The sequence below is a fragment of the Xenopus laevis genome, chromosome 5S (assembly GCF_017654675.1).
Source record: "Xenopus laevis strain J_2021 chromosome 5S, Xenopus_laevis_v10.1, whole genome shotgun sequence".
NCBI lineage: Eukaryota > Metazoa > Chordata > Amphibia > Anura > Pipidae > Xenopus > Xenopus laevis.
In genome coordinates this window covers 114,824,927-114,969,105 of record NC_054380.1, presented here as the reverse complement: position 1 = coordinate 114,969,105, position 144,179 = coordinate 114,824,927, and the positions used below count along the sequence as shown (strand labels likewise).

At 40.4% G+C, this 144,179-nt stretch overlaps 1 protein-coding gene across 2 annotated transcripts; it reads left to right on the top strand.

The window, feature by feature from the left end:
• Positions 1-41,500: 41,500 nt before the first annotated feature.
• gpc5.S (glypican 5 S homeolog) lies at positions 41,501-128,777 on the top strand. Of its 2 annotated transcripts, XM_018265854.2 has the most exons (9): positions 41,501-41,924; positions 51,891-52,052; positions 56,250-56,944; positions 69,389-69,516; positions 69,798-69,857; positions 71,155-71,280; positions 85,052-85,172; positions 109,285-109,426; positions 127,451-128,777. In XM_018265854.2, exons 1-9 carry the CDS (start codon positions 41,774-41,776, stop codon positions 127,630-127,632), a joined length of 1,767 nt encoding a protein of 588 aa, XP_018121343.1. In that variant the 5' UTR covers positions 41,501-41,773; the 3' UTR covers positions 127,633-128,777. The 2 variants fall into 2 exon arrangements, with proteins under 2 accessions (XP_018121343.1, XP_018121344.1); XM_018265855.2 differs by lacking the exon at positions 69,798-69,857.
• The last annotated feature ends 15,402 nt before the right edge of the window (positions 128,778-144,179 follow it).

The following is a 144,179-nucleotide window of genomic DNA, read 5'->3' as shown; positions in this document are numbered from 1 at the left end:
CAAACCTGCTGACAAGGGGGGAGCCCTAGTAATTTTAGACAAGGAATATTATGTACAGGAAATCCTGGGTCAATTAAGTGATGGTAATACCTATGTATGTCTAGAAAGGGATCCGACGGTAGAGATAACAGGTTTGATATCCGAGATGTTGTCACGTTACCAAGATCTAGGGATTATCAATGAGGGTCTTAAAGGAGAAGGAAAGCTACAGAGGCATTTTATTGCCAATAGATTAGCTGCAATAGTGCAAGCTGGAATGCTATATTTATTCTGTAGAATGTTTTACCATATCTGAGTAAAACGCTCTAGAAACTTACTGTTTGTTTAGGATAGGAGCTGCAGTATTGACATGGTGTGACATCACTTCCTGCCTGAGTCTCTCCCTGCTCTGGGCTCAGATTACAGTAGAGAAGGGAGGGGCAGGGGAAGAGGAGCAAACTGAGCATGCTTTTGCCCAGGGCAATGAGGTTTAAGCTGAAGGCAGGAAGTCTGATACAGAAGTCCATGTGTACACAATAGAAGGAAAGAAATGCAGTGTTTGTTTTGACAGGGGACTCAGAGCAGCATTACTTTGGGGGTTTACTGGTAAATTTAGATGGACCTTTCTGATAAGGCTAACTTAGTTTTAACCTTTCCTTCTCCTTTAAGGATTTTCTTACACAGGAATTCCCCTGTATTCCGGTGTTTTACACTTTGCCTAAAGTGCATAAAAACTTGCAATCTCCCCCAGGGCGGCCCATAGTAGCCGGGGTTAACTCCATATTATCCCCTTTATCGATATTCTTGGATAAAGTACTGGCACCCTTTGTGTCTTTGGGGCAGTCATATGTTAAGGACACTTCCCATTTTTTGAGATCAATACAGAACTTAGATCTAGGAGAAGAGAGGATAATACTGGCAGCCTTAGACGTAAGTAGCTTGTACACCTCCATCCCCCACGAGTTGGGCATGGCGGCGGTCCATTCTGTGCTGGAGAAATCAGAGTATGATATTATACAAATTAACTTCTTTATGGAGCTTCTATCTGTTGTCTTACATAAGAATTATTTCTTGTTCCAGGATAAGTTTTATCTCCAGCTACAAGGGACCGCGATGGGATCCAACGTCGCTCCTACCTACGCCAACTTCTTCATGAACCATTTTGAAGATACATATGTTTACATACATGAATTATTCGAGAGACATTGCCTGAAATGGTGGCGCTATATCGACGACTTGTTGGTAGTATGGAGGGGTGATGCTGGATCCCTGTTGGAGTTTAAATCATACTTGGATACATGTATCCCAACCATAAAATTCACATATACGTACAGTGAGGAGAGGGTCACATTTCTAGACACTACAGTGTACCGTAAAGGCAGACAGTTACATACTGATTTGTATGTCAAGTCGACTGACAAGAACAACCTATTACGGTTTGATAGCTCGCATCCGAGGGCTAACATTTCCTCTCTCCCCAGGTCACAACTATTACGCGTCAAACGAATAGTTTCAGAGGAGGAAAATCTCACTGAACGCCTGACTGAGATGACAACCAAATTTACACAGAGGGGGTACCCGAATGCAATGCTTAATCAGGAAATAGCAAGGGTTAGAGAGCTTCACCGAGATTCCATTATACAGGAAAAGGTGCCAGAGGTGTCACAAAAAAGACGTATACCGTTTGTGCATACTTATCACCCGAGTACACGTAAGATACATCAAATTATTTACAAACACTGGCCATTACTGCAAAAAGCGTATCCTGATATTTTGGAATTTAAAGCACCCCCCCTCTTGTCGTATAAGCGCCCGAGAAGTCTGAGGGACAGACTGGTTAAGGCAGATTTAGGTACCACTCGGACCAACCCACAGAGGACTTTAGCACCTTTGAGAAATGGCATGTACCCTTGTGGTAGATGTAATCAGTGTTCTAGTGTCATACGCACAAATGCCTTTACACATCCCCACACAGGGCGGAAATTCGAGATACAAGACCATTATACTTGTGACACTGAGTACGTGGTTTATATGCTGAAATGTCCCTGTGGGTTGGCCTACATAGGGGAGACCATTCAACCCATACGTGACAGGATAAGCCAGCACAAATCAACTATTAGAAAGGAGGTATTGAAATTACCGGTTCCGGCGCACTTCCATGCAGCACGACATTCGGTAGCAACCTTGAGGTTTCTTGTGCTGGAGTCTGTTGCCCCCCCACGTCGGGGGGGGCAACAGACTCCAGCAACTCCAGAAAAGGGAGAAGTTTTGGATCCATACACTACAAACACTACATCCAAAGGGACTCAATAGAGAATATGATCTATATGCCTTTATATGAAGATGATATAATTATTGAATGAGAAGGGGTAACTTTGGGACTGATCGATATTACATATCCTATTAGTTACATTGTTTCGTTAGTCTGAGTGAAAACTAATATATGATGTTGTTACTTAATTGTTTCTATTTTCTTGATGCATAACCTGATGTTTATAAGAATTATGCCAGTAATGTTTAATTATACCTATTCTGGGTGATACCATGTGATACCATGGGGTTGTGCTTAATTATTCTGCATGTGTATGTGGGCGGAACTTATGCCTATGACCCTATATAGGATGTGATGTCATTGTAATCATTTATGCTTGATAAAGAAGCGGGAGCTTCGAAACGTTGCAATTTCTTGCTTGGTAAAATCTTTTTTGTTCCATTAAGCAAGTGGTCTGGACTTTTTTGTTTGATATATAATTTGTCCTATTTTGGACTAAGTCACGGACGGGTCTGCACTCCACTCCATTTTGTACAAATATATATATATATATATATATATATATATATATATATATATTTTCCAATAAGTATCCGCACTACAAAGCTGCTGTTAATGGCGGGGTGCACGGTAATTGTGTATGTATCAATTATCTTCAGACCAGCACTCCCTTTAAAAACTTGGTAATTTTATTGTTGCGTAGTATCAAATACCTTACGTTTCGGTCCACATTTGGACCTTTTTCAATACTTGAAAAAGGTCCAAATGTGGACTGAAACGTCAGGTATTTGATACTACGCAACAATAAAATTACCAAGTTTTTAAAGGGAGTGCTGGTCTGAAGATAATTGATATATATATTAGGGATGCACCGAATTCGGGATTCGGCCAGGATCTGTCCTTTTTCAGCAGGATTCGGATTAGGGCGAATCCTTCTGCCCAGCCGAACCGAATCCGAATCCTAATTTGCATATGCAAAGTAGGGGCAGGGAGGGAAATTGCCACAAAACAAGGAAGTAAAAAATGTTTTCCCATTCCCACCCCTTATTAGCATATGCAAATTAGGGTTCGGATTCGGTTCGGTATTCGTCCGAATCTTTGTCTTTTTTCAACCTGATTTAACTATGTAAATGTGTGGCCAAGCACTAAGCTTTTAAACCTAAAAACAAATTGTATATTTCTCAGGAACATTGTGAGGGCTAATCACCCTGGTGGCCTAGTGGGCCAGCGGGGACACGCCACGCCGGTCTTCTTCCTCCAATTCGCCGGTTCTCTAGTGCGCAAGTTGGGTGCCTCTGCTATTTTTATAGGCGCACTTGATCTGCGTGTTTTTGGTGCGAAAATTCAAACAGTGCTTAATTGACCTTGTGTTTGTATTGACCTTGTGTTTGTAATCATTGCCCGTTATAGATTTTCTCCTAGTGAGTTCCTGGTGGTTCTGTGCTGTTAAGCTTCTGAATTCTGTGATCTGATTACCTGTTGTGACCCCTGCCTGCTAGTGACTTTCCTGACTTCTGAAATCCTGACCCTGCCTGGTAACCGACTCTTCTGTATCAGAATCCCTTCTGATTGATCTCCTGGTTTGACCCTTGCCTGTCTGACTCCGCTTGTACTCTGCCTGCCCCGACCCGGCCTGAACTGTCTACGCCTTGTACTGTGACCTTCTGCCCAAAAGACTTTGCTTTACCATTGTGCCTCTTTGCTTGTTCAGAACCCTTCGCTTGGCACCTCTCTTATTTAAGACCTGGCTGGCCCTCTCCAATTAGCCGAGGGCTCCTCCCGAGGTGAAAGGCGGCTGTTAAAGGCGGAAGCAAGAGCCGAGAACAGAGTGCTTAGCATTGGTTCTGAATTTAGGGTGCCGACCGTGACAAACATGTATGTAGAGGATAGACTTGACAGTCAACTACATGCTGCAGGATTGCTAATCAGAATGATCTTTTATATGTGGGTAGTTGGACTTGAGTTAGTGTGGGATCACAGTACTATCTGTCACTTATCACTATCACTATCATGTAGAGGAAAGTTCACACAATATCAAAATCACTCAAGAATATTATGAGGTCAGAATTTTTCTCTGCATCACTTCTGTAACTAAGGGAAATATTTGCTAGGACTTGGAGTGGTTATGGCTTGAAGAATGGAAGAAATGCTGGGTTTGGTTAGTGCGGCTGCTTCCTATGAATACTTGGCAAGCTGTTTTTTACTCTTTCAGAGACTGGTTCTTTCTTCTTAGGCATTATCAGGACAGGGTGTCTACTCTAGCACATTACTTTGTTACCAGAGAATGTCTGAATTCTGCTGAAACCAGGGGCTTTTAACTCCCCATAAACTGTATTTAATAATACCATCCATCACTGGGCTGCAAAGTTTACTTGGGGCTATAAGTGGAATTTCTTTAGTCAAGCCTTTATGGAACACTCATAGTGAACAACTGTTTGAAGACATACATTACTGGGGCACAGAGGGAAGTCTAAAACATTCAGAACATTTGTAAAAATGGGCAATTTTCTGTAATGTATTGGAAAGGTGGAATGTTCTTTCAGTCTAGATTATAAAATGGCATCACCACAGAGTTACACTGAAATTTCAGGGGTCACTGGTTATAGTTTTTTCAATATGGACCAACAAGGAGACTGAGCTGAAAACAAGCTGGTAGGCATATATACTTTTACTGAAACACAGGCAGGGTTAACAGAAAGTAGGTACTTGCATGGAATCATAGGCATGTAACAAGGCAAGGACTGAGGATAAGTATTGGCTCAATCAGGGTTAATAGACAGGCAAGCAGTTTAATGCTTGAGCACACAGAGGGTTAACAAGGTCCAATATCCAGGCAATAATCCAGGCAATAATCAAGGTAGGCAAGGAAAAGGGCAAGTCAGGATAGCTAACTACAGCCAATGACAGATTAAAAAATGGTGCACCCCTAGGCCGCTGTTCTCCCACCCTGCTCACCTCCGCCTGTTCCAGACGAGTTAACCCCCTGCCTGTTCCCACTCACCCCCACCGTTCCCGACCTGCTCCCCCACCTGTTCCTGGCCCACACGCACATACCCCGTCCGCGGTCCGTCCCATACCCTTTCGCACACCCCCTGCCTCTGTCCCCCATGTTCCCGACCTGCTTGCCCAGCAGACAAGAAGATTGGAAGCTACTGGGGCATCATTGGAGACACAGATCTTTACTGCTAAAGGGCTGTGGTTGCCTTGGGCTGGTACAGAAGCCCAAAACATAATGTACAACATTTCTACCTACTTCTTTAGTTACGCTTTAATTCTCCTTTAAATTAATAATTTTGAGTCACCTCCAAAAAACCTGGAGTCGAGTGGACCTGCTCCAATCCTGTTCATGTCTATGCTGATGATATTGGGCCTTGCCATGCTGGGTGTGGAATCTGCTGAACATCATAGTGATTATGGTGATAATGCCAGATGTGGCAAGAGAGGTGACCAGGCCTCTACCTGATCCAAGTAAACACATGTACAATATTAGTGTCTCAGTTAATTCATATGTTTTGCCATCAGTTCATGTTTGTTATAACCATTTTGAAGCACAGTGGAATTGGCTGAATGTTTACAGATAATCATTTTCTCCTGTTTTCCTACATTAATTGTTTTGTGGAATGTTTTGTCTTATCTTTATGGTGAAGGTTATATATTTGCAATTGTAGCATTTGACGCTGCAGACATTACCATATGGATCCAATCTGATTGTTTGTTCTGTTGCAATAGAGAGGCACCATGAGTATAGCTTTTTGGCCTTTTTTTGTTTAATATGGGATCTAGGTGTTTGTGATGTAACTTATTGGATTGACAACTTGTCACTGAGTCCAAAACTTTGATAGTGGAACACGTGCTAAAAGCTTTCCAGTACATATGAAGTTGAAAGCAATCGGAGCCTGTGCCTAGGCATTACAATCATCACAAATTGCCCTAACTAGTGCCAGGCAGTTTTCATAAACTTATGTATTTTAAAGGGGTGGTTCACCTTTTAGTTAACTTTTAGTGTTATAGAATGGCTAATTCTAAGCAACGTTTCAAGTTGGCCTTCATTTTTTCTTTTTTAAAGTTTTTGAATTATTTGCCTGAAATTTGCAAACTGGATAGTTGCAGCATAAAAAGCTAAATGACTCAAAAATAAATCATGAATAAAATTGGGCCTGAAGGGACACATTGGTGATATAAAAAAACAATAAAATGTAGACTTGGAATGAATCTGATTAATTTCAAGGGATTTCATTTGTGGCACTTGAGAAAGAGAGGTACAAAAGTGTGGCATTTTTTTTATGAATATTCATTTCCACAAGTATTATATATCAGCTATTCCACAAGGTCTTTTTAGGAGACTGCTATGGGGAGGAACTATTATAATATTCTTTGGACTAGTGCCTAGGGTTGCCACCTCTCCATGGACTACGATCCGGGCAGGGGGCAGTGACATGACATCAGAGGGGCGGACCAGTGATGTTGCAGGTGGATTCTAGGGATGTCACGGGGCAGGCCTATGATGTGTCAATCAGCGATTGGCTGATCACCATGTCAATCAAGGGAGATTCTGCTCAGTTTTCCTTATTTAGCAAACCGGGCAGACTGTCCTGACCCGGGCAGCCCTTCTGAAAACCGGGTTGTCGGGGTCAAATCCTGACAGATGGCAACCCTGTTAGTGCCCCTGTAAGTAACAGCCATGCTTTAACGAATCAATGAACATAAATCATAGGGGAGTACCCCTATAGGCAATATCAGCGTGCAGCCTGTAAGGGACTAGGGTTGCCACCTTTTCTGGAAAAAAATACCAGCCTTCCTATATATTTATCTTTTTTCCCTATTAATAACCTTGGGATCAACCATTATTTTTACAGGCCAGTAAAATACCTGCCAGGCCAGTAAAATACCGTCCAGGTGGCAACCCTATAAGGTACTGATCAGCCCTTATTAGTTGCTAGGTCACAACAACTCCGAACTGCTTGTAAGGGGCATCTTAATTACCATTACTTGTAACAACAGTCAAACCACCATCTGCTCACATCTGGCGGCTTTATCTTTTGCTATAGTTTTTACAGGGCAAGTGGCCAGTTCCGTGTTGTGGCTCCCAGCATTTCTACTTCTGTCAGGTGATCAGTTGTGGCCAATAAAAGGCAATCATTTGGGAGTTTTAGCCTTGGAAAGTAAGTTGCAGGTTTCCTATAGAAATTGCCTAAAAGAAATGGCCAGACCAGGGAGTCTTCCTTGCTGAATGCAGAAGTCAACTTCAGAGGTTTAGATGTTCAGTTTAAAAATGTACCAGTGTGTGGATAGTTAAAGTGGATAAACAACCCACCTCTTCCACTTCTTGTTGTTTCCACATTGAATCTGCTGGGTGCCTCCAAAACAATCTCTTCTTTTCTATTATTCCTGGCACAAACATCAAAACATTGTTACCGAGGAATGCAGTGCGCTTGCTCATGCTAATTGCATTTTTCATCAATAAACTTTATCCTGCTCTCATCTATGAATCTAGGCCAGAACCAGAGAGGGAACTTGGGGGCTAGAGCTTAGGTGCTTTTTAATGAGAAGCAATAAAAATTGTATCCAAAATCGTTCTAATTTCTATGCTATGGTGGTTGAATGCAACATAGAGACAATTAGGGCAAACAGACCACAAATACCTGTCATGTATGTCCTCTATTAATGGACCAACAAATGAAAATAAATACAACACTTTAATATAGTACCTATAAACCAGAGGTTCAAACTTTTTAGTTCATGCCCCTTTGAAGTGTAAGATTTATTCCAGCCCATTTGTTTATCCCAGGCCAAATGCCAGGACTGAGTGCGGCTGTTTTCCCATGGAATCCCATCTTGTTAAGCTTCCAACGAGTAGTTTTTGTTCTGACTTTTTTTTCAGTGAAAGTTTGGAAAGCAACAGTGAGTTTTCCAATTGAGGACATGTGATTTTACACACTTCAGCAATCTAAGGTTAACCTTATGGGTTTAATTTTGACAATCACATTACTTACAGGTGACAGGGGCAACTCTATCAGGGCAGAAATGTTATAGGTAACACTAAGGAGCAGATTTATCAAGGGTCGAATTGAAAATTCGAATTTTGAGTTTATTTTAGTGTAATTTGACTAGGGAATAGTCCAAATTCGATTAGAGTATTTTTTCTAAATGTACTGTCCTTTTATGAATTTGAATTTGATTCGAGTTTGCGGGTCGATCTTCTCCCAAATTGAAAAAAATAAGATTTTTTAAATTAAATTTGATTGGTTGTTTTTCTTTCAAATTTCGCGTTAATGGGAGTTTATGGGAGTTTTTAGTAACTCCCATGAACTCAAAATTCGATCCTTGATGAATTTGTCCCAAGATGTAAAGGTGGCATTCTGTGGTGGTGAATCTCATCAGACTCATCTGTACAATCTGTATTATATAAAGTAAATACTTTTTATACTTAGAAATCACCTTGTGGTCATCAAGGTCAGAAATCGGAAACCTGGCGAGAAGTAAATTAGAAAGATCAGCAGGCAAAAATATATGGTCCTCAAGCCCATCTTTGGTTCTTTATTAGGTTGCAGCAGTGCAGTTGTTTTTATACAAGGCGTGACAGTATCCCCGTAATTGCTTATTCTTATAATGGGCTCATTATCTTACAACTTTGCCTTTGGGCTACATCTAGATTATTTATTAATTGCCTTGAAGCAGTGCTTCTGTGCTTGCTAATGATATACCACTATGCAAGATAATAAGACCTTAGCAGCATATTTCCCGGGAGTAGAATAATGTTGATAAACAGGGGCAATGGACTACTAAATAGTGATAGTGTACAGATTTGTACATTAAAGGAACAGTAAGTAAGTGTTTTAAAGTAATGAAAATATAATGTAGTGTTGCCCTGCACTGATCTGTTTGCTTCAGAAACACTACTATAGTTCATATAAACAAGCTGCTCTGCAGCAATGGCGGTAACTGAAACAAGTCTATATGGCACAGGTTAAAATAGTGGATAACAGATAACACCATTATGTTCTGCAGAGCTTATCTGCTATCTGCTTTGTAACCTGAGCATTTTCTCCTTTGTATGGCTGCCCACATTGATACACAGCAGCTTATTTATATAAACATTAGTAGTGTTTCTAAAGCAAACAGTAGTTTTACCAGTGCAGGCCAACAGTACATTTTATTTTCATTACTTTAAAACACTTTGTTAATTTCATAGGCAAACAAGGATCCTCTTTGTTATCACAAATTATTTTGTGTTTGTTTTAGTAATGTTTAGATGCATTCAAATGAATGGGCACGATATCATTTGTTTGAATGGAATTCTGTCAATCACCTCCCACCCACTTACCCAAAAATTCTTCATTTGTTTACCACTGTGAGAGCCTTTTGCATGCTTGGGGTGTGAGGTAGCACATGTTGTGTTCTGGGGAGATTAGTCGACCAGTGACAAATCTCCTCTTCTTCAGGCAACTACCGGTAATCTCCCTGAAATGCCTTCCTGCCAGCTAGATTGAGAATCATTGGCGGGATGGCTTCGTTTTCTGAAGGTGCCTCACGAGGACGCTACGTGTGCCACCACCCTAATATATATGTATTTATATCTGTCACCCTTTGTGTTCACCTAGATTGTTCTAAAATCCCTTTGGGTCACAGGGGTCTAAATGTGGGGCTGTTGACCAATGTTCTCCTTCCATGGCCAAACCAAGAAGCTCTCTTACTTCCAGAAGAGTTCATGTGAAAAAGACTACTCAGCTTGCTTATATTACAAAAAAATGGCATGGCAATTCTGAGGGAAAGACATAAATGTACATATTTCATATTGGTTATGTGCATGCTTTTGTTTCATGTTACACTGAACAGAGGACGGCCAAACCGGCCGGGCAGCCTAGGCAAGCAAGCTGACTACACAAACAGGCGTGAGTAAGAGGATAACTGACAGTTAGGGGACAGGGGCCGGAGCCGAGTAGGCAGCAAAAGAGATACGTGTCTGGCGCCCCCCTGCCGCTGCACCCTAGGAATTTGTCTCTTCTGCTTACCCCTAGTTCCAGACCTGACACTCAGGCCCGGATTTGTGGAGAGGCCACCAAGGCCTGGGCCTAGGGCAGCAGGATTTTAAGGGGCGGCATGCTGCCCAACCACTCCCACATTGGTTCAAAAACACTGGGGATGTGCAGTAGATATGATAGTTTTTTAAATCTCTCATGCACCAATCCCCATTGCTCCCGTCCCGATGATGAAAATTTGAGCGAATAAAACAGAGGGGACTGGGGTGGCGAACAACAGAGGGAGTAGGGGTGCCCGCTATGTAAATCCTACCCTGCTGACACTGAATTAGCAGGCTTGATAAATCTTGCTATTATTAGGACTTCAACCAGTGTTGTACCAGCCAACCTATAAATGTGACACAATGCCAATTATATTAAATGGTATTGCCTTTTTACATCTTTTTCCTTGAGCCCCCATTTTGTGATAGTCTGTGTGCTGCCTCAGAGATCACCTGACCAGAAATACTGCAGCTCTAACTGTAACAGGGAGAAGTGTGGAAGCAAAAGACACAACTGTTTGGTTTGTTTGGGTGTACCGTGAATTGTAGGAACCCTTGGGGCGGCCCTTAGTATTTAAAATGGCAATTTACTATTTAGTATTACCCAATGGCACATATAACTAAAAAAGTATATCATTATTATATTAGTATATTATTATATTAAAATGGTTTATTTACATGAAGCAGGTTTTTATCTATGTGCTGTTTTATGCAATGCATTTTTATAGAGACCTACATTGTTCTAGGGTATAGTTTTCCTTTAAGAAGGCTAGTTTTTTCCATAAAATTTGACAACCCAGAGAGAACTTTAAAAGTCACCTTTACACTGTTCTCTTTGATATTTTACAGGTTCAGCTAAATATCGTAGCTCTATGCTGTATAAAAGATGCATTGGTCTATGGTCAAGGAAAGGGGTTTGAGAGTATTAATCAATCAAACCAGGAATCGTATTTGATGAGAAGGAGATTTCTGATTGCAAATCACTGCACATTGCTATTGAAGCCATCAATGTCCCTCCAAAAATGTTTTTTTCTCCCTACCATAGTAAAGCATTACAGTTCAGAGTAGCACAAATACTTGCCTGGGCTAGCAAAGGCTGATTAGACAATATTAGCGCCCAGACTGCAACTGAAGTCACAATTTTGCAAGCTATACATGTCCTGTAAAATAAACATATTGACTAGGATGTGTCAGAGTTCTTTAATGAAGTATACCAGGAAATAGCTCTCTCTTGCATATAAGATTTATTGCTCTTCTAACTGACTGATTACAGCAGGGCCAAGTATAATATAAGCATGTGGCTTTGCATGTTAGTATGCAAAATCAATTAGAAGTGTTAATCATTCAGTATTATGGGGGAAGTGTTAAAAAGAGAATAATATGAATTGTTCACAGACATATACTGATATATGCACCTGGGTTATTAGTCTATTCACAGCTGTTTTATATTTCTTATATTTATATCTGGTTAAAGCAGACATTTTCGAACTGTGGAGCTAACCTGCTATCCCCTTAATATCCCCTGCAGTGACCTCCCAAACTACACTACTTACACACCCCAATAGGTCCCGGCTCCCCTTGCCTCATGATGACAGGCAGAATAGCGTATCAGGGTTGGGGGTCCCAGTCTCTGGCAGCTTCATTTTGACCCTCTGGTGGCCAGGAGTATACACAGTTGAACCAAGGACCAGATCAGCATCAAATGCACATGCTCCTGGTCCAGGATCACTGCCAAAGAGCTAGGGATGACCCAAAACCTAAGCTTGGCCAACCTGCCATTTAGGCTGAGAATTATGATTGTTTGCTGCCCTGGACACCCCTGGAACTATAGCAGGGTGTTCATATAACAATGTACATACTGTAGCTACAGCCTTGGTATGAGTTAAGGGGGTCTAATCTTGAAATCCGGCATGATTGCTATCCTGTATACCCCTGGAGCAAGGTGACATATCAATATATACACCCTGTCCTGTCTTAGGGTAAGGCCACACTGGGCGTTTTGGGGAGAATTGGTCTCCTGGCGACCAATCTCCCCAAATGTCTTCCCTCACTCTGCGCCGGCTAAAATCACCGGTACTAATCACACGCGGCAGTCCATTTTCCGAAGTTGCCTCACAAGGAAACTTCGGGCGACTTCGGAAAACGAATCGCCGCATCATTTTAGCCGGCGCAGAGTGAGGGAAGGCGTTTGGAGAGATTGGTAGCTGCAAAGACAAGGGCGATTAGATTAGATTCTCCCCAAAACGCCCAGTGTGGCCTCACCCTTATGGGCTTGCAAGCCTGGCCATGTTTTTAACTGCACAGAGACATGAACAGAAATAATATGAAAAGCTCTTGAGTAATACAATCCTGTGTAATGAAGATAAAGGTCTGATCTTAGGCCAGGAGACAGACTCTGTGCACCAGATGCAGAAGGCTAATTCCAGTTATTTTTTCCCTCTTTAATAAAAAGAGGGAATAATTTAGATACCACTACGCTAATTCACTAAAATGTTTGTTTCTACCTATCGAAACCTCATTAGTACACTTACACTCACTAGGCGGGTACATATAGGTCATATATATGCAGGGCAGCCATCAGGGGGGACAGTTGTAGGGGGCCCAGAGGGTAAGGGGGGCCCGACCACGCCACACTTACTTGATTAGCCGGGCCCCCCATCTTTCTGAGAGCTGCTGACTTCGGGAAGGCATGGACGTTTAAGGGGCCCTGGCCACCAATTCTTCTTATAATGTGGGGGGAGGGGCCTGGCCACCAATTTTGGCCACCAATTTTTTTTCTCATGTGGGGTCCTACCCACCAATATTTTTTAACGGAGGGGCCCTGACCACCAATATCTTTTTATTTTTTATTAACATGTGGGAACTGTGTGGTGGGGAGGGCGGACCTGTAAGTGGGGCTTGCAGTTGGCGTAGCCCAGGGGGCCCAGGAAATGTTGTCGTATGGGGCCCTGCGATTTCTGATGTTGGTGCAAATGCTTGAAGTGGCCACTTATTATTACAAGTGCCCAAGGAAGCAAAATAAAGACAAAAGAGATCCTCTAATGTTCTAGCCATATGCCCACCCTAAAACAAACTGGCATGCTCCTCAAATGGTTAAAAAAATATTATAACAATTTTTTTTTAACAGTTACAACTTTTAAATACATTCCCACTTTAATACATGAAAATACACCAGCGTTTTTTGTTTTTTTTTATAATTTTTTTTAACTTTTCAACATACAGGATATGATGTCACTGACATAAGATTGAGGAGGATGTAGTATCATCTTATCAGTTCGCCAGGTCTAAGCTGGCGAAGGAAATGCTGGCAGAAGGGTAACGTTATGGAAAATTTGCGGAGTAACGATCATTTGCTGTAACGAAAATTCGCTTGGCAAAAGGGAATGAAAGTGCGATACCGACAGTCTCTTTCGCCATCGAATTGTCCTCTACGCCTGACAGTAAATTGGCGATTTCCATGCGGATTGGATTTCTGGGTAATTTTTGCTAGCGACGGGCATTTAAGTAAATCTGCCCCAAGGACAGGCATTTATGTTTTTAATGCATTATCCATGCTGGAAATCTATCCAGGCACATACCTGGGCAGAGTTTTGTTTCATAATTATTTGCACCATTGTTTGCTGTAGCATATGGGGAATCATACAGCAGACCTACAGTATACACTTGGATAATTAGAAGGGCTTATTGTGTAATAGACTGCATGATGTATGTGAAGTTTATAATCTGCATACATGTAACATTGTTGTATAAAATAGTGCAAATATTTACCAATTTCCATGCCTATGATCGAGCACAGTCAGGCAGTATACACAGCAGTACAACCCTGCAGTGTGCATATGTGGAGAGGAAAGGCTATGCCTGCCAGTCTGTGATCTATTAATAACATTGTCTCTGGATCTGTCTGCTCCTAACTGTCAGATTAGTCATATGGCCGGTGACAGCAGGAGCCACGGAGGGGATCCCAGAGACACAACTCATCTTGTCCCACCGAGTGACAAAGTGAATGGCAGATAAACAGCTCCTTGTTCATATGTGACAGCTGAATAAATGTACTCTCTCTCTGCTTCATGCATGCAGTTGGCTCATTAGGGTCGTTAACACAATCGTTAACACAAATTTAAATTACATCCTATCCTTTATTAAAATTGAATAAAACCACAGATTTTTATAAAAGCAAAACTTGTTTAGTACATTATTCTTACCGTTTCTTTAATTCAGGGATAGGCAACATGTGACCCTTTGGAAAACTCTCTGCATAATAAACACTGTGGTGTGTTGGTGGCATAGAAAATAGCAGCCTTCCTATAATTGCTCACAGGGCCACCATAAAAAATCAAGGGGGCCCCGTGGTGGTCAGAGTCCCAACCACAAGTTAAAAGAAAATCATTGGTGGCCAGGCCCCCCCCCAAGTTAAAGGTGGTCAGCCCCCCCTCCCTACAAGTTAAAAAAACACATTGGTGCCAGGGCCTCCCTTCTCACTCAAAAAAATGTATTGGTGGCCAGGGATTTAAGAAAAAAGAAGAGCATTGATGTTTAGTGGAACTTACCTTTAAAGTTCGGCAGGTGGCCTTCTTCGTCAGGCAGTTTTCTTCATTCTTCTCTGCATTGGCTTCTTTATTCTTTTCAAGAGCGGCTTCTTCATCTTCTCTTTGCCCCTTAAACCCTAAAAACCCCTGAGCCAGGGACACCCATGACCCCTGTGCCTCCCTGATGGTGGCAATGAGGGCCAACATTAGTAATCATGGGACCTCACACTACAAAGTTAGCAGGACCCTCCCCTCAGGGGTCTCCAGTTATTAGCCCACTGGTCACCTTGGCCTTGCCAAAACTATTTTTAAATGAATAGTGCCCTGTCTGGTGCACATGGAGCAATGAAATTCTATTGAAGCAGAGCTGGAGAGCAAGCAAGCCAAACCTTTTCAGTCTAAGGGGTATATTTATCAACGAGTGAAGTTAGAGATAGCCACAGTCCACGAGAGTGAAATTCCACCATCTCCATTAATTTCTATGGCATTTTTAAAGGAATATTTATCAAAGGGTGGACTTTCACTTTCACCCATTGATAAATAGTCTTTTAAAAATCCCATAGAAACGAATGGAGAGTGGAGGAATTTCACATTTATGGACTGTGGCGATTTATAACTTCAATCTTTGATAAATATACCCCCAATTGTGTTGTAATTGATTGCACTAAGTGTCTGTCTCCCGGGACTTGTTCTCTCTTCCTCTGTAACTGCTCATGGATGCCGCTGTTATATTGGGAATATCCTGCCAGAACACTGTTGGCTGCCCAGTTGCTGTCTCCTCCTGCCAACTACTTGCCAGATGTACTCATGGGCTGAATATATACCTCCATCATAACAGTACAGACTTCTCTCTTCTAACCACCCTTAGTGATATTCTGCCATTAGCAATGGGCACTTTTTCCCAAACTGCCACCTCTTGCATTAACAATAGCAAAAGCCATTGTTTCAGTACAATAATGTAAAGTAGGGCAGTGACCAATAGCAATGAATCAGTGATTAGCTTTGATCAGTTAAAGCTGATGTATTGTACAGCGCTGTGGAATATGTTGGCACTTTAATACGTGTTGTTAATAGTTTAAAATAGATTAATCATTTTAAAAATACAAGAGTTGATGAAGAGAAAACAATGTTATCAAGTTGTAAACTCAAGATTTATCATCATTCAAATGTACTTTAAAGTACTTTAAAGTAATTAGCAGAGGGAGTTTAAAGGGGAAAACCTCTCGAGGTCATGTAGAAGTCAATGGCAGATGTCCCTTTTACAATTGGAAGATATCATCATCCGTGCTGGGTTTCGTACAATAATCCAAATAATTTGTGATTTTTGGGAGTCAAATCTGAAAAAACTGTTTCTGCAACATAATCTCAAAGGAGACCATGCTATGATTACTATTCCCTAAATGCTCCCTAACTTGGTAACCAATCAGTGGAAGTGAAGAGAGCTGAAAAGCAGGAAGTAGTGTTCTGGCTATTATGTTAGACATCCAGTCACTCCAGCCTTTATACATTTCATTTTTGCCTAACTAACTATATTAGAAACATTTTTTATTTTGCACAGCCTATCTATTTATCCAAATTGTACAGAAATATAATTCATGTGTTTTTACCATATAACTTTATTTAAAAGGTACAATTGGCTACAATTAAAGAAATGACAATTGATATAAGCACACATTTATATATTTCTACATACAGTACCTCTAATATTGGTGACTCTGTAAGAACCCGAGGAGACCTGACTCCTCTGTTCAGTTTACGGACAAATTTTCCTAATGCCTAGGGCTCCTACATGATTATTCATGGCAGATTTATAAAAATAAACCTAAATCAGCCACATCCAACCTACAGTGTAGACTTTATATATTATGTAACTTATAATGTTTTATATTGATGAACTGGAAACTCAAGCCAGCTAGGGGTGTGGACCACCTGTTATCCACCATCTAGTTGCTAATTGATGCAATTATTACTAAGCAAAAGCATAGCAATAGCTCCAAGGCATAGCAATAGTCAAACAGATCATCATTTATTTTTAGGCCTGAACCCGATCCCTTAGTATTACTGTCCTATCAGACTTGGGCAATATCGACCGGTTCACAGAAAGTGAGTTACTTGGAACTGGGCCAATAAAAAACAAGTAGAAAAGGGTCAATAAGAAAGCAAGTCTTGTTGAATTTGTACAAATACCATTGTCTGTTTGTGGACCTTCTGCACAGCTGGGGAGTGACCTTTCTTTTCTATTGAAAGGTTGTTGTTTGTGTTGTCACTTCATCTCTTGCCAGTACTATATTTTTCTTTTCTCTTTTTCTTAAAGGTTGGACGTGGAGCTTTGGTTTCGCCTTTCCTACTGACCTGGCTAAGGCTGCAAGAATCTATGTGAGTTACGTTCCCTAGACGCCCTTATTCAGTAATTTGTAATGAGTTCCATCCTCTTGTCCTGACCCTCTCTCCGTGCTGCCTGGGAGACAAGAGCCAGAAAGCTTCAGATGAGAGAGCTACTAGGAGATCCACAATGCGGGTTTTCTCATCAGTCAGGAGTAGTGATGGCTGAATAAATTCACCAGGCATTGATTTGCTGCATTTAGCTGCCGAATAAATTCTAGAAACTGCGTCAAAAATTCTGCCGCAACAAAAAAATTGTTGTGCGTCAGAATTTCGCGCATCAAAATTATTCGTATGTCAATTAACTTTAATGCATTTGGAGAAAATAGTCACGCGTATAAAAATTGTCACTCGCGTCAGAATTGTCACTCGTCATAATTATTTTGATGAGCGTTGACTTCAATGCGCTTCGCAAATTTTTCACTGCAATATTTCCGTAAATTCACAAATTTTCCTGCGAAGCGAAAATGCCACAGATTCGCCCAGGAGATCTAACAGAATTGATTTACAAAAGGAATGATTCTCCACCCCTCAACATTGATATCTCTGTGTCTTGTCTCAAAGGAGAACTAAACCCCCATAGTAACAACAGCCCCCATTAAATGAGAACTCAAACCCCAAATGAAGAAAAGTCCCTACCTACTAACCTAGATAGTCCCCCTTCTCTGCTCCCCCCCCCGCATACTTCAATAGCCCTGAAAATGTCCCTAAAATATTTCTCACCTATCAATGCAGAGTAAGCGCAGCGGAGCAAGTGGGCTACATATTCATCTGTAAGAGAGCACCATATTGGCACATGCGCAGTTTTCTGGTTGTACCGGCTGTGCATACTCCAAAAGTGCCGGAAATTGCAGAAGAGGACCCGAAGAAATCCAAAGATCCGGAAGATGGCTCCGCTGCACGTACTCTGCACTGACAGGTGAGAAATTTGTCGGGACATTTTCAGGGCTATTGAAGTATGCGGGGGGAAAGCAGGAAGGAAGAAAATATAGGTTAGTAGGTAGACTACAGTGTATCTGAACTGTTTAGACTTTTTAGTAGACAGTTATATGGAAAACCTCAGGTCCTCAAGCATTCCAGATAACAGGTCCCATAATTGTACAACCTGCAGAACCCCAACTATTGCAAGACTGACACCATCTTTCCTGAACACAAATGTAAACATAAATGGGGTTATTTACTAAAATCTCACTATTTTCTAAAAGCCACTTTGACCAAACTCCTGTGCAAATTTTTACCGTATTTATTAATACATTTACTCAAAAAATCTGGTGTAGGACAAGACTCGATAAAATTGTGAACAAAATCTGAATTGTACTTTTTTTGGGATTATCGCCTGAAAACCACAAATTCATCGCATTATTGTATGAACCCCAGCGCCAATCATGATATCTTCCAATTGTAAAAGGGGCACCTGCCATTGACTTCTAAATTGTGTTTTCCCCTTTAAAACTCCGACCAGAAAAAAAATCAGAGTTAAGTAAATGACCACCAAAATCTGTGACTTCTCCAGCTATTGTTAGATTTCAACTACACCCCTTCCATCCTCTCAACAAACTGAGCAATCCAGCTGTATTTGGACTTCAGTGTTATAGTGGCCAGGGAGTTGAGGCAACAAATAATGCTATAAAGTGAAGTTAACATCATGCAATATGTATGCTATGGAAATGAAATGCACCTTGGTGACAGATGTTGGCAAGAGGAATTACTCTGAGGCAATGAAAATATAGACAAAAGGTTTCATGCTTAAAGCTTAAATACTACAATTATCTGGGATTCATTTTAGGGGACTTTGCAGGCACCATTCTCTCATCCACATCTCTTGCAGTGGTGCTACACAGATTATCATGTCAGTGGTACAAGGGTAATGATTTCTATGGTAAATAACAGTTAGTTATATACATTATCATCTCGGCAGTATATAAGGGTCTCTTCTTATTAGTATGAGCTTCAAGGAACATGTCATTATAATGGATCGTTACAATGCAATTGGCAGTTTATTGGCCTATGTATGACCAACAATAGGATTAAAATCAGCCACATATGAAGGTTAGAAATTCTCTCTAGCAATGACCACATTGATGCAGATCTGCATAGGTCAGCATTATGATCCAAACCTTGATCTAGGGGTGGTCTTATTTGGCCCAGCAAGTGGATCACCAAACGGAAGATCTTTATCTGCCTGGCCAGCTTTATTTAGGGGCAGACATTCTATTATCACAGTTAAATGTCAGGTAGAAATAGTATGAGCTCATTGGTACAAATAGGTAGAAACATTCAATCATGTTAAAGGTTAAGTAAACCTTAAAAGTAAGTGAATGTAAAATGAATGAGGGTGCTATTCTGAAGACTTTTGCAATGTATATTCATTATTTATTTTGTTTTTATTCCAAGATATTAAGGTATACATTTAGGGGCTGATTCACTAAGGGCCGAATATCGAGGGTTAATTAACCCTCGATATTAGACTAGGAATTAAAATCCTTTGACTTCGAATATCGAAGTCGAAGGATTTAGCGCAGATACTGTAGTTCGATCGAAGGATAATTCCTTCGATCGAACGATAAAATCCTTCAAATCGAACGATTCAAAGGATTTTAATCCAGCGATCGAAGGAATATCCTTCGATCAAAAAAAGTTAGGCAAGCCTATGGGGACCTTCCCCCATAGGCTAACATTGACTTCGGTAGCTTTAAGATGGCGAACTAGGGGGTCGAAGTTTTTTTTAAAGAGACAGTACTTCGACTATCGAATGGTCGAATATTCAAACGATTTTTAGTTCGAATCCTTTGATTCGAAGTCGTAGTCGAAGGTCGAAGTAGCCCATTCGATGGTCGAAGTAGCCCAAAAAAAACGTTGAAATTCAACGTTTTTTACCTTCGAATCCTTCACTCGAAGTTAGTGAATCGGCCCCTTGCTGTTAATATGAATTAATACTGTTACAACAGCGCCACCTGCTGGTCAGTTTCTGACCACTAAGTAGTCAAAGAAGTGTCAAGAGAAAGAAAGAGGCTGCTCTTATGTTCTTCTGTTTAGGAAAAAAATTAGAAACCTTTCTCACATCTTTCCTAAGCAGAAGAACATCAGAGCAGCCTCTTTTTGTCTCCTGACAACTTGTCTTCCTTGACTACTTGTTGGTCAGACTGGTAGGATAATGACCAGCAGGTGACGCTGTTGTAACAAAATGAATTTATGTTAACAGTTCATGTATCCTTTAATATCTTGAAATCTAAAAAACAGAAATTATGAATGTACATTGCAAAACTGCTTAGAATAGCACCCTTATTAATTTTAAATTCACTTATTTTTAAGGTTTACTTATCCTTTCATTAAATGACAGGGAAGACAATCTATCAGCTCAATGATACACAGGAGCAGAAACATAATGTCAGTGGCACATTGGGGTAAAAATGTTATCGCTGTGAAAAATCTTATCTCTCTGATGTTATCCAAGAGTAGGAACATATTTATCATAGGTTTCATATAAAAGATTCCTTTATCCAAGGAATGACTAAGCGCCGGAGGGTGTGAAACGCGTAAGGTGGGCCTGGTGGGGTTTGTTTGTATCTGAGTTTTAATGCTAATTTAAATAAAATTACATTTTTTACTTAAAAAAGCCTTGTGACAGTTATCTTTGGATAAAGGGATCTTTTATATGTTATTGCCTGAGAACTGGGGCGAGTCCCTTGGGCTTAATTAAATGGAAATCAGATGTGGACTCCCAATTGATGTTTAATATATCATAGGTTTCAGCTCAATGAATAATACTAAAATAAATAGTTAATTATTCAAATCCAGAGCTTTGAGGTACAATATTGCTTTTATAAAGGGGCTTTTTGTAGTCATTGCTCATTGTGTAAATAGCATAATGGTGCATTCTGTAGAGCAGGATCTCCATGGCCGGTTACTAAGGAATATTTCTGAGACAAACAATCTCAGCACCTAATCGAACCCAGAGTAACAGGACAATTTCTGAAAAGAGGAAAGAGCAGTTGGGCAGTTAACGACAGGGACGTTAAGCCCTTGGTTAGAGGAATTACTCTTTGCTGAGCTTGATCTCACTCCTTTGTTATGAGATGTATCTAAGGAGCTAATGAGACTAGACCTCGGGTCAAGAAAGCAGTTAATGTACAGTGGAACATCTGGGATCAGTTTGGAGTTCCATACGTGTAATGCATCTGTGAGCCAAACTTTTCATCTATAAAGTATAACACTGATTCATCCTACTGCTCACTTTAAACTGACCCTGTGCATATTTCTATAGTAAAGTGAATTATGTGGATTTCTGTTATTAGATTCTAAATGAATGTCCTTGGGTAAAGGAGTTTTCTGGTGTTAAATCTGAAAAAATTGTACAATTCAGATTTTTTTTTAATGTTTTTATCGAGCCTTTTCCCGCACCAGATTTTTTTGAGTCAATTTATTGATAAAAAAAATGTGCACAAGAGTTTGGCCAAAGTGATTTTTTTTGGATCTTAGTAAATAACCCCCTTAATGTCTTCATACACTGAACATCAAAATTACATACCAAGCAATCAATAACCTATAAAGGAATTGAAGAGTGTGCTTTTTAACTAGTGATGGGCGAATCTGACCAGTTTCCCTTTGCTGAAAAATTTGCCAAATGCATTGAAGTCTAGGGGGACAAATTTTTTGATGCAACAATTGGATTGGAGTCTATGGGCGTCTTTTTCACAGTGAAACCTTGCAAAACATTTTGCTCATCACTACTTTTAACCCTTTATCACTATTTCTCCAAATCATGTACCATTAGCTTACAAACCACTAGGGTACTACTTAGGCAACCCCATCCTTCCTTATTGATCTAATGAGAAATACAGGTTTTTTTTTTATCATTTTCATTAATGTTAAATGGATGATAAAACTGAAACTTGCAACACTTAAAAATAAAAAGTACCATTTTCCCCTTTTAAGGAGAACTAAAGCTTAACTAAAGAAGTAGCTAGAAATGTGGTGCATTATGTTTTGGTTCTTTTGTACCAGCCCAAGGCAACCACAGCCCTTTAGCAGTAAAGATCTGTGTCTCCAAAGATGCCCCAGTAGCTCCCCATCTTCTTTTCTACTGATTCACTGCACATGCTCTGTGCTGCTGTCACTTACTGAGCTTAGGGACCCACTCACAATATACAGTACATATAAAATATTAATGTCACAATATAAGTCTGATTAGTTATTAATATAGATAATTACTACATGGCAGCACTGAAATCAGTTAAATTAGCATCAGAATTTAATAATCAGCCCTTTAGCATCGGCTTATGTTACAGGCCAACGTAATTTTCTGCTGGATAATTAGTGACGACCCCTTAGTTTCTTAACAGCTGCTCAGAGCCCACTGAGCATGTGAGTGTCACAGACACTTTCCAAGATGGTGACTCCCTGTGACAAGTTTGAAATCTTGGATCATTACTGCTATTGAGAATTTGAAACTTCAGGCTGGCGCAATAAGGTCAGTAAATAAAATATGGTTTTGTAGCTATAGTCATTTTTAGGGTTTAGTTCTACTTTAAGGGTTTCTCTTTTCTCCCTAAGTATAAATTATTGTTCTGCTGAGGAGCAAGAAGGACAACATTTGGCAAGTAGCTATCTCTTGGGTGACTTTAATTGGCTACTTAGACTAATGGAATTATTGCAGAAAAAAAATGGTAATATTCTCTAAATGTATTCTCTGTTCACTGAAAATCCTGCCACTAATTTCTTAAAGCATTAGGATGCTGGGAGTTAAAGAACATTGCCTTAGAGCAGGCAGTCATATAAAAGTATGACTGCGCCTGTGATGAACATGCTGATGCTTGTCACCTTGACATAGAAAACGAAAAGAACCCCTGGGTAACGTGCATGAAGGATGGCATGCTTTTAATGAAGCAACCTGCTGCATAATTGCCATAGCACAAGTCTCATGGGATAGATTTAAATATATTCACATATTAGAACTGACACATACAGTTTATGTAAATGTACTTTATGAACTGCATGGGCGGATTCCTGGAATGCGCTATCATCTCTGACATCTTACAGTAATGATATTGTTCCTCGAGGAAGATTCTTAGCTTAGCTGAAGGGTGCCTTAAAATTCAAAATGAAAAGTCATTTCATATCTGGGTTGGGAATAGCATTTATTGTGCGACAGAAAATAACCGAGAGCCCCATTTATGTACCCACAGTAAAATAATACCAGTGGTTCTAGTGCAGAAAATAATTGTCCACAGCTCATTGCCACATTTCCGAGTGATAGTCTCCTGACCCAAGAGTGCACCATTAGTTCCAAGCTATTAGAGGGGCAATTCTCAGGATTTTGCAAACTGTCTGCTAAGCTGGAAATCATATAAGAAGTAAGATTCTTGCATTTACACATTGCCCTTGGTGGTAAAAATTGTATATACCTTATATACTCGAGTATAAGCCGAGGTACCTAATGTTACCTCCAAAAATTGGGAAAGCTTATTGACTCGAGCATAAGCCTAGGGTGAGAAATGCAGCAGCTTCTGGTAAGTTTCAATCAAAAAATTGAGGGTTTCTGCTCCCATTGGAGGTGCCGGAGTCTCGTTTTTGGATGCCGGCGACCATTCTTGGACGCCGGTGAATATTCTTGGAGACTATTCTTAGGTGCCGGCGACTATTCTTAGGTGCCGGCGACTATTCTTAGGTGCCGGCGACTATTCTTAGGCGCCAGCGACCGTTTTTTTTGCTTGACCCAAGTATAACCCGAGGTAGAGTTTTTCAGCATATTTTGGGGGCTGAAAAACTCAAAAAAAGTTTGACCACCTACTTCGCCACCTAAATCCTACCGAGGTACAATGTTAGCCTATGGGGAAGGTCCTAGCAATTTGGGATTGAAGGAAAAATCGTTCGATCTATGAATTAAATTCCTTCGAATCGTTCGTTTCGAAGGATTTAATCATTTGAACGATTTATCCTTCGATCGTTCGATCGATCGAATTGCAGTAAATCCTTCGACTTCGATATTCAAAGTTGAAGGATTTTACTTCGAGGTACAATGTTAGCCTATGGGGAAGGTCCCCATAGGCTTTCCTAGCAATTTGGGATTGAACCAAAAATCTTCGATCGATGAATTAAATTCCTTCGAATCGTTCGATTCGAAAGATTTAATCGTTTGAACGATTTATACTTCGATCGTTCGATCGATCGAATTGCGGTAAATCCTTCGACTTCGATATTCGACGTCGAAGGATTTTACTTTGAGGTTCGAATATTGAGGGTTAATTAACCCTCGATATTCGACCAATAGTAAATGTGCCCCTTAATGTTTACATGATTTTCTAGTAGACTTAAGGCATGAAGATCCAAATTAGTGAAAGATCTTTTATCCGGAAAGCCCCAGGTCCTGAGCATTGTGGATAACAGGTCCCATACCTGTATCCTTAAGTTCCCCATAGACGCAAAGATTTTTCGTTGGCGAATGAATCGATTTCAGTGCAATTTGACCAATCAATCAAATTATCGTGAGCTTAGTGGGAATCGAACGATTGTGCATCTTACGACATTTCATCCGTCAGAAAATTGATCGGCCAGGTTAAAAAAAAATTATCGGTCCCAGTGCAATCTATCTATGTTTGCAGGGCCAATCAGGCAGCTCCCCTTCAGTTTAGCTGACAATATCGCTTGAAATGGTCTTTTTAGTTGATGGACAAATCATACATTTAAACGATCGTTTTGAGATAATCGTGGCCTCACGATAACGAAAAGATCTTTTAAAAATCTTTACATCTATGGGCAGCTTTAACGCAAGTTATGGGTAAAACTTTTTATATGAAACGAAACCAAAGTGGTGCAAAGGTGAAACCTTTATTGGCTAACTGAGATGATATTCACTACAAACCTTGTACCACTAGGGAATATGCTTTTGACAATAACAATATATTGATTGGGGTTATAACCCCATTTGCTCTAACCTGCCCCATCCAGTGTACGTGTGATGCTCAGCTGATATCGTACGAGCAAATTTCCAGGCAGATTAATTAAAAAATGATCAGTGCTGGAATTGTCACATGGTTCCTGAATGCAGCAGCAGGGGTGAATTAAGGCATTTGGGGAGGAGGGTTTCACTTATGATTTGAGGGATTCACATGATTTGAATTAGCAGCAAAGTGGCTTAGTCGCTATTACTTTTGCCTGGCAGTGCTGGGCTCCTGAGTTTGATTCCAATTTTGCCTATATCTGTGCTGCATAAATACAGTCCTTTTGCATACCTCCCAACTGTCCCTTTTTCGGAGGGACAGCCCCTCTTTTGACAGCTCAACCCGCAGTCCCTCATTTGTACTGGAAAGTCCCTCTTTTCTCTGCACTGAACAGCCAGAAAAAGAAACAAAGTTTCTCACTTAATTGGCTTTTAGCAGAGAGCCCAGAACAGGTAAAGGTGCAAATAACAATTTTGAGACACAAAAACACAGTTTAGATAAGGAGAAATATTTTCAAACTTTCATAACCTGCCAAATTTTGTAAAACAAACATGGTAATTAGGGGGTGTGGCCACAGAAAGGGTGTGGTCAAAAAATTGCTGCGCTACGTGCAGAAAAAATTTTTTTGTCCCTCTTTTTACTTCCAAAATGTTGGGAGGTATGCTTTTGGCATATCACTATTTTGCATATATGAATGATATCCCATCCCTACCCAATATTTCAAGGTGTAAGTTGAAATCAAAATATTTTTTGCATGTTTTTCATGGACATAATGGTTCATAAAGGGAATCTCCACCCGAAAAAGTTTTTTTGCTTAACAATAGAAATTCTACTTTGCAATAAAGTTATTTGTGAGCGATTCGCTGGTCACTTCTTGGTGTCTGGGTCTGATTTTTTAAAGCATGCAGCAGAAGTTAGTTTTTCCTCCAGGTCTGTTGATTACTGGCTTTCGGTTTCATTGTCAGAGCCAGTAGGGCAGAATAGATAAACAATACAGGCAGTTACCTTCTTCAATAGCAATTTCATCTATAAATTACCAGTAAAAAATCTTTAATGGATAAATATTGGAAAGTTCCATAGAATTTTTCTGTCATACTCCATACTAAAGGAATGTTCTGATCAGGGCCAACAGATCCCATTTTTATTCTGTAACCCTTGTCTGTTACAGATTAATGTGAAGTGCTGTGTAATTTTTGGCGCTATATAAATAAATGATGATGATGAATGTTGCACGAGTAATTGTTAATGTCAAATAAAAGTGGATGACTGCATCGTGGCAGAGAAATATATCAGTTTACATCTTGCAATAACATTCCAGTGAAACAATGGAGATTACATGGAGAGATTGGACTAAGATTCTGAAGACATATTGTTGCATTCGCTTGAGTGAAAAGATTTGTGTCTTGTTCCTGTTTAGTTTATGAAATGCCTCTTGGATGTTTCATCCTCTCGGTTCCCAACACCGTTCGCAGATTTGCAGTATTTACCGACAGAATTTGGCGCTTAGCAACATAAATTGGATCATTTATTTATACTGCTTTGGACTTGAGAATGAAGCAGAGAACAGTGTCACAATAAGAAGATCTGCCAGAATATTTTTGAGAGAAAACATCTCATGGTGGTTTTTTAGAATTCTTCAGTTGAATTCAAATTAAAGGAGAATTCAACCCGTAACTAAAAAATCCCTACGCCCCTACCCTACGTCGACCCCCCTCCCTCCTCCCCCCAGCCTAGCTTCCCCCCGGGGAGATGCCCCTAACTTTATACTCACCCCTCGGCACAGATTCAGGGATCGCAGTTCACTGCAGCCATCTTCCAGGTCTGCAATCCCTGAATATGTGTCACGGGGTAAGTAAAAAGTTAGGGGCATTTCCCCGGCGGGGGGCAGCTAGGCTGAGGGAGAGGAGGGAGGGGGGTTTACATAGGGTAGGCGGTAGGGTTTTTTTTAGTTATGGGTTGTATTCTCCTTTAAGCAGAGAAGTGCAATCTGCCCTTTTGCTAATATCTACTCTCAGTTGTGCCTGCACCCAAATACATTTCCTCTGCTCGGGTGCAGACAGCCAGGGTTGTTTTCAGCACCGATATGCGAGATTTTGCACTTTCCACAGAAATCTGGCCGGTAAAAATGATGGCTGATCCCAATGTCATTAATAGGGAAAAAAGATAAATATAGAAAGGCTGGTATTTTTTTCCAGAAATGGTGGAAACCCTAGCCTGCACCCGAACCAAGGCAATGTTTGTGTAAAGAAAATAACTCACCCTGGTGGTCCAGGGGCGCCGCTCCTCTTCTCATGCGCTGCCTTCCCCTTAGTGCGCGCACTTCCGTGTTTTGAAAGAGCATGCGCGCTTAAAAGTAATTTAAAAGTATTAAAGGGGTATTTTACTGTTTGTCATTGCCCGTGATAGGATCGATATCCTGGTGCTTCGTAGCCTTGTGCTTTCTGATCCTGAACCTAAATCTTGTTTGATAATCTGTGTTTGACCCTGCCTGTATACTGACTGACTGAACTCTGAATATTGACCCAGCCTAAACTTTGACCACTCTTTTGCCTGATCTCATCTGTCTGATTGATACCCAGTTTTGACCCTTGCCTGCCTGACGATTCTGTTATCCGCCTGCCTCGACCCGGCCTGTCTGACCATCCGCTTGCCTTGTCCTTTTGTACCGTGACCTTCGGCCTAAAGACTCTGCTAAACAGCCGTGCCCCTTCGCCAGCCAGAACATCTCGCCTTGCACCCCTCGTTAAGTCCAGGTGGCACCCAAGTAAGCTGAGGTCTCCTCCCGAAGCCCAACGGTGGTCACACTACTGGTGAAGCTGAGCCGAGACCAGGTGCTTGGCACTTGTTCTGGTATTGGGTGCCGGCCATGACAGTTTGTGGATGGCAGCAGAGGAGACTCTTGGCCTGTGTTTCTCCACAGGCCAAGATCTAACTCGTCTGGTCCTAGCCTTACAGGCAGCTAAACATCTGACAAATTTGGCGCAGTTATCTAACAAGAGCCACATTCAAATTTAAACAGAGTCAAGGAGAAACACAAGCATGAAAATAGTTCCTGGGGATGACGAATAAGGGATGTGGTTAGCTATTTGGTAGGTGAGAAAGCCAATCCACACACTTTGGATAAAAATCACTGTCCAGCTTTATTGAAAAACAGGCATCTTTAGCAGTTGTACTCCTACCCTATGACATGTTGAATCACCTGACGCGTTTCATGCCCCCTTCTGGCACTTCATCAGAGGTGAGGTCACAGGATATCCTGTGCCTTATATACCTGTGTTCATTAAAAGAATCTCACATATAAAACAAAACAAACAAAAAATATAAAAAGATTTTTCGTTTGTTACAAGTCATATAGGTCACAGCCAATATTATCATAATGTAATATAAGCAACACATTGGTTTTACACTTATCTAACAGCGATGTTATTCACTCTTAAATCATTATGATATCATATTATCAGGTTACTATTCACACATTATGGCTAAAAGAAGCATTATGGCTGAAAAAAGCATGTTACTTCCCAGTCATTGTTGAGACCATGTGGATGCCTAGTCTTTAAAGTGAAAATCCAAAAGATTTCCCTTTGATCAATTATTTTCTTAATATCACCTCCACGTGGTCCCAATTTGACATGTTCTATGCCCTGAAATTTAATGTGTGAATAATCACCCCCATGTCTGCACATTATATGTTTACTAACAGCAGATGTGCGCTTATTTGAAAAATTTGTTTCTTCCATTCTGTCCAAATCAATGGGTGTAAGGTGTTCCCTTGCCCTCTCCTTCAGTGACCTGTACGTTCTGCCCACATATTGAGCACCACAACTACAGGTCGCCAAGTAAATGAGACCCCTTGAGTCACAGTTTATATAACTTCTTATGGGATAGATCTCCCCTGATGTGGTACTCTTAAAGAAATTTTGAACCAATATGTGTTTACACACTTTGCATCTGTTTTTTCCACATTTGAACGATCCTTGCTTCACTAACCAATTTTTATTTGTTTGCAACTGTTTATTCTTAGGTTGATACAGACTAGGTGACAAGTCATTTGAAATGGTCCTACTCTTTTTGAATACATACTTCAGACCTCCCAGCACTTCTCTATCTAACAGGGGATCCACCTTCAAGACATCCAATCTCTTGTCTATAATTCTCCTTATTTGGTCGGCCTGGTTGCTGTACTTGGTGATAAAGTATAAATTAGATCCACTCTGTTTTTTGTTCCCTTTCTTGTTTTTAAATGTTCTACTCTTGTTGTTTTGGCATTTAACTGGGTACAAGAGTTCTTCCCTGGAGGTACTGACTGCTCTTTCATAAGCTTTCTTTATTGCAGTAACATCATATTTTCGTCTAAGTCGCAAAAATTGGCCCACCGGGATTCCCCCAAAACAGGACGAGGATGGCAACTATCAGCTCTTAATAAAGTGTTCCTAGCTATTGGTTTTACATAGAGGTCACAGCGGATTTCGCCAGTTTCCATTCCTTCCAACTTGATGTCTAAAAAGTCTATCACTTTATTGTGGGTAGCATGGGTAAAGCGTAAATTGTTGAATGGTGATGTACTCATTCTGGTTGCAATATTCCAAAAATTTGGCACTCTCTTCTTAGGTGCCATTCCAAATAAATATTAAATCATCTATAAAACGGTGATAAGTAATAATTCTATGCCTGTAGGGGTTCCCACATCCATAGACGCGGCACCACTCCCACCAACCCATGACGAGGTTGGCAGAGGTTGGGGCAAATTTTGCCCCCATAGCAGTGCCACGTCTCTGGAGGTAGAACACCCCATCCACTGGATTGGAGACCAGTAAGAGGGAGCCAACACACTATTGGGACTGGACACAACGAAAGAGTGGCCGCGATGTGGACCTGTGAGTTTTCTCTCTCTAGCTATTTGGTAGCCCCTATGTGGACTGACTGTGTGACTGTTTGGCCATACAGTTGGTTTTTATGCAACCAAAACTTGCCTCCAAGCCAATAATTCAAAAATAAGCACCTGCTATGAGGCCACTGGGAGCAATATACAAGGGGAGGGTGAGCAATGTGTTGCTCACAAGCCACTTATTGGGAACACTGAGCTAGAGATACAGCAGTCCTTAGATAAGTCCTAGTTGCAAATTGGCTGTGATTGCTATCATTGTTCCACCATTGTAAAGACACCCAAATCATGCTTATTGCCTCAAGATAAGGCCATCTTTGGTTTTAGATAGTAGGGACCAGTATGGATGACCTTGGTGTCTTACCTTCTTGACTTTTTTTTCTGCAGGGAAACAATCACTTGAACTTTGTTTCTGTGACTTGGTTCAAGCCCCAATATGTAATTTGTCTCAAAGCACAGCTGAGACTTCATGGCCAGTTTCATTCTACAGCCAAGAAGCCTTTGTTACAAGAGACTGTGTGCCGTGCCCAAAGTACGTATGGCTTCTGCTGTCAGGTATACAGGGCATAAGCTTCCTAGTAAGTATTTGAGCACAAAATCAAAGGAGTAGAGCTAGAATAGGAGCGTTATGGCAAAGTGTGGAAATGTTAAATTATACTTATTACTAAAAAGACTTTAGTTCATACTGCAATGCAAAAGGTTTTAATTCATCACCATTCAATGCAAAGTGAGTTATTATAACCTTGGACCTAGCCTGATTAATAAAGTGCTGTTAGTGCTGGATTAAATAAATAAATAAATTAAGTTAATTGGATTACATAAATTACTGTTTCCTGAACTGATGCAAGGTTAATACTGCTAGATTTGTATATGCAGATATGATGGTGAAGGAGAAGAGGTGTGGAGATATCCCAAAATCTCAACTTTTGGCTCACTAGTGCCCTAGGATACCACAAAGTTGGAGAAGGCAGGAACCAGGGGGCTGTGGTCTTAGTTTTTACCTTGTCGACCACTAGAGATGAGAACTCACTAACCCTAAAAAAACACAAACCCCAAGGACCATGGAAAGAAAAAAAGTATATTAGAAAAAGTATTACCAATAAAATTAAGAAGAACGTTATTAAACACAAATTGTTAAAACAGGGGTCCCCATCTTTTTTTACTCATGAGCCACATTTAAATGTAAAAAAGAGTTGGAGAGCAACACAAGCATGAAAATTCCATGAGGATGTCAAACAAGGGCTGTCATTGGCTGTTTGGTAGCCCCTATATGGACTGGTAGCCTACAGGAAGTTCTGTTTGGCAGTACATCTGGTTTTTATGCAACCAAAACTTGCATCTAAGCCATCAATTCAAATAAACATCTGCTTTGAGTCCACTGGGAGCAACATCCAAGGGGTTGGTGAGCAACATGTTGCTGACGAGCTACTGGTTGGTAATCACTGCTATAAAACAAACCACAGCGGTCACCCACAGAGCCCAAAACTGCACTGCATACTCCAGGTGAGGCCTTACCAGGGACCTATAAAAAAGTAAAATTATGTTTTCATCCTTTAAGTTAATGCCCTTTTTTATGCAAGACAGAACTTTATTTTCTTTCGTGGCCAGGAAATGACACTGCCTGAAATTAGACAACTTGTTATCGACATAAATCTCCACATCCTTCTCAACCAAGGAAACCCCCAACACCATTCAAATTATCAAAATTGTACCTAATTTTCCAGTTTGCTGCCCAATTTTGCTATTTAGTCAAATCCTTCTACAAAGTGGCAGCATCCTCCATGTCATTTATAGTTCTGCACAATTTAGCATCATCAGCAAAAACAGAAACAGTACTTTCAATGCCCACCTCCAGGTCATTAATAAACAAGTTAAAAAACAGAGGATCAAGGAGAAAACTCTGTGGTACTCCACTAACAACACTGGTCCAATTAGAAAATGTTCCATTTACCACCACTCTTTGTAACCTACCTTTTAGCCAGTTTTCTATCCAAGTACTAAAAATGTTCCAGGCCAATATTCCTTCATTTAACCAGTAACCTTTTGTGTGGCACTGTATCAAATGCTTTAGCAAAGTCTAAGTAGATCACATCCACTGCCATTGTGGTTCCTGCTCACCTCCTCCTCAAAAAGGAAATTAAATTAGTCTAGCAAAATCTGTTATGCATAAAACCATGCAAGCACAAACTCATAGTATTATGATATATACTATAATTAAGTCAAGTATCTTATCCTTAAAGTGATACTGACATCAAAAGTTACCTATAGGTCATGGTCTTTATGTTTTGCTGAGAGTTTTGTTTATGTAAGTAATTGTTAGTTGAAGTTCCTAAACCTGACTGTTTTGCCAACATGACTGTCCCATCTCAGCCTGTCAGTTAACGTTTCTAATGCAAACGACTCCTGCTGCACTAATATGGCAGCCCCCTCATAGGCGATCACAGGGAGTTAGATTGGTAATGAAAACGCATTGGGCAAATACTTTATGGCAAAATTATAAAAAGCATGCAAAGTCAATTTTATGGTAGATGTAAAAAAAGGTTAAAGGGATACTGCCAAAAATTTTTTTTTCAAAATGAATCAGTTAATAGTGCTGATCCAGCAGAATTCTGCACTGAAATCCATTTCCCAAAAGAGTAAACAGATTTCAGGTGACTTGTGCTCTGATAAACTTCAATCACTCTTTACTGCTGTACTGCAAGTTGGAGTGATATCACCCCCCCCCCCTTCCCCAGCAGCCAAACAAAAGAACAATGGGAAGGTAACCAGGTAGCAGCTCCCTAACACAAGATAACAGCTGCCTGGTAGATCTAAGAACAACACTCAATAGTAAAAACCCATGTCCCACTGAGACACATTCAGTTACATTGAGAAGGAAAAACAGCAGCCTGCCAGAAAGCATTTCTCTCCTAAAGTGCAGGCACAAGTCACATGACCAGGGGCAGCTGGGAAATTGACAAAATGTCTAGCCCCATGTCAGATTTCAAAATTGAATATAAAAAAGTCTGTTTGCTCTTTTGAGAAATGGATTTCAGTGCAGAAGAAAACATGCTTTCCGATGACAGGATGCCTTTAAATTTCTGGTGTCAGTATCTTTTTAATACCCCTCCAAAAAGCTTTCCTACCACTCACGTCGACTAACTAGTTTTAAGTTTAAGTTTTGAGGCCGAGAACGGAATCCCTTTTTGAATAGCGGCATTTCATTATCAATTCATCAGTCTCTTGGTACCATGCCAGACCTCAATGATTCCTGAAAAAAGCAGTTTGGCAATGACAGAGCTAAGCTGGTTTAGTACCCTGCGATGAATAACATCCACTACTAGAATTGGACTATTAAGAGGGAAACCTTCATTAGTTGATTCCCCATTTGTCTCTTTCCAATGTGTTGATTTGAGGTACTTTAAATTCTGTAAGCATGTTAATACCGTGATCTGAGACCCATGCATGCCAAGATGTACTGTACCTTCATAAGTGAAAACCTGGGAGAAACTAGAGACTCAATAGGCCAAATACCTGTATTATTTCCTAATCTGACACTAGAATATATCACATTTTAGTGACAATTGATCCATAGCTCTTTGGGTAATAACAAACGTCATGTCACTTGATGACCTCTTATGCTTCACTTCTGAAATGAAGGTATTGCTCATTATGACTAATTGCATAGGGATTAGTCACAAACAAGTAGGGGCCTGGAAGGAGAGCTGAGCTGTCTCTAGAAGGTCATCCGAGTCACACTAGCCTAAAGTATCTAATCATTCTCCTAGAAATTCTTAGTTAGGAGGACTTACTAAGATCTTGTAGACAGAGAGTACCATATGTCAGAATACTGCAGTCACCCTATAGGATAAGATGTCATCCCAGCACTAGGCTCAGGGCTATGTTGGTTCTTTGTTATTGTGTGTTTATAGCATGTATTTACAATCATTTCATAAAAGAAACATGCTTTTTGGTTTTACACATGAATGTAAATAGGCAATATAGTCATTTATGTCCAATATACTGTATTATCATCTTTATTCCTATATAGTGCTGCTAATTCATGCACTCGTCTGCCCCACTCCTCCGCGTAGATCTTAAATTCTTCAGGATATTAATTAACTTTTCCAAGGTTTGAAGTAATTGACATAGGAATCAGACCCATACCTGTTGAGTTAAAACAGAAAAGAAAACTATACTCCCAAAATGAATGCTTGAGCAACAGATAATTTATATCTTATTAAGTGGCATAATAAAGAATCTTACCAAACTGGAATATATATTTAAGTAAATATTGCCTTTTGTATCCCTTGTCTTGAACCACCATTTTGTGATGGTCTGTGTGCTGCCTCAGAGATCACCTGACCAGAAATACTACAACTCATGTACGGTCTTAAAGGGCAACACAGCAAAGGAAGTGCAAACGTAGTTTATTAAGGGATAACAACTGACCCACTAAAACGTTTTGGGACCAAGACCTTCCTCTGGTGTGATGAACCACTGATTAAATGCAGCCTGCAGATCTCCATGCATTGGGTAGTACTGATGGATGAAGCCTGCAGTTCTCCAAGCAATGATGACTTCAACTATCCTCATATTTTAAGATAGGGGATAATATGTTATCTCTTGCAAGTATCAGTAATCCATGTGGCATCACTCATCATGGGCTGTAAACGTGTTAGTATAAACCAGGGGTCCCCAATGTTTTTTTACCCGTGAGCCACATTTAAATGTAAAAAGAGTTGGGGAGCAACACAAGCATGAAAAAGTCCCTTGGGGTGCCAAATAAGGGCTGTGATTGGCTATTTGGTAGCCCCTATGTGGACTGGCAGCCTACAAGAGGCTCTACTTGGCACTTTTATGCAAATAAAACTTGCCTCCAAGCCTGGAATTCAAAAATAAGCACCTGGTTTGAGGACACTGGGAGCAACATTCAAGGGGTTGGAGAGCAATATGTTGCTCACAAGCTACTGGTTGGGGATCACTGGTATAAACGAATGTGTGCTCAATAGAACATATGTTGATAATACATACTGCCTGTTCTTTACATTTAAAAATATATATTTTATTTTTGTATTATAAAGCAGCATTGGAATTTGGTTTTGCGTTATCTGCATTTTGCTGGGTTCATTTAAATTGTGATACTAAGCTCTGTATAAACAACTCCCCCCCTTTCACCACTTTGACTGCTTTGGCTTACAGATAACCCCACTGTCAATTTCTTTCTGTGCACTGGACTCAAAATGTATAATACAAGCACAGCTAAGAGGGAACATTGGTGGCGTAGGTAGCCAAATATCAAGAAGCTTCTCACAGGCATTTGAAGCTGCGATCCCCTGCGTTCCAGTTTTATGCGTTCAGCCACAGGGGAGCGCAGGAGTTCTTTTCAATGCGGCTGTACTCACACAGACGCATGTAAGCGCCAAACATAGGAAAAATGCAACATGCTGCGTCCCAACCTGTGTTCAGCGCTTACATGCGTCTTTGTGAGTACAGCCGCATTGAAAAGAATTCATCGCGTCTACTCCTGCGCTCCCCTGCTGAATGCATAAAATCGGAACGCAGGGGAGCGCAGCACAAACGCTGGCGAGTAAGGGCCCTAAAACCAATGTTAACACAGGTCGGTATTATACCAACCGACTTGGAAAAATAAAAGTAATATACATCCAGAGCTATTCATATGTAATAATCATAGACTGACAGGTCTTTCATATTTTTTTTTTCAAAGAAAGTTGGGTAACTCAATGTGGGAGCCTCTGTGGCTGGAGTGGTGGGACCTTGAGGTGGCAGCTCACAGTGGGCCTCGTACACCCCAGTCCAACACTGCATGGTGCGGGAGATGAAAAATAGGAGGGGCCGGAAGGAGCCACATTGAGTGAACTGGGAGTAAAGGATGTGGTGATTGGAAAGAGAAGGGACAAGCCCTCTATTCTTTGGGCTATAGTGAGACGCAGTCAGAGGAGGGGGACTATGACAGGTTCCCACAGAGTAAGTGTCAGGACAGCAAAAGTCTCTTAAAGTGGCTTTTATTTCAGCTGGCAGTAACAGGTACAAAATAAAGGTCATCTATAATTGGTCATCTTAATTTTATGTCATTGGATTTTATTATTAAGCATCATTTGTTACGAAGCAGATTTTTATGCATTAGCTTGTCTAGACATAACTTCTCCTTTTTCTTATATGATTTATTGTCTGAATTCTAGGGGCTTTACATGTGCCAAGCAAAACAATTTCAGTTCCTATAACATTTTGTGCATTAGCAAGCAATAACTTTAAGCTTAACACCTTACTAGCCAACATTTGAAGCTCAGTTAGTAGATATTCAATCTTACAATTTCCAAACAACAAAAAATAGCTTTTGGCACTTAGCAGCAGTATTATGGCTCTTACTGATGAGCGATTGAAGCTGTGCTCCCCTGCGTTCCGTTTTTCTGCGTTCAGCCGCAGAGGAGCACAGCAATAGATGCATTAAGTTTTTCAATGGGGCTGTATTCACACAGGCGCGTGTAGGCAACGAACGCAGGAAGAATGCAGCATGTTGCGTCTCAACCTGCGTTCGGCGCCTACACGCGTCTGTGTGAGTACAGCCCCATTGAAAAAAACTTAATGCGTCTATTCTTGCGCTCCCCTGCGGCTGAATGCAGAAAAACGGAACGCACGGGAGTGCAGCTTCAACCGCTAGTCAGTAAGAGCCCTTAGTTCAATAACAACAAAAAAGCAGTGCAATTACAGACCTTCCACATGGGTGACTGTGTGTGCACAGGCACATAGGATCCTTTGTGTCAAGATCCCAGACACTCTCTGTGAATCTGAGAGACTGACCAGCCTGGGTTTTAGGGAGTGCAGAGGCTAATCAGACGCAGCTGGTCAGTCAGTAGCACCTCACTCTGCTACAGGGACACTTGGTGGTCAGTGAAGGAATCTGTGCAACCCAGGATGGAATTAGAGAGAGCTGGGTGGCACAGGGAGCCAGTTCCTGTAGCATTAGTGAATGTCATAGTATAAACATGTGTATAGAAAGCATCACAAGGCTTTCTGCCCCTTTCTCCTGTGAAATTCCCCGTTGGCTTGTGATCCTCCTATTGATCCTAAAACTTGTGGCCATAGCACCCTCCTAGCTTCACCCTAGGTTGCCATGAAGTGTACACTGCACTCCATTATCCCATTGCATACCTCCCAACATTTTGGAAATAAAAAGAGGGACAAAAAAATTGTTGCGCGTAGTGCCCACATTTTTTTACCAAACCCATTTTTGTGGCCACACCCTAATTACAATGTTCTTTTTACAAAATTTGGCAGGTTATGAAAGTTTGGACATATTTCTGTGTTTTTTTTTCAGTTATTACAGTTTTGATAATGATGGTGAATTGCCCTTAAAGCTGTGAGTCTTACTTTTCCCAAGGGACCTGATATCTTATATTGTTACAATTACTCATTTGCTTATCACAATATTGTTACAAAAGTATCTTATCTTCTGCTGTGGCTGTTCTAGGCTCTCTGCCAAAAGCCAATTAAGTTAGAAACATTGTTTTTTCTGCCTGTTCAGTGCAGAGAAAAACGGGACTTTCCAGTACAAATGAGGGACTGGGTTGAGCTGTCAAAAGAGGGACTGTCGCTCTAAAAACGGGACAGTTGGGAAGTATGCTATTGCTTCTAGGCATTTGCAAATTTTTTTGCCTTGTTCCATCGAAAAAATGGCGCCCATAGACTTGTATGTCACCGTGCGTCAAAATAAAAAGACGAGTGTCAAAAAAAATTCTCCACGCAACAACATATTTTTGACGCACATAGACTTTAATGGCCGTCGGCGACATTTCGCCGGCGGCAAATATTTGGCGAACCGAAACAGGTCAAATTCGCCAATCCCTAATTGCTTCTCTACACCACCTGCTGCCTTCAGTCACTAGCAGCTCCCAGCCTGCAGCTATTTGAAAGGATGGAGGGGGATCCTGGAAGGAGCTATAGTTCCTCAACATCTGAAGAGTCCTAGGATAACGATAGATGTTAATATTGCTTTCAATATAACCAGCTGGGAAATCCATATATATAGGTATCCTTCTGAGAAGGGGTTGACAAAAGCAAAAAGATAATTCTTTGTTGAGCATATACTGTAGATACTATATAAAGTCACAAAAAGTTATTGGAAAAATATAGTATATATGACTATTAATGTAATTTGACTTTTAGCTTCTCTTTGATGGATTGGTTAATTCTGTGAGATAGGGCCCTTGCCCAAGTTAAAGCTTTTTCAAACCAGCGGTTAAAAATTATACCCACTGGGATTATATTACATGTACTATGTAACACTCCAAGGGCATCTTGAACTTCTTTTATGGGCAAATTCAAAGGTCAAATTTCGAATTTATGAATTTTTTTTTTACTCTAATAAATTTGAATATATTCACAACTCGAATGGGTGGTTATTTAAGAAAAAAATTCCAACGTATAGGCCCGACCTGAAAATTTGAATCAAATTCAAATCGAGTTTTCCCTCCGAAAAAACTTGAATGTCAGGAAGGCAATTAACATATTCAAATGGTTCAACGGACCTCTGCCATTGACTTGTAAATGAACTCAGCAGGTGGTGAATATTCGAATTAGGACGGTTTCCATGTCTGAGGTGTGATTAATCTCACATTCTAATTTACATTTGAATTGGGGGTTTAAAATTAAAATGTGTGACTTTTGACACCTAAAAGCAATTCGAAAATTCCAATTCCAGTTCGAATTTACTATTTGACCCCTTACGATAGGACTCAATGAGCGATTTTGTCGCAATCCGACGCGATCCGACTGTCGGATGAAGACGCTGCGTGCTGCTCAGTCAGATCGCATCGGATCAACGCTGCGACACCATGCGACAATTTGTTATCTCTTGCCTTATGTTTGTCGCATGGCGCGTCGGATCTCGACAAAATCGCTCGTCGAGTCCTACCCTTAATGTAGCCATGTACGAGAGCAGGGCCTTTATCTTGTGTAATGTTTTGATGATTTTAACTTGAAGTTGATTTCTATTAATATTTCAGTGTAGTAGGTGGGTTAAGGTTCAAGAGCTTGTAAAAACCATGTAGAATGTCATGTAAATAAAGGCTGCAGCTATTGTTTAGTCTAGGGACCAAATCGAAAAGGATTCAAAATAGGCACATGAGATAGAGCAGCCCAGTGGGAGACATTAATCAAAACATTTCCCTTGAAGTTTACAGACCATCAGTGGAATGTAATGGGAGGAGACAGAAGGCAGACTCCATGTCTAATTTTGCCATCAAGGCTCCTGGGCCTGCTATTTTACTTTATTCAACTGGTGAGTTAAACAATTGGTAACTTTGCACAATACTTCATCAATTGTGTTATTTACTGAAGGGCCTTAGAAATAGGACAAGTGCTGTATCATCCTGAACCTGCCGGCTCCTTCTTGGGTACAATACTAGAGGGTGAGCGAACTAAGCCTGCAATAGGGGGCATGCATTCTGCATAAAACATCTTTTTGTATTTATTAAATTGCGGTACTGATAAGAAATGTTTTAGATTTTCGGTTTTTGCTGGAGTCTATCACTTTCTTGTTGGCTGGTATACCCAAACCGTGCAAAAGAACATTGAATTCAAATTTCAGCCACTTCTTTGTAGCTAAAATTTTAAAGCATGATTTCTAATTGAGGTGGTTGCTTTTGTTAGCAATAGGGAGGAAGGCTCAAGACCTGGAGGTCCGACTTCTTGCAGCCTTGCTGGATGGGATTCTGAGCAGTCAGAACAACTCTTTGCAAGATTACCCCCTGCTACAGTGCTTTTTATTGAAAGTCCAACATTCCTGACTGTAGAGAAAGGAATATATATATATATATATATATATATATATATATATATATATATATATATATATATATATATAATACACAAAAGCCATGAATATCCTGTAAATTATATCCTTATAAACGGTGAGTTCTGATGTCATCAGTTATAAACGGTGAGTTCTGATGTCATTTCTGTCACATGACTCATTGAAATTTGTGTATTATAATAAATAAAGTACCCCCAGTTGTAAAATATGAGGATATTAGAAGTTACCTCGGAGTTCCATGACCTGTATAAAAACACTCGGCCTTCGGCCTCGTGTTTTTATATGGTCATGAAACTCCTCGGTAACTTATAATATCCCTATATTTTACAAAAGGGGGTACTTTATTCACTATATATATATCTATATACTGGCTCAGATTTATTATACATGATTCTGTTGGTCCATAAACGAATATCTTTCTGCCTAAATGTGAGGGATGAATTATATTTTGCTATGGGATCAATGTATTCTAAATTATTAAACGGGCTGTTCACATACCAAACACTTATTTCAGTTGTTTTCCCAATTGTTCACCATAAACAAAGACTTTTTTCAATTGCTCTCCATCTTTTATTTTTTACCCTTTTCCCCAAAATTTAAGTTTCATGTTCGTGTTTCAGTCTGGCAGATTGAAATACTGCCAGAAATAATTACTTTTTCCAAACATTTTCTATTTGTGACCGTTTTTCTAATTTTGAAGTATAAAGTTTCATTATTCACCTTCTAAAGCAGCTCTGGGAGGTGGGGGGTCGCTGACTCTTTAAGGGTGGTGGCACACGCTACTACTTGGGGAGATTAGTCGCCCAGTGACAAATCGCCTCTTCTTCAAGCAAATAATCGCCCCAAAATGCCTTCCCACAGGCTAGAATGTAAATTGCCGGTGAGATGGCACTCAGAACGCTTTGTTTCCCAAAGTCGGCCAAAGTTGCCTTGAGAGGAGACTTCCGGCGACTTCAGAAAGCAAAAGCGAACTGAGGGCCCAACGATCGGATCAGAATGGATCCGATACGGGCGGTCGGATAGCGGGATCGCAATTAGGGTTGCCACCTTTTCTAAAGAATTTTACCGACTGGTGGGGGGGCGGAACAAAAAGGGGCGGTCCGTGATGTAAAAGGGGTCAGAGTCAAGCACAGTGGTGCAAAAGGGGGCAGAGCAACACGCACGACGGACAGAAACCTGAAAAAAAAGGTAAGTACTGAGCGAATTGGGGGCAGGCCAAGGGATTTTTCTTAAGGGTATTACAAATTACTGGCAACTACATTGTAATACCGGCCCCCGGCCTTGGCAGGAGTTTTACCAGCTAGGCAATAACCACAATAACCATCAATAAGCTGCCAACTCGGTCTGTCTGCAGCTTTTATCGGCCAGTGTATGGGGACCTTTACAATTCTTAACTGAAGGCTTCAGATCTCTTTGTAAATCTGCTAGGAGCACAGTTTTGTCTGGATTTCTTTTCTATAGGATTCCTTGGGAGATATTCCTTTAGCCTGTTACAATTCATTACTTTCTGTGTAAAGTATCGACATAAACTCCCTGACCTCCCCCTCTCCACCCCCCTCCTTTATCTGAATTGCAAAAACACCCCCTTCCCCAGCCCAGGACTATCCAGCTGTAAATAAGCCAAAGCATGAGCCCTTATGGTGGTTGTGCTTGTAGTCGCCATGCTGCTGCTGCTGCTGCTGAGCACTCATTGGAGAGGAGGGAGGAGCCGAGTAGTGTGGGCTGTAGTGAGGCGCAGTCACAGGAGGGGGCGCTGTTTGGTCAGTGAAGGAATGTGCAACTAGTCGGGCAGAGCTGTCAGTGGCGACACAGAGGTGAGGAGCCCAGGCTGGGATTACTGAGAGCCGGGAGTACGGAAAGCATTTGGGAGGCACAGGGAGCCGGTTCCGGGAGGATCAGTGAATGTTTTAGGATATACATGTGTACAGGGCTTTGTGCCCCCTCTCTCCTGTGAAATGCCCCGTTCGCTTTCACTCCTCCTACTGCTCCTGAAACTCGTGGCCATGACACCCTCCCGGAGCCCTCCGAGTTGCCACGAAGTGCGAACGGCTTTCCAGCTGCAGCAGGTCGGAAGGGGACGCCTGGTACCCGAAGTACCTGTGGAGGGTGAGTAAAGGCAACTCCCTCATCCCATTGCTGCTCTACTCCACCTGCTGCCCTCACTCACTCACTCACTAGCGGCTCACACCCTGCCAATGCCTGTGGGGATGGAGGGGGATCCTGGGAGCTGTAGTTTGTCAACATCTGGACAATTCCACCATAAGGGTATGGGATAAGGTTACTCTACAAATTACCCACATCCCTATAATTCTCTGTATGGAGAGATCTTGTCCATAGGAGGGGTGTAGCTCAAAAGCAGATTTCCCCTTTAAATGATGGTTTATTGGTATGAATATATAGAAAATATACTATATGTGTATAATATAAATATGTACAGGGGTTATCTATTAAAGCCCGAATGCAAAAAACTCGAAAATTTTTAATTTACATTTTTAGAGATTTAAAGAACCAGTAACAGCAAAAATTTTCTAAAAAAAAAAAAAATCGTTAGTATGCTACGAAAAAAAAGACGCCAACACATATTAAAGGTTAAAATCGCTAAGTCTTTATTAAGAAATAACTTACCGAAACTCTGTTTGCGCTCCTCGTCAGAAACATCGACAGGGCGACGCTCGATTCCTCCTCCCGGGCTATCTCCTATAAAGAAGGCAGGGAGGAGAAATGGAGCGCCGCACGATGGATCGCCTTTTCTGAAGAGGAGCTCAAGCGGAGTTTCAGTAAGGCTTTAAAGAATTTTTTAAAAAACATTTTTGCTGTTACTGGTCCTTTAATATACCCCATGGTCAGAATTTGCATCGGCATACCGAGGTCATACATAAGTCAATGGGAGAGGTCCCTATCCTATATGGAAGTTTCTGTAGTCTGCGCTGGAATTAGCCCAAAAATCAGACTATTTCGGACTTTTTGAGCAAAAATCCAAAAAATGCGGGCTTTTGGGGTAAAAGCCTGAAAAAATTCAGGAAAAACCTCTGAAAAAATCATAAATTCAGATTAAATCGTGATATTTTTTTTTTATAGTAGATAAGTTCCAATAGTGGATACTAGTTTGGTCTGACCTTTTTTTTAATTAAAATAGTCAGAAAAATTCAGGTTCTGATAAATAGGAGCCATGTGTGGGTGCCAGGGAGGAGTTCAGAAAGGAAAGAGCAGCAAAGGTGGCACCCCAACATGACAGGGAGTAAGAATTTCTCTAGCTGTCAGTGGGTGCTGGGAGTTGCAACAGCTGCTGGAGGTCTGCAAGCTGGACTTCCCTGATGGATATATTGAAAGCAATACTGCTAACTAATATGGGTCTCATTTGCAAGCTATGGGCTCCGTCCTAGGGGCAAAAATGAGAAATAATTTGTGCAATGCCACTGTTGTGTTTTTTATTGGTACTGTATCACCTAGTGCCATGGGTAAGTGTGAAGGCTAGACATGACTGAGTCTCCCCAAACCAACACAAATACATTTCTTATAGGGGTTGTTCACCTTCTGGACACACTTTTTTTCAGTTCAGTTTTCAGATTCTTCACCATAAACAAAGAGTTTTATTCAGTTGCTTTCCTTCTTTTATTTTTTACGGTTTTCCCAAAATTGTAGTTTAAGTTTTAATGTCTCTGGGGTTTACGTCTAGGAGCTCAGTGATCCAAGAGCATCTGAACTGATATAATTTGCTACATTTAGTTGCTACAAATAATTGATACATTTCTCAGCAGCCTCTGTGGAATATCAGCAACTATTGTATCAAATCTAACAGCTGCCTGTAATGAAACTCAGGGATTCTGCTCCGCAGGGACAAAGTTAACAAATGTATCAACTAAGGGGCACATTTACCTAGGGTCGAATATCGAGGGTTAATTAACCCTCGATATTCGACCGTCAAAGTAAAATCGAAGTCGAAGGATTTACCACTATTCCTACGATCAAAGGAATAATCGTTTGATCGAACGATTAAATCCTTCGATCAGGAAATTGTTAGGAAGCCTATGGGGACCTTCCCCATAGGCTAACATTGGCCTCGGTAGGTTTTAGGTGGCGAACTAGGGGGTCGAAGAAATTTTTAAAGAGACAGTACTTTGACTATCGAATGGTCGAATAGTCGAACGATTTTTAGTTCGAATCGTTTGATTCAAAGTCGAAGGTCGTAGTCGAAGTAGCCCATTGATGGTCGAAGTAGCCATATTCGACCATTCAAACTAAGTAAATGGGCCCCTATATGTATCAGTTTAGAACAGTTAAAGAGTCGGCAATCCCCCCCCCCCCCCCCCCCTTCCCAGAGCTGCTTTAGAAGGTGAAAAATGAAAGTTTACACTTCAATATTAGAAAAACAGTCACAGATAATAGAAAGTAATTGGAAAAAGTCTTTATTACTGGCAGGGCCGCCATTAGAAATCACGGGGCCCCGTACAACAAAATTTTTGGGGCCCCCTGGGCCCCGCCCACACTGACGACCAAGCTCCGCCCCATATCCCGCCCACATCGCAGTTAAAAGACCACACAGACATCAGCGCTAAAAAAGTAACCCCCCCCCCACACAAGTTGTAAAAAGCTATTGATGGTCAGGGCCCCCTTATAAAAAAAATTGGGGGCCCCAAAAAAAAAAAATTAAATTTTTTTTTTTTAAAAAAACATTGGTGGCAGGGGCCCCCTGTTAAAAAAAACTTGGGGCCCCAACAAAAAAAATGTAAAAAAACTAAAAAATAAACAAACATTGGTGGCAGGGGCCCCCTTCTAAGTTAAAAACAAATTGGGGCCCCAAAAAAAAATTTGAAAAAAATTAATTTTTTTTTGAAAAAAAAAAAAAAACATTGGCGGCAGGGGCCCCCTTATAAGTTAAAAACAAATTGGGGCCCCAAAAATTTTTTTTAAAAATTAATTTTTTTTTGAAAAAAAAAAAAAACATTGGCGGCAGGGGCCCCCTTATAAGTTAAAAACAAATTGGGGCCCCAAAAAAAAAATTTGGAGAAAAAAAAATTTTTTTGAAAAAAAAAAAAATGGTGGCAGGGGCCCCCTTACAAGTTAAAAACAAATTGGGGCCCCAAAAAAAATTTAAAAAAAAAATAATTTTTTTTGAAAAAAAAAAAAAACTGGTGGCAGGGGCCCCCTTACAAGTTAAAAAAATTTGGGGCCACCAAAAAGAAAATTAATTTTTTTTTTCAAAAAAAAACCCAAAAAAAAACAATGGTGGCAAGGGGCCCCTTACGAGTTAAAAAAAAATTGGGGCCCCAAAAACAAAAGTTTTAAAAAAAGATTGGTGGCAGGGGCCTATAGAATATTAAAATAATACATTGGTGGCCAGGGGATTAAAAAAAAAAAAACACAAACTGGTGTTCAGTAGAATTGAACTCATGGCTTCAGTACTTCAACTTCGCCTCCTTTCGTGACTTCGGGTCTTTTCACCGCTTCAGGACTTCGGCTTCGGCTGTTTTCGTGACTTCGGGTCTTTGCGCTGCTTCAGGACTTCGGCTTCGGCTGTTTTCGTGACTTCGGGTCTTTTCGGCGCTTCGTGACTTCGGGACTTCGGCTTTTTCCGTGACTTCGGGTCTTTTCGTCGCATCGGCTTCGGCTTTTCGGCACTTCCGCATTCGGCACTGAAGAGGCAAGACGTACGGCTCGGGCGCTCGTAAGGGGGGCCCGGATCTTCAAAAAAATGCAGCGCTGCCGGGCCCCCCTTCATGCCCGGGCCCGGTACGCTTGTCCCCCCTGTCCCCCCCTGATGGCGGCCCTGATTACTGGTGAACAATCTGAAACCAACTGAACTGAAAAAAGTGTTTGAAGGTGAACAACCCCTTTAAAGCAGACAGGACAGTGAGGAGTTATGCAAGAAGTTGGCACTGCAGTTATCCTTCCATGTGTTCTGGGGTTATTATACACAGTATTTATGCTACCATATATTCTGGGGGCATTATCAAGGAATTGGCACTGTATGTACCCTATGTGTTATTAACTATATGTAAGTGTAACAGTATTTCTCTTTTCTTGTTCTGGGTATTGTATAGGAAACTGGCACTGCATGTATCCTGCAAGGTGTTCTGGGAGATAATTAACATGAAATTGTCACTGTATTCTGGGGAATGATACATAGATTTGGTCCTGGGATGTTACTGTACTAGTAAGGTGCAGGGTGCAGGGCTGTGGGTGTAAGGGAACCCTGAACTCCACAACTGCTATTGACAAGACATTAAAGGGGAACTATCGCAAAAATAAAAATTTTATATAAGCTTCCTTATACTGAAGTAAGAAACTTTCTAAATAAAATCAATTGCAAATTCCACATTGTTTCTGAAATAATGAAGTTTATATTTCCTTTCTCAGCATCTGTTTCTCTTCATTCTGTCTTCATGCAGCAGGTGGGTGTCAGATTAATGATCCAATATATCTTATAGGGGGGCTTCCTTTCCTAGCAGATGAATTAGAGCTCACTCAACTGATTCCCGGTGCAAACAAAATCTAACAAAATAACTGCCTTTTGCACAAGGCCTGCATGTAGAGAGACAGGATTTCTGGTGAGCTTTAATACATCTTCCAGGCAAAAGGAGCCCCCTTTAAGATATATTGGATCATTCGACACCCAGCTCCTGCATGAAGACTGAATGAAGAGAAACAGATGCAGAGAGAGAAATAGTGAACATAAACTTGATTATTTCTGAAACGGGACAGAATTTTTAATTGATTGTATTTATAATAGCTAATATTACATCTTCATTTTCACAATAGTTCCCCTTTAAATAAAAGGCAGCAGCCTTGCACTAATTACTATTGATGGGCGAATTTTATTGGCAGGCGCGAACTTGCGACGAATTTCAGCGTTTTGCCATCTGCGAATAAATTTGCGAAATTGCCAGCGTCAAAGTTTTTGGACGCCAGAGATGATTCCGATGCTGCCGTCAATTCCGACGCCGGCCTATTGACACCCATTGACTTTAATGTGAGTCAAATTGTCGCCGGCGTCGATTTTGATGCCCGCTTATTGACGGCTGCGGCAAAATTCGCATTTCCCCCATCAAATTCGTCCATCACTACTCATTACCCATATTATATACCTGTACTGAGAGCAAAAAGAAATATGCATAAGAAGGGCAAGTTTCCTTTGGGAAAGGACAAGTTTTTATTAAAGCATTAGTATGACTCAGGTGATGGACATGGCCTACACATACCAATGTATTCCTGTTCCTGCACGCTGCTCTATACTTGACTGTGCCCTTTGAGTTCCCAAACCACCGTACAGTAACCAGCCGCCTGCTGTGAGTGGTCTGTGGCCAGCAGCTGCATTATTCCAACACGTGTGCCTTACACGTTTCCCATCTTGTTTCTATCTAATGGGATCCTGTCACTGTGCCCAGATGGATGGTACAAGTGTGAACAGTGCATAATTGCTGTTATCATACATCCACTAATAGCCTCCCACATATCCCTGTATATAGGAATGTCCTGGTAGGGAAAAGAGGGATATGTGCGTGGAATGTAATGGGATTACATGGGATTCAGTCCAACAATATGCGCAAGGAGTTTAGCATTGCGTGCTGGTAAATCCACTATGGGAAGTATGTTTAGCAGGATTACATATACTCACAATGTTGTCATGTGAGTAGGATTACATATGTAGATTGTAAGATCTACAGGATAGAAACCTCCTGTAACTTCTAATGTTTGTCACTCTATTATTAATGTACAGCTCCATATACACATAGAGTGCTTTATAAACCTATAAATACATTCACACTGGGGGGCTATATTGGTGCCTGTGAGCAGTATATATTATGTTAGTTTAAACTGGATGCCTGTCAAATATCTATATATACATTTATGTTGTAGTGGCTTTATAATGAATAAAGAATGATAGCAATCCAACACCGCTAACCTGATCAATCACTGTTTTTGGTAGATACATGACAAACAATTTACTAGTAGGTGTAGTAGAGTAATAGAAAACCTACAGACCGAACAGTCATGACATGCTGCTGATTCTGTGTCATTGAATCATTCATTGAGACTTGTTCCAAATAATAGCAGTGTTCCAAATAATAATAGCTTGTTCCAAATAATAGCAGTGTGGAGTTCTATTAGTGAGCTCATTCATTCTGTGATAAAACAGGTGTCAATTATGGCCCTTATTTAAAGGGGTAGTTCACCTTTCATTTAACTTTTAGTATGTTATAGAATGGTCAAATCTAAGCAACTTTTCAATTGGTCTTCGTTTTTTTTCCCGTTTTTTAATTATTTGCCTGCTTCTTCTGACTCTTTCCAGCTTTCGCATGGGGGTCACTGACCCCACCTAAAAACAAATGCTGTGTGATGCCTCTCCTATTCATATTCCAGTCTCTTATTCAAATCAGTGCATGGTTGTTATGGTAATTTAGCAGTAGGTTGCTTAGGGTAATTCTAGGGTTTAGCTGGTAACCCTAGCAACCAGATTGCTGAAATTGTAGAGCTGCTGAATAAAAAGTTAAATCATTTTTTTTTATATATTTAGATAAAACTCCATTTTACCTAAATAATCCAAATATTGAAAAACAATTTCCTTATTCTCTGTAATAATAAAACTGTACCTTGTACATGGTCCTTACTAAGATATAACGAATCCTTACTGGAAGCAGAACCATTTGGGTTTAAGTAATGTTTAGATGTTTTCTAGTAGACTTAAGATATGGAGATCTAAACTAAAGAAAGATCTGTTATCCAGAAAGCCCCAGGTATATTTCTATTTAGGTAGGTTATATGGGCTGTCTAGAAACAAATGATTACATTTGTTTACATATACAGTATAATAGCAACTTATTCAGCATCATTGATGCTGATTAGGTTGGGTTGCCTGTGAGCAGTGCATGGTAGCTGTGCATATATTATAGGGTTTTATATAGGATGCTTGACAGCAGTGGGTCCATGAATATGGGTTGAACCCCTGGGCATACTAGAAATTCTGCTACTGCCAAATGTATGTTTGGTGCCATAGAGACAGTTCACTCCTGAGGCTGTTAACTTTACAGTAACATTAGTTTGTATGTAATACGTTTCTTTGGAAGTCGATGTGCATAATTGTGCAGTTTTGCAGTTGAATGCAAAATGTAAGAGCCCTGATTAATTACATTTCATTTTTTTTGTGTGCACAGTTTAATGCAGTTTGATTTTATTTTTTAAAATATAGCAAAAAAATCAAAGAGATCTTTGCTTTTACATACTAACTTGTATGCAGTTTAAAACTCTCCTCTTATTGTAAATAGTTTAACAGTCCTCTATATTGTTTCTGGTTTGGAGGGATGGGATTCTGGTTTGGAGGGATGGGATTTACATACCTCCCAACATTTTGAAAGTAAAAAGAGGGACAAAAAATTTTTTCCGCACGTAGCGCAGCAATTTTTTTGACCACACCCCTTTCTGTGGCCACCCCCCCTAATTACCATATTTGTTTTACAAAATTTGGCAGGTTATGAAAGTTTGAAAATATTTCTCCTTATCTAAACTGTGTTTTTGTGTCTCAAAATTGTTACAAAGTATCTTATTTGCACCTGTTTGCCTGTTCTGGGCTCTCTGCTAAAAGCCAATTAAGTGAGAAACTTTGTTTCTTTTTCTGGCTGTTCAGTGCAGAGAAAAGAGGGACTTTCCAGTACAAATGAGGGACTGCGGGTTGAGCTGTCAAAAGAGGGACTGTCCTTCCGAAAAAGGGACAGTTGGGAGGTATGGATTTAAAGGGATACTGTCATCGGAAAACATGTTTTTTTTTCAAAACGCATCAGTTAATAGTGCTGCTCCAGCCGAATTCTGCACTGAAATCCATTTCTCAAAAGAGCAAACAGATTTTTTTATATTCAATTTTGAAATCTGACATGGGGCTAGACATATTGTCAATTTCCCAGCTGCCCCAAGTCATGTGACTTGTGCCCTGATAAACTTCAATCACTCTTTACTGCTGTACTCCAAGTTGGAGTGATATCACCCCCTCCCTTTCCCCCCCCCCCCAGCAGCCAAACAAAAGAACAATGGGAAGGTAACCAGATAGCAGCTCCCAAACACAAGATAACAGCTGCCTGGTAGAACAACACTCAATAGTAAAAACCCATGTCTCACTGAGACACATTCAGTTACATTGAGAAGGAAAAACAGCAGCCTGCTAGAAAGCATTTCTCTCCTAAAGTGCAGGCACAAGTCACATGACCTGGGGCAGCTGGGAAATTGACAAAATGTCTAGCCCCGTGTCAGATTTCAAAATTGAATATAAAAAAATCTGTTTGCTTTTTTGAGAAATGGATATCAGTGCAGAACTCTGCTGGAGTAGCTCTATTAACTGATGCGTTTTGAAAAAACATGTTTTCTGATGACCGGATCCCTTTAAGGATTATATAACCCTCTTGTCTAAAGGTGGTGCTCCTGCTGAAACCAGCAAATGCAGTTTCTCCTATAGATGCATAATAGATGTATTTCACAGGCATAGAAATACACAGCATGGGATGGCCAGTTTGCAGATCCAGTATCTCTAGGCTATGGATGCTAAAATGAGTTAAAAAGAGCTTGAGGACTTGCAGGCTGCACATCCCAGATCTATTGCATTACCTACAACTGTCATGAAAAAACTGACTTATTGAGTGTAGCATATTAAACAGCTACACAACCCTGTCTACACGCTGAAGATGGTCTTACGATGTTTCTTGTAACTAATCTATATTGATTCTGCCTTAGAGGGTGAGGGTGGGAGTAGAGGATAATAATCCCCCCTCTAAACCCAAGATTTTTCATTTACTGTAGTACAGACTGATAGTTCCTAATGTAATTTGCAAGGTTATTTTGCTTGGTAGCAAGACACTTTTAGGAGGCTCTAGCTGGAACATTTTAAAAGCTTATTCCTTCAGGCATTTTTTTTTTTCGGTTTGTTTTATTCTGGTGCATATTTTGGCTTCAGTTGTGTTGATATTCGAGGTATTTTGTTATTGTGCTGCGTTGTGGTACCATTGAAAACATGTGGGGAGTAGCACGCCTGATGAATTGAGGGGGTTTTGCATTCCTTGATGTGGAAGATAACATGCACAGAAGAATGCAGAAGAAAGAAAGAAAAAATTGATGAAATAAAGGCTGAATCCTGTGAAATGTGTAGAGTGCTGTCTGGCTAGGACATTAGTATAGAGAAGCCTGGGCCTTTCCTGTATCCAGATGGCTGACTGGCCATGTATTGTCCTTGTAGGCTGCACTGAATGTTAACTGTGTTTCCCAGCATTCCCTGCTGGTCCACTTGGTGGTGACCCCAAGAATAGGTATTGTGGTGCTTCTAATGATGGTGCTTCAATTTGGGTATCTTTGTGCGTCGTGGAATTGATTAACATTATTCCTGTGATCTTGCCCTTCTCTGCAGCACATGGTGGGACATTAAGCTGCAGTTAATTTGTAGCGCTGATACAGTAGGATTGAATCCAAGGAGTAAATTAAATCATATGGCAAAGGTGGATTTCCTGTGGCTAATGGAATTAAACACTGCATGGATTTTTATTCTACAGGGAGAGGGATCATCGAACGTGGGTGGTGCTGTTAGGAGAGTTTTAGAGTAATACGGATGATTGGGGTCCCCAACTGTGAAGGGAGTAGAATCACATTAAAGGAAAACGATACCATCAAAATGAATACAGATAGTTTATATCAAATTAAGTGGCATATTAAAGAATCTTATCAAACTGGAATATATATTTAAGTAAATATTGCCCTTTTACATGGTAGGATCATGCACTCCAGGACCCTGATCCACCCCAGATACACCCTATTTTGTAGAAACCTGCCCACAATCCACTTAAACTCTGCCCACTCCCCTCATCAGGAGCTGGACTTTCTTTGATGCACACATTGATGCACGGGTGGGCACAATAAATGGGCTAAACTCGCCAGAATTTTTTTATAAAGTGTGTGAGTTTCCTTTAATATTTTGTATTGCTGTGCATAAAGGCTGACACTGTTGTGTTCCTGATGTAATAATATTCCAAGTTTTTTTTTGTTTTTGTTTTAAAGTTTCAGTTGCACCTGTGTTTCAGCTCAGTGCTTTTGTTTTTTCAGAGTCTGATCTGGAGATCTGCCAGCACAAAGCCCCTACCTGCTGTACCAGGAAGATGGAGGAGAGCTACCAGGCTGCTGTGAGAAGAGAAATTGCGCATAACATCCAAGCACTGAACTTTGAGATCAAATTTATGATTGTCTCACACAAGTCTAATTTCAAAGGTGAGTAGATGCTGAAAAGATTACCCAGTGGTGGTAAAGCTCAGACATTGGCACACCATTGCAGCGTAGGACTGGGGGTCCCAACCAACCATGGGCTGCCAGATCAGGGCCCCAGGGGCCCCCTGTCCCAACCACAAATCCCCCTTTGTCCCTCTTAGTAACAACCCCCCACCCACCCAGTCCAACCCTGAACCATTATATTAGGGTTTTTTAAATGTTTCACAAGCAAGCCTAGGAATTAGTAAGAGGCTGCCTAACGTAACCTTGGGGGAACCACCATATCACTTCTCCTGAAGTAAGTGTGCAATGGTTCTATGAGGAGAGCTGGCTCAGAGGTATTGTTTCTATATATAAGTGAATAGCTTACAGTTTTGTTGCCTCCTGATATAAGTCATGCTTCTATTGGCTAATTTACAAACATAGGTGCTAAATTGCACCAGTACAGTTGCCCAATGCAACCAACCAGATCTTCCCTTTCATTTTCTAACCTGTAACAAACTATAAAAAGCTAATTTGTTGCTATTGGCAATTGCACTTGTGAGCTCTTTGGTCTGCAATATGCAACTTCCGTTGCTTAATGATGGATGTCCACATAGACATAAAGCTTTAACTCAACTTTTTGTATATAATTAATTTCACTATTTTGTACAACAATTAAAAAACCTCTATTTATATACTCTTATTAATCAATCAATCCATAAGAAATTATTATAATTGAAGTAATCTACTGTGTGCAAGAAAAGGGATTCTGTTTTTGCTGTTTCAAGTTAATTATACTTATCTCACGCACTGCCTGCGATAACCGGGCAAGGTAGACTTCTTTTTATTTTTAGTAGTGTGCACTGCCATCCATTCAATTAACTCAATTGTCTGCCTTCTGGTCTTTGTACCAGACTACTCAGCTTATTGGTCTGTATATGGGGCCTCCTCATGACCTGCTAGATATGTATTGTGCAGGTTAAAAAATACTGTTGAGGCAGAACCACAATTACTGATTGATATGACCCTGTCCTGAAGGGTCTATCTCTATTAGAATCTGATGATTGGCCCAGAGTAGCCAAATTGGGCAAAGATCCCCTTGTTTAATTGACTGGCCAAATGAGTAGGTTTATCAACATATGGCTAGTTTAACCTTTGAAGTTCGATTTCAAGTTTCCAACCTACACTTTTTTATACACTGAGACATGCAGTTAAGTATTATAAATAAAAAGTCCCAGGGGCGTAACTATAGAGGAAGCAGACCCTCTGGCTGCAGTGGGCCCAGGAGGTATAGGGGACCCATGAGGTCCTAATTCATATACATAAATACTGGTAAAACTCGTCAACCTGGGGGCCTGAAAAATAAACTACTGTGGGCCTAGTAATATCTAGTTATGCCACTGTAAAGTCCATTCTAAAAACAAAATTTTTAAACACATTTTTGGACGTTAATAAGTCTTTTAATTCTTTAAAACGTCTACATTCTTTAAACAGTCTTATTGGGATTTGTGGGGCTTCAATTATTATGTACAGCTCATTTATCTGCCTGATCCTGTAATAAGGCATAGAGGCATAGAAGAAAAAAATCTCATATATATGAGAAATGATCCTGGGAGGAAGTGTATAGTCTCAGGAGGAGCAGAATTGAAAGGCAGTTTATATGAGAAGTGGACAATCCCTGTACATTCTCCGGGTCCCCTATGCAGTAAATGACTCGTAACATTGTGAGCCTTTGCTGTGACAGCAGTGAAACGCATGTGCCTGATTAATGCACCAGTGCCTAATCATGCTTGGGATTTCACCAGTATTGTGGGTTTTTTCCTTTCTCTGAATCAGCAGATGTTAAATCCCAGAGAATGACACACAGTTTGGTTTTCAGAGGCATGGATCTGGGTTCTCATTTCAGCCAACAAAGTGCATTTTATGGTGGATTTGCCAATACTTTCTCTGTGTAAGTGAGAAACTGCTGACAGCCCTCAGAGGATCTCATTGTTAGTGGGGTGAGGTTTCCAAATCCATAATCTTTACAACATGTTTGAGGGAATGGGGCCAAATCGGAGCCTGCAGAGCAGCAGAACCCTACCTAGACACTCTTGAATAGCCGTCTACATCTAAGTAGCAGGTTTAAGAAACTGAATTGTATTATTGAAGACAATTTCTAATGCTTAGAAATCCAATAATATTCAATTCTGGAGGCGGGTCTTCTATGTTGTCATTCCCTATGCCGAGAAATGATTGACCCTGGTGAGTACTGAGAATGGTCCATGACAAAGAGGTAGAAGAGCCCGGACTGTGGGAGGGAAGCTGCCACAAACTGACACATATTCTTATCACACAAGATATGTTTTTTCAATTAGCATCCATCTGGATCAGGGATGCTATAAAAAATGTACGCTTTAACCTTTAACACCTCCTCATAAATTCAGTGTATTTGCCTGACAGTTAGTGGAGATTGATTACACAGCGCACACCCACTACCTTCACTGTTGTTTAACTCATTTAGAAACTCATGAATTGACAGCAGGTCCCCCCAGCCCCACTCTCTGAGTCAACTTTTTTATTCCCCTTTATATGCTGTAAACATTCCAGACTCTGTTTAACTCTTGGCGTTCTTTGACATGCTGTTTTGTCCTATTTGTTTATTCCTTTTACTAATATTATCATGATATAATACACAATACAGTGAAAATAATAAGTGTATCGTATACTTATTTGGTTATTTTTATTCAGAAAATGGCATATTAAATCTGTAACTGTACTACCTGATACACCAATGGTATATTCATAGAAAGGGTGAAAAAAGAGCAGCTTAAAGAAACCGTAACACCAAAAAATTAAAATGTTTTCAAGTAATGAAAATATAATGTACTCTTGTGCTGCAATGGTAAAACTGGTGTGTTTGCTTCCGAACCTCTACAGTAGTTTACATAAACAAGCTGCTGTGTAGCCATGGGTGCAGCCATTCAAACCTGAAAATGAGAAAAGGCACAGGTTAAACAGATAACAGATATGCTCTGTAGTATACAAATGAGATTCTTCAGATTGTATCAGTTATCTACTGTGTATCCTGTGCTTGAATGGCTGCCCCCATTGCTACACAGCAGCTTGTTTATATAAACTATAGTTGCATTTCTGAAGCAAACACACCAGTACAGGGCAATAGTATATTATATTGTCCTTCCTTTAAATCACTTTAAATTTTTTTGGTCTTACTGTTCCTTTAAGTTAAGGTGGCCATACATGGGCTGATAATAGCTGCCAATTCAATCATTCAAACCGGAGAATGGGCGATGACAAGGAGGCTTGCCCGACTGATATATCAGGCAGGTATTGATCAGGCAGGTCTAAAAATTCCGTAGGAGCTGTCGATATGCTCCCTTCAGACCAAGTTAGTAGCTTATCAGCCATGTGTGAAGACCGCCGATGGTCCTGTTTGACAAATATCTGGCCAAAAATCAGCCAGATATCAGTTGGGCAGGTATGAAAATCCCATCAGATGAGGAGCGCATTGGTACATTGATATGGTCTTGTCAAACTAGTCTCCATAGGCCTTAATGGATAGCAATGATTGGTCCAATTTGGACCAGAATGTTGGTGGCCAGTTCATTTCCAGCTCATTTGCCAAACAAGTAGATCAGGCCATATGTGGCCATATTTAACCTGGTGTCTGGACAGAATAGCAAAGAATGATCCTGTGACAATTTAGAATATTAACTGTGTTATAGTGTTAAACTACTAATATCACGAGAACAAATCATTTGAAGTTGTTTGGGTAGATATAGACCTCCATTAATAACATAACCACATGTGCAGCATGTTAAATAAAGTACTCCTGACTCTGAATGTTAAATGTAGTGGAAGGTATGTGTTTTTTGCTTTATGTTGACTTAATTTTCTATTTTGCATAATGGGATATTTTAGTAACCAGATTAGGAAATTGGGTTGGGTTGTACCTGTTGATAAATTCCCTTAATTTTCCCTCTCCCTGAGGTCCCCCATGTCCCATCACTATATCAAACCATGCCTCTCTGGTACACTTCCAAATAGACTTGACCATGCCAACATTTCGTTTTTTTCATCTGCTTTTTGGTTAGTTTGAATAAGATTTGGAATGAATGCTTATTTTCAGCTTTGGATAATTGGCCTAGTTTTTGGAATTGTGAAAACTTGTTCTCCATTAATCCATTTACTGGTATGTTTCCTTTGTGTTTCTTATAGAGGGTTTCACCCATTTGATTGATCTTGCCGTAAACCACACACTCTCCTTATTTGATAGTAACTTCTGGCTTTTGGAGCAAGAAGCAAGGGATCCAGTAAGAGAACTGTTTACTGATATCTCTCTTTATGTACTTGGAGAAGAGATACCTGTTGATGCCGCTGTCTCACGTTTTTTTGATGCCCTTTTTCCCCTGGTTTATAAGCATCTTATAAATCCGAAGATGGCACCCCTTCCAAAAGAACACTTGGAGTGTCTACGCCTGACACGGCAGGATATTAATCCCTTTGGGCCTTACTCTCAGACAATGGCTACTGGGCTTTCTAAGTCACTCTGGGTTAGCAGGATGATGAATCAGGCACTAAACATGGTGGAACATGTCATCAATGGCACAGAACAGACGGTCATGACACGGGAGTGCGCACAAGCATTGGTGAAAATGCAGTACTGCCCTCACTGCCAAGGTCTTACTCTTATTCGACCCTGTGTGGGCTATTGTCTCAATGTTATGAGAGGATGCCTTGCTTCTCTGACAGAATTGGATGCTCCTTGGAGGGACTTTATCTCCTTACTGGAGCACCTTGCACGGCAGTTGACTGGGTCATATGACTTGGAGCTGTCACTTTTGGGGATCAGGGAAGGGGTGAAAGGATCCATCCAGTATGCAGAGATGCATGGATCCAACATTTCATCTGTGGTAAGTCAACAAAGCTTGAGTTCCAAGAGATATAAACCCTGTCTAAAGCGACCATTTACAGTATATACAGTATATGTCAGCATGTCCGCATTGAAGTGTCACAGACTTAAAGGGGTTGTTCGCCTTCAAACACTTTTTCCAGTTTATCAGAATTCCTGAGTTTCATTAAAGGCAGCTGTTAGAATTGATACATTAGTTGCTAATATTCCACAGATACTGTTGATAAATGCATGAACTAAATGTTGATACTAAACTGAGCTGCCAGACTGAGACACCAGGCACGAACATTAAACTTTAAACTTGGAATAACGATAACAAATAAAAAATGGAAAGCAATTAAAAAAAAGTCTTTATTTCTGGTGAACAATCTGAAAACAACTAAACTGAAAAAAGTATTTGGAAGGTGAACAAACCCTTTAAGGTTCAGGTCTTACTTAAGACCACACTCTAAACATTGTGGTAGGAGGCTTCAAGGGAATGTAGATGTTCCTCCATTTATATGCCCTGCTGTAGCTACAGGTCAATAGTAGTTGCCCACCATGTTGCTTCTTATTTATAATGGGTACAGACACAGTATCTTTTCTGTTGATGAATAGCCTGCTTTCTTTGATGTAGCAGCACCCGTCACGCTCTGCCTCTCCCAACAGATATGTTTTCAATAATCAAATTAAAAAACATGCTGAGCTCAGCAGCCTTACAACTTTCTCTGAAGGCCGATGTTCCTGCCAGTGCCAACATTTGAGTGATTATCCCAAACAATGACGATCCACAAGCTTCAGAGCAGAATTAGTTTATTGTTCTTATTATAAAAGGAGAGTCAGACCTACAATCCCTCACTGAAATGCTGCTCCCTATTTACATTAAGGTGCTTGGCTGCAGTGATGGATGCCGGTTTTATAAAATGCCTTCGCACTGGCTGTACAGATCAATTGCCTAATTAACCAATAGGGTGGCAGATTTATTAGTCAGTTCTGTGCATAAATGCAGTATATAAATTAGTGTAATCTTGTTAGCACAGAAAACAAATGTTTCCCTGTGTAGGTTTCTTCTGTCCTATTCTGTAGGTAATAGGCACACACGTTGTCATGACTTGATAATATTGCTTTAAATAAGTTTACTTTTTGCTTTTGGCAAAACAAGTGAGTGTATCCCTTTCAGCTCAGATCCTTTAACCCTTCCACAGGCATTCAGATGACCAGCCCAATGACACTTATTATGTAGGGGTCACTAATCACACATTTTAATTAGGTGGGTGTTACAGATTATACATTGTAACGGCAAATTAAAATAGAAAAAAACATTGTTTGGAGAGTAATTGTTTGGGCTCAGAAGTCATTTTCAATACCTGATAAAAAAAAACTGTGGGGTATAAATCTGATCAGTATAAGGTTTGGCACCGGATTAATCTAATGCATGTATTATTTACATATGACTGCATGTTATAACTGTTACAATATGTATATAAGGCATATCATTTTTGTACAGTTCAATTTATTTACAAACTTATAAATCTTGGGTTCAGATGTACCACAGGTGATCCACCAATCATAAAATCAGGTTCTCAGTTAACCTGATCTGACCAATCAAAGAATGAACCTGCAAGTGCTGTGCCCAATCAGCCCATGAGCTGAATGAAGGCATCAGTGCAATATGGCCATCCACATGTGTGTCTATAATGCATTAATAGCTGGCTGATACTGTATTCTTGCTGTACATTTCTCCCCTATGTCAGTGTGTGGGCAGATCTATCTCTGAAAGATAGATTAGAATGGCATATAATTTGAACATTACATGTCTACATGTGATTTCTATAATTTACTCTTCTGTTGTCCAGATATTATTGAAGCACAACTTCAGGGTCGGGCATTGTTCTTACTTGAGTAAATGGCCATCAGCTGCTCAGCATTGTACCTTCCATGACCTTAGGAGATGCAAGAAGCTTTACAGGACTGTAGTCAATGAGTGGATGGGACATCTGGTTTCAGTTTGTGACTGCGCGAGACAGAGGAACGACAACTGTTCTGCATTGAGTTCTATTGCTCATACAATGCACAGCAGGATTGTTCTTTAGTATCTTTGGCTGCAGAGCAATGTATACGTTCCTCTGTGGGTACAAACAAACATGTTCCTCAGGATGGGGCCAAGACAAATGTTTTAAATCCAAATCTGCTTTTGGAAAGATAGTCTGGAAACCCAAATGCTGTACCCAGTCTGGCTCTGAAAGGATGAACTGGTCCAATTCTATTCACATGACACTATTGACACATTCAGAGGAAGTAGTTTGTGATATCCTTTCTTAAGGGTCTGGCCATACAAGCAGATTCGGGAAAATTAGTCGCCCCAGCGACAAACCTCCTCTTCTTCAGGGCGACAATCTCCCCTGAACAGACTTTGTTTTCTAAAGTCACCCGAAGTTTCCACGTGAATCTCCCTGAATCTGCTCGTGTGGCCTGACCCATAAAAAAAAATATTTTAACAGGATGAGGGAAGGTTAAAAAACAGCCCTAAAACATTGTAACTGCTAGATCTCTACCCCAATAATGGGGGTAACCAACCAATTATTCTTCTATTAACTCACATCAGTGAACTGTTTTGTTACTGGGGCCTTGCTATTGGCCTGAAGCGCTTAAGTCTAAGGCATTTACATTATTTTGCATTATATTATATGCTGGTGTGACTGGGTATTTTCAGTATCCTTTTGATATTAACACACATTTACAGTATAAAATACCCATTTATTCCACAGGGGTGTACAAAAGAAGGGTTTGTACATCACACATACAAATTATGTGCAAATACTGTCCTATTAAGGAGATAAAGAAGGCCCTGATTATTAGAATTTATAATTTCAAAGAAGAAGAAGGTGTGAGATGGTAATAGAGAAAAAGTCTGATGGAAAGGAATGTATAAGGGAAGGGAAATATTTGTTAGTATTTATTGACAGTCAAGTCCTTGAGAGCATCCCAGAAAGTCTTTGACTTTTAAATGTTTTCAGAGATGCTCCTTGGTATTGAGGTGTAGTGAGTGACCGTGGGGAGAAATCCTTGCAGATCCATGACCTTAATAGGCTCAGCATAGCTTTGATACAGCCCAGTTGTTCATGTATATTGGGGTCCTATCTTGACCTTATAATCTACAGTTGCCTGAGCATTCCACTTTGCTTTTGTTTGTAAATTACAACCTGAACTGCTTTATGCCCTAGCCTAGTTCATCTAAGTTTGCCAGTGTTGGCCTGCATTTTGCTCAAACACTTGCGTACGATTATTGCTATGTGTATAGTGGTCCACCGATCCCATTCAGGTATTGGGCAGGTTTGAAAATGTAATCTGTCTATCTAATCAGCCAGTGCATGTTGCAATGAATGAAAGAGGAGCTGCAGCCTCCTAATGTTCTGATCAATAGGAAGGCAGCCCATTGCCCCAATGGATAAAGAGCATTTGCTGTTGGCCCATTTATGCCACCATTAGCCTGACTGTCCCAGCCTGTTTTCTGATCAGTCTTAGCTTCTATTAAAAATATAAAAACTACACATCTCAATAACAGGGGATTTTAATTATCCCAGATATTGATTGGAGCAATATTATAAATGTTCTGCATGCCTGCATCATAATTTCATGTCACAAATATCACAAATTGTTGATGACCAACCAATCAAGAATGTAAAAATAAAAAATGAGTACCAAATTGGTTTACTTGTAAGGAGTAACACCAACAAATTTTTCAGTATATCAGTACAGGCATGGGATCTGTTATCCGTAAACCCGTTATCCATACCTCCCAACATTTTGGAAATAAATAGAGGGACATAAAAGTTGGCGTTTGTGGAGGGGGTGAATTTTCTTGACCACACCCATTTTTGTGGCCACACCTCCTCATTACCATGTTCATTTTAGAAAATTTGGCAGGTTATAAAAGTTTGAACATATTTCTGTGTTTTTTTCCCGTTATTACAGTTTTGCTAATGAAGGGGAATTTTTTAAGCCTTTAAGCTGTGAGTCTAACGTTTCCCAAGGGACCTGTTATCTTACATTGTTACAATTACTTATTTGCTTATCTCAAAATTGTTACAAAAGTATCTTATCTGCTGCTTTAGCTGCTCTGGGCTCTCTGCCAAAAGCCAATTAAGTTAGAAACTTTGTTTTTTTTTTTTCTCGCTGTTCAGTCCAGAGAAAAACGTGCCTTTTCAGTACAAACGAGGGACTGCAGGTTGAGCTGTCAAAAGTCGGACTGTCCCTCTAAAAATGGGACAGTTGCCGTTATCCAGAAATATCCGAATTACGGAATGGCCATCTCCCGTAGACTTAATTTTATCCAAATAATTCAAGTTTTTAAAAATGATTCCCTTTTTCTGTGTAATAATAAAACAGTACCTTGTACTTGATCCAAACTAAGATATGATAAATTCTTATTGGAGACAAAACCCGCCTTTTGGGTTTATTTAATGGTTACTTGATTCTCTAGGAGACTTAAGGTATGAAGATCCAAATTACAGAAAAATCCGTTATCCAGAAAACCCCAGGTACCGAGCATTCTGGATAACAGGACCCATACCTGTAGTAGTTGAAAGTTTCATTTAAAAATTTAGTTATTTTGGTTACAGGAGACTCTAAAAAAACAAATGTGCTTATTCAGTTCTTCAATGTTCACATGGCTGTAAACGTACACATGGCTCAGCTCAAATAAGTTGACGGTGTCTTCCACAGAAAATGGTATTTAAATATTTAAGCAGGTGAATATAGCCGTGAGTACAGCTTATTTCCATTATAGCCAGGCCACTTTTTCTGAACACTGAGCCGGAGCAGTTAATCAATTATAATCACTGGGGGCAGGGGGGTGCCTACGATTATACCTTTCCTTCTACTTTAAGCTAAGGTCTGTTTGTCTTCATAATGTCGTTGCACATGGATAGGAGATTGGCTAAAGGATCATGTACAGACAGTATACAGCAGGGGTCAGTGTCGGACTGGCCCGGCGGGATACCGGGAAAAAACCCGGTGGGCCCCGACCCTCGTGGGCCCCCGCCGGGCCAGAACCCTTCTCCAGAGATTTCCAATCGGCAAAAATATATTTTTTTTCGGGCGATGCGCATGCGCGCCGTTCTTGCGCATGCGCGCCGAGCGGCGCTGTTGCTGGCCCGACGCGTTTTAGTAGGGGGGCGGGGGTCGGAGGGGGGCCCCTGGACAGCAGTCCCGGTGGGCCCCGGGCCCCCCAGTCCGACCCTGGCAGGGGTCCCCAACCTTTTTCATCCGTGAGCAACATTCAGATTTAAAAAGAGTTGGGGAGAAACACAAGCACAAAAAATGTTCCTGGGTGGTGCCAAATAAGGATTTTGTTGGCTATTGGTAGGCCCTATGTGGACTGACAGCCTACAGGAGGGTCTGTTTGGCAGTACATCTGGTTTTTAAGCAACCAAAACTTTCCTCCAAGCCTGGAATTCAAAAATAAGCACCTGCTTTGAGGCCACTGAGAGCAACATCCAAGGGGTTGGAGAGCAACATGTTCTCACGAGCTACTGGTTGGGGATCACTGGTATACAGGCATGGCCAAAATGGTCAAACTTGATGAACACATGCCTTTTTTCAACCTCCTCTACTAGGTTACTCAGTACACCCCTGCTTGTGGGTGGATACCTGTATTGACTATGAATTAATGCTTGTATTGATTTCGAGAGTCCATTTTACTGAATTGTTTGCAACTTGAGAAATTATTGTTGAGGGTTTAATTTCCTGGACAGCCGAAGTAATATTCCTAGCACTTTAACCCTTTAGGTGTGGCAGGGCCAAAAAAGATAAAAAAAAGTAATGCAAATTATAATATATTGCAAAAATATTTGTACATTCACATTCAGCAAGTCTAAGCATGGCTGTTGCGGAGCTCTCCCAAACACGTATCCCCCTGTGATCGCTGCTCCCGCGAGATATCGGTCCTTTCTCTACCGGATTGAAAAATACAGCATTTTACTTTGCATCTGAGCGCTGACCCAGACAGAGGAGACGTTGTAGTATCAAAGTCGGCTTTTATTCAAGCACACATATTCAAGTTACAGCAGTGGGGTGCAAACTAATGCGTTTCGTGCCTGTGATCTCGGTTTCGTGCCGGTGATCTCGGCACTTCCTCAGAGCTGTCACAACTCCGAGGAAGTGCCCAGATCACAGGCACAAAACGCGTTAGTTTGCACCCCACTGCTGTAACTTGAATTTGTGTGCTTGAATAAAAGCCGGCTTTGATATTACAACTTCTCCTCTGTCTGGATTTGTACATTCACAGCCTGCCTTCCCATGCAAAATCACAAGGGTCCTCTTTGCCTCTGGGTTTGGTTTCTGTGCCTATGAACCCCTGTTATATCAGCACACATATAATTGTTGCTTTTGCTCAGAAATGTTGATATTTAAGGGTAATAAGAGAGTGACTTTTGCTGCTTAACAAATATTCTACCTCAAACTTAGCTGAGTAGTGACATCTCTATAAATTTCTTTTGGTTAAGCTTCTTTAGTGAGCACAGTAGGTGGCATAGTCTCCATTGGGCTACCTCAAATGATTATTGTGTATATGTGGAGTACATGACTGTCACTATCAAAGAGCTGCTTTACTTCTAAACTAGTACAGGAGCTTTATGACAAAGACATCACCATACAGCCATACTGTATATTTTCTCTGAGTAGCAGAAAATAAATAAGGTTTTTGGAGGAAAAGCCTCCGCATAGTGCTTACTGATCAAATAGATTGCAATGTGGCAGAGTTCCATCTGCCTGTCACTGTAGCCCAGCAAAGGACTAATTTGAACAAACCATACTGTCAGCCTGTTTCGGAGAATGCAGATTATCACTATGCAGCTATGCACTGAATGGCAGTCTGTGTTATGCTACCTGTTAGATCTCTCCTATCATTTAGGAAAGTCGGATCTTGACTTGAATGCTATTACTGCGTTACAGAGGATTCAACAGATAAAACAAATCTTGCCCTTCTGTCTGCTCCGCTCAGGGCAGCGTATTTGTGATTGATTGTGGGAACATGACTGGGACCAAATATAAATAGCTGACATCTCATTTTGTAAGCATACATTATTTTTTGTCCTGTAACACAGTGTAGTCTATAAGATTTTATCAAATGAATAAACACTGTTTATATAGCATTAAAATAATCCTTAAACAGACATGTGCTCTTTTGGATTTTGAACAGGAAAAAAAAAATATTTTCGGTGGCTTGTGAAAGAAAGAAACTAACCTTGATAGGTTGATATTCCTCCCCTTAGGGCAGGGGCACACGGGCAGATTCGGGGAGATTTAGTCACCTGGCAACTCCGAACTGCCTTCCGCCTGCTATAATGAGAAAACGTCAGCGTCAATGCACTCGCGGCGCTTCGATTTCCAAAGTCGCCTGAAGTTTCCTTGTGAGGCAACATCGGGCGACTTCGGAAATCTATGCTTACAAAATCTCCCCGAATCTGCCTGTGTGCCCCTGCCCTTAAAGGGGTTGTTCACCTTCCAATCACTTTTTGAGTTCAGTTGTTTTCAGATTTTACAGTTTTTCCAAAAATCTATGTTTAATGTCTCTGTCTCGGGTGTTCAGGCGCACTCTGAACTGTTACAATTTTGCAACATTTAGTTGATACATTTCTCAGTAGCATCTCTGGAGTATTAGCAACTATTGTATCAATTCTAACAGCTGCCTATAATGAAACCCAGGGATTCTGCTCAGCAGGGATAAAGATAACACAAAGTATCAAGTAACAGTTTAGAGGGTCGGCGACCCCCTCCCAGAGCAGCTTTCGAAAGGTGAAAAATTAGACTTACACTTCAATATTAAAAGAACGGTCACACATAGAATATAGAAAGTAATTTGAAAAAGTCTTTACTTCTGAAATATCTGAACCAACTGAACTAAAAAAAGTGTTGGAAGGTGAAAAACCCCTTTGAAGGTAATGTCAACCCAAAAAATATTTTTGCCTAATAAAAGAAGACATAATTTTACTTAACTGGAACTGAGAAAAGTTTTTTTCCTTGAATTGAATCTCATCTGTCAGTTTTCACATGATAAACCATGAGATAACTTTTTCTCACTGAATTGAATGTGGCCCAATGTTGCAAAAGTCTTCGACCCCCAACAAAGTCAGGTCTGTTAATCAACATTTCAGTAACAAACCCGGGACTGCGGGTTGAGCTCTCAAAATTGGGACTCTCCTGCGAAAAGCAGGACAGTTGGGAAGTATGGAGTCGGGGTTGCAGTCAGCTGTTATTGAACAATGTTGCCCAACATTCTCAGTGACTGCCCATCTGCAGAACCTCTAGGTGTCTTTCCCTGACCTATAAAACACACACGTGCCAACACAGAGACGCCAGCAGACTTTATTTAATGTCAGTTGTGTCTCTTGTGTGTTATCTAGTTCTGTGCTGTCCTAGTGTAGTGCTTGCCAAATACTCCATCTCTCAGAGCAGGGAATGTCCAGCAGACGTCACTGAGCTTCAGCAGAGCAGAGTAGCACAGCCACCACTTAGGCCGATAATGATTGAAGCCACTGTATGTTTTCTGCACCTGTCCTACTGTGCTGCATAGTGTTATTGAGCCATGCTGTTGCCTACTGTATTGAGTAAACATGTTAATTTCATATATGTTTTGGTTAAAACAAAAGTAGCGGGAATAGTTTTAATGTATTAAATTAAATAGCATTAAGGGAATGTAAGTTTAGTTGTAGTTCAGACCCTGATAAAGTGGCAAGGAGAGGGCACACCCATGGTGGCGTTCTTCCTGACATCGGCTGGATAGGAACAGATTGAGAGAGGGGGTCTCCTAGTGAGAACTACTCATTACTTCAGTTAAACAGGATAGCTAGTATGGATACCCAGACCACCAACCAGGAAGTAGTGGTCTAGAGGCTGTGGCTAAGCCACAGGTAGGGCAGACATGATAGTTGTAAGGCCAGTGAAACAAGGACAGGAAATTTCTATCCAGAGTAGGGCAGAGGAGCATTGGAGGAACACTGGACTGCTAGGATTGGAAGGTAGCACATTTGGAAATTCCTATCCGGAGTAGGGCAGAGGGGCATAGAGTGTATGCTGGACTGCTAGGACTGGAAGGTGGTGCAAGGTCCTTGAATGGGATGTGTGGTCAATGAAAACCAGGGTTGTGTATGCACTAGCGAAATGTTCTGCATGGAAACTGTTTGTGTAACCTGCATGCATATATACTCGAGTATAAGCCGACCTGAGTATAAGCCAGGGTACCTAAATTTACCTACGAAAACTGGGAAAACTTATTGACTCGAGTATAAGCCTAGACACAACTACAGTCCTGTCTCCCAGCAGCGCACATTCCGCCAAAGCGACCCCCCAGTGATCAACCGGACTTCTTTGCAAAGTTGATGGTGACAGAGAATTGCCAAACGGATTACTGTGTGCATTGTCCCACTGTCCCACTACCATGTGCAGAGGGTGCTGTGTGATATTGCCATCACTGTTAATCCTTCATATAACCAACAGAGGGCGCTGTGTGATATTGCAGTCACTGTTATTCTTTCATATAACCAACAGAGGGCGCTGTGTGATATTGCAGTCACTGTTAATCTTTCATATAACCAACAGAGGGCGCACTGTTATTCTTTCATATAACCAACAGATGGCGCTGTGTGATATTGCAGTCACTGTTATTCTTTCATATTACCAACAGAGGGTGCACTGTTATTCTTTCATATAACCAACAGAGGATGCTGTCTGATATTGCAGTCACTGTTATTCTTTCATATAACCAACAGAGGGCGCACTGTTATTCTTTCATATAACCAACAGATGGCGCTGTGTGATATTGCAGTCACTGTTATTCTTTCATATTACCAACAGAGGGTGCACTGTTATTCTTTCATATAACCAATAGAGGGCGCTGTGTGATATTGCAGTCTCTCCCCAAGCGAACTGTTGGTATAGGAATGATTAAAAGTGACTGCAATCTCAGCTACTGCCCACTGACTCGAGTATAAGATGTAGACTTTTTCAGTACATTTTGGATGCTGAAAAACTCGGCTTATACTCGAGTATATACGGTAAGTCACACTCGCACACACTGGCTCTCCGAATAGATTGATACCCAGTTCACAGCTGAAGAGGAATTGGCAACCTCAAAACCAACATGGTTAATAATAAATAACCAGCAAGGACTAGCCCTGCCAGCACTACCCCTATGTGGTAGTGATTTGTTTCTTTATTCCATGTTAACCTGCATGTGAGCCTGTCAGCGAACATGCATGAATCTGGATGTGACCACTTGGATGTGAGTAGAGTATATCTTGCTAAATAAAATGTGTTTCTAGTTACTAGTGTCAGAATCCTACATTTAAGTGTAAGCTCTTCCAGGATCAGGTTTTACACAATTTGGCATTGTGGGCAGGGTGATGGAATGTGAAGTGCCTGAACAAAGGAACCCTGTATGAGTGATATGAACACAGAGATTGGACAGTGTGAAAGGATCTTTTACTGAGGAGGACTGTATTTGTATTGTGAAGTGTCCTGTTTGAAATTGGCGCTCTGTTGAAGGGGATATTGGAAGTGGAAGCAACACTATTTTGAGAGACCAGAAAGCACACTGTGGCCAACACTTCACAGTGATGAATCAATAACAATTATCCACATTGAAATACTATGGTGTGCTGGTTCATCCTGAAAGTTTATATATATATATTATAATATATACATGGATAAATCGGCACTCACCATTCCATCAAGTTTGGCCGGGTGCTAACCAAAATTATTTAGTAGTAGTCCATGAAAGAAATAATTAGCAGCAAAAAATAAGAGTGTATCAACGTGTCTTTAATTATGCATGGTGATAAATGCCCCAATGTGGGCCAAAATGTTGGAGGCACAGTCAGGCCCGGATTTGCGCATAGGCCCGGGCCTAGGGCGGCATCAATTAAGGGGTGGCATGCTGCCCAGCCGCACAAGCAGTTTTTTGTCGGAGCACTATCGCTGAGCGGCTAATGCTCCGAAACAAAGCTAAGAGGATGCGCATGCCCGCTATCTTGAGAGAGGGAAGGGGTGACGGAGGACACCGGCCTCTGAGCGGATGCGCATGCGTGCTATCTTTAGAGAGGGAGGGGGCGACGGAGGACGCCGGCCTCTGGGCGCCCTCAGGGCAAATCCGGCCCTGGGCACAGTGATGTTGTAATAAATATTTTGATGATTCTAAAGAAACCGGAGTGCTGGTCCCTTTTGAACATTTACATTCACTAAGCACCCGGGAAGTGGAGGTCGGTGAGAGAGTGCAGGTACCTTTTGTATTACTATATAACATTCAAAAACCGCACTCCAAGGCACCAACACTTGTGTCGTCTTCAGGAAGACGCACAAGTGTTGGTGCCGAAACGTTGAAAATAAAAACCAGGTGTACTGCCAAACAGAACCTCCTTTAAACTGCCAGTCCACATAGGGACTACCAAATAACCAATCATAGCCTTTATTTGACTCCCCTAGAAATTTTTTTCCTGCTTGCGTTGCTCCCAAACTTTGTTTTACATTTAATGTGGCTCAAGGGTAAAAAAGGTCGGGGATCTCTGCCCAATGATATTCACACATACTGAGGTAAATGTTATCAGGAACCCATGACATGTTATCTTTAATTTAGATGTTGGTGAAAATCTGAGATACCACCACTGACTTAAACTTAAAGGGATCCTGTCATCGGAAAACATGTTTTTTTCAAAAGGCATCAGTTAATAGTGCTACTCCAGCAGAATTCTGCACTGAAATCCATTTCTCAAAAGAGCAAACAGATTTTTTATATTCAATTGTGAAATCTGACATGGGGCTAGACATTTTGTCAATTTCCCAGCTGCCCCTGGTCATGTGACTTTGTGCCTGCACTTTAGGAGAGAAATGCTTTCTGGCAGGCTGCTGTTTTTCCTTCTCAATGTAACTGAAGGAGTCTCAGTGGGACATGGGTTTTTACTATTGAGTGTTGTTCTTAGATCTACCAGGCAGCTGTTATCTTGTGTTAGGGAGCTGCTATCTGGTCACCTTCCCATTGTTCTTTTGTTTGGCTGCTGGGGGGGGGGGAAGGGAGAGGAGGTGATATCACTCCAACTTGCAGTACAGCAGTAAAGAGTGATTGAAGTTTATCAGAGCACAAGTCACATGACTTGGGAAAATTGGGGAAATTGACAATATGTCTAGCCCCATGTCAGATTTCAAAATTGAATATAAAAAAATCTGTTTGCTCTTTTGAGAAATGGATTTCAGTGCAGAATTCTGCTGGAGCACCACTATTAACTGATTCATTTTGAAAAAAAAAATTTCCCCATGACAGTATCCCTTTAAATTGGCCCCATTATACGACACATGGTGTTCTTGAAAGCCTTTATCCCTGAGTGTGTCTCTGTAGACCTGAGCTGAAATATCCTGAGAACATTAGCGTCTGCTTGTAGTTGGGATCTGCTTTCATGCTTACCTTCCTCCACAGGTAGAGAAGGTCTGTGGACCACTACAGGAGATTCCTGCCAAACCCTCCCCACATGTCATTGTACAGATGAATATGGAAGATGAACTACCCCAAGTAACAACATTTCCAGCTTTTGGTCACCTGAGAAGGTACTTTGTTATTGCTGAAGTATCCTACAGCTAGGAGATGCTTTCTATTACAGTTCGATAGTATGTTCTGTGACTATGCTCACCTTCCATGAAGGCACTGTGCATGATATTTCCACCAGAACATTTTCTTGTGGCTGACTATAAGGCCTTTGCATGTGCTGTTTAACCTTTTATCTAATGAACTGTTTGCCTTGTATTCATTTCTCTTCTCATCTCTTTGCTTCATCTCCTGCTCTTCTCCACCAAAATGTCCTCTGCTGGACATCTCTTGCTCACTACAGTTCTCTGCCTTTGAAAGCTGCGAAGAATGACAGACCTCGTAATATGAAGAGAGTCTCTCGGTAAGATATTCTTAGGCTGACTGCTCACTTTACATCTCTTCTGTCTGCTCCAGCGCTCCCTTTGGAATGTTTGCCTCAGCCTCCTGCTGCAAGATAACATTTTGTTTGGCTCTGTCCTCTCTTCCTTTTTTAAGACCCAGCAGATTCAGCTGTGAGATTTCAACATGTGTAATGAATTCTGCATACAATAGACTTCTTTCATCTTATTTTATCACCGTGACCTCCCCATTTGTAAGTTCAGCCCTTTTAGCTCATCACATTATTTTGACTACATTTTTGTGGGATGTGTAATAAAGAGTATGTTAAACCACATCGCACAATCCAACACAGCCATAACTAACTGCAATAACTACAAAAAGGCTTTTAGTCAGCGGCAGTGCACATTGGCAGGCATGCAGTTATGTATGTGTCTGGCCTTTCTAGGAAAACCACATGCAAAGAAGGCTATTTTTCCAGCTTATGTAGAATATGGCACACTTTTACTGTAGAGCAGTAGCCCACATCAATAAATATTTTTTTTTTTAGCATTCTGAATGTATTATACCAATTATACCTAATCTCCCACTGGCTGCTGTGGGTTCCTGTACTGGGAAAAGCTTGCACTGTTACTACATAAACAACATGGAATTGAAACAAATTTAGAACCACATTTGTGAGAAGTTTGTTTGGCTTGGACAGCAATATGGGATGATAGCATCGGCTTTAAAGGGGGTTATTCATTTTTAAATTAATTTTGGTAGACAGTGCTATTATGAGACAATTTGCAATTTCTTATTATTTGTAGTTTTTTTTAATTATTCAGCTTACTGTTCAGCAGCTCTGCAGTTTTAGAATTTTAGCAGCTATTTAGTTGCTAGGATCCAAATAATCCTAGCAACCAGGCAGTGGTTTGAATGAGAGACTGGACTGTGAATAGGAGAATGTGTGAATAGAAAGTTAAGTAATGAAAAACAACAATACAATTTTAACCTCACAGTGCAGTAGTTTATGGACTGCCGGGCCGGGGTCAGCAAACCCCCATCTGAAAGTTTGAAAGAGTCAGAAGAAGAAGGCAAATCATTCAAAAAAACTATAAAAAATGAAGACCAAATGAAAAGTTGCTTAGAATTGTCCTTTCTATAACTTGAAGATGAACAACCACTATAATACAAAGCACTTTGGGTATGAGATTGCTCAGTGCACTTGTACACATACATATATGTATGAAGCCTTATCTCTGAAGGTGGGGAGGTGGTGTGCTCAGTTTGTAAATCAATTGCCCTTCAGTTAAGCTCTACCTTTTAATCTCTTGTTTCAGAGAATTTATCAAGTATATGGAAAATTCGAAAGCATTTTATGCCACGTTGGCAGAGCGGTTGTGCAGCGGGGATCTAGCAGTAAGAGATGGATCCACTTGCTGGGATGGAGAAGATGTGGTGGAAAGGTAAATATAGATTTTTATGTTGTGATCACTATTGAAACTACCTATCTTATAACTGCCAACCTTCTCGTAGCCACTAAAAAAAATTTAACTGCCTCCTTTTGTTGCCATCAGTTACTTTAAATATTTGCCTGAAAGGGGTTTGTCAGCAGCTAATGTCAGGCCATGTATTTCGGTATCTATAACTGTGTTTCAACTTCACCCCTACTGATCACACCATAAATAACCTGCAATATATATATTTAATTATACACAATGCTTAGTGATGTTATTGGTTATAATTCGTGCATACTGATGTCACTTGTGTGCATTATAAAAAATATGTACTCATCTCAGTGTTCCATATCCCGAAGAGAAATCGTTTGGCTTTAGCTTTGTGCCTTTATATGTTCCCAGACCTCGTCTATGACTTCTAATTCTTTGAATTCTTGAAATGAAGTTGTCTAGTAATATCTGTTGCCTGTTAGAGGGGAATTTTGGATCCTGTTCAATTATGGCATGTTAGAGAATTGTAAGTGTTCAGAGATATTACATTTGATATATTTTTCCCTGCCTCTGACAGATACAGCTCAGGGGTTATGAGAAGTATGAATGTCAGGACTTTGTTTGGTTGCACAATAAAAAAGATGCATTTGGAATGTAGTAGCAGTGGCAGTGTGATGTAGCTTAGTGTTCCAGACTAGGGTTTTGGCTAAGGTGGATCTTGAGGCTAAACCTTTATGGAATGAGATTTATGGCTAGTAGCTAATGCAAAGGGTTTATTTAAATAATCTGTGACCTCCTGACATTGGTCTTGTCTAGAAAAGCAGCTTAAAGCAAAGTAGAATGGCATGAGCCCAAAGGTCAGAAGGTCTTTGCCAATTATCTCTTACTCTATAGATGCTTATTAATCATCATTATATTTATTGCACACACCCCCCCATGGATCCCCCACAATAAATCCTGTATCCATATTACACATCTCTGTATTGTTAGTGCCAAAAAACAAAGATCGAGGTACAATCATATGCAACTTCTTATTATTTTCCAGAAGACAAGAGGAGACCCAGAACTGGTATATGTGGGTGTCCTAATGGGGTGATTGCAATTGGCTACTCACATATGAATCAACAGCAGCCAGACATTCTGCCTAATGTACCCACAGCCCACCATAGACTGTCATTAGGTTAATGTTGCACAATACTGCAGGAACAATCCAGTAGGGGGAGCCACTGCAGATTGTTTTTATAGGAAGCAAACTGCTTCTTTTTTATCCTTGGGATAGGAGGGTCCTGATTTCTAATTGGGGAATTTTCGACTAAAAAAGCATTAAAGAAAAATTTGGCAAGACCTGACCTAAAGGGGCCAACTGCCATCCATGCACATAAAAATTTTAAAGACTGCATAGTAATATATACAGCAGGGAGACAGTAAAGGAGTGAGTAATGAGGTCAAATGGACTACAAGCAGCATTCATTCAAGGCTAAGAGAGCACAGAAGAAGAGTAGGGGGTTACAGTAATCAAGGTGAGAGATGATAGGGCAAACATGCATCTTCGCATCCCAATGGGTAAAACAGGGTTGGGAATATGTGGCACTTATCATCATATGCTTCAGGGTTAAGAATAGAACTGTTTACTGGGTATTCCAAGGACAAGTGCAGTCTCTCTAGGCCTGGAATAAGACATGGGTGACACTGTTCAAGACAAGCTTAGCGTGCCTGTCCCTTCATGCACCCAGTGCAGGAATAGCTTTTACTGTTGTCAGATGCCATCAGGAATAACAGACATTATTTGTCACATTCCTCGTGTCAGAAATGGAAGATGCATGTTCTGCCTGTCAGATGTTCCCATTCCGGCCTTAATTGGTGAAAATGAGCAGAGCCGGTGGGAATCACATTGTTGGATAAAGTAGGCTATTGTTTTACTCCATCATGTCCCAATTAACAAGCTCACAGGCCACATTGCTGGCCGTCACATCCCAACTGTGTGCCCTATGGTTACCATGCATACAGGATTCCTGGCCTAATAGACGCACATAGAGGAATCTCTGTTTTTCCCATCTTCATACTATTGTTATGCAGATTGAACAGAGCCACTCATCTGAATGGAAAAGCTTGAGAAAAACAGCAATCATGGCTGAGGAATTCGGCGGGGTGATTGTGGCGTGTTAGTAACCGGTACCCACTTTAACTGTATGTGTAGCGTGTCAGAGATGTGTTCCATGCACTTACATGTTCCTATTGCAACACAGTCCCTTGCATAAGGAGGAAAATACAAGGAACCTCAACATGTATACAGCAGTATTACTTAGGATTGATTTGGTTTACATTTAAATTAACTTTTGATATGTTATAGCATCTTTTAAGATATAATTGTGTAAAAAATGCACCCAATGTGATCTAGCTAGCTAATTAGCACCTCTTTTTGCACAGCATACAGGTATGGGATTCGATATCCGGAAACCCATCATCCATCAAATAATTACAATTGTTTTTAAATAATTTCTTTTTTCTTTGTAATAATAAAACATACATTATTTTTAATTCAAACTAAGATATAATTAATCTTTATTGGAAGCAACACCAGGGTTATTTAATGTTTACATGATTTTCTAGTAGACTTAAGGTATGAAGATCCGAATTACAGAAAGACTTATCCAGAAAACCCGAGGTCCTGAGGATTCTGGATAGCAGGTCCCATACATGTACTATTTATTACCTTATTAGAGAGCAAGCCAGGTTATTTAGAAGAGGCTGACTGCAACCCCTGGCATCAGATCACTGCAATTCAGTAGCCGAAAAAAGAGTTTAAAAGTAGACGAAACTTCCAGATAGAATCCCTTTAATTCACCCTGACAGAATTTATTATTTATTAGTTCTATCTTTAGCCACTGAGAAGCATTACAAATCCGTACCTCAGGCTAATTAGCCCAACTAATCTCCATTCTTCCTTTCATTTCAGCCCTAATAGACCACACCATATGTTTATTTTAGTGCATTTGCCTTAGATTGTTAACAGACATTAATTTACCAGTCTAATATTTTTACAAAGCAATAAATATGAATTTAATTAGGAAAAAAACTACCAAGTTCAAAGTAAAAGCCCTATTTCCCTGAATCTGGAATAAATTTGGCTGGCATTTCTGCTAAATAGAAACCATGTGACACTCTAAAGCTCTTCGCCTAAATTTGCTAGCAAATAATATTATTTATTGACCCACATATTCCAAAAACACACGCTATGCTGGCAGCAAGGGAGGTACTGCTTGTACTGAGTCCAGGAGGATCCTTGACTTGTTGGAATCTCCTAACCATTCAGACTGCTGACTAGAAGAGAGACTCTGTAAACTCAATTTTAATCAAGTAATTCAACTTTTAAAAAATTGATTTTCTTTTTCTCTTTATTAATAAAACGGTACGTTGTACTTGATCCCAATTAAGATACAATTAAACTTTATTAGAGGTAAAACAGTCATATTGGGTTTATTTAATATTAAATTAATTTTAAACGGGTCAATTTTGGGTATATAATGCTTATTGAGGGACCCGCACTCCAAAATCTTGTGTCACAGAATTTTTATTGATTCATCACTCGTGCATCCAACTTATATATACACAGGTATGGGATCCGTTATCCGGAAACCCGATATCCAGAAAGTTCCGAATTACGGAAAGACCGACTCCCACAGGCTCCATTATAATCAGATAATCCCAATTTTTAAAATTGATTTCCTTTTCCTCTGTAATAATAAAACAGTAGCTTGTACTTGATCCCAACTAAGATATAATTAATCCTTATTGGAAGCAAAACCAGCCTATTGGGTTCAGTTAATGTTTACATGATTTTCTGGCAGACTTAAGGTATGAAGATCCAAATTACGGAAAGATTCATTATCCGGAAAACCCCAGGTCACAAACATTCCCCTGTGTGTGTGTGTGTGTATATATATATATATATATATATATATATATATATATATATATATATATATATATATATATATATATATCCCAACCCCCATTAACCTACCCTTTTAACTAGTAAAATGTAAAAATGTATTGGTCCATAGTTTAAACCTCTCTCAAAAATTACTTTGACGCAGAGCAAGTAAAATAAGCTTTGAGTATGTGTGTGTGTCGGGAGGGGGGTGTTCTCTAAAAAACATCACAGGCATTCAGAAGGAGATGTACAGTATGTGGCTATATGTAATCCCACTACTCATGTGTCCTGTTCATGGTTGACCATTGTTCATTAATCACATCTAGTGACTTTATTTCATTAAAGGGGCCATACTCTGGTTTGCTGCTAGTGTTTCTGTGTAATCCATCAAGTCTGGTTAAACTGATTTATTGGTAGTGGAAAAGGCAGCCATTAAGATCAAACAATGTTGAATAAAGCCAAGTGATTGGAAAAACTATTATCTGGGCATGTGGTTTGTTGGGGGGCAGAATGAGAAACCCAGGACATGGAATAAGAAAGATAAAATTTGCCCATCATTTATTTAAATGACAATTAGTGATGGGCGAATCTGTGCCATTTCACTTTGCCGAAAAATTTGCGAAACACATTGAATTCAACGGGCTTCAAAATAATTTTTTGACCTGCTAAACAATTTTTTCCAAATGCATTAAAGTCAATGGGCGTGCAAATAATTTTGACATGTGACAATTTTTATGCGCGCAACTATTCTGACACGCGACAATTTCTTTTTGTTTGGGCAGATTTTTTGTCATAGTTTAGCAAATTTGTTCGCTGGCGGCGAAACGCGAATTTATTCGCCCATCACTAATTAAACTGTCTTCCAATTCTATCAACATCAATTATGTTATATATAATTTTTCCAAGATATATCCGTTTTTTAGGCTTGCTTTACCACTCTTCAGAGGCCTTTGGCAAGAGTCAGGGATTAGTGCTATGGGCGTTAATAGGGAGAAAAGAAGTGCCAGTAAATTCTTTGGCAGATAGCAGCACAGAAAATGCAGCCTTAAAGGAGAAGGAAAGCTACGGAGGCATTTTATTGCCAATAGATTAGCTGCAATAGTGCAAGCTAGAATGCTATATTTATTCTGTAGAATGTTTTACCATACCTGAGTAAAAAGCTCTAGAAACTCTCTGTTTGTTTAGGATAGGAGCTGCAGTATTAATGTGGTGTGACATCACTTCCTGCCTGAGTCTCTCCCTGCTCTGGGCTCAGATTACAGTAGAGAAGAGAGGGGGGGGGGGAGAGGAGCAAACTGAGCATGCTCTTGCCCAGGGCAATGAGGGTTAAGCTGAAAACAGGAAGTCTGATACAGAAGCCCATGAGTACACAATAGAAGGAAAGAAATGCTGTGTTTCTTTTGACAGGGGACTCAGAGCAACATTACTTTGGGGGTTTACTGGTATATTTAGATGAACCTTTCTGATAAGGCTTACTTAGTTTTAACCTTTCCTTCTCCTTTAAGCTCTGAACAGAAATCAGAAAATAAAGAAAAGGACAGGATTAGATGGAGGGTACTCATAGGTACTGGGTCAGGTCAAAGGTTAGGGCAGAAAGTCAGTCTCAAAAATATAGACTGAAATATAGAAGGTAGAGTCCTGCGCAGAACCAATTTGTTAAACCCGAACCCATCCGGAGACCCGCAACCCAGACCCACAACCAGCATACTTACCCTCTTGGACCCACTATCCGACCGACCCGAAAATACCTTATCTGCAATCCAATCCGCGACTTGCTGACCATCAAGAAACAGGTCACTCTGTTGCTGTCCTTGTAAACCGGAAGTGACATCATTAGAAGTAGGTGTGATCAGAAAAATGGAGTAAAACTCGCTATTGAGAAGACCTGCGAACCAACCCGGAGAACCGCTGACCCACTCCCGAAACTTCTACCTGCAACCCACAGGGTACCACAGGTTTTTGCAGGTAACCCGCAGGTACCAGGCCTGCTGCAGGACTCTAATAGAAGGTGTCGGCCAGAAAGCAAAACAGGTGACAGTCACAGGAAAACATACAGTAGGATCAATATCACCCCAGCAAGCAGAAGGAAACCCTTCAGAAATCTTTGAATATGCAGTGTCTCATTCTGTTTCTGCTCACATACAGCAGTCATGCGTGCACACGAAAATAATCAAGCAAAGACCATCAGAATATCCTGGCTATTCATCCCACCCGATGATAACTGATGTATGTTTGTCCTGGTGGGATATGATACCCAAGAAGGATGCTGAAAGGTGAATTACCCAACTGCAATACCTGTAATTGGTGCAAATAAATATAATATGTTCTTTGCTCCAATAAAAGATGTTGCAGTTTGGTAATTCCAGTTACTAGTGTCCAGATTTGGTATCATATCCCACCAGGATGTTGAGTTAAGGTGGCCATACACGGATAGATCCGCTCGTTTGGCGATGTCGCCAAACGAGCGGATCTCCCTCCGATATGCCCACCTTGAGGTGGGCAATATCGGGCAGATCCGATCGTGGGCCCTAGGGCCCAACGATCGGATCCTAGCATTCACAAACGGACGGTCGGATCGCGGGGCCGCATCAACTAACAGATGCGGCCGCGATCCGACGGGGTTTTTAAACCCATCCGATCGAGATCTGGCCGACTTTCGGCCAGATCTCGATCGGGGAAGCCCGTCGGGGGCCCCCATACACGGGCCAATAAGCTGCCGACACGGTCTGTCGGCAGCTTTTATCGGCCCGTGTATGGTACAGTTGCACATATTAACCTGCAGGCGATGCTATTGTACTGAGCTACCCATTGAAAGTACTTTTGCAAAAAGCTACCCAAAGCCATAAACTAGCCCTAGGATGTCATGAGTCACACAGGTAATGTAGCTACCACAGTGTGGAGCACTGCATGTAACGTCCGCAGGGCATTCTGCTGCACTGAACTACCCACAGGAGCTAGCACTTGCAGGGGATGTTTTTACACTAAGCTGGAATGGCTGTTTCTAATGTTTGGAGATGAGTGCAAAATCAAAGTACAGGTATTGGGATCTGTTATCTGGAAATCCGTTATCCAGAAAGCAGATTACTGAAAGGAATTTTTTTTATTTCCTTTTTCTCTGTAATAATAAAACAGTACCTTGTACTTGATCCAAACTAAGATATAATTAATCCTTATTGGAAGCAAAACCAGCCTATTGGGTTTATTTAATGTTAATGTTATTTTCTAGTAGGCTTAAGGTCCCCATAGACGCAAAGATTTCTCTTGCCGAACGACTGATTTTAGTGAAGCCCGACCAATCCTTCGAAATTATCGTGCGGTTAGTGGGATTCGAACGATCGTACATCTTACGATTTTTCGGCCGATATCTGTCAGGAAACTGATCGGCCAGGTCAAAAAATCTTTGTTGGTCCCAGTGCAATCTATCTATGTTTGCAGGGCCAAGCAGGCAGCTCCCCTTTGTTTTCCTGGCAAATTGGTCTTTTTAGTTGATGGTAAATTCATACGATCGTACAATCGTACGATCGTTCCGAGAAGATCGTGGTCTCACGATCAGGATCTGATGTTTTAAAAATCTCAACATCTATGGCCAGCTTTAGGGTATGAAGATCCAAATTACAGAAAGATTCATTATCCAGAAAACTCAAGGTCCCAAGCATTCTGGAAAATAGGTCCCATACCTGTATCGATTATTTTTTACAGAAATTATACAAATCTTAAGGTTTGTCACCTGAGCAAGTAGGGTATAAATCCAACTCTATAGCCTGGGATGGCCATCGCTATAATTATTCTCAAGTCTAATTTAGAGATTTTATCTCAAAATAGTAAGTCTCTGTGAGAAAACAGTGTCAAATTTTGGGTGTCCCCAGGGTCGGACTGCGGAGGCAGGGCCCACTGGGGCTGCTGTCTCAGGAGCCTCCCTCCTCCCCCCTGCCCCTGTCGCAAAGCCCCCTCTGGTCCCCTTGCCCCTGCAGTAACCTGCCTCCAGCATCCAGACCTCCCTTTCGCTCACGCTCACACTCCTACCTTTCTTCTTTTGGTGACCGGGGCAGGAGAAAGGGGTAGGGGGAAGCGGTGGTAGATTCGGGCAGGGAGCTGTTCTGTCCCACCCTCTGTGTCCCCCTTTATTATGGAATGTTTGCAGGGAGGGAGAGTGAAGGAGGTTCGGGTTTGTGGTGGTTCTCTCCCATCATATTTGGATTGGGCACTCAAAACGGTGCGGTGGGTATTAGCCCTAGTATGTTAAATCTGACCCCCAGGAAGACCATTTATAATGAAGTATAGGATTCATTTCAGTTCCCCTGTTGTGGTGAGAGACTAGTAAATAATAGTAAATGACTGCTTAAATTTCTTCTAATAATTTTTAGCTGGATTGTCAGGGCAAGCTTTTCGTAAGGGCGATCTTAGTTACCTGAACGTGGTAGATAAGAACGTCCCATGGAACTGCAGGGAGTCCAAATCTCAGGAACATTTTTGAAAGAATGTCCGATCATAAAAGTTTTTTATGATCAAGTCAGTAGGAAATGGAATTTGGGTTTCTCTGAAGTTGCATGTGGGATACAGAGGAGGGACTGCCTGTGTGATAAGGAAGCATTGTATATCATAATTGCAATAAGCCGGTATTATTTGTGGCAATTAAATGTCAAAAACCAACAGGCCACTATGTAGTTTCCACTGAATATACTGCCAATGCTGTGAAAAGAGAAATCCTTTTTATTAAGGCACAGGAGGTTAAAATCTCTAAGGGAAATCTTAGGTAATGGGACAATGTTAATATTTCTTTCTGATGTTTCATTCTGGTGATATAATGTTCTGATTGTTTTTGTGTTTCTGTATTTGTATGACATTGATTTTAATAAAGAAAAATTCCCTCTTAGTGTAGAGTTCATGGAATGACAGAAGAGGGCAGTCTTGTCTTTCATAATAACAAGCACAAACAATCTGCTTTCCAGTCTGTGCCGTCAGATGAACAATTGCCTGTGGTAGACAAGGCTATGGATAGACAACATGCAGGCTGCCTGACAGTTTAGGGCTTATGGCAATAAAAAGCTTATGGTTTAGAGACAGCTAAAGGTCTGTGGAGTATATACTTTAAGACTGGCCAATCTGAAAAACAAAAACTCAAAAGCCTTGTGTATGACTTTCTTAAATAAACATATCCATGCACGGGGAAAGCACAGTAGAATCAAAATAATGGACTTTTACTACATGGTAGTTGTATTGGCTAAATCCTTCCCTGCGTTGTTATTGTATTTGCAATACTCTAACTTGAACACTGAAAATAACCTAAGGAAGGGCTGGAGAATTCTGGAAGTTTTAGTTTAACCACTAGTGGTTCACAGGTTAGAGATCCCATTCTGCTCAGTCTACAAAAGGAGATGTATCTGTCTCTACATCCCCAGTGCTCATTTGCTATACAATGCACAGTTCTTGTCTGCCTGTTTCCCTAGGGTATTGATGTTTAGAGGTCATTAAGGAAAGTGTCATTTTGTCCCCAATAAAATCCCTGTACTCTGCCATTAAAGGGACATTATTTTCTTGTGAGCGCAAGTGACATTGCAGTGCTCCTATAGTGCTGCTATTTCAGAAGAGTGCTGCGCTCAGCAGAATCCCACAAGCCGGTCGAGGTAAATTAGTGCACATTAGAATCTGCTTCTCTCCAATCAATAAATATGTTCTTGACTGGTACTGTAAGCAGCCATGCATTGCAACGCTTGGGAGCCGCGTGGCTGTGGGATAGATTCTATTACTATTCTGGTGACTGTTGCATTATGTCGGCAAGACACACCAGTAGCAGTGAGTGACGGCTCACAGGGGGCCACTGAGTGTAAATAATGGAATATTGAGTGACTTCCCATATAATGGAGGCCCAGGTAATCTAAATCCAACTCTGTATTTCCTAGTTCCACTGCTGTATCTATCATTAACGCTAGGAGATTTTACACAAGTGGTTCCTCTGCACAATAAGTTGATTCAGAGTCGTAATTGCAGTAAAATTGATGTTACAAACTTATAAATCAATAAATAACAGGGGTTAATGTAATACCAGACACCAAGTTGTTTCCCTTTTTTAGTAACCAACAGTATGACATAGGCAGTGTCCCTTCCTTGCCACCTGGAATCAAGACACCAATCCATTTGTCCTTTATGGGTTGAAAAGGCCGCAGCCAATTTTATTAACCACAAGTTAACTATTTGACTAAACATTTGCAACATAACCAGCTTTATAATATACCAACTGGATCTCCTCCCGTAGCCGCTAAAGGCTGCTTTTATGGAGATAACCTGTTCCTTAAAATATCATAAACCTTGAGGCTAGCCCCAATTCCTTTCACCCCTCCCCTTTTCACAGCGGCTGATATCCGCAACCACTAGCCTCAGACCTAAAGCCATTCCGCCGTTAGCTGCGACTATTCTTTTACTATTCCCCGTAATACCATCAGGGGAATACCTTTACAGCCCACCAGGAGGGGGTGGGCTGTAAAGGTAAAATGGTGATAGACTTCTTACATACCTCCCAACTGTCCCGTTTTGAGCGGGACAGTCCCGCTTTTGACAGCTCAACCCGCTGTCGCGGATTTATACTAATAAGTCCCGAGTTTCTCTCTGTTGCACTGAACAACCAGAAACAGATACAAAGTTTCTAACTTAATTGGGTCTTGGCAGACAGCCCAGAATAGATACTTTTGTAACAGTTTGATAAGATAAGAATGAACTGTAAACATAAAAACCACAGAAATGTGTTCAAACTTTCATAACCTGCCAGATGATGTAAAATGAACATGTTAATTAGGGGGTGTGGCCACGAAAATGGGCATGGATTGCCGCGCTATGCACGCCAAATCTTTTTATCCCTCTTTCTGTTTCCTAAATGTTGGGAGGTATGGTCGCCGGGTTACGGTCGGGTGCTGGTGCCAAACAGGCAGGTTAAGGTTGGGTGCAGGTTTATGTTTTGTCGACCTGCACATCACTAATGCCCATCCTTTACATGTTTGATGTGATACCATCAACTTATACTGTATTTCTCATGATAGGAAGGGTACAATTCCTACGGCATGACTGTCTCCCATGGACTTCATTTTATCCAAATAATCCAAATTTTTTAAAATGATTTCCTTTTTCTCTGTAATAATAAAACAGCACCTTGTACTTGATCCAAACTAAGATATAATTAATCCTTATTGGAGGCAAAACCAACCTATTGGGTTTATTTAATATTTATATGATTTTCTAGTAGACTTAATGTAAGAAGATCCATTATCTGGAAAACCTCAGGTCCCCAGCATTCTGCATACCATACCTCCAGCTGTGCCCTAGTCGAATGCTTATCAGGGTTACAGAGTTAAATGCTCACCTGTTTTCCATTAGGATAAGTGATAGAGCTTCCCAATCAAAAGAATAATTCACACATTGTCTGGGTGGTGGCATACTTACTAGTCATTTCCTGGGTGACTGGGCTACAGGACTCCAATGTATATTTATGATATATAGATGCACAGGAGCTGTCAGTGGTGAATAGGCTGCAGGGTTCAGGGCTTGGTGCTATTATCTCTATATTAACTCTTTGGGGGCAGATGTGCCTTTACCTCCCGTTGACCTCAGAAGGATGAATAATAGGACTGTCCTTGCACAGTCTCAATTCACTGCAGGAGTAATTATAGGCCCAGAATTAATACCATTGATCCTAACAGGATGTTTTATGTGGACTGAAAAGGCCAGGCTTACCACATAGCTATGCTGAGCAGGTCCTTCCCCTTCTTTCCAAAATTGATTTTACTCTTTTGTTGCCGCAGTGCCATAAATTGTGGGAGTCCTTATTAACTCTCTGCTCTGCCTCTCACTGTAGAACAAGTGGCCATTCCAGTCTTCTAAAGTGCACTAGCATTACATTCAGTTTGATATCCTATTAACTGTCACTTAATGGGCAATAATGTTGCACCCAGAAAGTTTGTTGTGCTGTTATATTGTAATTTTGAATTAAAAAGGAATTTTTAAGGAGCCTCATGTATAGTAATATTGTGTGTAAATTAACCTAAATACAATAATATTGTATAGAAATTGAGAATCCAGAGTTCTGTCACCCAGAGCACAGAAATATTATGTGGAGATCGGGATTTTATTGTACAGTATTAATACTGCAGGTATAAAACCTGTAATACAGAATACTTGAGACCTGTAATTTGGAACTCCATACTTTATGGGGCAGATTTATCAAGGGTCGAATTGAAAATTAGAATTTTGAAATTCAAATTTTGAGTTTATTTTAGTGTAATTCGACTAGGGAATTGTCCAAGAAGAAAATCGAAATTCAATTTTTTTAAAATTTATCATGTACTGTCTCTTTTAAAAATTCAAATTCGACTATTAGCCATCTAAAACCTGCTGAATTGCTATTTTAGCATATGGGGGACCTTCTACCATCAATATGGAGTCATTTGGTGGACTTTTGAAAAAAAAATTTTTTTTTTTAAAAAAACTCGATTTGAATTAGATTCAAATTTGCAGCTCAATCCTATTCACCCGTTTTTACAAAATTTGATTTCAAATTTCAAGTTTATAGGAGTTGATTGGAGTTTTTTAGAAACTCCCATAAACTTGAAATTTGACCCTTGAAAAATCTGCCCCGAAGTCTTGTCAAAATCATCTAAACATTAGAAAACCCAACAGAACTGTTTTGGTTCCAATAAGGATTAACTATATCTTAGTTGGGGTCTAATACACAAGGTACTGTTTTATTATTACAGAGATAAAGGAAAACAGTTGTATAAATTGGAACTATTTGATTCAAATGGAGTCTATGGGAAATGGCCTTCCCGTCATTTGGAGCTTTCTGGATAATGGGTTTCCGGACAAAGGGGTCTGCTTCTAGGCAGTGTCACCAAATGTACATTAATAATACACAGAGTTTGTAATTATAATGCACCACCTCCTTATATACAGTAATAGAGAATGGAGATTTTATTATACTGACCCTAATCTACAGTACTGTTGCATAGCAACAGATTCTATTGTACCATCAATTTACTCATTTATAGTAATATTGCATGGAGATTGAAATTCGATTGTACAGGCTGTGCTGTGACCTAATGTAGCTGAGATTCTATTGTGCCATCAGATTATGTATTGTAATACTGCTTGGAGATTGAGGTTCTGCTTTAGTCTAATCTACTGCACTCTGTCAGACTGAGATTGCATTGTACTGTCACCTGCATAGAGATTGGTATTTTTATTGTACTGTCACAAATATACAGTAATACAGTAATATTGCTTAGAGATTTGGACTGTACTGTCTCCCAGGGTGCTGGGCATAGAATAATATTCTGCTGTATCCTAATGCACCACTGAGCACAAACTAAGGGGGTTATTTATCAAAGTCCGAATTTATCTCAAGATTTTCTGAAAAGAACTCCAACCAAATCCGCACAGGTTTTTTGGGCATATTTATTAATACACTTTCCTGAAAATGTTGTTTTTGGGAAAAATTCCGAAAAAATTGTTTTTTTTCAGATTCTTCATCCGATTTTCAATTTTTTTCGGATCTTTTTCATTGGGACCTCCTCGACTGGTCTGAGATGCCGGATTTTCTGATTCTGACTTTTCCATCCATTCCGAAAAATTGGTGATTTTTTTAAAAGTCCGATTTTATATTAAAAAAAATAATTTTTTTTTCGTGATTTTTGCATTCGGAGTTTAGTAAATAACCCCCCTAAGATTATGTTGCAGTCACCAAATATTCAGTAGGGATTCTACCCTACTTCCTTCCAGTACTAAATAAAACTGTCTGATTATATGAGTCTATAGGGTTTAATCTCTTGGCTGGGCACTTACACTCTTTTTTTTATTTATTTTATTTTGTAGTTATGCAAACGTAGTCGTCTCCAATGATTTCAAAGCTCAAGCAAACAACCCTGTAGTGAAGGTCAGAGGGAGAAATGTTCTTATCACCAATGTAATCAACAGACTGAATCATTTCATCCAGGTAAGATATCCTCATTATCACCTTTATTTTTTTTCCAGCGTACAGTTTATTTAGCAATCAGAGTTACTTTCCCAGCAACTGAGATATCGGCAGGTGCTGGACAGACACAGTCTCTAAAGGACTATAGATTACTTGCAGTTTTTGTCGCCACTTAAATGCTTCAGAGAGATATACAATTATAGAGTTCACCATTTGCCACCTTCCTTCTAAAGCCTCTGGATGAACAATCTTATTTACTAAGCAGCTCCCACTCCATCACTCAGCTGAGCCCTAACAAGTGCAATTCCTAGGAGATTCACTGATTCCAATGACAGACTTGCCTGAGGTCCCTACACGTTTATTACCAGACAGAATACTGATTAATGCCTCAATGTTTTTCTCCTTAATGACATAAATAGCTCAGACTGTTTGATCATAATTAATACAAGTATCTTGTGAAACATCAAAGCTGTAGAAGTCTGACTCACCTTCCCTGGTGATTTCATACTCTAGATTTATTGCCAATGTCTGTGCACTATCAATACTTCTAAAGCTGACCATAGACGCAAAGATCTGATCGTACGAATTGAGGATTCGTTCGATTTTCGGACAGTGTGGAGAGTCCCCACATTTTTCGTCCGGCGGAGATCGGTCGTTCAGTCGATCTATCAGGTTAAAAGATTTCTGTCACCTGCCGATAATATCTCTGCGTGTATTGCCGATCGTACGATTTTCAGTGGGAGACTGTCACTAGCTTTGTCGGACATAACTATCGTACGATTGCTGTCAGGGGCAGAACATCGGCTGATCTGTTCTTTTACTACTTTATTTAAACTGAAGTTTAGTGGCAGGTCATGAGATGGGGAAGTCCGATCGTTCGAGGATTCAAACGCTTTTCTTTGAATGTGTTTTCTTTTTTCTTTAAAAACTGGTTTGCTTGGCCTTTAATAGTTTTTCAATTTTATAAACCGCCTCTTCCAACCCCCTCTTGCCCTGTGGACAAAAGCACTCCCTACCTCCCTCTTGGCAGCTGCTGGCACAGGTACATATTTGGAGGCAATATGAAGGATTTTGGCTTCTGTTGGCACAAGTACATATTTGGGGGCAATATTGTGGATTTTTGGCTGCTGCTGGCACAGGAATATGGGGTTGCTGGCGCAGCTACAAATTAGGGGCAATATGATGGATTTTTTTCGTTGCCTCTGGGAAAGGTACAGATTGGGGGTAACTATATGCAATCTGAGTAGTTGACTGCCATTTGCACAGGTACAAATGGGGCAATATGATAGGTGCTCGCAAAAAGACATGGCAACATGAAGGTTGCTGTCATACATACAATATGAATGGTAATGCAGGACCGGGTGGGGATGGAGGGCACTGATTGAAGCCCTTGCCTAGGGTGCCAAAATACCTTGGCCCGGCCCTGCTGGGCACCCTTAAAGGGCACAAACAGTAGGTGGCGGTCCAGAGGATCAGTAATGATTAGAGTTCACATTTGTTCTGCATGATACTCTTGGATGTAGGGTTGGCACCTTTTCCTAAATGTTTTACCGGTCGGTGGGGGACGGGAATAAAAAGCGGCTGGCGTCATGTCAAAAGGGGCGGGGTCATGACACAAAAGGGGGCGTGAACAATGGCGCCAGAATTTTCAGACGGGGGACAAAGTCAGAAAAGCTAAGTTTACAGGGGATTGGGGGCAGGCCGAGGGGTCTTTTTGAAGGGTATTACAAATTTACCGGCAGCTACATTGCCGGTAGATTTGTAACACCGGCCCCGGCCTTGGCTAGGCCGGTAAAACACTGGCCAGGTGGCAACCCTACTTGAATGCCTAGCTTGAAGAGCTGAACACTTTTTTGCTATGGTAGACATTTTTTTTTTGTTACGTTCTAAGTTGGGCTTAAACAAATGCTTTTCCTAAACTAGGGACTGAATCTAAAATAGGTTTTAGAATCACCTTTCAAATGCAGCAACAATTGTGAGGAGCCTTGCCCTATGCACATAAAGTTAAATGCTGTGTCAAATGTATTTCTTTGATTTTAATGGGTAGCATTCATCAACCCACAATACAAAAGATATTGTACAGTCTGGTTCTAAAAAAACCGTTATATACTGGCTGAAATTATATAAGTGAAATTGTAGCACCACATTGTCCAACTCTTCAATGATTATCCAATAAATGTATAAATGTCCTTGTAGCTCCTTGTGTGACTCATGAAAACAAATCTTTATTAATATGCAAAGCCTACTCAATATTGATGAATGGAATGCAGGATTGAGACTCACATGCAGAATGCAGCTTTTGCTTAATTTAACAATGGCCTCTATCTGAATCCAGTCTGTTAGTGATTGGAATCCATTGCATTTTAGTTTTGTGCACTTTGCAAGATAGTATGCACTGAACATGTATCTGATAACAGTATGCATTGGCTTTGAACATTTATCATCTCATGGCACCAAGTGAAATGATAAAATGAATAGCAGAATTATATATACAGTGCAGGTATAGGATCCGTTATCCGGAAACCTGTTGTTCAGAAAGCTCCAAATTAAGGAAAGGCTGTCTCCATTTTATCCAAATAATCCAAATTTTTAAAAATGATTTCCATTTTCCCTGTAATAATTAAACAGAATCTTGCACTTGATCGAAAATAAGATATAATTAATGCTTAATTATTTAATTAATTCATATTTAATCAAAACCATCCTATTGGGTTTATTTAATGTTTACATAATTTTTAAGGTATGAAGATACAAATTACGGAAAGTTCCGTTATCAGGAAAACCCCAGGTCCCAAGCATTCTGTATAACAGGTCCCATACAAGTTTGTTTGTTTTTTTTTTCAAAGTATATTTTCCCTAATATAGAAAGTAATGTATGAAAGAATAGCACCTCTATCTAGTAGCAATAAAGTGATTTCCGTCTAAAGGAATGTTCTATGCTCACACATATGCCTTTATATTATATAGGCTACAGTGTAAGTTCAAGGTATAAAATTTGAACGTTTTTCAGCCACGTGCAACAACAGAGCCCTATAAGTAACATCTCCTCCAGGCAAGCGTTTATTCCCAAGTCTTCCCTATGTCCGTGCTCCAATGCTGTACTTTGCACCTTATTCAGCAAAGAGAATGAAACTGGCAGTTTGGTGCAACATGCAAGTATAGAGAAGCATGTACTAAAAAAGTACCTTTGTGATTAGCATTGGGATGAGGCAGCTTTGCAGTGCACCGTACATGAACCCAGAAATGTAACCCTAAGATGTTAATTCCGTGTATTCTTTATGACTCCTAATTTAAGGGCATGGAACTTCAAGTTAATGACTTCCTTGCAGATTAGCCTAAATATTCCCCTTCCCCCAGAAACAGAGTGTGGATATTAGATTTCGTTGTCCTCCATCAGCCATGAAATAAACACACAGCAGAGCTGACCTTCTTAAAGGGATAATTGGTGCAACTCATCTTAATTTGCCCTATTATGTGTCCAGCAATCTCTGATGGAGTGGTACTGTTGCACGGATAAGTGAACTTGGTTCTTCAGTGGTTGTTGAATGATAACCATCAGCCTTACAGATAAGCTTTTGGCTGTTGGGGGGGGGGGTTGCTGGGAGTTGTTTGTCTGTATGAGCTGGAAGGTTGATGATTAAGAACGCCTGTCAGAGACGGACAGCCAGTTGGGCAGTGCTTGATCAGCTCAATCTCTTGCTGCTGGAAATAGGGATATTTTTTGCCTGAGTCCCTGTGAGAATTCATCTCTGTCTCTCTCTCACTCCCTCTCTCTACATCCAGTGCGGGATGTGCTGTGGCTTGTAACAGATTCCTCTCAATGTTTGCTCTGGTATTTGCTGTCAAGAGAAAGTGTTGCTTAAGAATGACACCTTTTTTTATTCGGAAAAATGGACAGAAAATTCTCAGTCTCTACATGTCGGATTCAGCTGTTAGCGTCTCATGCATGACTGGCTCTCAATCACTCCTGGCTGCCCCATTGTTTGTTTTGTGAGCATAATAGCTGGATTAAATCAGATTTGAATGCCAAAGAGAGCCTCTCTGGCATTAGAACATACAGTAAGTGAACATCATACAAACAGGACAGAACTGAGTCTGAGATTCTAATAAACCATGATCTATTACATGAAGAATGCTCCAGGTAAAGGATTGCTCCACACAGACGAATATTGACTCTGTGGGGCAAATTCACTAAGATTCGTAGTTGCGCCAGGCGCAATTTCGCCGCACTTCGCCACACTTCGCCAGGCGTAGTTTCGCCAGCGCTCCGCAAATTCACTAAAATCCGTAGTTGCGCACAGGGGTAGCGTAAGGTTGCGAAGTTACGCTAGCGATGGTTAATTTGCATACGGCACCAAATTCAAATTTCAATGGAGGAATACGTACAATCACTACAAATGCCTGGGAAACCTTCAAAACATCAAATTAAATTTTTTTTTTGCCCTACACATGTGCCCACTGTCTAGGTAAGTTGCCATGAGTTAGGAAATGTAGGGGGGAAGGAGGGGAGCCCCAAAAAATTTTTCCATCTTTTTCAGCCTATCACCCATAATATAGAAAAAACGCCAGCGTTTTTTGGGACTTAGAAAAAATTTGACCTTTTTTTGAAGCAATCCCTATCTACTCTATTGCGATTCGCCTGGTCTGAGGTGGCGAAGGAAGTCTAGCGTAAAAGGTAGCGTTCAGTACAATGCGTGTGTTAGTGAATTTGCGTAGTTACGTCCGTAGCGAAAATTCGGCAGGAGTAAGGGTGCGAAGTGACACTAGCGAATTTACGCCAGCGTTCGTTAGTGAATTTGCAAAGTAACGAAAATGCCCAACGCTAGTGAATTGACGCTAGCATTAGGCGCTTCGGCGCTTAGTGAATTTGGGTCTGTGGGTGGATTTGTAAGATATTGCATGACAATGGAAATTTTGGAGCAAAACTTGGTTTCATTCACAGATAAAGAGACTCATCTCACTCCAAATGTGCCTGTACAACAAATTCCATGGTTGCATATTCTGATCAACAAACATTGACGGTCTTCATCTGTAGCTGGGATATGATTAGTATCTACAATGATTTAGGATGTGTGACAGAAGCGGAGCTCATCCGTGGCCATGCAGCGTCTCCCCGTAGATCGCAGTTGAACCCGCTATCCGGTGCTGATCCAAACATCAGAGAGAGTCGCTATTAAGAATGCGGCTTTTATTCAAAACACAGTGCGGTGTACATGGCCTCAGAGTTCTGAGGAAGTGCCATCTGCACATACCCACTGCCACGTACACAGCACTGTGTTTTGAATAAAAGCCGCATTCTTAATAGCGACTCTATCTGATGTTTGGGTCAGTGCCGGATAGCGGGTTCAACTGTTGTATGTTTAGTATCTACCCTAGCTCTGAATGAAAACCCAGTAGGTTTTGTCATTTCAGGCTTTGCAGGTCTTTGGCTAGTGTCCTTGTTAAGGGGACCAAAAATGTTGCTGGGGAAAAAATAGCAACTTTTCTGGGATTTATTCAATGCAGATGTTCCTTTAACAAATGGAAGATTTCAGTTAGGGTTTGAGAGGTTTTCTGATTTTTTTTAGCACTGGTTTTTGTGCGACAATATGAAAAAGTGATAGTTATTGTATAACAAGTTGCAGTTTTGAAATTGAAATTTTTTGATTTTAAAAACCATGAAAATGCAACTGTTGATAAATAGATCTAAACATACCACTGTGCAGTTGGATACAACTAAGATGCCAGGCCGAAAGGATGACTATAGAATTTAATAACTGAATAGAGGAACTAGGGTTACAGGGGATGTCTTATACAAAATATACTGCTTTTCTTTTGCTTTAAGTAACACATGAGTTATTTTAAATAGAAATATTATTCTTTCCAGTAATGCTTCAAGGGCAGAATTAAGCTGGCCAAAGATGTAAAGATTTCTAAAAGATCCAATCGTTATCGTGAGACCACGATTATCTCGAAATGATCGTTTAAATGTACGATGTGTCCATCAACTAAATAGACCATTTCAAGCGATATTGCCAGCAAAACTGAAGAGTAGCTGCCTGCTTGGCCCTGAAAACATAGATAGATTGCACTGGGACCGATACAGATTTTTAAACCTGGCGATCAATTTTCTGACAGATGTCGGCCGAAAAATCGTAAGATGTATGATTGTTCGAATCCCACTAACCGCACGATAATTTGATAGATTGGTCGGACTGCACTGAAATCGGTCATTCACCAAAGAAGAATCTTTGCGTCTATGGGGACCTTAAAGGAAAACTATACCCCCAAAATGAATACTTAAGCAACAGATAGTTCATATCATATTAAGTGGCATATTAAAGAATCTTACCAAACTGGAATATATATTTAAGTAAATATTGCCCTTTTACATCTCTTGCCTTGAGCCACCATTTCGTGATGGTCTGTGTGCTGCCTCAGAGATCACCTGACCAGAAATACTACAACTCTAACTGTAACAGGAAGAAGTGTGGAAGCAAAAGACACAACTCTGTCTGTTAATTGGCTCATGTGACCTAACATGTATGGATTGTTGGTTTGTTTGTGAGTACAGTGAATCCTACGATCCCAGGGGCCGGCCCTTATTTTTTAAAATGGCAATTTTCTATTTATGAATACCCAATGGCACATACTACTAGAAAAGTATATTATTATGAAAATGGTTTATTTACATGAAGCAGGGTTTTACATATGAGCTGTTTTATGCAATATCTTTTTATAGAAACCTACATTGTTTGGGAGGGGGTATAGTTTTCCTTTAAGGAACCATTCATGTAGGGTTGTCACCTTTTTTCTAAATTAACTGCAAGGGGAGGGTGACGTCTGAGGCGGAACTAATGATGTTGTAGGTGTGGCAGGTGATGTCAGGGGCAGAGCTTACGACATGACGTTCAGCTATTGGCTGATCGCCATGCCATTGACTGCAATGTCCTGTCTGGATTTCTTAATTTGGAAACCAGGCTGTGCGGTCGAAAAGTGGCAACCCTCATTCATGTCAGTTCTGCTCTCCTTTGAAGACAGAATTTAGAAGCAAAGTACAAACTGATTCAGTCACTATATACAGTGTTTGATACTGATATTGCTACAGGGACAAGCAATGCATTCTACCCATTTGTTGTCTCCCAAAATATAGTGCATAACTACAATCTCTGTGTCAGTGTGTGCAGTTAGACTTCTATTTATCATACCCTTTTAGTAGTATCCTATTCTGATTCCATCTGCTTTTTTTCAGTTTAACATAGCAGTTTTACATACAATTAAACATCTTAATATGTTTATTGGTAACAGATCACTCATTGGTTATTCAATGAGAATAACAAATAGATCATTTGACGCTACGCCCCGCACCGAACAAATATATGAACTACATTGTTAGGGTGTTTGGACAAGTCATTAGATAAGGTGTGACACATAATGGAGTGTCTTGTGATGAAAAGCGGCTTAAGCAGGGTATTCCAAGGATTCTTGCCGGAGGGCATTTCAGCTGTTGTTGCTGGGACCTGTCAAGCTTATTATATTTGTTAATGATATTGCTACTGGACTTGAAGGTAAGGCATGAAAAGTTGAGAGGGATAAGGGTCAGTCTACATCCTGCACTGCCTCATCAGGGACCATGTCTATAGTGCAAAATATGGACAAATATTTGTCTGTTTTTAGATTTTTAAAAATCATTTGAGTGTGGCACCAAGGTTTATTCCTAAGACCTATGGAGAGTGGCATAGGAGGTAAGAAATATGATGTCATAAAGAGCTCATATACCAAGAACCATTGCAGTGTGACGGTTAACTGGAAGAAAAGCAAGTGGTTCCAGAAGGGCCATGTCAGACAGGTCCAACTCTGTTTAACATATACGGTACATCAAGGAACTGTCAGCAGCCTTAGATTTCTCTTCGCCACCAGGATTGAAACGACATGACACTGAGGTGACGTTTCTGCTATATGCTGATGATCTACTCCTGTCACATACAACATCGAGTGGGCTACAAGTAATGTTCAGTCTAATTTGGTCTCGGATATGGGCACAAAAAAATCTTGGGAGCACATTTTAAACTTGTGTACGCACTTTTGAAAACTGTGTGCTCACGTCACAAAAATGCAAAGTTTTGTGTTTTGACACAAATTCTTTGTGCACACCACAATTTGTTGTGTGTGTTGGTCTCAAAATTTGCGTGCACAAGCGCACAACTTAAGGAACATTGTCAGCCTGGCGGTGCTGAAGAAGTACGGCACAAAATGGGCACTGCGCATCAACCCGATCAAAACAAATGGTATTCCAGAAGACGAAGAGCCAATAAATCAAAAGTCCCTGCTTCATACTAAACAACTGTGCACTGAGGCTATACCTAGATAATAGCAATAGCTGTCCTAATTGACAAGGCATGTAAAACTTTCTGTGCCATCAGAAGACACCTGCACCACTTTAAACCAGAGTATCGCCCCAATCATTTTCTATGGTAGCAAAGTATGAGGTCCTGTGACCTACCCAGACCAATCCAAATGGGACTAACTGAAATATTTCATCTGGAATTCTTTAAGCAACTTCTCCTGGTCCACTGGAGCACCTTAAACTCTGCCCCGGCAAAGCTGGGCATATTTCCCCTACTGTTTGCCATACAGAAGAGGGCTCTCTTATCCAGGGCACATTTACAGAACAGCAGCACCATGACCTACCACCAAAAAGTAAAATATGTGTCCTGAAACAACTCATCAGTACCCTGCCCACCCAAGTCTCCCACCAACTGAGAAAAGGCCCTGTAACAAACAAATCTAAAGAGCTATATGTCTGTGATAGTAGAAATTAAATATCAAACTCCCCAAAACTTTCCATCTACCAATCACTGGGGAGGAAATACAGACTTGAAACTCTACAAAACCCCAAAGACAGACAGATCCTGAGTAGGTACAGACTAAATGGCCACAGCCTGGAGTCTAAACTGGGACGGCACAGACAGACCTACTGCCCACAGAGAGCAGACTGTGCCAGTAATGTGACCAGGAGGCAGTGGAGGATGAGGCCCACATCCTGCTACAGTGTCCTAAATACTCAGCACTGAGGGACACCTACTTCCACAGATCACATCCCAAACTTCATTTCCATAAAAGAGCGGAAAATCCACAACCTACTGGGAAAAGAGGCACTGACAGTAACAATAGCTAAACAGAGACTGGCATAGACTGAGCTAGATAGGACTTTCTCCTCCCATTAATTGCCCCTCTTAACCCCACCCATTTCACCTCTCTATCTGCTTTGGCAATGATAAGTTACAGGGCGGTTAACTCACACTCTAGAGCTACAGACAGGGACCCAACCTGCATGAAAAGCCCATTGAAATCTCTAGCATTATATACTGTAAGGACGAAGTCCAATGACAAAACACAAGGTGTTACTGGTCTGTTAAACTCAATATTGTGAATGGTTGGTTTCTTAAATTTAAATCCATATAGTGCAAAATAATGCAGTTACAGAAAAAACAATTTAATGGAGCAGTTTGCCTTTACAAAAAAATATTGTTTCATGTAGTTCACACAATGGAATGTAAATACCGAAGATTTATTGAAACATTGGCAACTGCACAACACTTTAGGGGGATAACTCACTTCTTCATTGCTGCTGAGATGGCCATACATCTCCAGTGAATGCTAACAGTAGAGGTTGGTCAGAAGGAACCATATTGGATGGACAGCTTGATTGGAACATGTCAGATTTCTCAGAAGAGGATGGCTAACTGTTGGAACATAGCCTTCCCTTTTTATATTCTATTTTTAACTGAATTCACAAGATTTAGCATGCAGCACATGTCCTTTACTATTGAATACAGCAAGATGAATTTGCAGTACTGAAGCAAAGGCCATTTCCTTCTCATGCGGGAGAAAGAATAATACGTTTTCCACTGTGCACATTGATTGAGGGCTTATACAGAAGGGAATAGATTAGTGAGCACAGTGTGGGCTCATATATCACACTTACTGGGTCTCATTGCTGCCAGTGTGCTGGCCCACACACCCTCTCACTCATCTGCTTATAAATATCTGAGTTTTTAAGTTTCAGGGAGACAGGGACTGAGCAGGCACCACCAAACTTCCTCCTCACTATAAATATTACCCCCAAATCCAATTTCTTTGTTTCCATTGAAATAACTCCAAAATCCACTGACATTGGTTTCATTGACTTCACCCCAAAATCCAACCATAATGGTTTCATTATTCTTTGGATCCATAGAATTTAGCCCAAAATCCTGGCACATTGTTTTTTTCCATTGAATTTAATCCAAAAAGCCAATAACATTGGCTCCACAGAATGTATTCAAATATCCAATGACAGTTCCATCGATTCGGTAATCAGACAGGTGTTAGCTCAGTGGCACCATATTCAAGATTAAAGCAGAACAAAATTGGAAAACCAATCGATCCGAGTGCCATCCCGCCGGCGATTTACATTTGAACCTGCTGGAGGCAGTTCGGGAGATCATTCGCCCCAAAGAGGAGATTTGTCACCGGGCGACTAATCTCCCCGAATCTGAGCATGTGCCCTGACCCTCAACCATAACCAAAGGTTTTATCTTAAACATAATGAAGCAATTGTCCAAAATTTCAGCATAAATGTGGGCCCCCAGTAAGTGCAAACTAGTGTCTAGTTTGGTAATTTACAAGCAAGTTGTATATGCAATTTGCTATTGCATCATTCCTATCATTGCTGTTCAAGTGAGTTGCACTAGGTACAAGTTGTGAATAGCCCTTAACACACTCAATATTGCACATATATGTGTTACTATTATGGTTTAAAAGTTGTAGCAAAGCACTGGTAAATGAGTGGTGTGTTGTTCCAATTAATGATGCAGTGTGTGTTTGATGATAGACAGAACTTTAGATGTATTTTCAGTAGTTTGGAATCTATAGGCAGAACTGTATGTTAAGTGAAGTTTTTTTCTCCACAAAAAAGTACATTGTCCCAAGATATCTTGGATCTGAAAGAGGTTCTTCAGCGCCCAGCTGACAAAGACTATAGAAAGATCTTGTGGTGTATTTTCTGATCTAAAATCTGCTATCGTCTGTTTACAAAGTGCTCTTGTGTTCTCCCTTGTGTATTTGTCCCCAGATGCTAAAAAACAAAGGGAAGACATTGTTTCCCGACTTCAGTTCTTTATACTTCTTAATCTATTGGTCACTTTGAACCCAATACTTCAGACAGTCTGATGTAATGAATGGGGGGGGGGAGTAGCTTGAAATATTTTCAAATTACAGTCATGCAATTTCCCCATTTAACATTCTATGCGAACTTAACCTTCACATTGCGATATTATGTGATTAATAGCAGATAGACTGCAGTGGTAAACGTGGCCATAAACAGGGCAATGTGGTCAGGTAGTTTGGCCATTGTCAAACATAAAATGCTACCATGGTTCTGCATGTCTACACATGTAATTAATATTTGTATATGGGTAACAAGCTGGCCGGACATCCTAGGCAACCATGCTCCCTGCCTGTGCCCAGCAGGCGAGAGGGGTCTGCCAGCAAACTGTGGGATAACAAGTGGGCACACGGGCATTCTTCGATTAAAGATCATATCGTTAAACGATCCTCTGGCGAATATTTTACTTTACGATATGCCATCCATGGAGAACGATTATATGATAACATATATAATCATATAGTTTGCCGAAAGAAACAAAAGATTATACATCAACGTACAATGCAATATAAACTTGTGCAGGAAGAAGGATGTACAGCATACAGGAAGTGATGTAAATCATTATTCATCAGTGGATGGTTTGTTGCTTTTAATATATATATATATATATATATATATATATATATATATATATATATATATATATATATAGATTTTTATAGAGGTTTATAATGGATTTATGCTATGGCATAATAAACTTATTTCACATATGAGGTGATAGGGTGATATTCCTGCAGTCAGCACCAATTTATTTCTTTACATACCATATATACTCGAGTAAAAGCCGACCCGAGTATAAGCCGAGGTACCTAATTTTACCTACAGGGTGCCGGGACACATCATGGGCAGAGAGTGCGGCCTCACACCCTGTTAATGGACACACAAGTTGTAGTGAATGTGAATAAGAATTGAGGGGACAATGGTGATAATGTGACAGTGATGGCTGGGCTGCTCTGCAGGACTATACATTTATATGTAAAACTACAAGTCAAGTAGTGGCAATTAGTAAGGAGCCCATTCACATGCCAGCCACTGGCACAGCATAAATGCAGGCACATGAGCTTGCCCAGTCAGCTTGCAATCCTGCTACGTGTGTAGCCCATTATTAGAGGGATGCTCTCTCCCAGCATATAACCCCACTGACGAGCTCCACCCTCCCAGCTCATACAGGGCTAAACCTATACAGGTAATAATGACACCTGGCACCCAGCAGTCTTTCCGCTTTTCCCGGGACAATTCTGATTCCCTGTTTAAAAGTCCCACAGCTCCGTTAACGTCTAGCGCATAGACTCCAGCCAGACAGCTATGCCTGATGTCACAAGTCTCATTTCACGAGGCCGTCACGTCACTCCACACGCAGTGATGTTCTACGTAGATGCTACTATTGCGGGGAGTGATGGTGGACTTCGTGTGAGGTACCGGTACGTGTCTCCCATAACGATGTTGTACAGCAACAATTTTCAATTCCTCAGGGTCCTCAGCAACCTCGACTCCAACAAAAGGTATTTCCCCGGTGCCCCTGCAGCGCTGCACAGCCATTGACTCGAGTATAAGCCGAGGTAGAATTTTTCAGCACATTTTGGGTGCTGAAAAACTCGGCTTATACTCGAGTATATACGGTAGTTCATATGGTTACAAATGAAGCTTTCAGCAAAGAACGTTCGGGTCCTTCCGTATATGTTTGTTGGCTTGTGCTACAATCCTGATGTGCAAAGAACAATCATTCTACGACAGATGTCTGTAATTCACACCCACTGCCCGATTTTATTTCCTGAACAACCAAAATGTTTAAACTCATCCTTTCAATTTTGCGAACGATAATGTTGAGCTGATCGTTCGTCTGGCGATCGTTCGTACACCATCAACCATCCGATATAATCGGAATGTTCTGCAATGTTCGTTTGGAAGTAAAAAATCTGCCCGTGTATGGCCACCTTTACACTATGAATGAGTTTGTTATGGTGTGGGGTGCTAAATTCAACATGAACATTTCCATGATATGAATCATAGTGCACATTGATCCATTAGTATTTCAGCAAGTGCCTGTTTCCTGTACCTGTCTATAACTTTCTCTTTTAAGAAATTAGCCTTTGGAAATGTCCCAGGTCTTTAAGAATGACTAAATGTACAGAAAGTTTGACCAGAAATCGATTCTGTCGTCCCTAACAATGTAAGCATAATGGCACTGTAAGCTGCACATGGCACTGTATTCTGCCTTTTAAAGAAGGACCCACCCAGCTGCTAAGTGTACCTGAAAGCTATTTTTATAGCATCCATAATATTGGCAGCTCTGCAGAAGTGGTGATTATAATTATTCTGAGAGTAACGTGTGAATTGACAGCTATGGAAAGTGCCAGATGTAACACAGCACTCTGAATGAGGCCAGCAGCTATTGCTAATTATCCTCATTAGTTCTCTGTGGTGGATGAAAACTTATGGTGTTCTTGAGGCCTCTGGGCACCGCACCTTGTATCATGAGACAATTAAAAAAATAATGAGATGTGTGAGATATAACACAGGGCTTTACTGAAGTTGTGCCATGCCAGACAGTGTTGCACAGCGATAACGAGGGAGTTGTGCCCTTAGATTCTCAATGGCAGGGTGTTAATAGTCTTGGTACACTTGTAAAATACATGTAAAACACATGTAAAACCAGTAACACGCCCGAAGTGAGGCCGCGAGTGCCATCCCGCTGGCGAGTTTTCATTATATGCCGGCGGGAAGGTAGAGGAAGGCAATTCCAGGAGATTGTCATCCCGAAGAAGAGGCCATTTGTGGATGGAGCGACTAATTTCCCCGAATCTGCCCGTGTGCAGTTACCCTAAAAAATGGCTAGAATTTATAAGAGAACAAGTCACACGACTGAGGGCACATAGGAAACTAATAACATGTCTAGCCCCATATCAGATTTAAAAAAATAAATAAAACTGTTTGCTCTTTTGAAAAAAGGATTCAGAGCGGGATTTAGCTGGAGGAGCACTATTAACTAATGCATTTTTTTAAAAAAAACATAGATTGACATCTATCAGGCTGATTCATGTATCAAAGGCCATATTTAGCATGAGCAGGCCAAAGGATGTATGTAAAGTTAACTCATTAGGTGTAAAAATGCCATGGCACCGAATAGCAAGGTCTGAGTTTTCAGCCATTATTATAGTTATTTTGTGTGTGCTGCTGCATTTATTGGAGGTTACAGTTCTGTATTAGTGAAAGCAATTAGTACATCTAGTGCTTCTCTCCATGATCACAGGGGGATAGAGGCAGCCCAAGCAGAGTGACAGATTTTGCTTCCCCACCCTTCCCTTGCAGCCTGCCTTAGCTCTCAGTCTTAGCCCTGTCACTGCCATGAATCTACTGTGCCTTGAAGTGACAAAAGCTCTGTAGTCAGACTTGGAAAAACATCACAGATTACTGACTTCAAAAGAGGTACCATTTGGTTTTAAAGGGCTAGAATAACATGGTATCATTTCTATATCATACTTTACTTCTTCAGCAGGGAAAGCAAAAATCGTATTGTGGATGTAGAAGGATGTTGTACTATAGAGCTAACATCTGGGTCACAAAGTTTGCTGAATGGTTCATTATATAGAGAAAGACCAACTCCTGCATAGGAATTTCCCTTTTATTAGTTTAGTTGCCTCTTTATATAATTTAAGTTACAGGTTGAAGCCAGGCCAGAACATAAAATGAGCTCCTAGAAGTGGCACTTGGCCTTGGACCTTTTGTATAGTGAGATAACTCCTTGGTGCCTTCTAATCCCCTTAATGATGGATATACCTTATTCCCTGTATAAACATCTGCTTCTGGCAGGTATCCATTTCTAATTATAAGGTAGAAGTGCTCCACTGACTTTTATGGCCACAATAAACCATACCCATGAAATGTACAGGACTTCATCTTTTCCTTATTGTCACCTTATTGCCCATCTTGAACTCAGTACATCTTGAATTTGTAATCTTTCTGGATATGCCGATTATAAAAGGTTACAACTACCGAAGCATTATGCATTGTCCTGCCCTTGCTCATATCTGAACACCAACGTCTCAGGGGTGTAAGAGCAGAAGCAGAAGTTCTCAGGCTGGGATTTGTGGAAAGGCCACCAAGGCCCGGGCCTAGGGCAGCAGGATTTTAGGGGGGCAGCATGCTGTCCACCCACATCCACCTTGGTTTGGAAGCTCTATTGCTGCTCATGAGATACAATAGTTATTTTAAAATTTCCTGTGCACCAACCCCCACTGTTCTCAACCTGATGATGAGAATTTGTGCATGTGCACGAATGAAGGGGAAGGGATAGGGGTGACAAACGGCAGCGGGCCTAGGGGTGCCCGCTATGTAAATCCGTCCGACTGATAAGAAGCTGCCTTCTCGGTGTGAAAAAGAATGTATTTGCCATGATTTCGAGACTGGGGTCCCAAAAAATATTTTGCTGCAAGGCCTGATGTCTTGTAGTTACAGCTACTAACCCTCCCCTTCCTGAGCATCAACGCAGTTTCAAAAAAATGCCATTTATAGAAGCATTAACGGGATAAGCATTGTGAGTTGCTGAATAATATATGTGTGGCTTTACTGCTCCCTATCTTTCACTATATCATTGGTCTTCTGTTACAGGTAAAATTTCCACACTCTATAATCTCTTTCAACAAGCAGAACCCAGCCCTAAAAATAACAGACTATACCTGCCTTCGCTATAAAGAAATCTAATGTAAATGGGTCAAAATGGCTAGGCAGTTATTGGGCACAGACAAGAATAGCAAACTAGTCCTTTTTAACAGTGAAGTTCAAGCCCTTTTTGCATTCCTATTCTTTCTCTCTCTCCAGCTTTATGTTTACACTGTCAAGAGTCAAGTCAGGAGTGAGTTTATTGTCATTTCATCCATATACGTTTGTACAGTACACAGTGAAACGAAACAACGTTCCTCTAGGACCATGGTGCTACACACAACATAGAAGTACCGGACAACAGACAAAAAGTGCAAAAATATGCAACTTCTGCAAGACAGGACAGTGCACACTCAGCAGATGTAATATGTTAAGTAAATATAGGATCCCTTATCCGGAAACCCGATATCCAGAAAGCTCCAAATTACAGAATGAATCCCATAGACTCCATTTTATCCAAATAATCCAAATTTTTAAAAATGATTTCCTTTTTCGCTGTAATGATAAAACAGTAGCTTGTACTTGATCCTTACTAAGATATAATTAATCCATATTAGAAGCAAAACCAGCCTATTGGGTTTATTTAATGTTTAAATGAATTTCTAGTAGACTTAAGAAATGAAGACCCAAATTACAGAAAGATCCATTATCCGGAAAACCCCAGGTCCCGAGCATTCTGGATAACCGGTCCCATACCTGTAGTAAGAACATGATAAAGAACATGATAAAGTGCAGATGTGCTCATAGAGAACAATTGTATACAATGGCTATTTATTTATACAATGGCGTACAATGGCTGTGTAATGTTGTGGTTAGTGATGGGTGAATTTGCGCCGTTTGTGAAACGCCCGCGAAAAATTCGCGAAACGGCGTCTAGTTTTTGATGCTGGCGCCCGTTTTTTTTACGCCGGCGCTCGTTTTTGACGCCGGCGTCCGTTTTTTCGAAAAAAAAATTGGACGCCGGCGGCGAATCGCGCAAATTCGCCGCAAATTCGCGCCTGGCGAATAAATTCGCCCATCACTAGTTGTGGTATATAGTAAATTCAGATGGAGTGTGTGTGTGCGAGAGATCTGTCCGGTCCATGAGTATTCAGGAGCCTTATGGCTTGGGGAAGGAACTGTTACACAGTCTGGTAGTGAGGGCCCTAATGCTTCGGTACCTTTTTCCAGATGGCAGGAGAGTGAACAGTGAGTGTGAGGGGTGTGTTGGATCAGCCATAATGCTGGTGGCTTTACGGATGCAGCGAGTGGTGTAAATGTCAATGATGGAAGGAAGAGAGACACCTATGATCTTCTCTGCTGTCTTCACTATCCTCTGTAGGGTCTTGTGCTCCATGACAGTGCAGTTCCCAGCCCACACTGATACAGCTGCTCAGGATGCTCTCGATTGTCCCTCTGTAGAAGGTTTTACTGACCAGGGAAACATCTGGCTACATTTTTACCGTTTTATTGCTGCTGTTTCTGTTGACACCCCATCCTGGTGGTAGGATTTATCTAACTTTCTATTCTCCATGAGTGTATTTTTCCATTTAAAGGCAGAGTTCAGGAGATCCCTGGTGAATCAGGCATGTGAGGTTTCTTAGGCTAGGCAGATGTCGCTATATAAGTGATCCCAAAACATACATTATCTGTTCATCAAGTGACTTATTCATTGCTAGCTCTTCTCCTACTGTACAGCTCAGCCCTGAGCCAGAGGGAGAGCTAATGGCTTCCATGTGTATGATCAACCAACTGATCCATCAGCAGAAATCCAGGGCCTCCTGCGCATTCAGCCATCTGCCCTAATCACTAGCTTGTGGCGCTTGACTCTTATTAGTGGCCACTTTGGATCAACGGTCAGACTTCAGGAATGAACTGACTTTAAGCGGAAAGAATGAGGGATTTGGTAGTGGACAGAAACATCCGTCATGTTACACAAGATTGCACATTTCAACTGCTTGGAAAATGGTGTGCATTCTAGTTTTGCCCATAAAATGTAATCACATGCATTTGTAATAATATATATGAACAATGTAGAGTAAATAGAATCTAGAAACTTTAAAAAAGCAGTTCCCAAAGAGTTCCCTGTCTTAAGGTCATTCAGGGATGTACTTCCTCTAATAGAAAATCAGCCAGATATCTGTTGGGTAAGTTATTGCTGTCCCCTCCTGTTAGATCTCCTCTAAATGGGCAGATCCTTGGCCCAAGGATCAACCTGATTTGGCTCATTAGGCTCATGGCACATGAGGCTGTGCAGCCTGCTATTATTGGAACTCCCTCTTAACTCAGGGCATTTTTCAGATGTTGGAGAAGGACCTAAACGTTATAGTACAGCATGTCATTGGCATTTATAGGATCCACCTTTAAGACTGTGGGCCCAAAAAGCTCAAATGCACATTTGTGGGACAAATTGCTCCTGTCGCTAGGGCAGTTGGGTCCCATGTTCATGTGCTCCACCTCAGCAGCTGAAAAATGTATGTTCCATGAGCCTTGTAACTATAACATCCTGCAGCATTTCAGTGGCTTTTACAGCCATAAATTTGATGGTCTGTAGTTAGATATAAACATTTTTTATATTTAGACTTGAATTTATTTTCTGGGAATATAGCACTGACACATATATGAGAAGGCAGTTTGGATGTAATAGCCACCAGCTTCCTCCCAGCCATAATCCCAGACTGTAGCCCCCTAAGGAGCTGCTTGCCGAGTGGCTGCACATGCCCTGTAGCAAGGTCATCCATGTATTGCGGGCACTGTTACCCGCCCCCACTGGCATTCTCAGCATACTCAGAAGCACACTTGTTTGGGGATTTTTTTTGTCTGAAATTGAAATGGTTTTCAAAATCAATTTCATTAAGATATGGGCAGGTTTAGGTAGAAAGTGCAGCATAGACCCTAGGCCTCCAGCATCACAGAAGCACTACATAGAAAATGTGTGGAAGTTACAAAAAAGGATATATTCAATTGTTAGATATTTTAGTTTATGCATCAGACGTGCTCAGCCTCCAGCTGCCAAATATTTAATGTTCAGTTTTTTCAGAGTTGTCTTTAGAGGCTACACATAGGGTTTACAGCCCTGAACCTTCATTATAGCAAGGTCCCAGAAGAAGGTCTTTCATAACTACATCAGGAGTCTTTTTTTACCTGTCAGCCACATTCAAATGTTAAAAAAGTTGAAGAGCAACATAAGAATGCATAATGCATATTTGTTAGCCCCCTGTGTGGACTGGCAGCCTACAGGAGGCTCTGTTTGGCAGTACACATGTTTTTTTATGCAACCAAAACTTTCCTTCAAGCCAAGAATTCAAAATATAAGCACCTGCTTTGAGGCCATTGGGAGTAACACCAAGGTTGGTGAGCAACATGTTGCAAGCCACTCGTGATCACAGCTCTATACCTAGCAAGCTCCCCTGTATCAAGTTCTTCTTTACGAATACAATGAATGGTCTGCTCAGTAATCATCCATTCCCAACTGCAAGATGTGTCTGACCTTTAAAAATGTAATTTAATGTTATAGGACAGTGGCTTCAGGCACCATAAGCAATGATCCACATTTAAAAATGGAATAGTCAAAGAAAGCCCAAATTGCACTGTATGAGCATGTAAGCATTATAAATCTGTGTATCACTATATCATGGGTGTGCTCAGCTCTCTGGTGCTATTCCCACACTGGCTACTTATTTATATTGCCCTGGGTGCCCTTTATTAAAATGGAACAGCCTTATGGAAAAGGTTATTCACAACTCAAGGGCCTAATATTTAAGTCTTTAGTTCTTGCAAGTAGACAATGCTGGCTCAGCTAAAAAATAAATCAAATTTGTTTATTCAATGAGTCACTATTGGTTACCAGACCTGGAGCATACTTTGCATATGTTTGTGTACATCACCCCCCTTAGATTATCATTCTTTTGTTCCCCAATGTACTTTTCTACTGTGTATGTTGTTGGTCCTTTTGGACAGGAGTATCTTGTGTTAAATAACAGCATTGTGCAGGCAGGGTCAGCAAACCAACCAACTACTGGGCTGCTTAGGAGTGTCCAGTCCTCAGTGTGGACCTAAAGTATGTGCAAATTCTATATAGAGTATGTTTGTGGAGCAGGTCATCTTCCTAAGGTATCTTTGCTCTTGGGCTAAGTAACTTAATACCTATGACACTGACTGCGGCACTGACATTAGTCAATGTTCTTGTACGAATACAATGGCCCCTTGATTTCAATGTGTTTTGCAAATTTTTAATGTCTTACTATTTTTTTCAGAAAGCACCAAGTTTGTTGAAGATTCTATTGAGTTTGGTGCTTGTCTATAGGCTGAGTTAAATCTGAGAATATTTTTATTTCTTATTGGCTACAGGTTATACACCTGAAATTTAGTTATACACAGACACGCACACAGTTTAAAGTATATGCTTGTATGGTGTCTGTAGGTACACAGTTCAGCAAACTGGATCCACAGAGTTAATGACAAAGATACAGATCCCCATAAATCATTTTGATTTCACAGGAACCAATCAACAGTTAGAGATAGATGCTTGTTATCACTAACCCAATATGGATTGCTATGGCTTGGTCTCTCCCCCTTGTAATACAAATCAAGGCTTCAGAGGCTTCACTTATCCAACTCTTTGGATAAGTGTGTTTCAATACCTTATTATAATCATTTTGTTCTTCTGGTAAAGGAATAATCTCAGGCCCCATAGCAACAAAAGAATAGTTGCTGGGAGTTTAGAAGCTCAGTTGTAGGCTCCCATCAAATGCACAATGCATAAATAATATTCTGGCTGAGCTGTATACCTGGCATGTATAAAATATAGGCATGGAATACGAACATTCATGTCACTATGTGCTGGTAACCAACCAACCAACACGGAGAGCAACATAAAAATAATCTACATGTATATGTGAGGGGGTAAAATGGATCTCTTTATGACCAGTGGATGGCTTGTTATTTGTGCGCTATATGTATAGTGTAAGACACAGGGTGCCTCTTTCCATTAGATTCATTCAGATTCTTTATTCACAAAAGATTTTTCTGTGGTGCTAAATGTGTGTTTCCAATTCTGCACAACTGTCATCCGACGGTGCAACATTCAGCAAGTTGCTTTCCTGCAAATTTGAGTGGGCTTGACTCCATGCAACCTTGGTATTACCTTCAGCCTTGACAGTTGCATTGAACTCTACAAAGTTATTTTGATTATCCTTTTATCATCAGATTTGACATGAAAGTTTTCATATGCAGTCCGCATGTATATCTGTAAATAAGGAATTTCTGGTTTGCTCCCTTAGGCCATTCTTACTAAGTAGTAGTCTCTGAGGCATCACTTATACAAATCCTTCATTTTAATTCTGCAGAATAGTTAGCATTTCATTGAATAAAGTACAATAGACTGTATTTAGGGATTTCAGACAAAATACAACATTCTTGGCGAAATTTGAATTTGGCAAAATCCTTGAGATTTCCCTCACCAAACCTACCATAATAATGTACAGAACACATGGTACATTTCAGTGGTTGGCACTGTTATTCGGACCTAGGCACACTTTGCAAGATGTTTCCTACAGTTGCTCAAGTTTCCACCCACACTCCAAAAACATACAGCCAGGTTCTGATGAAACTGTTTCAATGTGACCTTAGACTGTAAGCTCCACTGGGGCAAGAACTGATGTGAGTGATGGATAATCCCCTGTAAAGCTCTGCCTAACATGTCAGCTCTGTATAAATAAAGGAAAATTAAAAACGCCCTCTGATATTTGGCAAACACTTAAAGAAGGGGTAAATGTATGTACGGTATGTATATTTTTATTCACATACTCGTATAGGCAGCACTGTACATTTCATTAATCTTTCACCTTATCAGATTTCAAGGCATTGAATGCATTCTTCTGCCCCTGCAATGTACATGCCGTACATAGATGTGTTCTCCCAGTGTATCAGTTTAAGAGGGAATAAAAGGCGCCGCAGAAAACAGCAGAACGAAAAATTTGTTCTGGGTTGTAGACAAGTCTAACAATCGCTCGGTTTAGTTAAAAAATGACCTTTAAAATCATTTTAAGGGTGTTACACAAGGGTAGCCAATGAGTCAGAGGGCAACTGTTTCATTCATGGCTAATGGTTATATTTCCCTTCTAAAAATGTAATTACGTCTTGTGCTGCTGAATGCCGCACACATTTACTGATCTTTTTGCTATGGAACAAGACCACACAGAAGAGGAAGCACCACTTGTTATAGCTGGCAGCAACACGAGCGCTTGCTAATGGCTTGTCTCAGCTGGCATTTAGAGACAAAGCTCGTGGGAACCACAAATCTATATTGTGTGAGAATGGGCCGTTTGTAATGTGTACCTGACCTCCAATGATGCGCCCAGAGTAGAGAATAGGGTAGGGAATGTTAAATATTATATATTCTTTTTGGTTGTGTTTTATTCTGGGTTTGGTGGGTGACTTTATCATATCAGCACTTCCCTGGCGTGGGCAGAGTTCAGTAATGGATGCTGCATTGGCCATTGTTTGAGTATAGTAATGCTCTGATATTTTGATGTGCGGTATGATCTAAACTCTGACTAATCTCCAGCCATAGGGGCATGGTTGGGTCCCAAAAGGCACTGCTCCCATGTAATCTCCCATTAAAGGAGATTGATAGCATAGATCTTATCATACCGAGCCCATCACATGGCAGTTACAGCATTTTGTTTATCAGACTTGAGCTTCTGCTGCTGCTCTGGGAAGGGAATTGTAGTTCATTGCGTTAGGAGGCCTTGAAATTGTGAGCTCATTTGGGAATGTTTTTCTTTATCTCATTTCACTGTATTTAAATTGGCACAATTGGCACAATTTAGCACTTGTGCCCGGTGTTAACAAAATACTTCTTACCATTAACAATAACAAACTATCTAATGAAAGCAATTGCATGTAACTTGCTTAAATATATAGGGGCAGATTTACTAAAGGGCGAAGTGGCCCTTCCATCCATCTACATCCACAAGGACATCGCCAATTTTCGCTCAGTGCGAATTTGACAGAACAGTTTCCTTAAACCTGGCAAACTGATAAAATGAAGCTACGTCCTCCTCAATCTTATGTCAGTGAAATGCTCATGCTGACAAATTAACGCTACTGAAACTTTGCCCTCGTTCGGCTACAGAGACGCAACTTCGCGTTTTAGTGAATTAGCATAGTGGTAGCGAATTTGCACCTGGTGAAATGTAGCAGAGCCCTCGCTGGCAAAAAATCACCCTGAATTTGCCCCATTGTATCAATAGATTATGGTATATCTAACCTGATGCAACACTTAGGGGGTTATTTATTAAAGTATTTTTCTGGTCGAACAGAAAAAGACAATTCTTTCGTAGCAAAAAACTTGAATTTTTTTTTTTTTTTCCATCTGTCCCTACTTCATGTTCATCAGCCATGGCACCTTTTATTAAATAGCATTAGATGTATTAACTAGCAATGTTTTTCAGATGTATAGAAGAATTCTGTGTACCAATAAGGCAAAAGAACACTGAGCGTATCATCCGCCTTCCTTGACCTGCATTTTATGTGCCTCTTGCCCTTGGTCTAAATCTGCATCTTTATGAATATACACCCAATTCCTTTGGTCTACTTATTTGTTTATTCAATAAACTTTCCTGCACAAACATTCTGCACTTATGTTGTGACCCTATGTTAGCTGTTCATCAAAGTAGGGCCCCCATCCTAGGTTCTTGGGGTGGTAGCCTCACAACTCAAAAACGGCATTCATGGAATGTCTGGTTCTAGTTGTGGATAGATACTCTATATCACTGTTTATGTATTTTAATTTAAACAAATTGCCTATATAATTAGTTACTGTATATGTGTTTCTGCAGAAGGATAGTTTTCGTACAAATTGTCATTTCATTGTTAATGCAAGGAAAGGAGACAGCCTGGGAATACCTAGTTTCACCCCACACCTATGTGTAGAACACAACACATCAGCATATTTTGGCCCCATGTTGGGACTTTCCAGCCAGCACTTTTATGCTTGGCTGAAATCAGATTCTTACCATTAACTGCCATACAATTTTTCAAAAACCACCACTTTAGATCAGACAAGGACAAAAAAAGCTTTCACGTTTGCCAGAAGCTGAAGTTCATAATGTTTTGAAAAAACTTGCAGTTTGCAGACATTACAGTCTGTGTCCTTCAGTTCCTCCCTGATAAGATTCTTGAAAAAAACGCAAATATCAGAATTTTTTTCCTAACTAAAGGTGTAGTTTTACATTTAATGACTAACATAACTGTAAACTGTTTTTTCCCCTCGTTAATTAAAATGTCTTTGTGCATTTCCAGACCGGTTCCCAAAAGCAGATTAAGCCTGACAAGAATCGGATCAGGGAAGGGAGTGGAGGAAAACTGGAAGACACGGATCCCAGCGGTGACTGTGATGATGAAGATGGATGCCAAGGTTCTGGGGGTTCTTCTACGCACACAGGTACAAAGGCAGCCTATGTTTTTTATTGCTTCCAAAACGTTTCTTATGTTCTGGTGAGGGGGTCCACATATAGTTACAAAACTAAACTGAATTGCTATAACCTGCAAAGATTTTGAATGCGGACTTCAGGGAGGTTGATAGGGGTTGCTTTAAAGTTATGATTAAAAACCACCTAGTGGGGTGGAAAATGTAAGACTGCCTGGATTAGTGGGCAGGAGAGTGGATGCCATTCACATGAAAACATTCACTAAGCAAACAGCCGATAGCTGCTATCAGAAAAAGGTAATTATGGAGAATATTGCACTCCAGCTGCTCATAATTATATGGGCTTGGAATCCAATTTTGAGACAGTGGGTGACTGTAAGTAGAGAATAATATAGACACTTAAAAATGTATTGCTCTAAATAAATTGAACCAATATACTGAATATCAGTAGCAAAAGTGCTAATAAAGGAAGCCAGTAATAAATCCTGCTTCCAAAGTAGAGGAACCAGATTCCAGGTACTGTCTTTGCTTCTCAGTGATGTGTCCCATACAGTCCCATCTTATATCTGATATCCAGCTTTACTTGCTATACCCAGCATATACCCTTCCCATGAGGAACAGCATTTTATGGGTTTATCCAATGTGATCTTTTTGATGATAGGATAGTCATTACTAAATAGTACAACGTACAAATAATATATAGTGAATAAAGTACCCCCTCTTGTAAAATATAAGGATATTATTAGTTACCGAGGAGTTTCATGACCATATAAAAACACGAGGCCGAAGGCCGAGTGTTTTTATACAGGTCATGAAACTCCGAGGTAACTTCTAATATCCTCATATTTTACAACTGGGGGTACTTTATTTATTATAATACACAAATTTTAGTGAGTCATGTGACAGAAATGACATCACTACTCACCGTTTATAACTGATGACATCACTACTCACCGTTTATAAGGATATAATTTACAGGATATTAATGGCTTTTGTGTATTATAATGGCATCATGTCACTAAAAGAAAATATAATGGAGCATTTTTTAACCTGCTCAAGTGGAGGGTAAAATTACAAACTGGACTTTCATAGAAAATAACTGTAATCTTAGAGCAAGCAGTATGTAAAATATTGACATGGGTAGTGATGAGCAAACTTGTCCCTTTTGCGAAATTGCAAAAAAAATTAACGAAACAGTGAAAAATTCATCAAAACTATTTGTTTCCACACGTCGTGCAACATTTTTTTAAAGTCAATGGCCATTTTTTTCTTAAAGCGACTTTTTTGTCCAAATGAATTAAAGTCAATGGGCATTTTTTTGTCACGCCAATGTTTTTTTGTCGCAGAATTTTTTTTGTCACGCAACTTTTTTGTCGCAGCTAATTTTCCGAGGCATAATTTTGCTACAGTTATGGCGAAATGCGGAATTTCACCGTGAATCCATGGCTACCAAAAAAATTCATCACTAATATTGGGTAATTAGTCCATAGGACTTTAATTAATTAAAGTACAAGTCACAGACTGTTCATTTTAACAGGGAAGAAGGAGAAAAAAAAGGAATCTTCGGAACTACATATTTTTCTAACCCTAAACAGATACGGGTAAGGAGTTAAAGGGTTAATATATTTTGGAAAAGGGTTAAAGCTAAAACTATGAATGCACAGCTTTAGAAAAATGGATTAAGCCTATGGAAATGGTACAACTGATAACCAGGCTAATGCTCAGCCTGAGGTCATCTACTTTGTTCCTTTTCAGCAGCCTACAGAACCCATTATTAGTATTATATGTGATAAATGACAGTTTCAGTGGACTTTCCCAACCCTGTGATATGTGATACAGGTCCAACAGAGAGAGATTCCAGAGCTTTCAAGATTTAATTTATGTACTACTGCAGGTGCCTTACATCTCCAGGCTATAGCAGAGTGTAATCTCAGCCATGGGGCGTATGATCTTCCCTCATATACTTACACCCAAGATCTGAACTTCAAGATATGCACATTAGCCATTTCACCTCTTTCTTTGTACCAGATCCTCTCGGATTGGCTTATTTTCCTCCTGTGTTTCTAGGCAGAAGGAGAACTAGTGTGCCATAAGCCTAGGGTTCAGGACTAATCTCCTGAACTGGCTCCCCTGCCTTCCCGCCTGCTAAAATGTAAATTGCAGGCGGGGTGACACTTGGAGCAATTCATTTTCCGAAGTTGCTTTACAAGGAAACTTCGGGCAACTTCGGAAAACGAATCGCTCCGAGTGCCATCCCGCCAGCGATTTTCATTTTGGCCAGTGGGAAGGCAGGGAAGGCAGTTTGGGGAGATTAGTCACCCCGAAGAAGAGGAGATTTGTTGCCGGGCACTAATCTCCCCGAATCTGCCTGTGTGCCCTGAATCTAATGTGGATTGGAAGAAGGGTAAAATACCGGCAAATTATTTCATTTGTCAAGTGCAATAAAGCAACTATTTAAAGGGGGCATTATTTTTAAGTTAACTTTTAATATGTTATACAGTGTTCTATTCATAGCAACTTTGCAATTTTTCTTCATTATTTATATAATAATATAAATAATAATAATTTTATAATAGTTTTTGAATTATTTGTCTTCCAGCTTTTAATGGGGGGCACTGCTAAGAAAACGATTGCTCTGTGAGTTTACAATAGTACTATTATTGTTAATTTTTATACCTTATCTTTCTTTTAGAGCCCCATCCTATTTACATTCTAGTCTCTCATTCACACCATTGCCTGGTTGCTAAGGTAGACACATCCTAGCAACAGCTGAAATTGCAAACTGGAGAGCTGCTGAACAAATAGCTAACCACTAAAAACCACAAATAATAAAATATGAAAGCCAATTTATTTCACTCCAGCCACTGGTAATCTGTAAAGCTTGTCAACCATGTGCCAGTATCCAGGCTATCCAGTTGATTGATTCAAGACCTTATCAGAATACTTTTGCTAAGAGTTATGTCTGGCTATATACTAACATGTTTGAAATAGTGGCCAACATTTCGTATGATGTTGAGAGTGATATTCAGAGACAATTTGCAATTGGTTTTCATTTTATTTTTGTGTTTTTTTGCATTATTTATCAGCTCTTAATTTCAGCAATCTGGTTGCTAGTAGTGGGATGCACCATTCAGCCGAATCCCAAATCCTTTATGAAAGACTTGCCTGGTGCAAATCCGAGCAAGGAATGGTCAAAGAGAACCACACGCTATGTTTGCAGCAAAAACATTTTTAACGTGCTCACTTGTGTGACAAAAAGTCATGTAATTTGATTCCACCAGACACTTGGTTTAGGCCGAATCCAAATACTGATTGAAAAGGCCAAATCTCAAACAGAATTGGGATTTGGTGCATGCCTAGTTGCAAGGTCCAAGTTATCTAAGCAACCATGCATTGATTTGAACAAGAGACTGGAATATGATTAGGAGAGGCCAGAATAGAAAGAAATGTAATGAAAAGTAGCAATAACAATACATTTGTAGTCTTACAGAGCATTTGTTTTTAGATGGGGTGGTGAGCCCCATTTGAAAGCTGGAACGAGTCAGAAGAAGGCAAATAATTTAAAAAACTATAAATAATGAAGGCCAAATGAAAGCTGCTTAGAATTGGCCATTCTGTGGAGGGGCATCCTGGTTTTCCTTTTGATTAACCCCAGGCATGTGGGTACATATCCCTAGAAACCTGGGTTAGGTGACGCCATTGATCTCCTGACTGATGACTCACAAGTAATTGTACGGACTCGGGTCGTGGCAAGGGTCAGCTGGGTCACCATTTCTAGTGAGTTGTTTCTCAATCTTTTGATCCAATTTTGACAATTGCATCACATTCTGTGAAGTTTTGCTGCGAGGATGTGGCCACAAAGAAGAGAATGTGAAGAGCACGCTGACGGTTTTGCTGAACTTGGGCGTTTCATCCACAAACACAGTGAAGGATGTGTGTGTACGCTGGGAGGGAACTGTGAATGATTTCCTTGTTGGTTCCAAGTCATGTCCTTGTTCATTCATTTCTGTGATACAAAGACAAGGCTCCTCTTGTTTCCTTTCTATTGTTCTTTTATGTAACTACAGGCCCCCTCATTCTGGCCAAGGACCATCCCTTTCTTCTGAGAGAATTAGCCTCGATCTATTTGACATGCTTGTCAGGTCACGCTCTCCAGCCCACAAGTTGGCTTTGTTAGACTTTTAACACATTTTCTGACCAAAGACTTTTATTCTAAAAACAATTTATACCAAAACAGAATCTGTCACGGCTCATGTGCAATCATGAATCTTATGGAAGACATTTCAGTTTTGTGCTACATTAGGCTCACTGGGGCTCATTTACAAATAAAGCTGCACTTTTTTTAAGCACATATTTGCACTATTTTCAAACAAAATTCCTTTTTTTGGCACATTTTATGTTTGTAGGGTAGGCACTCAAAGAGCAATCCTTAACGCAGTAGTAGTAAAAAAAACAGGTCTGTATTGAAGTACAAGTGTGGATTAAAGCCTTATGCGTTTCGTGTTCTCACAACACTTAGTCAAAAACATGAGCCTCCTTATATATGTGGTGAGTCTTTTTAAAAAAATGTTTTTGATGACATTTTATGTTTGCCATGCTCAAGGTTTATGCTTTATTTTCTCACTGACACTGTCAAAGCATTTGCACAAAGGAGTCTCTCTGGAGTCACCTTATTTTTATCTTCATTGCAGTGAATAGGTATGTAAGCAAGGGTGGTAAAGAGTAACAGTAACTGCAGTATTTTTATTATCTGTTTACAGTATATACTTACAGCCCAAATAGGAACAATGTTTCCTACCAAAGCCAAGGCATTTAGGAAGGCTAACAAGTATTTTAGCCCACACCTACAACTACTTGAATGGTTTAATTCTTATGCATGAGGCTTTTACACCAGGTTGCATGGACAGAGACAATTTCAGTACCTCAGGGCTAACCTCGGGCTGTGAATGTTATATACAGGGCTAACCTCGTGCTTTAATATTCGTATCCAGGGCTAACATTAGGCTATATAATGTTTAAATCCATTCTAACATCAGACTATAAGATAATATCCATGGCTAACCTTAGGCTATATGATGTTAAAATCAAGGGGTAGACTCAGGTTATAATCTTAAACATCCAGGTGTTAACTCATCTAGGGAAAACCTCAAATTGTGACTTTTATCCAGAGTTATAGCCAGGCTATAACATTTATTTTCAGGGCCAAACTTCCCTACAACTAACTGCGAATCACATTCCTTTTTCAGACACCAACCATCCCATGAGGATGAGTAGGGACAGGTCAAAGCAACTAAGCTTTTTCCAGAAGCTAACAATTCAGAAGTTGTTGTCTTTAGGTATAATGTATATTGGAAAATCAATTAGACTGATTTGCATCAACCTAACTTCAGCCTAATCACCAATTAAATAGTCTGCTCGGACATCCCAATGATGGTGGCTGGTGCATTTAATGGCCAATTTTTCTTTCCACGTGTCAAAACTGCCACCAAACTAGTCTTTTGGCATTCCAGTGTGGTGATGGCAAATCTAACTCATGATGGCAATACCACAAAAAGATCTGCACCTGTTGTCAGGTCAGTAAGTGAGCAGATCTTAACCTAATGTGGCCACCAATGTGGTTATATCTGGATGATCCACTAACTTTGCCCTGAAAGCAACTTTTGACCACATTAAAGGAGAACTAAACCCTAAAAATGAATATGGCTAAAAATTCCATTCCAAGCTGATTCTACATGGCTGATTATTACATTCTGATGCTAGTTACACTGGTTTCTGTGCTGCCATGTAGTAAGTATCTGTATTAATTACTAATCAGCCTTATATTGTGACATTTCTATTCTATGTGTACGGTGTATTGTGGGTCCCCTAAGCTCAGTAAGTGACAGCAGCACAGAGCATGTGCAGTGAATCAGCAGAAAAGAAGATGTGGAGCTACTGGGGCATCTTTAGAGAAACAGATTTTTACTGCTAAAGGGCTGTGATTGCCTTGGGCTGGTACAGACCCCCAAAATGCAATGTACAAGATTTCTAGCTACTTCTTTAGTTAAGATTTACTTTTTCTTTAGGAAACATCAGCTACGGACTTTATACACAGATATGGCCTTTTTATATGCTTGGCCCATATTTATATCTGATCCAATTCACTACTTTAGAGCCCAAAGATTGGCCAATTGGATGCCAACTATATCAGTAGTAAGCAAATCACTAATCTATGCCTGGCCATGGGTGGGCACCTGTTTAAGTCCATAGTTATGGACTTGTTTCTCATTGAATATTGAAGCTGATGTGCTGTTTTTAAATATCAACAAGCCTTTGGATAAAATATATCAAATTAGTTATTAGTGCAATAAGGTAAATATTTTTTAAGATACTGTACCCGGAAGGCTTTAACCTAAACAGAGATTGAGAAATGAATGTCTCATTGTGATTTATTGCTACTAATTGAAAATGTTAAGTTGCTTGTGAAGTTTGTGGGAGGTCTTGCACTAAAATACTGGGTTCTTACTGTGGTGGCAGAGCCTGGGCCCCATTATCATAATCACATTTTTAGAACTCCTGATATTACTTGAAATATGTTGGACAGCCCTATATAAACACTTTTGTATTACCAGTATGAATCTTGCTGAATCCAGTTATTAGCTCAGTGCTGCAGTTTCAGTCTACAATATTATTTCTGTTGCTTTGAAACCAAAAAAAAATTGCAGATACACTGTGCGTAATAACTTTTAATAACTTATTTCCTTGCAGCGCCCCACAAACCAGGGTGCCAAGTTGCATGTAAGCCCCCTGTGTATACAACGTGCTCTGTACATTCTGTGCTGAGTAAACACATCAGCCAGCAATCGATAGAAGGCTCCGGGAGAGCTGAGGATATAATGCAATAATGCCCCATCACTGCAGGTGTGGAAACAATAAATAGCTCAGATAACGGATCAATAGAATTACGGTGATAGATGAGAGCTTAATAAGATAACGTTCATTAGCCGCCTCTCTGAGCTCCTTGGCAGCAGCAGCAGCAGCCGGGCCCTTGATGCGGAGGAGTTCCACAGTCTGGTGTCACTTTCATTAGGCTGCTGTCATCATTCGGCATCTCTCTGAGCCAAATGCTTGACTCATTGTTGGCTGATAGAGAGTAAATGTCTCTTTCTTCTCAGCCATTATTCAGCAGTGCATAAGAGCAGGTAAAGAACTGCTTGCTTTTCCTGTACCTGGTAACTGACCTTATGTTATCTTTGTATCGCATGCTTACATAAATTACATCCATGCAGCTTCATGTCAAAGGGAAAAACACCCCCCAGAATAAAAAATTGCCTAAGCATCTTTCTAGTACATGCTGTATTCCTTACAGATTTTCAACGGATTTCTAAAGCAATGTAGCAGAAGCCAACTGATTAAAAGGATTGTGTGCTGATTTCTGTTGCATTGTATCAAGGCACTTAGCAACAGCGCAGAAAGGCATAGACTGCTGTCTGTCACATTTACAAATAACTTTGAAACCACTAAAAAGTGCAAAAATATGCTTCATTTTAAAATGTGTTCTGCTCATTTTTATAACTGTCACAATTGCTCCAAATGATGCTCTGCTTATTCTTATGCTTTTTTTTTTTTTTACCATTTATGGCCGCCTTTTGCCGTCTAGGCCACATCCCTTTCTGCACTTTTGTAGCCTGCACCCAGACAGCTGGAGAACATTGGAGTTGTCTGAACCGAATGAAGGAGCAGTTTCCCTTTAAACTTTAAACTAAAATGCCATACTGTTTTTATATATTCATTATGATCTGCTATGTATAAGATCTCTTCTATATTTTTCTGTCCAGGTAATGAGCATGCTGTGCTGTGTAATGTATCTGTCAGAAGCAATGCTCCTGCTGTTACCCTACAGTAATTAGAAACAAACAAAGCCTTTGCATTGTATACATGATTATCTATGCACTCTTATCCCATTCCCTTCCATCACTTCTCTCTTCACACCTTTTTGTTCTCTCCTGCAATATCTACTCATAGTTAAGTTTATGTTCCTCTTTCCCTGATCTTTTTCTCCTTATTATCAAACCTTTCCCACTACCTACATTCCCCATAATTTTGCCATTCATATCATCCTTTTATTATCTCACTATTTTGGAAGGGTGATACAATAGAGGAGCTCAAAGTGTGTCCATTCACCTATTTTATTATTGTTCTTTGTGGGCTCTTGGCAGTGTCGGACTGGGACACCAGGGGCCCACCAAAAACCCTTACACCAGGGGCCCACTCTGAGTATTATTTTCTTCCTCTCCTCACTCAACCTCTATTCTCCTATTCTCTTTTCTTTACATACTATAACCTATGATTCCATCTATTCATAGAAATAGGGAATGACCATGAAATAGGCAAAATGGTTAGAAGCATGAGGGCCCACTGACATCTTGGCCCACCGGGAGTTTTCCTGGTATCCCTGTGGGCCAGGCCGACACTGATTCTTGGCCAGGATTGAAGTGATTTACTCAAGAACCAAGGGAGCCAAGTTACTCTCCTTAAAGAGATTCTGTCATGATTTTTTTGATTATTTCTAAACTACACTGTGTACACTGCAAATAATTTACTCTACCATATAAAATGTCATTCCTGAACCAGCAAGTGTTTTTTTTCTAGTTGTGATTTTGGAGTGTAGGCAGCCATCATTTCGCCTGGTCATGTGCTTTCAGAAAGAGCCAGCACTTTAGGATAGAAATGCTTTCTGGCAGACTGTTGTTTCTCCTACTCAATGTAACTGAATGTGTCCCAGTGGGACCTGGATTTTACCATTAAGTGCTGTTCTCAGATCTACCAGGCAGCTGTTATCTTGTGTCAAGGAGCTGCTATCTGATTACCTTCCCATTGTTCTGTTGCTAGGCTGCTGGAGGGGGAAGGGAGTGGGGTGATATCACTCCAACTTGCAGTCCAGCAGTAAAGAGTGACTGAAGTTTATCAATATGACAATATGTGTAGCCCCATGTTAGATTTCAAAATTAAATATAAAAAAAATCTGTTTGCTCTTTTGAGAAATGGATTTCAGTGCAGAATTCTGCTGGAGCAGCACTATTAACTGATGAGTTTTCCCATGACAGTATCCCTTTAAAGTGTGTGCAAGTGCGGAGAACCAAACCCTAAAAATGAATATAGCTAAAAATTCCTTTTTAATAAAGTGAGCTCAATGTACCAGACTAATGGTTCAGTATCTATAAGAGTAATGATCCAAGAATATAAAGTTGTGCAGAGAAGATTGACATGTTGGATTTTGTTGCAAATGTTTTGGATCATTGTTTTGTGTCAGTGACACTGCACATGCTCAGTGTGCTCTTAGCAGCTATTGAAAAGCTATGCTTAGGGGCAAAAATCATCAAGCAGAAAATTAGGTTCCTCTTTAATATAAGCTGATAAAGGGCTGATTATTGCATCATTATGCTAACTGTACCAATTTCTAAGCTGTCATGTAATGAGAATCTGAATTGATTAATAATCAGCCATATGACCTTTACAGTATAGTGTAAATATAGAGTATATTGTGAGTGGGTCCCTAAGGTCAGATAAGTGACAACAGCCCAAAGCATGTGCTGGGAATCGTCAGAAAAGAAGATGGGGGGGTTACTAGGGGCATCTTCATAGTGACAGATCTTCCATGCTAAAGGACTGTTGATTACATTGGGCTGGTACAGAACACCCAAAAAATGTGCAGCATTTTTACCCTAAAGCTTTGGTTCTCCTTTAAATGGAAGGGAGTTCATATGTAAATGAATTATGTTAGTTGTGAACCAGAGACCCCAAAAAGGAGTACCAGGGATACCCTCCTGGGTGGGGTACAGCTAGGGATACTGCTAGAAAATCCAGAAAATAATATTGCTGGTGCACATATTCAGTCTGATTATATCCTGGTAAGTATTACAAAGAAATGAGGTGTCTGTAGCACACTTGGGGCAAAACTCTTAGATATAAGTTCTACATGACCTCTTTGTGTATTGCATGTTATAGTGCATTTAAAATATTTTATCAGGAATTTCCAGCAGGATCTCCAATAAAACCCACCTTTCAGAAGTGCCGTCTGCTTTTTGGATTTTTGATAAAATATTTTATCCCCCAAAAGAGTATGTTCTAATGTGTAGCTAAGTAGTAAAATCATCTTCACTTAACCTTTACTTAGGAACTCTATTGAGACAAGCTTAAGGAAGCTTTTAAGCCTCAGCTAAGTAAGATATACCTGTGAAAGAGCACTTACAATAAACTGAAGGCTGAACAGCAGCTCTAAGCAATATCAGGCTACAATCTGTACATGAAACAAGGATAGAAGTGTAGTGTTGACCAACTCCTAGACATACCCACATGCCAGCACTCAATGTTACCTACATTCTGCAACTAGCCAACTGCTACAAACCATATTCTGCCCTTAGATGAGAAACAATTGCCAGCACACAAGTTCAGCCTGTACAAATAGCTCAGTAAATATTACCAAATGGTTAATACCACAGCTCATATTCCACACTGATAGAAGAAATAGAACATAAGAGGGTTCATTGATGAAGTACTGTATAGGGTGCAAAGTGCAAAAAGTGGGCACAAACCCAGATCTGTATTTGGCTTCTTATGCACAAGTCTTTGTGGTCTTGCACCTGTGTTTCACCCGTGAATGCACTGCTGAGAGCATTTATCCAGAAGTCATGAGTGTTGGCTGCAAGTGTTGGAGAGCCGACTGAGGTTAGGTGCATTGGAACCCTGCAAAGGGGGTCTGCCATGCACCCAACAGCCCCATACTCTGCATCTTGCACTGGATTTTTAATTTTGAAGTAAGATACATGACACAGGGACATTGTTGTGCTTGCTTTTTTTGTCCATGTACAATTATGGCCAAAAGTATGTGCACAACAGCCTGTACAGCACCTCATTCCCGAACCAAGGGCGTTAAAGGAGAACTAAAGCTTAACTTAAGTAAGGCAGACATGTTGTACATTATGTTTTGGGCTTCTGCACCAGCCCAAGGCAACCACAGTCATTTAGCAGTAAAGATCTGTGTCTCCAAAGATGCCCCAGTAGCTCCCCATCTTCTTTTCTGCTGATTCACTGCAAATGCTCTGTGCTGCTGTCACTTACTGATCTTAGACCCACTCACAATATACAGTACACATAGAATAGAAATGTCACAATATAAGGCTGATTAGTAATACAGATAATTAGTAATACAGATAATTATTACATGGCAGCACAGAAACCAGTGCAATTAGCATCAGAATTCAATATCAGCCCTGTAGCATCATCTTATATTACAGTCCAACCTCCTTTTCTGCTGGATAATTTGCAACAACCGATAAGCTTAGTTTCTCAACAGCTGCTCAGAGCCCACTGAGCATGTGAGTGTCACAGACACTTTCCAAAATGGTGACCCCCTGTGACAAGTTTGAAGTCATTGCTGCTATTGACGAGCTGAAACTTTAGGCTGGTGCTATAAGTTCAGTATATATAAAATGTCATTTTTAGTCACATTCATTTTTAGGGGTTAGTTCTCCTTTAATATCAAGAGCATCCTTACCCTTTTCTAAGCTTTCCACTAAATATCAGAATGTTGTTGGTAAACTTTGCTTCCGTTCAGCTGCAAGAGCATTAGAGAGGTCAGCACTCATGTTGGGCACCAGGCTTGTCTTGCAATTGACGTTTCAGTTCTTCCCACACCTTTTCGCTTGATGGCTGTGGCTTACAAAGCCTATTCCAAAATTTAGAAGGAGTGTCCACATACTGTACTTTTGCCCATATCCTGTATATCACACTGTTGTTCTCCCCACCTGTAATATAAATGTATGTAAGAAATATTCAGTGCTGTTCCCACAATTAGCGCTACTTAATGTATTTATAAACAGCAAGAGCAAATATGGCACACAAGCTTGTCAAATTCTCACTGTGCTTGGATACAGTTGTATTAATGATTACGCTAGCAGAGTGTGAAATATTATTTGCTTTGCATAACCTTGGGATAAATGATACAATGAATGCTTTTAATTGCTGATATCCAACCATTGTCTCCCTGCAGTCCAAGCTTCCCTGCTGATCTTTTTTTATCTTGCAGTCTCTGCCCTAGAATTCTAGAGCCAAGGCAGCTCATAGAATTAGGTCTCTGAAACCAATATTTTGAAAATCGTTACAAGGGCTAATGGCTTACCCCTCTGTATGCCTCTGACCAGTGTCTCCCTCCGCTGAAGTTAATCAAGCCTCAGAGATTTCCACATGAATATTAATTTCTGCTCCTGTTTCTTATACAATTATTTTTCTTTTGTGTTGCTGGATGCTACAGAGGCTAAGGCTTTATGTTTTGATTTTCTACAATCTCCATTGTTTTAAGGTATGGGCCTTTGATGAGCACTATCCTCTCTCTGAATATTAACACAAGCTCATAGTCCAATCAAGCCCCATGTCAATAACTGTCAGCTGTGATAGAGCTGCTGCTCCGGTTGGCTGACTGTCGGCACCGCTGTGCAGAGCTGACGATGTGTACGGAATATTTGCAAAACCAAAGGCAATTAGGCGCTGGCATTGACAAATGCATTCCATGACAAAGAAATGTTTGGCTTCTCTGTGATCACATAGGAAAACTCCAGATTCTCTGTCTTTGCTGAAATGATTTAACTCATTGGAGATAAAACCGACTCACTAACTCAATCATTCTCTCAGTGTACTTGGATATTTATACTAGAAGCTTTCCTGTGCAGAGAGCCCTTGTTCTTATTAACACCTGCTGGCTGCTTCTACATGTTCTATGACAATCCTTGCAGTACGACAAACAAATAGTGATGGGCGAATTCGCAGCAAAAATTCGACGGTGTCAAAAAAAAATTTTCGCCGGCGTCGGAAAAAACAGATGCTGGCGTCAAAATTGCCCGCCAGCGTCAAAAAAACGGGCGCCGGCGTCAAAAACAGGAATTTTTTGGCGAAGCGAAACGGCGCAAATTCGCCCATCACTACAAACAAACTGTAATGAATCAAATTAAGTTAAGCTTGTCAAAGAACTAGTAATAATGTCTGCAATAAAAGCAAAATCAATCAATTTTCACCAAAGAATAGTGCAATTCGAACGTTTTCACCAAAAAAAAGAGCAATTGGAATGTTTTCACTAAAAATTCAAGCAATTCAAACTTTTTTTTCGATAAAATTGAGCAATTTGAAAGTTTTCACTATAAAAATAAAGCAATTCGAACGTTTTCACTGAAAAATCGTGAAAATTCGGAAATTGACGCAAATTTAATCGCCCATCACTAGAGAAGGGTAGTCCAGGTGCATAAAAACCTAAACCTGTAGCTTGGGAGGCAAAAAGGCTTCAACCACAAGAGGGTTTTACACACCAGACCTTCAAGAAGATGTCTAAAACTCCGATTTATTAGTCCATTAAAACCATCATGTCTGACGTCTTTTGTGCTCAGAATTGGTAACACCAAAATATGAGTAATGGAAATAGAATGTACTGTAGCTCTGCACTGAGAAACTGATCTGTTTGCTTCAGAAACACTACTATAGTTTATATAAACAAGCTGCTGGGTAGCAATGGTGGAAACTGAAAAAAGTCTATATGGCACAGGTTAAATAGTGGATAAGAGATAACACCATTATGTTCTACAGAGCTTATCTGCTGTGTAACCTGAGCCCTTTCTCATTTGAATGGCTGCCCCCATTGCTACACAGCAGCTTATTTATATAAACAATAGTAGAGTTTAATCATTATGAAATGATGTCACATACAGGGGCAGAACTACTGGGGGTGCACCCCCCTAAGGGTGTGCTGTAATGAATCCAGCATAAAAATTACAACCGGAGGGGCGGGGGGGGGGGATTTGGAACGATTATTTACGTTACTGGTCACAAACCACAATCAAAATTGATGTGAAAAATGAAATTTAACCCATAAGGATGATGAATGGCAAGTAAATATATCCACTTGTACCAGTTCTCTATCAGTAACTTGTATTTGTAACCTTGACATATCCTTGCAGTACTGCCATTTACAAACCCAGGCCATGCCAAGTCTTTATTTTTCCTTCAGTATTACATTTATCTTTAAATCTTGTTTGTATTTATAATTTAGTAGTCAGTCCGAGAACACTTTCTATTTCCCTCTTGTATTTGTCAGCCTGTCCTGCATTTTCCATCACAGGCGGATGCAGCTGGCAGTTGTACCGGCTAAACCTAGATGCCCGCAGCTGACATATTGCAACGCATATTGGTTATTATGCATTTTGGGATTTGGCGGGCATAAGAGTAGTGTGTTAATATTCTTAGAACAGATTATCTCACTCCGGGGCAGAAGATAACCAAGCTCTGTGTATGGCATGTGGGCAGCACTCCACACAATATGTTCTCTTATTTCTGCAAAGCTCCTTTCTTTAGATAGTGTGGGTGGACTCTTTTACATGGAAAAGTCTGAAATATTGTAAGTCTGTATCCCACAGCACTACGTGACTATCCCATCTGCTGTCTTGCTTTGGAGCTGGCCTAATATTTTTGTGATTTCTTGTATTTTGCTCTTTGATGATTAAATACTGGGAGCCACATAAAGTTATAATCCTCAACTTGTGACAATCTTTGCTGCCAGAGTATTACAGGAGACAAAATAAAAGTCAGCTTCCTTTGTCATATTGCATTGGCAGTATTGTATCACAAATATATATAATTATTATTGTTTTTTTTTTTTTATGGCCAGGCTTTGAGCTATGTGGCTCTGTCTTGACTCATTCAATCATTACAGGTGCATTGCATTAAATGTAATGTTTACCTTAAATTAGCATTTCTGAAGCGCAGCATTGGCACCAAAATACAATTTAATGGACAATTGTGGTCTATCTCACATCTGTTTAATACATCTCTTTTCTTTGTTCCTTAAGGTGGCCATACACGGGCCGATAAAAGCTGCTTATTGGCCCGTGTATGGGGCCCCCTGACGGGCTTCCCCCGATCGAGATCTGGCCGAAAGTCGGGCAGATCTCGATTGGATGGTACTAAAAATCCCAGTGGATCGCGGCCGCATCTGTTCGTTGATGCGGAGGTGTCTGTAAAAATATATTTCATAAAACAGCTCACGTGTAAAACCCTGTCTAATGTAAATAAACCATTTTAATAATAATAATAATATACTTGTTTAGTGGTAGGTGTCATTGGGTAATCGACATCGTACATAGAAAACTGCCATTTTAAAAAGTAAGGGTCACCCCTTGGGATCCTAGGATTCATGGTGCACACAACAAAGCAAACAAACTATACTTGTTAGGTCACATGGGCCAATTAACAGACAGGGGGTCATTTATAAAGTTCGTGCAGCGCATTTTTATTCGCAAATGGTTGTTTTGCCCATGAACGCTAAAATATTGCACTGCTGTGCAGTCTTTCTGGTTTTTACGAATTCACATTGGGAAAACATTTTTCGCAAATGAGACGGGTCTGTGCGTGAGTACAGGCACTTTGCGAGGTTGTTGTGCACGAAAATAGCGGTGACAACTTAAATTCGCATTTGAATATTTTCTCCGCCGCCAGAGTGTCCACATCAAAATTATCAATTTGCGATTTTTGCCATATTTAAAAAGCTCTTATAGACATTCGCAGTGTGAAAAAAAAAATTGCAAATCTCTTCACACCCTCTTATTCAGCTTTATAAATATAACCAGGCGCAGGGCACATATTTTCTCTGTGCGAATCATTCTGCCCTGCGCAAAGTTTATAAATGAGCCCCACAGAGTTCTGTCTTTTGTTTCTACACTTCTTACTGTTACATTTAGAGCTGCAGTATTTCTAGTATTTCTGAGGCAGACACGCATGCTATGTATAGTATCTTAATTTGTTAAATTTTATTGTTATGAACTCCTAAATTAATAAAAAAAATCCATAATCCATTAAACTTTATAAATTGGTAAAATCTATATATACCCGAATTTATGTGCAAAACCGATCAATTACAAATGCAAAAAAAAAATGTATTAAAGATCCAACATAATCAAATAAACTTAATCAAGTAATTATAGTTAATCATATTGTCCATTAAATGTATGTGGCATTGAGCACTGTACTGTATATTGTGAGTGGGTCCCTAAGCTCAGTAAGTGACAGCAGCACAGAGCATGTGCAGTGAATCAGCAGAAAAGAAGATGGGGAGCTACTGGGGCATCTTTGGAGACACAGATCTTTACTGCTAAAGGGTTGTGGTTGTCTTGGGCTGGTATAGAAGCACAACATAATGCACAACATTTCTATCCTACTTTTTTAGTTAGGCTTTATTTCTCCTTTAAAATAGGTTGGCAATACAAAAACACTGGCATAAGGTCTCCAGTCACACTCATATCTCCAAAACATCTGCTTGCTAAAGCAAATGTTTAATCAATCAATATTTAATTAAGTTGATCTTCATTTCTCGATGGCCTCTGACCATTCTGTTGCAGGGTTTTGTTTAGCTCATGGCTCTTTGGATGGGGAGGCGTCTATATTTCCATATTCCTTATTCAACTAAAAGCTCTAAAACAAAACAGGAAAACTTCCACTGCTGGAGCCTTAACATTTGAGTTGCCTCGTGAGTGAAACGTCCTTTAAAGAGTATGGGCATGGCAACAATCAGAGGGTGGAAACATTCATGATGTCTCAGGTTGATCTAATATTTAGCTCCAACAATACACGGGTAATATAAAAAACTATTAAAGAAAAGGCACCATTTTAGTAGCTAAGTGAGCGTAAATGTAAGGTTATGCACTTTGGCAAAAATGATAGGTCAAGTTATACACTAAATGGCAGTGTGTTGGGAGTTTCCTTAATGGAGAAGGATCTAGGCAGGGGCATAACTACAGAGGAAGGGGCGCCCAGGAGGTATAGGCGCCCCCCTATTTCTTATACAATTTCAATAAATATTGGTAAAACAGGTCAACCTCTAGATACTTTGGGGGCAAAATAATTTGCTGTGGGGACTAATATCTAGTTACTCCATTGGATCAAGGGGTTTTTGTAGATAACAAGTTGTCTAATTCTGGGCAGTGTCATTCTGTGGCAACTAAGGCAAATAAAGTTCTGTCTTGCATAAAAACGGCATTAACTCAAGGGATGAAAACATAATTATGCCTCTTTATAGGTCCCTGGTAAGGCCTCATCTGGAGTATGCAGTGCAGTTTTGGACTCCAGTCCTTAAGAGGGATATAAATGAGCTGGAGAGAGTGCAGAGACTAAGTGCAACTAAACTGGTTAGAGGGATGGAAGAGTTAAATTATGAGGGTAGGCTGTCAAGGTTGGGGTTGTTTTCTCTGGAAAAAAGGCGCTGGAGGGGTGTGTGTATGGATGCTGGGTTTTCATTTGGAGGACATATGAAATGTGCACAGCCACAAACATTTATTTGTACAAATATTCCATATCCATATAAATCACATTGATTAAACTGCAAACATATTAAAAACACTAAGCAGCGTCACCCCCCAGCCTCCCTACCTCATGTCAGCAGCTCCCTCCTGACGCGTTTTGTGCCACTGGGTGATTCATCAGGACTTCATCAAAAGTCCATCAAGAGGGGGTTGCACAAGATGGACTTTGTCTTTTTTCAACACAATTTAACTTTGTAACTATGTAACAGTCACGGGGAAGCAATTTTGTTCTTTAAAATTCCCTTGAGATGTTGTAGAGCCGGGCAGACGTTATAAGGATAGAGTTGTAATAATGACTAAATGAAAATGAATCATATTCTGAAGTCTTACTTGTGTGCACACTTGTCCATTTGAATGGCACATTTACAAGCCACTACTTTGTCTGCTGGCTACAAGTGTGTCCATGCCAGGCCAATATTGTGTAATTATACAGGCTATAGAGGTCTGTTGCATTTCGGATATTTTTTGGGAGAATCGTTGTGCTGATTTGGACACTGTACATCATATTGTTGGTGTATTTAATATATATCATATAAGCTTTGCTGGGCAAGTTTCTGAAACACTTAACCATGAAACCACATAATGGTTACCAGCTGCCAGTTAAATATGTGACCTCACAAATGCCTTATGGTGACCAACTAAAATTGTGTTTCCTATCTTTCAGGCACAAAACTGATACCTGAAGTCTCACGAAAAGGCAATGGCACAGTGCATGTTCTCCTTCCTCATCCAGGTGCCACCAAGATATCCCATAAACAGAAGAACCTACCAGACACGGGTAGCAGGTTGACATTGTCTTCAGCTCTACCTTTGGCTGCCTTATTATTCATATGTCGGTATATCTAATGGCTTTCTAGTGCTGCAGCTACCTTTTAAGAATGTGTTCATAATCCTTTGAAGCCTTATTGAAGAAACAGAGGGCTGAAACCAATAGATGAATCTGGTGGTATTTGACTTTGTGTCTCTGTCGCCTTAAACTGAGAAGGAGGAACTTGCAAAGAAGATACATGTGCTGGGGGCAGAATGGACTATGGAGACTGTCTATGGAGTAGTCCACAAGCAGTCTAGAAGCAAATCTTACTTTACAAGTGAATGGATCCTCAACTCGATTTGTAATATGCAAGTGAAACTTGGACAGATATGGTGGGAATAGAGATGTTCAAACCAACACCATCTTCTGAACCAGAAGACCCATACGTGTCTTTGCACTTTAGAAGCCACTAAACCAAGCTGTGCTTCATATAATTCAATACCTCTCAACATCTAGTAAAAAAATCACACAGATGATTGTCAACTTTTTATCGTTCACCAAATATTTGTATACTTCTCAAAGTATTTTTTGTTTTTGAACCTGGGCTTGTTAGATATCTCAATTTTTGGAAATCCGCTAAAGATTAGCCTGGTTGTGAGGAAGCAAGAAAGGTCTACAGTACTGGTTCAGTAATGAGAAAGGAACGGACAGTAGACAACTCTGGTTTGCCATTAACCAAAGACAACAAGGAACTGCTAGACAAAACCTTCTTAAACTGAGGTTTACATTGGAAGCTAAACGTGCAGCCTTCAGGAGCTGGAAACTGGCTGATGAAACTGGAATTTGAGGTTTACAACTGCTAGAGGGTCAAGGTTACAGTTCCCTCTTATGGCATTAACTTAAAGGGATGGCAGTCATATGCATCAAGGTGTTAAGTCAATTTTAACGAGAAACAGACTTGTGATAGAGTTCAACCCTTCCTTCATCAGAACAAAGAGAGATGTATCCCCCAGAGGTACTAAACACTATCACAAGTTAGTCCGTGGCTTGATACAATTGGCTAAATGCCTTGTGAGTGTCATTCCTGTGGTTACTCAAGATAATGCTACATGGTGATGCCTAGCCAGACAGCCGAGGAGCAGGAGCTCCTTTGGATAAACACAGTGCAGGGGATTTTCTTCTGTAGAGAATAACTAAAAGAGCCACCAAGCCTAAAATAAAAGTTGATCCATCAGGAAAATGAATTTTTGAAATGTTTCCAAACAAATATATATATATATATATATATATATATATATATATAATATATATTTACAGTATATAGAGATATTCCAGTCCATGAAAGCACTCACAGCAGACGCCATCCAGCGTGTATCAAAAAGGTTGTTTATTGGTGCACCATGCACCAATAAACAACCTTTTTGATACACGCTGGATGGCGTCTGCTGTAAGTGCTTTCATGGCTAGAATAATTATTGATTGGTATGCACCCAGCAATTAATCTGATGAATGGTGAGTGCCGATAACTTATATATATATATATATATATATATATATATATATATATATATATATATATATATATATATATATATATATATTTATTTATTTCACTAACTGGCGAAAAGTCGGCAGCGTCCACTTCACACCCATTTCTACACTTCACCAGCTGAAAATTTGCTCAGACAGCACTACTAATTCACTAAAATGCGTTGTGGGCGCCGAATGCTGAAGACTTTTCGATAGCGTTACTTCGCCAATGCGAGCAATTCAAAGTGAACATGCGCTAGCGTTCATTTCTGCCTATCGCAAATTCGCTAGAGGTCTTGCGCTCAGGTTAATTTGCATACAACGGGAAATTTAAAGTTGAATGAACATCTTTATGTTATATGTTGCAGCAAATACATTACATTTCTAATTTTAATTACACAAGTCCAGGGAACCTTAATAAAGACATTAGAGTTGTTATAATTCCCTACACATGAGCCCACTGTATAGTTAATGTAAGAAAATGTATGGGGGAAACCGGTTACCCAAAAAAAAATTTTTGGGACTTTTGCAGGCTATCACTCTGAAAAAAAGGAAAAGTCGCCAGCGTTTTTTGAACTTTGATGCTCACAGAATATGATGTAAGTAACAGGAGATTGAGGAAGATCTATGTACCCCAGTGCACTTCGCCTGGTCTGAGCTGACTAAGGCAAGTCTAGCGAAAGAGTTAACGTTCAGTAAAATCCGCATTATAGTGAATTTGCGGAGTAACGTCCATTCGCCAGAGTGTATTGTTGCCTGGTGATAGAGTGTGAATGAGCACTAGTGACTATCTCTTTCACTAGAGAATTGGCGCCTGTGCCCGTTAGTAAATTGCTGATGTCCCTGCGGGCAGTAACGCTGGCGAATTGTTGCCAGCGTTTGTCACTTCGCCCTTTAGTAAATCTGCCCCTGTGAAGGATGTCTTCCTCTGGCCTATTAGTTGTAGGATCATGTCAAATTTGCCAGCTTTTTTCTTCAGAAACATTTCTCAGGATTGGTCTTGGTGACAAAACATCCCTTTGTATTGAAGGGTGGGTCCCACATTGGTTTCCATAAGAAGCCAACGCTGATATTTTTTTTCTTTTTGGTTACATAAAATTGTCATAAAAAGAAAAAGGAAAACACTAAATGGCCTGTGTGCCATTAGCCTTTATTTTTATGGCTGTGCCCTTCTACAGGGTGTCCACTGCACACAGACAAGGGGCTTTGGCCATAATTAAAGTTTTTTCACAGATATATTCCCTTTAACTCAAACTGCCACACAGATATATGTGGAAATTAGAACTGGCTCTTTTATAGATAAAACAATTATTATTTTAGGTTTTGTGTTCATTTAAAGCTCAGCAAGACATACATGAAGAGGAAAAACATCATCAATAAAACCGCTAATGCTGCATTACTAGTAGAATGTTTTTACAATGCATTGTGGGAGTAGCTACTAACACTACAATAGTGCAACTAGATCTTTATATGTTGCCTGCAAATGGTAGGGCAGGTTACATTCCTCTGTCTTCTGTATATGCTCCAACAGGAAATATTAAAGTCATTTAGGGCGTTCTGGTCTCATTTTTTAATCGTATATAGGGTATAAAATCCGAATGAGTGGGCAAAACATATGATGCAGGAATTGTATGTCCAATCATTAGAGTCCTTATTTAGTGTATAATAATTCAGCACTCCCATGTACGTTAAAATTCCATTTTTTTATATGGGGCAGAGTGAGCCAATATGGCTGGTTATCAAGATCACAGCTGTGAGTCCAATTTAAAAAGAATAACATTTTACTGTACATTGAAGTGCTTGGAGTTATTGTTAGCGTGGGAGGATGTCGGAAGAACGTTGGGAAGACCCAATATAGCAACTGGTGGGAGATATGTGATGTGCTAACCTCGTATTGCAATGAGAGCTACTTTTCAACCAAACCACTTTATTTGTTTTAACATTTCTCACAACCACTTTCACTATGTATTTTTTTTTTTTTTACAATTCTGGAACTTAAAGGGGAACTGTCCCAGCTGTAGTCATGCAGCTGTGGTGGATGTCTAATAAAATTATTTACAAAAAGGGCAATAAAAGCCATTTGTTCAAAACATTTAATTCCTATTAACAAAACTGGACCACTGTGATGTGTAGGTCCCTGTTTTGCATTGATTGTCTTGAGTAGGGCAGTTACTGTAGGGCTGTGTCATTTACCAAAAGAACATTTTAACTGAAGGTGACAAATTATTTTTATAATAACATTTAGGGCTGGGTCCTAATATTTATGTACGTATGGCTGACTGCAAATGAGAACCAAGTTGTTCAACACTGGTATAAACCTGCCTTTTATTCACTGTTACTATAGGCACCATCTCTCCCTACTATACCTGCTATCCTACAGTCACACTCCCTTCCCAGAGACTATTATCCACTGTTACTATAGGCACCATCTCTCCCTACTATACCTGCTATCTCACAGTCCCTTCCCAGAGACTATTATCCCCACTGTTACTATAGACACTATCTCTCCCTACTATACCTGCTATCCCACAGTCCCTTCCCAGAGACTATTATCCCACTGTTACTATAGGCACCATCTCTCCCTACTATACCTGTTATCCCACAGTCACACTCCCTTCCCAGAGACTATTATCCACTGTTACTATAGGCACCATCTCTCCCTACTATACCTGCTATCCCACAGTCACACTCCCTTCCCAGAGACTATTATCCACTGTTACTATAGGCACCATCTCTCCCTACTATAACTGCTATCCCACAGTCACACTCCCTTCCCAGAGTCTATTATCCCCACTGTTACTATAGACATTATCTCTCCCTACTATACCTGCTATCCCACAGTCACACTCCCTTCCCAGAGACTATTATCCATTGTTACTATAGACACTATCTCTCCCTACTATACCTGCTATCTCACAGTCACACTCCCTTCCCAGAGACTATTATCCACTGTTACTATAGGCACCATCTCTCCCTACTATAACTGCTATCCCATAGTCACACTCCCTTCCCAGAGACTATTATCCCACTGTTACTATAGGCACCATCTCTCCCTACTATACCTGCTATCCCACAGTCACACTCCCTTTCCAGAGACTATTATCCCACTGTTACTATAGGCACCATCTCTCCCTACTATACCTGCTATCCCACAGTCACACTCCCTTCCCAGAGACTATTATCCCACTGTTACTATAGGCACCATCTCTCCCTACTATACCTGCTATCCCACAGTCACACTCCGTTCCCAGAGACTATTATCCCACTGTTACTATAGACACCATCTCTCCCTACTATACCTGCTATCCCACAGTCATACTCCCTTCCCAGAGACTATTATCCCCACTGTTACTACAGGCACCATCTCTCCCTACTATACCTGCTATCCCACAGTCACACTCCCTTCCCAGAGACTATTATCCCACTGTTACTATAGACACCATCTCTCCCTACTATACCTGCTATCCCACAGTCACACTCCCTTCCCAGAGACTATTATCCCACTGTTACTATAGGCACCATCTCTCCCTACTATACCTGCTATTCCACAGTCACACTCCCTTCCCAGAGACTATTATCCCACTGTTACTATAGGCACCATCTCTCCCTACTATACCTGCTATTCCACAGTCACACTCCCTTCCCAGAGACTATTATCCCACTGTTACTATAGGCACCATCTCTCCCTACTATACCTGCTATCCCACAGTCACACTCCCTTCCCAAAGACTATTATCCACTGTTACTATAGGCACCATCTCTCCCTACTATACCTGCTATCCCACAGTCACACTCCCTTCCCAGAGACTATTATCCCACTGTTACTATAGACACCATCTCTCCCTACTATACCTGCTATCCCACAGTCCCCCAAACCTATCTATACCAGTGATGGGCAATACACTGAATAACTTATAATATGATGTAGAGAGTGATATTCAGAGACAATTTGTTTTCATGTTTTTATAGTTTGTGTTTGTTGAGTTATTTAGCTTTTTCAGCAGCTCACCAGTTTGCCTTTTCAGCAATCTTGCTAGAATCCAAATGACCCTAGTAACCATGCACTGATTTGAATTTGAATAAGAGGCTGGAATATGAATAGGAGAGGCCTGAATAGAAAGATAAGTAATAGAAAGTAGCTATGACAATATATTTGTAGCCTTACAGAGCATTTGATTTTTGATGGGGTCAGTGACCCCCATTTGAAATCTAGAAAGGGTCAGAAGAAAAAAGGCAAATAAATCAAAAAAAGAAAAAAATGAAGGCCTAGAATTATCCATTCTATATACTCTATCTACACTCCTGTGATGCCGGCAGCCAGTGCTGCTTCTTTCCCTATAGTTACACCCCTGCATGGGTCACATAGTTAACACTGTCATGGAATCACATATATACCATTTGCATAAGCAATTTTTAGCCAAGACTTATGTCATTCAATGATATATTCTGTGTCTTTGATGGGGTGTAAACTGGGTTTTTATGATGCCTCCCATAAATCAGTATAACCAGAGTATATATGAGGTTGAACTCAATGGATTTATGTCTAGTTTAACCTCGGCTGATATGTGTTACTATGCTCTGTCACAGCTCTGTCAGGTTGGGATCCAGTTACATGCGATGACATTCTGATGTGGTGCAGAGAGGTTTCCCAGGAGCTGAAGGTTGAAATATGTTTGGTAATGTGTTAACAGCAGCACTCGCGCAGTTCTGTAAGCAAATATCACACTGGATCTATAAGGTTTCCCCTTGACAACAAACTGGATGGAGTCAAATCTGAGTCATATTTATGCCCCTTGGAATTAAATGTGTGACATCTTTTTGTCATTATAGTCACTTGTTTAGGGAAGAAGAAATGCTCATCCTTCTATATTTTCTGCCAGCTTCAATAAATAAATACTGGTAGGTTTGCTGTGTTGTATCCTGTATCTAATTACACACTCAGTCATATTTATATATATATATATATATATATATATAGATATATATATATATATATATATATATATATATATATAGATATATATATATATATATATATATATATATAGATATATAGATATATATATATATATAGATATATAGATATATATATATATATATATAGATATATAGATATATATATATATATATATATATATAGATATATAGATATATAGATATATATATATATATATATATATATATAGATATATAGATATATATATATATATATATATATATATATATATATATATATATATATATAGATATATATATATATATAGATATATATATATATATATATAGATATATATATATATATATATAGATATATATATATATATAGATATATATATATATATATAGATATATATATATATATAGATATATATATATATATTATATATAGATATATATATATATATAGATATATATATAGATATATATATATAGATATATATATATATAAATATATATAGATATATACATACCTCCCAACATTTTGGAAATAGAAAGAGGGACAAAAAATTTGGAATTTTTTGACCACGCTCATTTTGTGGCCACACCCCCTAATTACCATGTTCATTTTACAAAATGTGACAGGTTATGACAGTTTGAACACATTTCTGTGGTTTTCATGTGTTATTACAGCTTTGCTAATGGAGGTAGATTGCCCTTTAAGCTGCAAGTCACAGTTTCCTGCTTATGTTAAACTGTTACAATTGTTTATTTGCGTATCTTAAATTATTACAAATGTATCTAAGTGCAACTGCCACATATTCTGGGCTCCCTGCCATAAGCCCATTTAGTTTTAGTAACTTTGTATCCTTTTCTGGCTGTTCAGTGCAACGAGATCAAAGTCGGGACATTTCAGTAATAATCCAGGGACTTCTGGTTGAGCTGTCAAAATCGGGACTGTCCCGCCAAAAAACGGGACAGTTGGGAGGTATGATATACACATGGTATACTCTTGCATACTCATTACATGTTAAGCAGAGTGGCACATGAGCAATGATTTCTAGCCTACAAGCAACACAGCGGTATCCGGCTTGGTTTTAAGGCATTATTACACTCATTATTACATGTGAAAGCAGGTCTCTGTCTTCTTGGCTTTCCTTTAATCTCAGAACACTTCCAAAGTAGTTGGGTTTAATGCAGAAAGGAAAAAAGAATTATCCTCGCACACCCTGGCCGTCCAATCAATCCAAATCCTCGGTGCTCGATGAAAGAGGAATTGGCAACCTCAAATTCAGTGAAGAAGAAAAGTAAATCACCGGCACAACATGGGTAATGCTAGCAGGGAGAACCCCTTGCTCGTTTATTGCGGATCAATAATGCGGAAAGCTCATGCGGCCAATCCGTGGGTACCCAGTCTGGCTGCCCAGGTAAAGTGCAGGTTCTAATTCAACCACCAGAATTTTCTTTAGAGGGGGTCCAAGGTTAGTGAATATATTGACCAGGGGGTTGGCACTCCGACCCCAGCAAAATAACACTTTCCTTGAAATAGCTTTGTTATAGTCAAGAAGCGACCGACAAAAATACCCTGGAAATATGTGTTCACTTTTGTTGCTGTTACTGGACACTTAGAGGGTTATTTAATAAACTCCGAATGCAAAAATCCCGAAAAATTTTTGATTTTTTTTTTTATAAAATCGGACTTTTAAAAAAAATCATTTTAGAGGATGAAAAAGTCAGAATCAGTAAATCCGGCATCTCAGACATGTCGAGGTTGCATATACTGTAAGCCAATGGGAGAACTCCCAATGATTTTTTGATGTGCGCTGGGTTTCGTGCAATACCCCAAAGTTTTCAGACTTTCTCAAGCAAAAAAGTATAAGAAATCTGAGTTTGAGAGTGAAAAATCCTAAAAAATTTTGAAAATCTGACTTTTTCCTGCAAAAATGTTTTTCGGGAAATGTAATAATAAATAAAAAAAAAAAAACCAGAGCAGATTTGATCGGAGTTTGTAGCAGAAAATGTTGAGATAAAATCGGACTTTGATTAATAACCCCCTTAAAGGGCAAGTCAACCATTGAAATTCTAAGCAACTTTCCAATATACATTTATTAAAAATTGTCAGTGCTTTTAAAGTTATTTGTAAAAACAATTGCTATTGAAAGCAGCATTTGCTGAACTGGTTGTTACTTTTTAAACAATGTTACAAACGTCTGAGTTCCCCAACAAAGTCAGATCTGTTAATCAGTTGCCTTGTATTACATTGTATCAACAATCTGAGCCATTAGGGCTCAAAATTTTTTGCCAAACAGGAGAAATTCGCCCATCACTAGTTCTGCCTTCTGAATTTTTATGCATAAAATGTTTTATCATTTTATTCTAGAATCTAGATGATAGTACCATTTTATCACAACGTGGCTTTCTGATGGTTTGTTTGCAAAAGAACAGTGGGGTCGATGAGAAAAGAAACAACTCTGTCCGCATTACTTGGTATATCCTTGCAGACCCATCGTGTGCACAAACAGCATTCTTAAAGAAACATTGGATATTTTCTTAAAAGGGGTGATATTATTATATTGCCCCAGTGTGGCCCTAGATATTTGTGCCAAGAAAGGGTTACACACATACCCCAGTATGGCCGCCAGCACCAGGAGCTCTCTCTTGGTACAAGAGGCATAGTACTCTTTTTTTTTATTGCAAAAAAATAGTATTGTTTTTTAAAAAAAAATAGAGTGCAGGCTTTATTGGAGCGCACCTCCAGTGCGTAAAAAGAGTATTCCTATGGCTAGTCAACTGAATGCTAGAGAGGGAGTCCTGCCAACATGCTGTCCCTTTAATCACAGTTACAACTTACTCACCAATGTACAACAGATCCACAAAAACTTGTGGCGGATTGTGCTGCAATGCTGGGAGGAAACCTGTTCATGGTGCCAGAAGTACTCTTATAGTATATTCCATTAGTTGCAAATTAGCTGAATGCATCAGGAAAATGCAGATGGTAATAACCAGGATCCCTTGCATCAGTGATCCCTTTATCATCTTATAAAGCAAAGCCAAAGCAACTGATATTCCAGCACAAGGCATCAGTTTATACAGTATATATATATATATATCTAGTCAAATACAAGAGTCCTCTGCACTCAACCCATTATCAATATATTTAAGACAGCGACATTTTGTGCATACTGCTACTGAAAAATGCCTTACCCTTTAAACAAAACAGGGAGTGTTTGTCCATATATTGCAATATATTTAAGCTGGCCAACTACGTCAAAGTCATCCCATATCTGGCCAGTCCTATGCTCAATTTTATCTGATTCAACCCTATATATATATAACAAACGAGCCCTGACGAAGATTCCAATATGGAATCTAAACGTTTGTCCACTAATAAACATTTGAATGACTAGATTGATTATGGAGTGCCGTCATCTATGGCTATATATATATATATATATATATATATATATACTGTACTGTATATATGTATGAGTATAGAGGAGCTTGTATATGTGCAAGTCCCATTTTAATGGCTGCAGAATCATCCTTTGCACTAGAACAAGTAAGAGCTAGTGTTTATAACAAATAAGAACAAAGTGGAGGAGATTAAATAAACGATTGCACTGGATGGCTCTTGTGTGGAGAATGAGAGATCTGTAGCATCATTATGTCACTGGAGATATGTGACGTTGAACCCACGGATATCCCATAGGAATTAACTGTACCAGCACATTATACACTTTATGCATCCCGCAGACTTTACATAAGCATAATAGGTTTGTGTCCAAATTATTTTAAATAACTTGAATGAATCTGTCATTGGGAGTCATTTCATCTAATAAATGTGAGTGCAGTGCTGGGTGGTGTATCAGTACTAGTCATAAAACACTACAATCCTCCTTTTTTCCCTTTGCATTAAGTTTGATTGGATGTTTGAATGTGCATGGATGTCATCTGAAAGCCAACATGATGTGCAAGTAAGTGGATTTAAGGGCTTCCAGGCTCATGGCAATATGTAAGGCTCCCCCTCCCATCCCACAATAATGTGCTTCCTGTGATGATCCACAACATCTGAGGCCTGGGAAAATATGATCCCATTTGCCTGCCAGCAAAACTAACAGTATGTATATATTTGTGGCTTTTTCTAAAATTTCTTTTATGACCCTGTCTGAAGTTCCACGAGCAGATGAATTTTAATGTGTAGCTGTTGCCCAAAATGCATTAAAAATGTCTTTCTATTGTGCATATATGTCTGTCCAATTTAACATCCTGAAGCTCAGCAGCACAGAGCATGTGCAGTTAATCAGCAGAAAAGAAGATGGGGAGCTACTGGGGCATCTTTGGAGACACAGATCTTTACAGCTGAAGGGCTGTGGTTGCCTTGGGCTGGAACAGAAGCCCAAAACATAATGTACAACATTTCTAGCTACTTCTTTAGTTAGGCTTTAGTTCTCCTTTAGCAAATGACCAGAAAATGCTGCCTGTCTATTGGTTGCTATGGAATATTACATCTGGCACCAACCTTGCGCCTGTTATTACACTATGGCAGTCACTATTAAAGCATCATACTCGTCTTTTTTGTAGACACTAGTAAAAAATGATGTTTTATGTGCAGCTATGAAATGATGTGTGTCCATCTTCTTTATTATCCCCTAAATGATGAATAATTAATGTCTTCTCTCTGTCATTTTCACAAATCCTTACTAAATATGTGATAATGGGCACAAAGTATCAACTAGTGGCTGTGAAAATACAATGTACACAATACAAAAGTAACTTAAGTATAAGGAACACAAAATTGATGAATATATTTTATTATAAAAATGAGGTATAACTGCAATGAAACACAGTTTGTTCTGGCATGAAAATAATTTGCCTAAATTCTTTCTAGAAGATTGTATCTTCATATTTCTTCTCCTTTTTATTAGTGATGGGCGAATTTGCGTCGTTTTGCTTCGCCGTAAAATTCGCGAATTTCGCGCGAAATTCGCGAAACGGCGAAAAATTCGCGAAACGGCCCCGGCGTCTCGTTTTTGACGCCGGCGCCCGTTTTTCCGACGCCGGCGCCCGTTTTTGCGCGAATTTTCGCGGCCGTTTCGCGAATTTATTCGCTCGGCGCGAATCGCGCAAATTCGCCGCGAATTCGCGCCTGGCGAATAAATTCGCCCATCACTACTTTTTATGCATGTATTGTTTCCAGCATCTCTCTTTCTGATTTTTTTCTTTTCATTGTCTGACTTGCCAGTTACCCTTTATTCCATCTGCCTCTTCATGTAGCTTATGTAGCTAGAGGACTGTGTGCCCTTCTTTCTTAAGGGTCTCTTACTGTCTCCTCTCTTTTACTCCTTCCTTAGTTACTTAGAGAGTAGTGATTGGCGAATTCGGGGCACTTCGCTTTGCTGAAAAATTCTAGAATTTACGTAACGGTGAAAAATTTGCGAAACGGTGCTGGCGACTCGTTTTTTGACGCCGGCGTCCGTTTTTGTCGACAGCATCCGTTATTTTTATGCTGGTGAAAATGCACCGGCATCAATTTTTTTTGGACGCCGTTGAATCTTCGCTGCGGTTTCGCAAATTTATTCGCCGGCGGCAAATCTCAGGAATTCCCCGCAAATTTGCGCCTGCCGAATAAATTCGCCCATCACTACTAGAGAGAGAGTGACATTTGCTCATGTAGAAAAGGATTACTGATTAAGATATTTTAGGAAATTCAGTCATCTCTCGGGCCATAAAGCATTAAACAAGGTGCTCCCTCATTTTTGAATTGTCAAATGTGCAGCTGGGATTTCCATTACTTAGGATCACATACAGTATGTCAAAGTGATTTCATATAGGACACAGTCATTAGAACCCTCAGGTTGTGCTTTGACACCATCAATATTTTGACAAAGGGTTTCGATCTGCTTTAAAGCTGACTGTGTAATTGTAAGTGGGGCAGAATGTACAAACTCTACTTGACCACTTCTGTAACGAGAAGTAAAACAGTGTCTCTCATTCTCATGGGCATGAATCTGTACAGCTGGTCCAGACACAGGGTGTTTAACAAACCAAGGAGTGGAGTCCCTCACCTATAAACTTCTGTTTTAGAAGCATTTGTGCAGCATCCATTACTCTGCAAGTCAGAAAACAATTTGGAGTATTCAGCAATGTATAATCATATAATGTTAGGCCTAGTTCAGAGATACAAGCAGATTTTTCATCATAAATTCAATATTGCACTGCAGACTCGGTAGTAGCAGTAACATGGTCAGGGCCAGGGGTGGAACTACCGGGGGAGCAGGGGGTGCGAGCGGGCCAGGGCCCGCACCCCCTCAGGGCCCCCCGCAGTCTGCGCGCCGTGCATATCCCGGCCAGTTCCGGGTTTACGGAGGGGGGCCCGGCTGCGCGTCCTGCGCCAGGGTACGCCCCCCTCTAGTTCCGTTTCTGGTCAGGGCTGGTTTTACTCTTCCTTAAAGGAGAACCAAACCCTTGCTAATAAAAACCCCTACCCTACATAGACCCCACTCCCTGCTCTCCCCCAGCCTAGGTGGTACCTTTGGTAGACGCCACTAACTCTTTACTTACCCCTCGGTGCAGCTTCAGGGCATCGGAGTTCATGGGTGCCATCTTCTTCTCTTTGGTAACTGGGAATAGAGCAGCATAATTGTGCTTGTGCAACTGTTTCGCGACAACTGCGCAAGTGCTGAAAGTCACAGAAGTTGCCAAAGCACCGGAAGAAGACCCGAAGATTACAGAAGAGAAGAAGATGGCGCCCATGAACTCCAATGCCCTGAATCTGCACCAAGGGGTAAGCAAAGAGTTAGCAAGGGTTTGGTTCTCCTGTGATTGAAGTTATTATTAATATGTGTTTATATAGCGCCAACATATTGCGTAGCACTGTGTTCCTGATTACAAGCAGATCTCACTATATCCAACACCATGGGCATCCGCAATTAGGGGCAAAGGGGGGCACTCCCCCCCTGAATTTTGCCCTCAAACAAAGCCAAACTGCTGCTGATCCCTGCAGTCATTTAGCCGGATACAACTCTCCGTTGCATGATAATTCCCACCTGTATCTTAGTGTTTCCATCCAGTAACTGCCTTTATAGCCCCTCCTCTGGAACTTTGACCCTGATTCTGATTCTTGCTGCCTGCCTTTTGAACCTTTGCCTGAATTTGACTATGCTTTCGCCTGACCCCTTTTGGATACCGCTGAACTTGGACTTTTACCCAAAGCTTCCTTCTTGGTCTAGACTACTCTCGCTGGGAGCCGATAGGCCCCCTGACGGTATAATCAGGCCATGGACCCCACTGAGGAAGCACCACCTGATGTGGGAAGAGCTCTCCAGGGATTGGTGTCCCGCATGGAAGATTATGAAGCTCAGCAGATCCGCATTGGGCAAGTATTTTATACTCTCCTCTCCTGTATGCTTTCTGTGTCCCCGGAAATCTTCCCGCAGCAGTTACTCCTCCTTCAGCGGCTTCATGTGCTGGTGAGCCCCACATTCCCCCACCGCCTCGCTTTAATGGGGATCCTCAAGCCTGCAGAGGTTTTGTTACTCAGTGTCTAATCCAGTTCGACTTTCAACCCTCACAGTACTCCTGTGAATGAGCCAACGTGGGGTATGTGATGTCCAGATTTTATGGATGCCGCTTTTGCCAAGTTCCTGAGGATTCCCTATTCCCTCTGTCTAATCCCCTGAGGGTTTTGTCGATTGATGATCGGCCACTAACTTCGGAGATAATCTCGGAGACGACAGGGGAACTCCCACTGACAGTCGGATCTCTTTATCGAGAGAAACAATCTTTCTTCATCTGCCCACATCACGTCCCAGCGCCCCCACCTCTTTGCGCCCTAGGCAGGTGACTATTCTGCCTACCCCTAGTTCCGTGCCTGCCTGCCTGTCTGTGTCCTCCCCGACATTCTTCCCTACTCAGTGTGTGCATGTAGGGTCAGAGGCTGCCAGGTTCAGTAAGATTCACTGGGGAGTGAGTCTGCTGATGGAATGATAGGGTAGTGCTACTGGAGTTGGACAGGTTTGTAATGACCACATTGTCTGTAACAATATCTTTCTATGCACCAACTGCTATGTTCTGTGCCAGGGAAGCCATCACCAACAGAAGGTTTCAAAGGATATGAAACAATGGTCAGAGAATGGGGGTTGTAGCTTTTCAACATGAGGAATTGGGTTGCTGGCTCCTCAGTCCAATTAATGTAAGTGTATTTTTTGTAAAATCTAAAAACCAAAGCTAAATCAGTGGCACTTTGATCATAACTGGGATTATGCCCACGAGTAAGAGCATTAAATACTTGCTGGATAAACTCACAGGCCCAACAGTCGCATGGATTGGGTTCACTGGCAGATTAAGTTTTCAATCTGTTAAAAATGTTGCTTCATTAAATGACCGTCACACCTTATGAAGTAATGTGTTTTGTTTGTTTTGTGTTTTTTTCCAAAAAAAGCAAGGGCAGTGTTCAATGAGAAATGGTATTGTCAGTACTTTAGCTACATAAACTCGTGGGTATTGGTCTGACTTAGAAATCAAGAGAAGTAGAGTTTACACTCATTAGCAAAGGTACTGGGCCAAAGAAATAGAAGCTGGGACAGCAGACCCAGAGACTGATGGGATACCTAGGACTACAAGGGCCCAATTAGTTCTTTGTGTTAAACTGGCTACCTTTCTAATGGTTTGTGGGGTGATGGGATCCTAAATCATTTTTTTGTGGGTTTGCTTGTGCCACTGAGAAACACGTAACACAGAAACCTATGGGGTGGTATGCAGTGCCCTCTCCATGTAACTAGGTGTCACAAAGAACCAGGGAAGTACAATTAGTTGAGATATTAGTATATATACTAATATCTGTGTGTCCCAGTGTAGTTGCACCAGCACTCCAGTTCTCTGTTCACTCCCTCCACACACACTCAGAAGTGCTGCTTTCTCTTCCACTACCTGCACTTCCAGTGCCACTTCCAGCCATGCCCAGTCCCTGCATTTGTCACTGGGATCCTCCTGCTTCATACAGTGGCATCACCATCTGGGGTTGGGCTTTGCCATCCTCTGTGAGTTTTGGCCCTTCAGCCCCACTGGTCCCCTCCTCTTGCTAGTCACCTAGTAACTATGGTAAACCCTGACCCTTATGGAGAATGCACACCAACAGCAAATTCCTGCTCTCCTTACTGGCCATTCCTGCATCTTCCTTCAGGCCTTTCATCAGTTACCAGCACTCCATTTTCTGTCACTGGCCCTTGGTGGGCACTCTCCTCTTAGGCTCCTCCATGGCCTAGTGGCTTGAATTCTTCCGGCTATGCTAAATGTAAAATTTATGAAGACACTTGGAAGACTCACTATTGTAAATCAAACCTCCTTTTTTCAACAATAGAAAGCACATACAGGGTATTCTAGCCATCCCTTACTGGCATCCCCCCATCTCCTCTGATAGGCCTAACTCTCCCTGGCAAGGCTGCTGTCATTGTCTATCTCACTGCCAGAAAGGCCATCTCCCTCCTGTTTCCTTTCCATTTTATTCCTTCCCCCACCCAACATTATTGTGACTTAATAATTTAAACCAAAGACATCTCACTTCATTACATGTACAGGACATTTTTCCTTCATTGGGGGCACCTTCTACCTCCAGAAGGCCCAGGCGAGTGAACAAATAGTTCTATTATAAAGTGGTAACCTCATCCCTAATGTAAGGCACATCAGATTAGTGCCTGGCAGTTTTCATTCATTAAATATATCCAGTTCTCCTATTAACTTTTTTGCGACACTCCAGGAGGTGTTCCCTTCCACTTGCCAAGTTTCAATTATCATGTTCATTCAGCCTGTTAGGTGCTCAGAATTAGAGTCCTGCAGGGTCGGGTACCCACAGAATACCTGCAAAGTGGTCAGTTTCGGGCAAAAAGTCCCAGATTCCTTAGCCATGTGGGCAGTCCTTGGATAACCCGGCTGGGTACCCAACAAAAGTGCGGGCTTAATCCCTCCCACCCTCTCTTATGGTTCTTCCAGTTTTTTAATTTTTTTTGAAGACATCTGGTCAAATATGATGTCACTTCCGGTTTTGCGTGTCCCCGGGTCAGAAGGTTAGTTGGCCTATTGCAAGTCAGGCTGCGGGTTCAGGTTGTGGGTACGGGTCTGGTACGGGTTTCAAAAAATGGACCCGCACAGGACTTTACCCCACACTGTAAACAGTTGC

What these genes read in the sequence shown, in the direction of transcription:
- gpc5.S (XM_018265854.2), top strand. Translation starts at nt 41,774, where the DNA reads ATGCCCCGTTCGCTTTCACTCCTCCTACTGCTCCTGAAACTCGTGGCC. An exon ending in GATCCAACATTTCATCTGTG is followed by an intron (nt 56,945 to 69,388) that starts GTAAGTCAACAA and finishes CTTCCTCCACAG; the next exon opens with GTAGAGAAGGTCTGTGGACC. An exon ending in GCTTTTGGTCACCTGAGAAG is followed by an intron (nt 69,517 to 69,797) that starts GTACTTTGTTAT and finishes TGCTCACTACAG; the next exon opens with TTCTCTGCCTTTGAAAGCTG.